General features: G+C 51.2%; 6 protein-coding genes across 16 annotated transcripts in view; 3 read left to right on the plus strand and 3 right to left on the minus strand.

The window, feature by feature from the left end:
- Positions 1-262: 262 nt before the first annotated feature.
- Positions 263-65,880, plus strand: CBFA2T2 (CBFA2/RUNX1 partner transcriptional co-repressor 2). 6 transcript variants are annotated; one of them, XM_030009218.2, is made up of 12 exons: positions 23,510-23,826; positions 24,366-24,387; positions 48,171-48,314; positions 52,182-52,423; positions 54,605-54,694; positions 55,277-55,458; positions 56,104-56,357; positions 57,046-57,131; positions 58,261-58,456; positions 60,215-60,283; positions 60,646-60,836; positions 63,011-65,880. In XM_030009218.2, exons 2-12 carry the CDS (start codon positions 24,378-24,380, stop codon positions 63,299-63,301), a joined length of 1,755 nt encoding a protein of 584 aa, XP_029865078.1. In that variant the 5' UTR covers positions 23,510-23,826; positions 24,366-24,377; the 3' UTR covers positions 63,302-65,880. The 6 variants fall into 6 exon arrangements, with proteins under 6 accessions (XP_029865075.1, XP_029865076.1, XP_029865077.1 ...); XM_030009215.1 differs by lacking the exons at positions 23,510-23,826; positions 24,366-24,387 and adding an exon at positions 263-355; XM_030009216.1 differs by lacking the exons at positions 23,510-23,826; positions 24,366-24,387 and adding an exon at positions 263-355 and having other exon boundaries at positions 60,649-60,836.
- A 2,136-nt stretch (positions 65,881-68,016) lies between these two features.
- On the minus strand, positions 68,017-97,578 carry NECAB3 (N-terminal EF-hand calcium binding protein 3). 3 transcript variants are annotated; one of them, XM_030009223.2, is made up of 13 exons: positions 97,331-97,576; positions 92,338-92,362; positions 91,159-91,267; positions 83,624-83,649; positions 83,179-83,276; positions 73,808-73,944; positions 73,494-73,615; positions 73,101-73,180; positions 72,574-72,660; positions 71,826-71,938; positions 70,035-70,112; positions 69,591-69,682; positions 68,017-68,698 (listed from the first exon to the last, which is right to left on the minus strand). In XM_030009223.2, the coding sequence occupies exons 1-13, from the start codon at positions 97,421-97,423 to the stop codon at positions 68,670-68,672; spliced, it is 1,089 nt and encodes a 362-aa protein (XP_029865083.1). In that variant the 5' UTR covers positions 97,424-97,576; the 3' UTR covers positions 68,017-68,669. The 3 variants fall into 3 exon arrangements, with proteins under 3 accessions (XP_029865083.1, XP_029865084.1, XP_040978397.1); XM_030009224.2 differs by having other exon boundaries at positions 72,607-72,660; positions 97,331-97,574; XM_041122463.1 differs by lacking the exon at positions 70,035-70,112 and having other exon boundaries at positions 97,331-97,578.
- ACTL10 (actin like 10) lies at positions 73,961-77,503 on the plus strand. Its single transcript, XM_030009222.2, has one exon. It carries the CDS (start codon positions 75,431-75,433, stop codon positions 76,547-76,549), a length of 1,119 nt encoding a protein of 372 aa, XP_029865082.1. The 5' UTR covers positions 73,961-75,430; the 3' UTR covers positions 76,550-77,503.
- A 4,934-nt stretch (positions 97,579-102,512) lies between the features above and the next one.
- Positions 102,513-107,356, minus strand: E2F1 (E2F transcription factor 1). Of its 2 annotated transcripts, XM_041122726.1 has the most exons (8): positions 106,756-107,356; positions 106,006-106,096; positions 105,174-105,393; positions 104,644-104,796; positions 104,373-104,487; positions 104,054-104,258; positions 103,761-103,813; positions 102,513-103,655 (listed from the first exon to the last, which is right to left on the minus strand). In XM_041122726.1, the coding sequence occupies exons 1-8, from the start codon at positions 106,948-106,950 to the stop codon at positions 103,563-103,565; spliced, it is 1,125 nt and encodes a 374-aa protein (XP_040978660.1). In that variant the 5' UTR covers positions 106,951-107,356; the 3' UTR covers positions 102,513-103,562. The 2 variants fall into 2 exon arrangements, with proteins under 2 accessions (XP_040978660.1, XP_029866338.1); XM_030010478.2 differs by having other exon boundaries at positions 102,513-103,813; positions 106,756-107,354.
- Positions 107,357-112,432: 5,076 nt separating this feature from the next.
- Positions 112,433-120,290, minus strand: PXMP4 (peroxisomal membrane protein 4). The gene is made up of 4 exons (XM_030007551.2): positions 119,907-120,290; positions 119,412-119,474; positions 118,622-118,820; positions 112,433-117,671 (listed from the first exon to the last, which is right to left on the minus strand). Exons 1-4 carry the CDS (start codon positions 120,101-120,103, stop codon positions 117,408-117,410), a joined length of 723 nt encoding a protein of 240 aa, XP_029863411.1. The 5' UTR covers positions 120,104-120,290; the 3' UTR covers positions 112,433-117,407.
- Positions 120,291-120,620: 330 nt separating this feature from the next.
- ZNF341 (zinc finger protein 341) overlaps positions 120,621-137,958 on the plus strand; it is a 21,276-nt gene continuing 3,938 nt past the window's right edge. Inside the window, exons 1-11 of one of the 3 annotated variants that reach the window (XM_030007548.1) lie at positions 120,621-120,738; positions 125,110-125,220; positions 126,381-126,568; positions 127,702-127,854; positions 128,514-128,753; positions 129,954-130,149; positions 131,393-131,477; positions 132,543-132,733; positions 133,705-133,898; positions 134,735-134,943; positions 136,385-136,481. In XM_030007548.1, the coding sequence (XP_029863408.1) occupies positions 120,708-120,738; positions 125,110-125,220; positions 126,381-126,568; positions 127,702-127,854; positions 128,514-128,753; positions 129,954-130,149; positions 131,393-131,477; positions 132,543-132,733; positions 133,705-133,898; positions 134,735-134,943; positions 136,385-136,481 (1,695 nt within the window). In that variant the 5' untranslated portion in view covers positions 120,621-120,707. Of the gene's footprint in view, positions 120,739-123,131; positions 123,234-125,109; positions 125,221-126,380; positions 126,569-127,701; positions 127,855-128,513; positions 128,754-129,953; positions 130,150-131,392; positions 131,478-132,542; positions 132,734-133,704; positions 133,899-134,734; positions 134,944-136,384; positions 136,482-137,958 lie in introns of those variants that run through there. The other 2 variants (XM_041122088.1, XM_030007549.2) reach the window with 2 other exon arrangements.

The following is a 137,958-nucleotide window of genomic DNA, read 5'->3' on the forward strand; positions in this document are numbered from 1 at the left end:
CAGCCCAGCACCGGGGCCTCAGGTATTGTAACACCCCTGGGTTAGTGGGGAGGCCTCAGCGCAGAGCGGGGAGGAAGGCGAGATGGTTTGGGGGAGGCCGTAAGCCACAATTCGCCTAAAATTCATAATTAAATTCACACAGAAAGCGTCGCCTCGGATCCAACAGGGGCTTCCCGCTCCGCTAACCGGCAACATGCCTGCCCTCCCACCGCCTTGCCGGGGCGGGCCTCGAAGGCCGCGCCCCTTAGCGTCACGGCGAAGGGCCGGGCCGGGCCGGGCCGGTGGGGCCGCGGCGGGGAGCGGGAGGAGGCGCCGAGGAGCCGGGCGATGGTGGGGATCCCGGGCGGCTGCCAGTGTAAGAGCCGCGGCGTGGGGGGGAGGCGCCGACCCGCTCGGCGCCGCTCGGACGGGGGCGAAGGGCCTAGCGGGGCCGGGGCCGGGCGGCGGCGGCGGCGGGGACGCCTTGGCCTGGCTGGGCCTCCGAGGGGCGGCGCGGGGGGAGCGGGGGGCAGCGCTGGTGCCGGCCCCGCCGCCGGCCCCGCCGCCGGGCTCAGCTCTGCCCCCAGGGCCGGGCTCAGCCGCGCCCCCCCCCCCCCCCCCCCAACCCCGGGCCTGCTCTCCCTGTCCGGGGGGTGCAGGGAGGGGTGCTGCGCCCTCTTCGGCTCTTCCAGCAGCACACGTTTATGTATAAAAATGTATAATGTATGTCTTTGGTTCGTGTGTATTTCTCAGCATGCTGTTCATTGCCCGCAAAGCGTCGGGCAGCCTGGCTGGGAGCGGCCTTGGGGACCCCCACCTGCAAAACCAGCCCATCAGCAGTCCCGCGGGATGGCCCGCTGGGTTTATTTTTAATTTCCAGGCTGGATGGGGTTTCGTGACCCCGCACCGGCGCAGGGCAGGGCGGGCAGCGGCAGGGCTGCTGTCTGCAGCCCCCCTCTGGGTCACCCCGTCGCTTGGCCGGGAGCAGGCCGGTGGGTTCGGTAGCAGCCAGACCTGTAACGTGCCCAGGCGCGCACCTGCATACGTGAAGCCTGTCTGTTGCAGCATCCTCTGCTACTTGGGGCTGGGAAGGTGAATAACTGGAGCGCCGTTTTCATGAATTTCTCAAAACAAGTTTGTTTCCAGAAGAGTTGCGCTCTTTCTGAAAGCGATGAGGTCGGCAGGAGACCAGGGAAGCACGTTGCTGCTGCCAAGGAGCAGGGTAGATGGTTAGCCTGTGTCTCTCACCATATTAACCTCCTGATCATTTTTCTCATCTGTGCTTGCGTGCACAGCATTTGTTTATCCACGATTGGGAATGGACTGTGAGCCATCCTGGGCTGAGGAGCGAGGTGCCGGACGGAGCCTTGATGTCCATGGGTAATGGATGCAATGTCCAGGCTGGATCACGGCTTCGAGGAGACTCTGTTGATAAGTCATAGTTCAGTGAAGGGAGAAAAGCAGTTAAAAGCACATCCGAAAGCTCAGAGGAAATGAGGGAATTTTAAAATGAAGTGTGATTGCTCATAGGGAAGCAATATAAAGATAGATGCTGACGCTAATGTGGAAACCACCCTGAAAGCTGCATTCCTGATACAGAGAAGGAATTACCAACTGATGGAAATTGCAGAGGGTGAGTGAATACTTTATCGTGCTGCTTAGTGCAAAATGTGTGGAGATGTTTGGAGTGAGGTTGTTATCCCTTAAGGCAGTTAGTATTAGTCTGTCAAAGCATGTGGACTTGAAACAGCCGGTGGCCCAAGGCAGCTGCGGCAGGAGGAGGGCGCAGTGGCGAGCAAGCCGTGTTAACATCCATGTGGGTTTGCAGAACCGTGGTACCTGGTGGACAGGCTCCTAACCTCACTGCCAGGGAGGGGTCTTCATTTTGTCTGCCTTGAGGAAAAGGCCCCACAGAAGGAGCTTGGGTGAGGTCATCTGCTTTAACCTTGCTGTCCAAAAGTCATCCCTTTGTGCCTGATCTCTGTTCTCTAAGCTCCCTTTGCAGTCGCAGCAGAGAAACAGGCGCTTCTGGGGGTGATTCATCTCACCATTCTTGGACACCTCTCTCTGGATGAGATGAATTACGTGCTGGAGGTGCCTGGGTTCTTTCATTGACTGCAAGGTGAGTCCAGGATAGCTGGCTTAGGCTTTGGCAACGAGGAGTTAGATGAAACACATCCCACCCAGTGTGTCTGCTCATGGTGCAGCTTGACAGTTTGTGCAGAGACTGGTCAGATTCCCTGTTTCTCTTAGACTGAGCACTGGGAGGAGAGACAGGCCTTTGAAATCCTACTTTAAAATAACTGAAGCTAAGGGAGACAGCGATCTTGTGCCTAAAGCTATAGCTTCTGGGTGGGTATGTGAAACCCTGCAATTGCTTCCTGTCTCAGCTGTGACACTTTCTGCAACCTTTGGCAAGTTCTTTGTTTTTCTGGATCGTGGCAGGAATGTATAAATGTATATGTCGCCGCTTAGTTTTGCAGTATTAAACCATGTCTGAGATTAGGGCTTTTCATCTGGGTCCCGTTGACAGAACTGAGTCAGGAAGTGATTGCACTGACCTTATGCCAGCAGGTACAGCAAGGCTGGGATGCTTTGGATGACTCAGCGGCAGCTAAAGCATTGTTTCTTATGCACCTTTAATACACCTGTGGCTCAGCATCCATTGGTGAAGTGCTAATGATAACCCTGGTGAGCTAGACAGCTGTTTTATAAGGGTAAGCACATAAATATATGTTACAGCCTTCGGCAGCTTTATAGATAGAGCAGGTAACAATGTTCTGCTAGTGCCAGTGATTGAACAGGCAGAACACTGGCCTAGTGCCTGCCCAAGAACACTGTTGGATTTTATCTTTGGTCTCAAGAAAGTGAATAATCAGCTGTAGACTCATAATTTTCATAAGCACAAATTATATGCATTGCCTTGGTTATCAGCCCAATGATTTCTGCTGTATTATAAATACAGTTACTGGCAATGTCAGAAGGTTGCTTGATTTCTTTGGGTATTTATTACAGAGAAGTGGTTCAGTGCTCAGTGTGAAACTAATGATCCAGAAAGAAGGAAGAAATGTGGGACTTTTGGGATGTTCCATATCAGTTTAAGGCACGTACTGACTCTCATGGACATGCTTTTCTTATATGGGTATGTCCAATGGGCAGAAATTAAAATGGATCTTTCAGGGACTTATTTTACAGCATATGAAAATCAAGACTAAAAGCCTTAAGGTGTTACTCTTCCCTTGCACCAGTGCTCAGGAGAGTGAAATAAACTGACTTCTTCAGAGAGACGAAAAAGAGTTGTTTGATTTGCAGCTTCTTTGAGGATAGAAAAGAGCATGTACTTCAGGTAGAGCTCACATAGTTGACTCTTAAAAGCAGGACTGGAGTGGAGTAGTGAGCTGAGTACAGTTTCCATCAGCCTGAGCTGCCAAGGCTTTGCAGTTACCTCGAGATGTTGCCATAAACCACTGGAGGCGGGGGAGGACTGCTCGGGTTTCCCTTTTGCTGGCAGGAATCGGAATCTTTGACTTCAGGAGGAGGTGGCTGTAAAACTCACAAAGGTGAGAAATGAATCTGTCTCTCCCCCTCTGATGTAGAAAGTCCTGGAGGCAGTGCTTCCACCCAGACAGGCGATTTACCTCGAACTCTTCCAGACTGAAAAGCACCTTCCTGAAGGCACTTGTCCAGCCAGTGTCTGGGGCAGAAAACTTCCCCTGTGTCCCCGTCACCTTCGCATCCCTCCCTGCTGCATCCCATGTGTGTGCACACCCATGTTTGCTTCAGCTGTGAAGGTGTCATGGACATCGTTTTGGCTGTGTTTGCGCACGCCAGGTTAATCAACCCTGACCTTAGAGCTCAGCTAAAACGTTCTTTACTCCATTTCATGTTCTTCTAATAGTGACTTATCTGGCAATTGGACTTTGAGGTCAAAATCTGCACATATGTTTTTCTCGAAGATGTGCTTTGCAGTCTTGGTATAATTTAAAGGATCAGACTTTTCAGGCAGGGATTTTCTCCAGTGTGGATTTATGTTGGTATTTAAGATAGTAGTTGGTAATAGCCCTCGACCTTGGGTTGCAAGGATATTTTCAGAAGATAAATGGCATGCTGTTCTCTTGACTGTGGGTCCATAGGTGACACTTTGAAGCTTTTTGAAATATTACAGAATTCTCTCATTATAGGTATGGTTTTGAATGGAAAGTGTAGCATTAGCTATTTTTTTCTGTGGGTGTTATAAAATAATTGGACAAATACTTAGTGAATGCTTGCAGAATTACTGCTGCTTATCTCCGAGTGAACTCAATAGACACACCAGTTTGTTAGCATCAATACCAGCTTCTCCCCGAACTAAATATATCCATATTTTTTAATCCTCTTGATCTCTTGGGATTTGGTCTGTCACTTCCTAATAGTGCACTTAGTTGCTGTAGCAGCAAGTTCCTCCAAATATATCACCTGAGATGCTCCCACCTGGCTTTTGTATGCATTTTATCATGCCATTACTGACAGGAGGCAACAGGAGGAGGAAAAGGAGGTATAAAATCCTAAAGGAAAGAAAACAGGGAGGCTGTACGTGGTGGTTGTATGTGGGAGTAGGCTGGTCTGGCAAGGGACTGGCAAGGGATGTTTGGGTCGAACAGTCGCCGGCACTGGTGGGACTGGGCTGGTGGCAGATGGTAGCTGGGCAGCGCTGGTGAGCCGATCCAGGGTCCCTCCCTGACGCCCACCTGGCCAGCAAAGACTCTTCAGATGCCTTATCCGGAGTGGTGAGCACACAAATGCTTAGCCTAATAACTCATTACGTCCCGGCTATCTTTTGTGTCTGTTAGCCAACAAATATTTGCTTTATACTTTTAAGTTGTTGTGCATCCTGCCTGCGGAGCCTCTTTGCATCTGGCTGGACATGCTTGAACAAACAGAGATCTCAGAGGGGCTGTAGTGTGGGGTACATCTGTGTGGTCACACATGGTCCTGGGCAGGCAGACACTCATGGTTGTCTGCTTGGAGCATGGTCAGCTTTCTTTCCTTACGGTAGTGCGGGATACAATATTTTGTGGCTACGTTCTTGGGAGCAAACATTTTGGTGGGTCTTGGTTAAGCAGAAACTTAATTTAACACCTTTTTTAAAGGGTGGGGGTATCTCAGCCTGCAGCCTTTCCAGGTGCGGATGAGATTAATTTGCTTATCTTAGGTGATGGCAGGTAATTGCATGTGCAGGGAAGGTACTGTAGTCAGGATGTTAAAACACAAAGAAGTCAAATGGCTCCCATATTCCTCCCCTGCTGTGCAAGCTCTTTTGCATCAAAACACCCTGTCTAGCAGATCTGCAGGCAGGAGTCTTCCCTCCTCCTCCTCCTCTTCCTCCTCCCTGATGGGGTTTGGTGGGGGCCAAGAAGCCACTGATGAATTGTGACTGTAAAGCGCTGAACTTTGAGGGGAGATGAAAAAAACCTTTGAAACATTTGCCAGCCTGGCAGCGGGTACGTGGGTCGGTAATGGGGTTTATCTTCTGACATCATTAGGATCTCTGACATTTCTAGCTTAGAAACAATAACTCGCCTTATCCGTCATCATGTTTTTCTAATTAAAGACAAAGCTTGGTAAATATTTTTTAAATGATTGAATTTCCCAAGTATGGAAAACACATGTCGGGAGTCAGGCTGGCTGCATCCAATGCGCCTTTTCCCATAGCGTCCCTTGGAGCACGCGAGTGCAAATACACATTTAGAGCTGTGGGTGACAGGTTTATCTGGGATGATTGGCAAGGATTTATAAACCAGGAGGGGATTTACTTCGCTCTCCCTCTCTCCTCTTCCCCCTTTTCTCCCTCCCTCCCCGACCCCCGTCTCAGAAATAGGAAATTGGGATCACATTAAACCCTAATTGGTTTGGCTCCAGCGCTAGTTCAGTGGCTGCCAAATAGTTAATTTATTGCGTGAGAGTTTGGCCATGTGTTGAGAGGCAAATTTGCTTGAAGCAAGGGATCTTTGTAAACTGTACATCTATTCCCGTGCCAGGTCCTGTTTACAGCGGCACCGGAGTGGGGTGCGGGAGGTGCTTTCCATACCCATCCTGGCAGGACGGCGAGGGGGAGGACCCTGCCACGGGGCTGCTGTTTGGCCTTCCTCGCTCCCCAGCCAAAAGGCTTTCAGGAATAGTTGCCTAAAAGAGCTTACAGTGGTTTTAGCTGGACTTGGTGATCAACGTTTGGAAACTGCCAGCTAGATAAGACGTGGGAGGCTCTCAAGAGAATAAATGCATCTGTTTGGGAGATAACAGCAGGCCTGGGCTGTCACCGCGGAGTGGGGCCAGGTGGGGAGTCCCCGGGGGTGGCAAGATGGCTTTTCTTGGATGATGTGAGGAGGGGCAAACGGGAAGCAGGCATATACGGCTGGCTTCCTGTGGCCCTGCAGAAGCCCTCCTTGTTCCTGCCCTTCTCCGTGAGGTCGGTGGCTGTTGGACATCCCAGATTTGTTGTTGCTTGCTGTTGGATCCCAGGCATCTAGTTGCGTTTGGCTCCCTTGAAGGTTTCTGGAGGTTGGGCTCCAGCAGAAGGGCTTGCGTGGGCTTGCAGGACAAGCAGCCCTCACGTAGGCCGTGGCCATCGCTGCGTTCACCAGCACTTGAAAGGGAGTTACTTGGATTAAAGAGGATGCTGCAGCCTGAGTTAAAAGACTCTCGCTGCTAGCGTGGCTCCGGTTTTGGAGTATGATTTGAAAGAGGCTGTGTAAGGAATAAATCCACGGCTGTGGCATTTTCTTTCATTTCTCGCTGAGTTAAATAACAAACTTGGTGTTAGGGAGCTGCTTCCAGCTCTGAGGCAACAGAATTGTTACCGCCGCGCTCAGCGGCGCCCTTTCTGTGTCAGCTGCTGTTTCCATTGTGAACTTGATACCTGAAGGCTCAATATTGTGACCCTTTAATTTTCAGCTGCTAAAACGTACCATGTGAGTTGGCTAAAAGGGAAGAGCTCAGAGGGGAATTTGAAATAGTTATGCTGTGGGAGCAGTGTGTTTCTTTGGGTATTTCTTAAGTGCTGAGTGTTTAGGAGAAATTGATAGGTAGTAGCAATGCACTCTTAGCAATACTTTTCCTTCTGTAGCTCTTGCTTCCTGGGATGTAATAAAATCCATTAAGTTCTATTTATGATCTAAGGCTCAATATAGTAATAGTTTTATTTGGATAATTGTGGCTGTTCTACCGATAATCAGAATACTGAACACTTCCAGGCTGTGTATTTAGGAGGGTACAGGGTTGTCAAGGTCAAATGTTAGCCAGTTTTTCTGAGGAGTCAGAGAGACATCAGTTCAACAACAAAAAAAAGCCTGGATCAAGCTGAGCATCTTTGTAGGAAGGCAGCTCCTGCCTGCAGCTGCCACGCTGGGGCCATGCTGCCCTGGATTTGCCAGCCATAGCATGGAGGTGCTAGCAGAGTTAGGCACGCAAAAGGGAGACAAATTGGACGGGTATTGGAAGCAAACAATGACGGGGTTTTTTTGGAGAGCATCTTTTCATCCTGAGGTCTGAAGGCAGGTTAAACATTCATCAGGGAGCCACTCCCCACTTGTGCATCTCCTGCTTAGTTTGAAATGCAGCCATTTCTGGGATGAGCTCCTGTAATTACTTTAAAGTACATCTTACTTCCACCACTTTTGGCAGGAAGGAAGGAGGAATACTGTGCTCCATCGCCAGACAAAATACAAATCAACAATTGGGATTTTTTCTCCACGAGCGGATCTATCTTCTCTGCCATTAAATCTGAGTTGGATGGAAGCCTTGTGCCCATTTTGCTTTCGCAATGCAAGCGTGGCGTTCTGCAGCATGTAGCCCATGTTCACATGAAGATTTAAAGCAGCAAATTCTAGCCAGAAATTCTTTCTAGTGCATTGCTTTCCTTCTGCTGTTTGCTTCCCTCTTCGCACTGCAGATGCTAATGGATCACCTTCCCGTGGTGAGTAACGATACAAGCAGTACTTTACGTTGTGCTGAGAAACTGTCGTCTTCAGAAATGTTCTTTCTGAGATGCATTCCCACTCCTAAACCATCACAGATCAGGCAGCACTGAAAAACCTTCAAGCTTAGCTTGAGATCACTTGTGTCAGCCTAAACACCTACCACCTGTATGAGCCCTACCACCTGTATGAGCCTGGACTCATACTTGAGGCTATAGCAGGCTTGTGCCACGGTTGGGTGCATGTGCAAGCTGATGCATCCAAGTTTCTAGCTTTCTGTGCATTCTCTACTCTTTTCTTCCTCCATTTTCATAGATGGAAGTTATATTAAACTTGATGTCCTCATTGTGGAGCTGCCTGCTTCCCAGGACCAAATTTTTTTGCCAGGAGATCTGCTTAGAGGTAGAGAGAAAAGGCAGCAATCTGGAAGATGGCTTCCAGAAAAAAAAAAAAAAAACGGCAAATTTGTGGCAACCGCAAAGCAAACTAGTTTACCAGATCTGGGAGAGCATCCCAGGGACCTTTGTGGGGGTGAAACCATTGAGGGTTGTGGGATTGAGAAGCACAGAGGCAGGAACAGATCCTTAACCTGGTCTCTGCTGTCATCTGTGCATCCATTTCTCCAGCCAAGCCACCCCTCAGCTGTAAAGGTGTACACAGAAAGGAGGGGTGAGAATTTAGATGCAGGCAGTGCCTTGTTCATAGAGCTTGTAAATTTGGCCATGGGGTAACAGAGACCGGAAGTCAGTGTCATGCAAAATTGAATTTTTGGTGGATTGTCTGTATCCATTTGCTGCTGTTCATTTACTCCTCTGCTGCAAAAGCTCACTCTCCAGATTACAGCTCTTACTCCATGTGAGTCTCCACATTTCAAAATATACTGGTTGCTGCCTTTTTTTTCCCCCAGCAGATGATTTTTTTTCTGTGAAAGTGTGGTCTGACCTCTGTATCTAGGTATGCTGAGCACCTAGAATTTAATTTGATGGAATCGTCTTGGGAAGACTCTTGGGCAGTGGCAGATACCCTTCTTTTGGAAAGCCTATGGATGAGGATCTTGCAAAGGGAGCAGTGGAAGCAACCTGCGCCCACTCTGATCTAAGCATTACCATGCCTGCTCCTCGTATCTAACAGCACCCTCTTGGCCTTGCACTGGTTTTGCACTGCGGTACTTCAGAAATGTTCACCAGCACTTGTCTGTCCTTTTTCTTCTTGAACATACTTGTCTCATTGAACAAACTTCCCCCCCCCCCCCCCCCCCCCCCGTGTAGTATTGATTTTAGCAAGAGGAAAAATAAAACCTCTTTGTGCATGTGAATGGGTAAATGACTATCAGAGCACACAAACTGTTGAGCAGGTTAATTTCTAGATGTTTCTTGATTTGCCTGCTACCAGTTTTATTTAAGTGTTAAGTCTTCAGTCACCACAGCTACTGTGTTCATCAGGTTTTATTTCCCATTTAATAATTACAGCAGTTTCCCTTGAGCCCTGTACCTTTAATTAAGAAAGCTAAGTTTGATGTAAAGTTAATTGAATGAAATTTGTTGTATTTTTATGGTAAAATATGCTCGCAAAAATAACATTTGTAGACTCAGTCACTACTCCTGAACATTGTTTACCGCATCTCCTGTTTTCCTTGACCCTCTGTCAGTACTGATGACTTTTCTGATGGCCAGAGACCAGGGTCTGATCTGTGCAGAAATTTTTGCCTTTGGTCTCACAGATACTGTGCGCAATAGTTTGGCTGGCATAGGATCTCTGCTTTCCCTTTTGAGTGTCTTGGTAAGGATTACCTCAGTTCCCACCAGCACTGCACTTTTACAGTCTTGCCAGTGCTCTTGGAGGTGTAAGGTGGCCCTGGAGAACCTGTCAGCACCGCACAGAGCTGGTCCTACTTCAGGTGGACTCTGGGCAGACGTGACCTAGCCACTATCCAGGCTTTGAAAGCCCCATTCAGTGAAACCCGATGTTATTTCAGGAATATTTCCTATGCTTAGTGACCTGTGAGTGAGTCCTGCTAGAAACAGCTGCCAGAGGGGCACCTCCCCACGCTGTGCTGCTGGTACAGCAGTACCTAGGTGCCTCTCCAAATGCACCAGCCACCCTGCTCTGCCCTGCACAAAGCCTCCCTCGCCAGAATTTTGCAGCAACTTGCTTTTTCCACTCCTTGGTGCAGGATTTCTACAGCTGTTGCTGGTCCTCCCAGTCTGAAGGCCAGGGCAATGCTGGTTCTCAAGATAGCCCCAAAGAAAAGCAAAAAACTCAGATGGGACGAGAAGCGGTGGCATGCATGGGCTTCTTCAGGTGACCCCGTGCAGTAGCCTTCTGTCTGCTGACTCTGCTTCTCCAACATGGGGTGAGTCTGTAGTTCAGCAGGAACAACCAAGGCAATGATGAGCCAACAGACAGATCTGCCTGTATACATGCAGCATGCCAGGAATTTAAATCCATCACCAACGGTACTCTCCAAATGGCTGTGCTTCTCTGCGCAGCGGCTCCATGAATGGAGATGCACCTCGTCGCACCTGTTTTATAACACAGAAGCAAAACATTCAGGGCATCCAAATAGTTATACCCCAACAAACAAATTCTGCCAGTGGGAGCATGAGTTTCCATCTTGTTAAGCTGTTGGCAAAGCTCTGGTAATTCCAGTCACTGATGCAGCACAGGAATTATCCCTCGACATGACTGGTTGTGTCAGGTCAGAGCATCACTGTTTTTTCTCAGCAGTTGTGTGTTTATACTTGAGGGTAAAAGAAAGTGTTGAAATGTCAATTCATTGGGTTCTTCTCTGGTGCTGGAGCAAGGTCTCATGAGGTCAGAAAACAAGTGTCTGAGGATTTCTGTACAATGAGCATAAAGTGGATTTCTACACCTAAGTTGTAGTGAGGAATTGTTTTCAAATCTAATGTTTTTTTTTAATGCAAAACCTAGCACTGATTCTCTGTTTTGCAGAGGCTTGAAGGTTCAGCTTGGAGGTCACCAGCTCAGCTGCAGCCCAGGTTGCCTTTGTCAAAGTTCCTGCTGTCTCACAGCTGTTTGTTGGTGTGTATGAAATCAGCTGGTGGTTTTGGTCCACTTTCTTGGGGACGGGACAGCTCTACCATGGTTGGTCCCATTTTTGGCATGCAGGAGGTGTGCCATGAGTTGGAGAGATGGAGTTGGATAAGCTGGAGATTGTGGTGTCTTCTGGCTCCTCCAGCAGGCAGAGGATGAGGCATTTTGTTGAAGGGGTGGCACGCAGATGTCAATAGGCATGGGAAATTTGCCTCCAGCGCTGTTGCAGATTTTACGGTGTCTTGCAAACAAGAAAGAGCAGTGTGCTCTCCCTGCCTCGTGTTACATTACACAGCTTGAGACAGGCGCATACAAAATTCATTTTAGAGGGCCGTCGTCCAGTCCCAGAGACTAAGGAATGTTTTAGTAGGGCTTTTATAAAATTTGTACGCTTTATCAAAGGTCCTATTGTTTCCTCATTAAAGCAGGATTATGCCTCTGGGATTAGCTGTTCTGCATGGGTCAAGAGGACAGCCATGCTCCATTTTCGTAGTAAACTTCTGGTGCAGAGGTGTATGGTGAAATGGCTGAGGCAAGTGGGAGGCTGAGTACCCAGGAGACACAGGGTTGCAGGTACTTGGAAACAGGGTCCAAGAGGAGCTTTTACAAATGTCAGTTTGATTGGACTTAACTCTTGAACACATGGAAGGATTTTAGAGGGCTGCATCTCCAACGCTTCTTATCATTCAAACATTCCATCTCCAAGACTCCTTCTGGTGTTAAACAGCCTTTGTTGTTTGTGCGAACCTTAGGGGGTGAATTTGCAGCTTTTCCATATGCTGAAACAAGCAGGCAGGAAGACCTTTAATTTGCACAAGGATCTTCTGTAGTCAATACAAGTTGACCCCACAGGCTTTCTTGAACTAATTCCTGTCAGTTTGGCTTTGCAAGATCTAATTTTTGCCCTCAAATGATCTCTTCTTCCAAAAGCTTATTCCATTGTGGATTTTTTTTTCCTGTATGACTACGATTCTGATTTAGGTTTGAGTTATCAAAAAATCACTGCTAAGTAAGAGATAGCTTCTTTTACTGATGCTGTAGTGCCCGGATGTTTGGAGCCTATTAGTTTTGTTTGTTTTTTTTTAAGTGCACTGTCTGTCTCTGCAGTTTGTAGTTACATAGTTGCATATTCTTGTGTTCCTAATATAAATATTGTCATCTGAACAAGAACTTGCAGGAAAATGGTGAAAAGAAATGCTGAAGCAGCACTGCTAATCAGGTAGATGTATTACACTGCTGTTTAGTTGTAAGAAGTCTCAAAGAAGAAGAATGAACTCTTGGACTGGAAGCCTGCTCAGACTGCAGTATTAACTTGAAGAGAGGTGTTATTCGAAATGACTGCTGTAAAAATCCCTCAGAAAATTATTTTAGTGCTTCTCTTGCTTTGCTCATAATGACATTTCCTAGAGGATATGTATTTGTCATCTATTTTTCTAGATCTGCAGAGAAGTAAAATCAAAGTACTCGTGCTATAGCTTGGAGGATCAGGTCAAACATGAGCAGCTAACAGCACGTGTGGTCTGCCTCCCCCTACGCTGAGGAGAGCATCCTGTGAGCCTGGCTGCCAGGAGCACATCATGGTGGCCGGGCTTGGCTGCAGTGATGCTGGAGAAGCTGCAGCATGCCGTGCTCGCACCCGCCCTGGGCCAGGCTGAGTCCCACCCAGCAGCCGTGGTTGGGTTGGTGCAACCCAAAGCTGTTGTGCAAGGGGTGCAGCTGGTTCTAAATGTATGATCATTGGGGCATCCGATGGTGGTCTACAGCTCTGAGTAGGACTGGTGGTGTATCTGTCACTCATCTCTTCCACACCTTCAGGGTTTTTTTTTTTTGATGGCTGGTCAGTGGAAAGCTGACCGTGGTCATTAACTGTATGTAAATGAGTCATGCTGAACTCAAAACTCAGCATGCAGCATTTCAGGTTACTTGGGCTCAAAGCAGCCAGGTTATTAACCACAAACACAGCATTTGTAATCTAAATACTGTTAGGCTTTAAGTAGGGCAGGAGCTGCTGTAACTCTAATCTCCCCCTGCAGCACGGGGCAGGGCTGCCGCAGGCCAGGTGTTTGCCTTTAACTGCAGCTGCTCCATCTGCAGAAACAGGTGGGGACGTTCAGGACTGTCAGCAAAACACAGCTGGGAAAAGTTAAGAGCAGCCCCACAATGTGCTAGTTCACCTGGGCAGAGCACACCCCTAAGCAGAATTGCCGGTGATAAACATGGCTTCACCTCAGAGTCAGCACTGGGTAGGATTAATGAAATGAAGAGAAAGTAAATGTATGCTTGAGCTGCCTGCCACACCACATACACACCCCCCCCAATAGCAGCAGCACAGCCAAATCAAATTGGCTATTTCCGGAATACTGCCTTTTAACTGCCTGTGCCATCAAATCCAACCCCACTTCGGAGAAGCTTTGCGGATGAATATCTCTCTTTCATCTCCTACTCCAGGTTTTTCTTACTGTTTTTTAAATTAAGATGTTTCTTTCTTTTTTTTTTGTAACTCGTGTAGAAAATCAGGATTTTGACAGCTGTTGAAGTTTCAAGTTTAGTAAATCTGAGTTTTGGATTGGAGGTAATTTTTGGCCTCTTCCTTTTTCCCCTATGTGCGTGTTAATTAACTTCAACATACAGGTGTTTGACTTCTAGCTCTTGACAGTTGTCTGAATGTGTACGTCCCTTGCATGGGATAGAAGACCTCTGACTTCTTTGATGTGATGCTCTCACCAAACGCTCCTTTCATTCTATTGAAAAATCTTCTCTTTTAACTGTCCCAAGTATTCTTCAGCATATTACTTACCATGTTTGTGGGAGCAGGCAGAGGCAGGGAGTGTTGGGCATGCACGAAGCAGAGCAGGGTGCTGAGTGCTTGCTCTGCTTGCTCCACTGCCATGGGGAACTTGCCAGGAGGAGCACAAAGCACAAGCAGGTCCCCCATTTCTCCTACATAAAAATGGTAAGGGACCTGATGGCTCCTGTCCCCTTGCATAGGGGCAGTGTCACCTGGATGTAAAATACTTGGACCCAGGGCAGGCAGTGCCTCAGTAATGGTGTGTTTCCTCCTAAGCGCTTAGGATGAAAAATAAGTTTTGGGAACTTTGCATGACTCGCGCCTCCCCATCTCTCTGACTCTGCTGGGAATTTTGTTGTTAGTGCTGCTGGGTTGATACGGGAAGAGCTCAAATGCCCAGGGAGTGAGTGGAGATGTGCACCTCTGGGTGAGGTGGGTCACCCTAAATCTGTGCTGGGGGCAGCTACGGCTGAAAGTGTTGGGTACAGACATGGTGGTGTTGGAGGGAGCTGATGCCTCCAACAATTATGGGCTTCCTCTTTAGCTGGGTTGGTCTTTAGCTTCTGCATGTTAAATCCTGAAAGTTTTTAAGGGTGGGTGGTGGGTTGTGTGCTTTGTCAGCCTGGTTCTAGTCAGCTGTTTCTCTAGGGAGAAGCTAGCTATATTTTTTTGAGACTTGATTTTCTGTACCTGTTGTGTTTTGTTGAATGAGTTTATTTCAGAACAATCTTCCAATTGAATCATTCTTCTGTTGGAAAATGTCCGTTTGTTAAGACAGACACTTTCTCTGGGACCAATATGTGCTCAGGAGATCAGAAACCACCCTAGGTGCTCTGTAATTGTATTTACTAAATTGTACAACATGGCCTAAATAAATATTTACTGATTTGAATATGGTTCTTTGGCATCCTGGTAGAGCACTGGCTGCCTGACCTTTGGCTGTCCTGATACTACCTTGTTTTGTGTAATTTTTGAAAGAGGGTTGGTTTTTTGTTTGGCTTTGGTTTTTTTTAATAACCACATGGAAGGGGAAGATTTTAAGTCCAGGTTTCACAGGATGGGGCTGTTTCTGCCCCAGCCTCCTGCTTGCTGAAGGCAATAAATGGTGTCCTCAGCTCAAGGTTTAGCATTCGAAGTTTTACTCTGACAGTGTGCCTTTTCTGCATGGGGAAGTTGCTGCGAAATTTGGGTGTGAATTTGCAGTGTACCAGCTGCTGCACTAACGCCATCTGCAGAGATGCGCAGAGTGCTGGAGTGCTTTTGTGCAAATCGGCGTTCTGCGCTTCCCTTTCAGAAAGGCTTCAAGGTGGCACTGCTGCCAGAGATCTGCTCTGCAGCTGGCATGGCCCTGCTTTGGGGCTAAAGCAAGCTGCCGCTACCTATGCTTTCTGGTTATGGGCTGTGGTTTCGCCATCACTCAGACCTCTCTGGTCACTGGTAGCTGCAGAGGAGGGTGCTTGATCTGGGGTTTAGCTCAGGGGGGAGGATGTATCCTGGTGGACCCTGGCAGGTCCTGGTGGATCCAGCAGCACCACCAGACACCACTATGGTCCCATGTGTGCACTTGTGGGGGAAGGGGCCACCCCAGTGTGACCGTGGGCCAAGCTTGGCTGCTGACCCTGGAGGAACAGTGTAATGGGAATGACAAGAGAGTTGGACCAGAGGAGAAAAACGCATGTTAGCGCCTGAATATAGTTTTTCATCCTCTTAAAATTCTTCTGTTTCTTTGAAGTGTGAATCCCAGATGCTACAAAAGTATTTTTCCAGACATGGCTATGCTGTCTTGCTGTGTATTTTCCACCAAATTGCTGAATTACTGTTTTCCTTCTGGCCTTCAATTTTTTTCATAGCTTTATCTTTTTGTTTGGATGTTTTACATGGCTAAAACTCATTCCGTCTAGCATACCAATCTGAGAACTCCCACGTGAGACAGCGTCCCCACTGAGCTATCACATAGGACAGGAATGCTGGCTTTTTTTCCTGGAACCTTGTAAACATGAACTTCCTGTTGACACGAGCTGTAAATCTGCAAATAGGCTCTGCTTCTGACAGAAGATGAAGGTAATAAAGTTTCAGGTCCTTGTTCACTGTGCCTGGTCCTCCTTGAGCTGCATCCAGGCACCCCAGAGGCGGTGGAAGCACACAGGCACAGGAGGAAACCTGCTGATTGCTCTGTACCTCTGGAAATGAGTCTTTCCCTTTCTTTTTTTCTCCTTTTCTTTAGGCACCCAAATACAGATGCAATGCTAATAGAAGCCAGGTGGAGAATCTCAAAACCCTAATGACTCTAAAATGATGCTTCATTGCTTGTTTTCTCCTTTCATTTCTCCCTGCCTCTCCCACCACAGAGCTGATCTTCAGTTTTGGGGAGTTAATTCTATCCTACATCCAAAACAAGTATTTTTGGATAACAAGCTGGCCAAATTCTGGCAGCTATTAGAAGACTTTGCATATTACCACCCATGTCACTTAATCTTGCTGTTATTTCTACCTTCAGGAGGAGGTCTGGTGGGACGCGTAACCCACACTAGTTGTTGGTTTTCCCCTTCTATGCTTAACGCTCCGCTCTTCTGCGTTTTGTGCAGCAGCAGCTTGTAAGCCTCATCCCATGTGGGGCTGGGGGCTCCCGGCAGCAGCCGGCTGCTCTCTCTGCTTCATAACGCCCATGCAACTTGAAGCTGTGGCTAGCAAGCCGTATGCTTTACCTTCCTTCTCCCAGTGCCAAGACGAGTGCCTGTAGCTCACTAGGAAAAGAGGCAGCAGCGCATGGAGAATAGCTGTGTGGTTCCCCATGCCGTGTGTTTTTCGGAGGCTGATGCATGCTTTATTTCTGGTTAGGTAGCAGAGGCAGGTAGCAAACACCCGGACAGGTGGCGGAGCTCAGCAGGTGCTGTGGACTTATAATGGTTGGGCATGAGTGTGCTGATCTTCAGGATTGACTGTTGGGGATGCTGGGGCTTCTCTGTGCTATCAGGGAAGGGATGGAGGCAGGTGAGGGGCTGGGAAATGGTGGAAGCAGAGTGGACAAGGGAAGCAGAAATAAGGTGAAAAAATACATTAGAAGCGTGGTAGTGGAAAGGGAAAAAGGATATAGAAAAGAAGGAGGAGTGGTTACAGGACATGGAAACGTGGAGCAATGGGCAGGATAAAAACAAGATCTGGATGGAGGCTGAACTCTGTTAATAAGCATCCCATTAATTAATACTTTCTCATGTGGCAGCACTGGGGTGTGGATGAAATCCAGCCCTTCTCAGCCTGACCTCCGCACTCTCCTCGCTTGCCACTGTGCTGGTTTCTCTTTGGCTTCCCGCCCTAAGCGAAACCGCAACCTTTCCGACTTCTCGGGGCAGAATGAAAGGCACATGGCAGCGGTGTAAGAGGAGCCTCTCGCAGTCGTCTGCGCTTGGGTGGGCGTGCTGGTTCTTTCGTAAACTAATAGCTCCCAGCAGTGCTACTAAATCAGACTTGGTGGAGCCGGGAGCGGAGAGTTGGAATGCCGGGCCAGGCGCACAGGGCTGCGCTGGGTTGTTTCTTTTTTTTCCTTCCCCAAAACCCACCATTTGTTAGGTCCAAAGGGCCAACTGACAGCAGGAGAGGGAGCTGGCAAGGATGAACTTTGCAAAGAAAAATGTTTAAAAACTAAAAATAAAACCCCCAAAATAACACTCCCAAAAAAACCTGTTTAAAACGTAATTTTTTGTTGTTTGATGAGGCTGGAAGGGAGGGAATCCTGTTCAGTGCTAAACCTGTAAAGCCAACAAACTGAGATGCTACTGGAAGGCCCTGCTTAAAATCCTGAACTGGTGGTTTTACTGGGTAAAATGAACAAAACAAGTGGGGATTATTTTTTTTTAAGTGTCTTAAAGGGAGGCTGTGGTTTAGGTGAAAAATTTGGATACTTTTAGTCAAGGTTACCAGGTTAGTGACAACTAATTAACAAGAAAATAAACCTCCTTTGGTGGCTGTCCGATGCCAGGACGTGGCTAGGCAATGAGATGGGGAGGTACCACCTCCTCCGAAGGGCTGGGCAAGGACCACAGCCCCAGCAGCGCTCACAGATGCAGCAGTCCCAGGGACTGGAGGGGAGGGAAGCTCAGGATGGAGTGGGGGAAAAAGGCTTCTGTTAAAAGAGCCCAAGATAAAGAAGGAAAAGCTGTTATCAGGGGAAAAGCCACAGCCTGCAGGAGGGAAGTCACCGGTGGAGGGAGGTGCAGGAAACGAGCTGGGACGTAATGACCCTGCTGGAGGGAAGGGGCTTTGGATCCATCACATGCATTTTATTGCTCATATTTTTTATTATAAATGCTGTCCTTTCTGGGACAAGACCAAAACCACAAGTTCTGCTGACAAGTCCTGCTTTGATAAGCTTTAATGTGTGCTTTCTTAATTGTTGAAGATCTTCCACAGGGGAGGTGGTGAGGAGTACTGGGAGCCCAGAGTAGGGTGTCTGATCCTAGGACATGGCTCTCAAAGCACATCATCTCACCTGCAAAAGGGAAGATTTCTGCTTCCAAAGCTTGTCTGCACCATAAACACATGCTAAAGGAGATGGACCTGTAAGGACTTGGGCAAAACTGTCAGATCTGGACAGGTAACTGGCTTTTCTAAAGTAGCAGGGAGGTGCCTGAATCAGCTGCAGCAGAGAGCTCCATCAGCACACCTTCCAAAGGCAGAAATGCTCCTGATCCCCCACCTGGGGTGTTGGGCAATTAAAGATGATCATCACCAAAATTACAACTGGAGGTCAGTGGATGGATGTATTTTAACAAATCTCTGTAATCGAACTGCACTGCTATTGATCTGGAAAATATTGTCAAGCTGCAGAGCTGTTGGACTAGACTTAATCCTCTGCAGGCTGGGTTTTACTCTCTCCAAATAGGATTACTCATTTTTTCCGTATTTCTGTGTTTGGTTTAAATACCCGTGACAGCTACAGAGGCTTGGATTTCTAATCAGAGCAAGGGTGTTAGATTTAGGAATTGGTGTGTTGTTTTGGGGGGGATTTTTTGGATAGGATATCAGTTCCTGGGTGTTTTTTTCCTTTACATATGCGGTCATATAGGAGGAATAAGGTAGCTTTTGCTTAGGTGTCATCCCCCTTGCCCCAGCCCTAAATCAGCAGCCAGAAGTGATGTTTCAGTAACTTCTTTAGGTTGTGCTAAATTCCTTTCCACCTTTGCTCCCACTGTTTTTTTGCAATGTCTGATCATAGTTGTTCTGGGTGTAAATTCTGCCAGCTCAGTTAAGGCCAACTTTTAATACATTTTTCTCCCCTCTCTGGACAGTATTGAAATGGCACAAAAGCCAAACACTACTCACGTTCACTCCTGAAGGAAGCAGTATGATTAGATTTACTTGACAAATTAAGCTTGTTAACATAATCTGCCATGTGCTAATTTAAATAATGGATGTATTGAAAAGAGGATGTTTGTTAAATGTGATAAATTTGCTAGGAATGGAGAGGTCTAATCTCCATTTGGGGGGGATGCATGCCCCTGTCTGCTGAGCTTGAACTCAAGTCAGTGAGCCTCCCCTGCAACCCCACCAGCATCGCCTCAAAGAGAGCAGTCCCTTCTTGGCTCCACTGACTTGTAAGTAAGGCATAAAGGCGGCAGTAAAATGCTTGACTTTCCTGCCAGACCTGAGCCTGGAGGAGGAGGAGGATCCCAATTGGTTTCCATCGGATTCCAGTTAGCATGAATTTATGGTTTCCACTTAGCCTGATAAATGGCTTTGGCTGCCTTGGTGCATTTGGATTTATTTTTCTGTGCGATGGAAAGTGGTCAGCTTAAAAAGGCAAAGGCTTTCCAGGGTTGCCGTGAATATGAGTGAAGCTTCTTTCCGAGGTAAGAACACAGCAGGCAAAAAAATAAAGCTGTGGCATGTCATAAATATGGGTGGAATAGAAGAGAAATCAGAAGTAGTTTGGGGCTCTTGTGCTTGCTGTGGCAAAGGGCTGTGATAGGCATAAAAATTCCACTGGAAACTGGAAAAATTCTTCAGATTTCCTCGCTTTCCTCAGAAACCACACTTAGCAGCAGGTATCAATAGCTCCCAGTGTTCAAACTTTGTTTGCATCGTTCTTTCCATGGAACATTCCCAGGAGAAGAAAGCAGAAGCAGATTAACGCGGCGAGCCGGGGAAAGCAGTTTCCCCCGTGCTGCCTGCAGTCCTCCTTCCTTCCACTGTAGTGGTGACGTCTGGGTTACAAAATCTATTTTAATGCATATTTGGGGAGCAGGCTAGCCTCTTGGTTACGTAGAGGTGCTGCTCGAGGTTGGTAGATGACATATCTCAGTGTCTTCTATTAGTGTGCTGCCCCTGCTTCCTCCTGCTCCATTTGCAAAGGCAGTGGTTGAGGAGGGCATGGTGTGCGGGATGCTTTCTTCTGGCTTGCTTTACAGTAACGGGAGCGGCCGCATTGGCACTGCTGGAGAGACCGGCTGGCAGCGGCATGCTTGCCTGCTGCTCCACACTTGCTTGCGGCTCCACAGACCTGCCTCTGCCAGTGGTGACCTTAGGGATTGGTCATGGTTTGAGCAAGCTTAGGCACATGGGTCATGTTTAAGATACAATCCATGAACCTGTCAAAGGAGTCTTTGCAATGGCTCCTACTCAGGGCGCCCAGGTGTCCCCACCCTTAGTTTTTATGCCTTGAGAGCCCAAAACCACACATACGCCTTCCCTACTCCGAGGCCGAGCTGTGAGGTCTGGCATATTCCTTCTCTAGCCAGAAGTTGGGATGTCTTTCCTGAGCATGTTGGGGTTTTGGTAGAAGTTGGCCTGTGGACACCATAGCAAAGAGTGCGTACATTTTCATAAAGGTTTATAAAGTCAAATCGTTGTAACTGTACTTAAAATACTTGGAGTGGCCTGAGTTTTTCATGTTTCAAGCTACTTTAGGTTGTAAAAATAGGGAAAAGATTTATTAGGCCATGGGTTGTTACAAATGGTAGTTACAATCCAGTTGTCAAGTTGGGGACAGCTTTTGTTTATGTAAAGTGAAATGTTTACAAGCTGTTGAGGTCCTTAAGTTAAAATACAATTAAAAAAGAAGGTGAGGGAACATCTAGTGCTAGTTAGCTATTTCACATGGCCCAAACCCCAGTCCATCCCATGTAGCTTGTAAGAGGGCTTTCTCTGATGGCTTTGACCCAGAGACCTGGCAGCTCCCAGGCTGTGTCTCTTGAGCATCTTCTGTTCGTCATACAGCATCCCCCTCCTCTCTTGTGCTTAGACTGAGGTCAGCTTTTGAATTCACTGGCTGGTTTCAGGCTGGTTTGGTGATGTCGGGACAGGGCTGGACAGGGAACAGTGCTGTCTGATGCTAAATGCTTAATGCCTTAAGCATAGGGCTGCATCCATCTGCCTGGTACCATCTCCACTGGGGGCAAAGCTGCAACATGAGCTCATTCCTCATAAGACATCAGAGAATCCACATGAGAGCCACTGCTGTCGGCACGACCCTGGCTGGGGAGGGCTCCTGTTGGGGACCTCACAGTGCGAGGTGCTGGGGAGCAAATCATGAGACGCAAGTCCATAGGAAAATAACTTTATTAATTCTGGAGCTCATGGAGCTGCTTGTTTTTTGTCTCCCTTCATTGTCTGTATAATTTAGAGATGATTTTTCCATCTTGTCTTATGAAATATTGAGAGCTTCAGTATTTTGCGCAACCTTCATCAGAAGTGTCAGAAGCCCCAGCGAGCTAAACTTTCTTAAATTAAATGTTTTATTGATGTGCCTTGCCAGCAGCCCTACCAGTGGGGACTGGGGTGCAGAAAGAAGTGGGTGCCAGGGGGCGCTGGTGGATCTGCCTGCAGCGTCTGCTTGTTCCCAACCAACTTTGCCGCCCGAGCGCATGGTGCTCCAGGTATCCGTGCATTGATGCTTGATTGTGATTCACTTTTTTTAACTGAAGCATGTGAAATTGCTGGTCTTAGTTGAGGTTTGGAGGTGGGAGGGTAGCTGTAAATCCGTGCCCCCTCTGCCTGCAGCCAGGCTGCCCTTCTCGGAGTGATGTGCTCGCCCAGCCAAGGCTGCGGCAGCTTCATGTACTCCTACAAGAGCTGAAAGTCTCCTGCCCAAATGCCTCCCCCCATTTACCATCCAGCATCCTGCCTACGCTGGGGGGCCCATCCTCCGTGGGAGGAGATCATGGCCTGTGTCTTCATGAATGCATGCCGTGTGTGCTCGCAAAGTGCTTTTTAATACTTCCTTTAAAGCACTTTTTTTCCTATCTTTACAGGCTTTTCCCTTCCCAAAGGAAAGTAGAGGTACCTTAAACTAATTAGGAGTAAGAGGTAGAGAAGCTGGGGGTGAAGGGTTAGGTGGGATGCTGGGGGGCAGTACTTCTAGGAGGCTTATGGACATGGCTTGGCAGTTAGGAGTAGCCTATTGAAGCACTGGAAATTTCATAAAAAGAAGCATTTTGCTGTTGGTGAGCGAGCAAAATATCCCGCCACACTTATACCAACTGTGGGGAATGCAGCTCATGCGATTTCTGGGCTTTTAAAAAACCAGCATCCCTCGGCTTGGGCAATGGCAGGCTTTTAGTTTGCTGTCCTGGCAAGGTACATAGTCTCTGGCTCTCAAAAAAGTAGCTGAAGGGAGAGGTAGTGTTGCCTGGAAAGATTTGGAAAGGATTATACCGAGACCTGAAGCCTCTCAGCTCAGAGGAATATGGATTGGAGTGATGAATCCTTCCTGAGATCTTAAAATGTGCCTGTGCATGGTCTGCAAGCAAAATGCAAATGTTGCTTCTCCTTCTTGGGTGGTTTTATGGAAGCTGGAAGGAGGATGGCATGGATGAGGATGGTTTAGGCAGTAGCTGGAGGGGTGGTTGCCTCTTCTCTGGGGCAGTGTCGCAGGCGGCCAGGGACTGCGTGGTGAGGAATGCTGTGTGTAAATCTGTTTCCCCAGCACCCGGCTTGCGGTGAATGGTGCTGGGCTGATGGGATTAGTCAGGGGCCTCCAGTTAATACCTGTTGTTCACACCCCACGTTGCGGAGTGGCTATTCAAAATTACCAGGAGGTTTGTAGGTGGCAGAGCTGCCACGTCTGTGTATTAAGGGGAAGGGAAATGCTCAAATGTATTTGTGTCCAGTGCGTTTCTGTTATGAGCCTCCCTTGCTGCTGTAAGATCCCTGGTGGAGTTTACTCCCCGTATAAAACATTTCGGATTTACATTTTCCTTTAACACTTCCTCTTCGATCCGAGTAATATGTTACACATTTAATTGCTCTTCCTTTGAATTTTCCAGTCCTCCTTTGGTACCCTTGCAACATCAGTATCTTGTTATCTTGTTGTTGCTTCTAATTGCTAACACATGCCAGCTTTCCAGCACTGCAAACTCTGGCGCTAGGGCTTGGAGGGGAGTTTACAGGGAAGATTTACATGCATGGGGAAACCTTCAGAAAATTAATTTGCTAGTTTACCCAACAGCTTATCCAGATTTCAGAATTGAGGGCTAAGACGAAGGCTGATTTACACCCAGTGCTGCGTAAGGCAGAGCTGATTTCGGAAGGGTCGCTCCGGTGGAACCAACCCACAGCGCCTGTGTCGGCGAAGCCCTCCTTTCCTCTTTACCACCCTGCCGCCGTCTCACTGTTATTGCTGGCCATAAACAAATTACGTGTATTTAACAAGTTAATGTCAGCCCGGCTGCGAGGCGCTGGTAGGTGTGTGCTTGGTGACATCAGCTGGCGAGCAGCCTGGCAGCAGCACGGCGCAGGCAGGGAGCAGGCAGGGAGCCGAGGGTGTGTGCCTCTAAGCTGGGTATTCTGGCAAGGTGGAGAGCTGGTCTGTTTGGCAGGACCTTCCCATCTGGGATCCATCTGTGTTTCCCTGGAATCGGACAGGCGGCTCCAGGCAGTGAGAAATCGCAGATGTGCGGGACCTGACACATGTCCAGCTAATGAAAGGAGAAGGCAGGCTGGGCTCCGGCTGCGCTCGAAGATCACGAGCGGAGGAGGAGGAAGAGCGCTTTTATTTATATTTCAAAGAAACTAGGTGTATTCAACAGCAGCTGGATCGTTGCAACCTTGCTGTTTAGGGTAAGCAATAGAGGGGTCTATTTTTAAACAGGACTGGGTAGGGTGCAGCGTATCTGGGGGCAGTGGGGGATGCTCAGGGGGGGATGCTTAGCCACCGTGCCGCCAAGTAGGTTTGAAGAGCGACGTCGGTTTCGCCGTCGGTGTGGAGAAAGCCTCAACCTTGAGCGCAGGTAGAGGGAGAGGGTGGGAGCAGCGCCGTCCGCAGAGCTTCACCACCCAGCCTGCCTCCAGTCGACTGCAGTGGCTTTGCTGGGGGAAAACTTCAATAGAGGAGCCGGCTGCATGCGTGGATTCTGCAGCTGAAAAAATACTAAACTCTCTCTGAAGAGAGCTGCGTTAGAGCTTTCTCTATGTTGCTATGGAATGGTTTATGATTTTTTTTCTTATTTTTATCCCCCCCCGCCCCCCGTGAGCAGAAGGCTGGGATTCAGTATTTTCTGGGGAAATGGAAGAGCAGGAAGGTTTTTGCGTATTTTAGCAGAATGTGTTTTTCCGCTGTGTCTAGCCTTTACTCTCATTTCTGCCTGCTGATACAGAAGGCGTAGGGGTAAATGTGCAGAGGTAGATTTCTTCCATCGGCTCCCAAATTTCCTTAATTTTCCCTGTGTTTTCAGTGCTCCCCTGCATTGTGGCAGAGGCTGCTCCCTTTTTGTCTTTGCGCTCCTTGAGCAACAACTGATGCTACCAGCATCTAAATCTCTCAGATCAATTTTGCAATACCAGAACAGACCTCCCTGCCCTATATATTTTTGCTGTCGGGCTGCAGACTGCTGTATTTTCTCTTATTCCATTGTAATCTCCCGATCCTGCATATGTATTTTAAACCTGCACTTCCCCCCCCCCCCCCTCCCCCCCCCCCCGTTTTTGGGAAAGGTTCAGCAGTTGAAATTGCTCCTTCAGCCCTCTGGAGTAGCTTGTTGTAAAGATCCTTCTGTTGCACGTTTGCTGAGCTGCTGCTCCGGGTGTGCACTCTGCAAAATATTACCGGCTTTTTCTCCTCCCGTCAGCACACGGCTCCTGCACGACGGTACTCGCAGTCCATTTTGTGTGCCGGCAAAATCCTGCCCAGCCACGGGAGATGCACCAAAATCAGCACTAGAAAGTTTGGGGAGCTAAAATGTGGCTGAGGATCACTTTCTATTGAGCTGGAAAAAGAGAGAGGAATATTTGCTACGCTGTCTGGTGGAGGATGATTCCCTTTGGGGCACTTTGCTGTTGCTTTGTCCGGGTTAGTTTTAAGTGTGCCAAGTAACAGGGTTTCCCTGGGGAGAGCGCAGTGCAGCCTGGCTGGGCTCCCTGGCAGGGTGCTGTGCTGCTGCATGGGCTGCAGCTCCATGCTCGTCCGGTTTGGCCGCTGCATGTGCCACCTTAAGGTTTTTCTTCTCTTGCAGCATGCAAGCATTTGAGTATAGGCTTTTAAAAAACGTATATTGTAAGTCTGCTTCTACAGACATGCCACTCACCTCCTATGCGTCCCTCGCTGTTCCCGGAGAGGAGGCAGAAGGAGCATGTGCTGCCTAATGCTCTGCGACTTCAATGTCTCAGCACAAAGGAGGAATGAAAACCAAAAAATCTCCAGCAAAGCTGCACAGAGTGTGATGATATCTAAAAGCAAAGAGCTGTGCTCCTCTGCTGTGGCTCTCCTGAAGACTTCCCAAATTTGTGAACACGGCGCAGCGTGTTGGAGCATCTGCTCCTGCGGTCTCTTTGCAGGTCAGGCTCTGATTAAGCAAACCGAAGTTTTGCTGGCATCAGGGCAGCATGATTTGGCCATTAAACAGCTAATTGTCGGTGTCTTGCTCAAGCCCTGTAGAAAACTTTTTTTTCTTGTCATGTTCCTCTATTTTTGGAAAGGCTTTGGGGTGCCTGATGAGCTGAATGCTGAGGTTATATTTTGGGGAAGAGGGTGGCTTGAAACTCAGTAGCCAGTTGTAATAATTTTATAGAAATGGGGTAGCACATTCAAGTGAAGACTTTTTTTTTTGGGTTGTTTTTTTTTTTTTTTAATTGTCTGCTGGATGATGTGATTTTCACTATTAATATGGAGAAGACGTTTAGTCTGATTTTTGGGACTACCTAGGGTTCACCTAAATGACTGTGGGTCCTCCCCAGCCAGGTACCCGTACCCCAGCACATCCACCAGTTAGAGAAACCTGCAAAACTAAGAGAACCCAGTGTAAGAAACAAGGTAAAAGGGGTAAAGGAAAGGCAGTTTGAGCAAATACTGCCAACAGGAAAGCGCAGTAAGCCAAGTGAAGGATTTGAAGGGTCTGAGGAAGGAGCAGAATTGCTAAAGGCAAGGAGAATAAATCGTTAATCTGAGAAGTCTATTACACAGGGAATGCCCCGAGGAAAAGAGCAGAAACTCCATTTAATAGTGAAAAGGCCAAAACAGTGCTGCCAAGTCGGGTTCTGCTCTGCCCGGGGACTGGAGCCATGGCCCCTGCTTACTTCCAAGATGCTGCTATTTTTGCAAGTTGCATCTGCTGATTTTTGCAGAGGCTTGTTTAAACCCACTGAAGCCAAAAGCAAAGGGAGCTTGCTTTTCTCATGTGAACCATGGGTCAGGCTCTTGGGGGTTTTTTTCTTGTTTTATTCCTCTTAGTCTTACAGGACCAGTGCCCTGAGAGAGCAGGGTTTCACTTCTTAATGCTGCCTTGTCTGTTGGTTCGAGCGGGAGTCTGAAATTATTTTACTGCTTTACAGGGCTTTGTCAGGCGTCGCTGATGGTGGATTTTGGCTTGTAGAGGTTATCATTGGGGGACAGTAGGCAAGAAGAAAAGAGCGTGGTTTGACTTCAGGAGCTGAGTTTTCAAGGCAACCAGTTCTTCGGTACCCAAATTGACCCATAAACGCAGTAACCATCAGCAGCATTTTGCAGGAGGCAGTGCTCTCCCACGGTTATGCGCTGGGATGGGCGAGCCAGGTGGCCTCTTGTTTTTTCCAGCTCTGGTTTTTTAGGGTTTGGACAAAAAACGAGATTTGTTTGACGTACATGTGCAATGTTTACAGTATAGCTGGATAGCTGAACAAAGTCATTTGAGGACTTGGGCATATGTAGCAGATTTAAGGCAATGCTGGCTAGTTCTTAAATCTGAACAGGAGATGGTCGTAATTTGATGCCTATTGGTTTTTTCCCCATAATAAGGGCTGGCTTATCTATACTTGTTCTGGGCTAGATTGTAGGCTTGCCTTTATCCTGGTCTAGTGACTATTTGCATATCCGATTGCTTGTTAGAAGCTAGGTATGAAATGTGTTTTGACAGACACTCCAGAGCAGTCCCTGGGGGCAGCATCACTGCAGGTCTCTGGGAGCCTGTTCAACTTTTATTTTTATGATGGAGACTGTCTTAATTCATGCAGCCTTCAGGGAATGGCTGGAAAAAACTTTGTTTAAAGCAAGAGCAGAAGCTGGGAAGAACTGGCAAGTGATGATCCTGCAGTTGAAGCGGAGCACCTAGAGGCTTGGGTTCAGTTCCTGGGTCTGCAAGCAATTTTCTGAGGCAAGACCTTGACCTTAGTGCCTCTTTTAGTGTCAGCAGCTTACGTCCGAAAGGACAATAGCAATTTCAGAGGTTTCAAAGCATTTTAAAGTTTAACTATTGTGCCTTTTATTGGGCCGGCCAGTGGCGTTTTTATAAGCCAAGCTTAAGGTTTTAGAATAACGTGTATTGAATTTGCTTGGCATATCCTGGCTGCAGGACTCCTGTCTTTCGTGTCTGTGGCAGGACTTGTGCTATTGAAGGAGAACAGTTGCAGGTGGCCAGAAGACCATTTAGAAGAACCAGGACTGTTGCAGATCTGCTGCTTGGTTACTCTCCGGTCCTATGGAAACTAGAAAGGCAAGAGTCAGTTTTCCTTCCAGCAACAGGGTGTCGCAACCTGATGGTGGGATGCTGCGTAGCCATCCCTTTCAAAGGCATCCCTTTCGCCAAAAAAAAACCAAGAAAGCTCTAGAAGTACTGATAACAATCATTGAGCTCACCCCAAACAAGGGGAGGGCAAGGAGCATGCTGTAGCCCTGAAAACAGCTCAAACCTGTTGCTCTGCAGCAAGCTGTGAATGTTTAAAGACCCGATATTACTTAGGATGCTGGTGGAGCATTGGGGGGAGTGGGTTATTGTGCGGGGAACAGATGTGCCGTGCGCTGTTGCCGCGTGCCGGCTCTGTGCCGCTGCTCCCAGCACCAGGTGCAGCCATTGTTCCGGCTGGTCCCTATTCATCCGCCCTCGGCTGCCGCTCCGCGCCCGCTCCCTCATTGTTTCTCCAGGAAATTAGCATTAAAAACCCATCCGAAACCCCCACGTCCCTCAACTGCAGGTGACTGTTATTGGCCCCAGCTGCCACCCTTGTGCTTGATTACTTCCATATGGGGTTGTGGCAAGAAGTAGGATCCACTTATTGATTTTTTTTTTTATATATATTTTTTCCCCTTTTTTTATTCCCCCCACTCCACACAGACACTTCAGCACTTGCAAGGAACAAAACCCTGAAATCTATTAAGCCTCCGATAGGCTCCAGTTGCTATTACAACTGGGATGAACATTTTACAAGCAAAGCTAATTACACCCTCTCCCCGCTTTCTTCCTTTCTTCAGCCCCCACCCCATAAATGTAAAATAACCAGAGGGCAATTGGTAGTAAATTAAATCTTTGCAGTGTCCTGAGAGGAGGTTTTCTTGCTAGCAGGAAGAAGTCTGCTGGGCTTTAGATGTTTGGTTGGTTGGTTGGTTGGTTTTTTTAATAGAAAATGGGAAACTCTGGTCTCTGGCATATTGCTGAGGCACACCTATTAAAGGGATACACAGATCGCAACCTGGCTCTGGATCGAAAAGGAAAAAATAATTGAAAAAGTGCGTTGTTAATTTGTGAGTGTAGTCAACTGTTGAGAGGACACAAAGAGAAACTACATGTCAATTGAGGTTACAAAATTCTAGGAACAATGTTATTTTCTCCTGGTATGATTCATCTGCAGGGCAGGAGGTTGAAACTCCAAACCCTCAGAAATCTCCTCTGGGTTTCCCGCTGGTAGAGTGGCATGGGTTTGCCTTGAGGCGAGATGTGCAGCAGTTAGTAACAGGAGAGGGGGAAGGGGAGGCATGTCTTGCTGCCCTACCTAGGACTTGAAAATGAACCTGTTCTGCAGAGGCACGGAGCACCTCCAGAGAGGAGTACAGGTGGGTTGTGTCCCATGACGAGGGGACCAGCCCACACAGCCCTGACCTACTTCGTGCCAGGCAGGAATGGAGGAGAGTGGCAGCTCGTCTCCACACTGGAGGCATCAGGCATAGCTTTCCTCTGTGCTTCTATCCAAACAACTGGGGTGACAAAGCCCTATCCGAGTCTGGAGGTCGGTCGGTTGGAGTATATAGCTCTATGGAGAAGCGTTGGGTTTGCCTTGTGACACACTGGGCCTCTCAAAAGGAGTTTGGTTATGCCGCAGCATTGCGGCTGACGAGGTTTGTGCTGGTGGCTCCTGACAGAGCAGCTTGCTGGGGGATGATGGTTCTCAAAGCACCATGACCAAGCTGTTGCATGCTACTGCCTGGGCCTGAGCAGGCTGTTTGAAGATGAAAGCCCATCAAAGCCCCATAAGCCTCAGCCATTACAGCTTTTGAGGCTATTTCATAAATAATTGGTAGGTTTTGTGTCTGCATTCTTGGTGGTGCTCCAGCAGACACTTCCATGGGATCTGTCTTGTTCCCTGCTGGTGATGTACTGGGCAGCTCGTGCGGAGACCTGACAGGGTGCTCTGGCGTTTCAGTGCTGCTGCAGTCTCCTGTTGCAGTACAGATACGTGTATGCAAACCTCTAGCTAAAAAAGATCTTAGATGTGCTCCTCTCTCCTCAGAACAAGACACGGAAGACATGTTCAAAACAGAGAATGACTCTTTATTCAGGTAACACAGCCCCTTTGGGCAAAGAGTCCCTCTTGCTAGTCTGGAATTAGATGCTGCAGTGAGTCTTTGCTCAGATACAGAAGTCTTTGGGAACGGCTGGGTTTTGGTTGGTTGACCTCAAGATTACGAATGCACACTTACTTACAGATGGGGAATGGACTTGTCCTGAGACTTTGTGTCTCAGCATTGGTTCTTTGGCATTTGTCTGGTTGACCTCCATCTTGAGATCCATCCTGCCTTGACGGGTGGGACCCACCAGAGTAGTTTGTGAGAAGGATTTAAAACAAAAATTCTGGTTGGTATCTGAGAAGATGGGTTTAGCTGAAGTACTCGGCTTGCTAACTGCACGTACCTCCTTCCTGATACAGACCTGTCCTGGCTTGGACCACCCAAATCTTCCTGGGAAGCAGCCATGCAGATGCAACGGTGTAGATTGTGCACATCTGGTAGTGGGCTTCTAAAAAAAAAAAAAAAAAAAAAATCAGCCCCTTAGAGGCACTGTGTGGCATGGGGAGAGCCACCAGCTGAATCGGGTTAGAAGGATGGATGAAGCTAGCAAGATGACCTAATACAGTATCTTGAGTGATTTTCCTCTTACTTGTTTTAAACCCTTCAAAGTCAAATCTCAAACTTAGGGGGTTTCTTCTCCCTAATTAAATTAACAGGCCATATGGTGTTTACTGTGAGCGCCTGCAATATGGAAGGAGCTACCTCCTGGATCACTTTCTTTTTTCAAAAGAAGCTGCTTTACCTGATGTCACTGTTCTGAAATGTTCTTTTCAGCAGCAGGCGCAAGGGGTTATTTCAGCCACCTCGCTGCTGTTGGTGTCACCTTCTGATCCTGGGTATGAGCTGTATCATAACCTTTTCTGTTTCTGCAGCTGCCTTTGTCTTCTTCTGGCTTTTGTAATGCCATTTTGCTGCTTAGTGGGAGTGTGTACAGGTCAGGGGGTTTTCATGCTTTTTCATGTGCAGGTAATGATTCTGGTTCTTGGAGCTGGGGAGCATAGAAAACAACTCAGGGTGGTGGGTTTTTTGGGGGCGGTGGTGTTATTTTTAACAACTACTACTAATTTTTTTGTTGAGGGTAACATTACCATCTCAGGGATGTGTGAAACCGAAAGTTTTGTAGAGTTTTGTTCTTTATTAATGGGCTGTTTTGAAAAAAAAAAAAAGTTACTTCGCATGTGCTGCTTTTATCTTTACATGAAATCTGGAGGAGGAAATGAAGACCTTGACGAAAAAAACCACTGGTTTGTTATCAGACCCTTGCATTTAGATGAACTGGAAAGTAGGGTAGGAATTTCTAAACGTGTAGGAGAAATGAAGGAATTAAAAGTCTCAGATTTTGCTGTCTTGTTTTCAGCTACGCTACCTCATTCAGTAGGGTTTTTTGGTAAGCATATTTCTTGTGTGTGAGTGGACTTTGCTGTGAGCTCATCCTGCATCTCTCCAGTGGTGTATGTTAGCCTTTCTCTGCAATCTTAACTTGCTGACGCATCTTTTCTGTAGGGGCTTGGTGTTAAAAGGAGTGCTGGATGACCCTTCATCTTCAGCCAGGCTCAGCTTGTTCTGGGGTATCTGAGCTCCCAGAACAGATACATTTGCGTCCGCTGAAAACACCCTGCCACATTAGCATATTCCCTGTAACGTATGCTCAAAGGGCGTTTCTTTGCAGAGAAGCCTCTCTAAAGATAGCATTGTGAAGTTCTGTGTTGTCAACCAGGGACACTTGATCTAAAAAACAACATTTGATACACAGACAAGGTTTGCAAGTGCCATCTGGATTCTGGGAGATGAGCTAGGTTGTCTCTGTTTTGCATACACTTACTGGGGAAAAAAAAGTACATGCAGGCAGATTAATTCTTCAGGATCACCTGAGCAGAACCGTTTAGTCCACGCAAATGTCCTCAGTGACATGGGACACCATTGTAACCCCATACCACTGGGCAGCATGTGCCAGTGCACATTCTTAGGGTGCTGGAAATAACTGTATAGTTTAGTGGTCTATTTATTGAAACCCAGGTGGAATCAATTTAAATTCTCTGGGGCCAGTAATATTTTAATCCACTATCAAGCATACTGCAAGGCAGAACCTGCAAATGATGCAAAGATCTGCAGAAATGGGCATATTTTTAGGGAGGTGGGGATGCAGGGTATGCAGATGTCGTTGGCTTTAGTTCTGTGTGGTGGAGAAACTCCTCAAAATCACACCAGCGCAAAGAGCAGAAACCTGAAGACCATGAACATCTAACATAGCCCTGGACTGAATAGCAAACTTACTGTTGACATCTTCCCAGGGGTATGTAGGTTATAAAATGTATTTCACTTCAGGGCCTGTTTCTTGACTTTCTAGTTATCCTCTCATATGCAAATCTAATTTGCCTAATGGGCTGGTGAGTGTAATTGAAAGGCAGCCTGCACTTACATGATAGTGAAAAGTCTCACCTGTGCCCAGGCACAGATGGGTCTCTGCCTCACTGCTGCATCATTAGAGGAAATTTATAGGCACTGTGTCACAGGCTTTGCTGTGACCAGGGGAGGAAAATAGCAGTTTGAAAGAAACTTGGGGTTTTGGTGTGTTTTTTTGTTTGCGGGGTGGGCTCTCTTATTCCCTGATCTTCCAATTTTGGTGGTTGTGTTTCTTGGTTAATGTAGTCTTTGTCTTTCCTGTGTGCTCCAGTTGACGGTGAGCAGGCTAATGCAGGTTGCTAGTAACTAGTTTAGGACAACCCTAAGAATGATGAGTTGGAAGGTCTTTTCTGTGCTGTGTTGCAGTGTGATGCTTTGAAAGCAAGTGCGTAAGCAGCTGAGCCAACACCTTGACTCTGTGGTCCCTGCGCATCACTGAATCTCCAGAGGTTATCCATGGAAAATCTCCACTTCTGCTGCCCATGAGAGAGAGGGGAAGGAGGCACAGCAGAGACAGTTACTGCTGTGCATCCGTCTCTGCTGGGGTCATTCCCTGAAAAGACCAAGAATTAGTGAGTTTTAATGGCTCTTCTGTCCACCCCCATCTCTCCGTGCCTGGGCTCTGCAGGAGATGCTGGCTCATGGTGCTCCAGCACCGCACCAGTGGTCCCGCTCCTAAAGGTGTGTAGGTGCCCATCTACATCATCAGGCTCCTAAACGCCTCTAAAACCCATCCCTAAATGCATTGTTCCTGTGCTTCCAGCTCTGTGGGATGGTGGAAAGCTTTCCACATGCTGATCGGGTTCGGGGTGAAGGGGAAGAGCAATTTGTGTAGTGGCGTGAGGAGTGTTTTTAAGAGACAGAATTGTCATCTTGGCAGGGCTCCTATGTGTGTCATTGATCGGGAGTGAATATTAGCTGGGCAGCAGTTAATGTACTTAGCGCCCAAGTGAATGAAGCATGCTCTCTGAAGAGAGCCAGCGTGAGTTATGGCGTGATTAGCAAGTCTTGGCTACCTTAGGTACATTGACAGGGTAGCAAGACGGGTGTTAGTGCGTGCAGCACTGCCAGCATTGGTGCAAGGGTTGCAGTAGTAAAGTCACAGTGGGCTGTAGGGTAAGGGACACTTGTAGTCCTCGGTTTGGACTTTGGCATTTGTAGGAAGTTGTAAATAATGGCGATGAAAAAGACTTCCAAGTCTTTTCCAAGTTCCTCCTTGATTTCTTGGACAACTTGCCCAGTTTTGGATAAAGTTTGGTGCAACTTTGGCCCTGGAGCTGGCTGGCAGTGGGTGAGCTCCTGCTCTTCAGCCTCCATCCAGAGAAGGGAGACTCCCTGTTGGATTCTGCTTTATATTTGGAAAAGAGAGCAAACGGTATGACTTCAGGGACCCAAGGAGGATTGTTTTTCTGTATCCTTCATTGATTGCTTCATTTTGGGTTTGTGGTAGAACTTGGATAGTGGTTTGGTTTGGGTTGGATTTTTTTTGTTGTTGTTTTGTTTTGTTTTTGCAAAAATGACCATTGTTTTCATCTAAACTAACCCTTCTGACTATGAGCTTCTGGACTGCTTCCTTCTCCAGATGGTCAGGACTTGTACCTGTTCTGTGCTTAACAAACAGCTTTGGTTTTTTTTCTAGTTAAATTTAGGCTTTTCATAATAGCTTTGAGTGTCCTTGGTATTATTTGTGCCTCTCTCTGGTCTAACTGATTGTTATGGATTAAAAGTGGTGTTCTGTGTTGATCTTCTCACTTCTTTAAGAAATGGCCTTGCTTTTTTTTAAGTGGCATTATTCACCAGTTACTGGTAGTGGTGCTTGGGCTGCTGGCGCTGGTACTTTGGGTCTGTCTTGTATGCATGGACTTTTATCTCAGTTCCTGTATTACTCAGTTTGAGTATTTTCTACTCACCAGATACTCTTACCCCTTAGACGCCAAGTCTGTTGTACCAGTTCTCATTAGCTTCAGATCCCTGTGTGCTCAGCAGCATTCATAATGCTGTAAGAAATCCAGATTTGCTCAATAGTGGCTATTTTTCTGAGGTCAGTGGTGGTTTTTTAGGTAGATTTATAGTGGTGGGAACCAAATCATCAAGCAGCAGGGCTTGGAAGATGGAGGACTGAGAGAAGGATTGTTGTTTTAAAGCTTCTGACTTAAACCTCCTCCTGTACATCTTTAGTAACCAGGTTTAAATTTCTTAAATCTTCAATTAGTGGATGATTTTAAGGGGAATTTGTGGTGGGTTTAAATCGATCCTCTTATTTTAAATGAGACTATTTCCTCCTCTAATGATTTTCAGGCTGTTCCCTTTTTACCTTGTGTTGTATGAACTTCTGAGGTGCTCTGGGATGGCTCTGCCCTAGGCAGGCTGTATGTTTCTGTGAGGTTTGTCTGTACTTGCCTCTCCGGTCAGGCTGAGTAGTGCAGGACTGAGAACTTGCCCAAGTTATGGACAACGCTCATGTTTGTTGTACCCAGGGAGGCAGGTGAGGCAGGATCGCTGTGAAGGTACAATCTAATCTCCGGGATGCTCAGGTAAAAAGGCAAGTTTATATAGACAACGGCTGTCTCTCCTGAAGGAGGTTTGTGCTTTCCTCTTGCTGCTGTGGTTGAAGCATTTCTGGGTTCTCTGACAACACAAAACTCGAGTAAATCTTGCTGTTGGCAGCTTTCTGCCAGCCCAGGCCATGCCATGGTTTGTCATCCATGGGTGCTCTTCCCCTGCCCCACAGGGTGCTGCTGGGGCTGCTGGGGCGGCAGAGCCCATGCCAGCTCTGTCCACTGCGGGAGCTGCTCGTGGTGTTTCTTGATGCCCCTCCTGGTTCATGGGGGCTCTGAAGGGCAGCAGAAAGCCTGCAATTTTGATCCCCAAAGCTTCATGGTTATAAGCTGCTTAGGAGTTCCCCCGTGGCGTGCTGGAGAGCAGATGGGTGGTGAACTGACAGCCTGCAGCCAGAAGCCTCGGGTGTGGGACACAGGGATTCTTCCACCTGAGACCTATTGGTCCGAAAGACCCTCTTAACAATCTGTGGGAGCTTCTGTACAAACAAAACAACCTGTACACATCCCGGTAGGAACTGGTGCTGTGTGTGACCGAACTGGTTCCCAACAGCTAACAGGGAGCAGAGGCGCAGCGGTGGGCAGGACTCGAAGCCCCAGGAGCCATGGTGTTGGGATCCGAGCTCCCCTGGCGCTGTGGCATGGGACTTCACACCATCACTTAGCTGCTCGGAGTCAGGGGTTAAAAATGCACCAGGAAGTGAAATGGCTCCAGCTTGATGTGATGCTTTTCTAAAAGGAAACTCCCTAAATGATTGCTCCCCAACAGGCAGGGATTCATCCTGCAGCAAAGACAGAGGAACCACTGGTGGGAAGCCTTTAAGCAAAGGGGCTTGCTGTGCTGACCCAGCAACAGCATGCCTCTCAATATCTGCTAAATTTCTTACAGAACTGGCTAGAAGATTTCATCCTCTTCCACAACTTTATTTTTGCTACTGAAACTAAGAGCTGGGATATAAAACACCAGGCAGTGAAAAAGAAGGGTCACTAGCCTGGTATCTCAGAATAGACCATCGCTTTTTTTTTTTCCTCAGCTTCTAGGAATGAACCACACTCACAGCATGGAAGCTGCAGGACCCAGCAAAAATCCCCTGGGAAGGGGCTTGGGTTGGAAATGTGGCTCCCGTGGGCAAGCCATAGGAATGCCAGACCAGCAGCGCTCGCCTGGGCTTTTTGCAGCAGCCCAGCAGGCAGAAGGGGGCTGCATTGCCGGCAAGCACTGCTGCACTGTCGTAGCTGTGGCCTTGCTGTATGTGCAGCACCGGCGGCTCTTTGGCTCGGCCAACTGTGAGCAGAATGGTGCTGCAAAATCGCAGCACTGCTACTGCTGAACTGCTTTTTGCAGATTCCCCTTTTCTGAACTGTTTTGTTAAAGAATAAAGTAGGGCAGCAGAGGAGGCATGGGGTCCCAGACTCTGAAATGGAGTTTGTTGAGTGGTGGTGAGATGAATTTGTGGCTTATATCTCTTCTGTCAAGGTCTTGCTGGTGGATTTTAAGCAATGAGCACTGCTGATGTTGTGCCTGCTCAGGCACCTCTAATTGCAGTGTCCATGGGAGAGGCTTTTGTGCAGGACGTGCTGCAGAGAAGCTGCATAGCAGCCAGAACCCTCTGGGAACACTTCCTCTGGGAGACACAACCCTATAGCCTCCCCAGGGCTCCTCCAGACCTGTACTTGGGACCAGAGAAGCCCAGCAAGGGCTGGAGCAGTGGTGGTCCCACGCTGGCTCCTCCATGGGGAGCTGCGGTGGTGGCCTGGGTTCCCCTGGCTGCAGCGGGGTCGTTCCTAGGAGTCTGCTCCAGCATCTCTGCTGCTCCAAAGCCCGTTTAAATCAGTGGATGCATTTCTGTTGACCATTACGAGCTGTGGAGAGCCCTTCGGAGCTAATTAGTAATAGGAGGATGCCAATTAAAAACGGCTCCCTCGGCTCTACCACCGCTTTTCTAATACTGCTGGGTTGGAGAGGAAGGTAACAAAATGGAGCGTAGTGCGTATGTGTTTCATCTGGAGAGCAGGAGAAGGGTGGAGCTGCTTGTTAAATGGCCAGCAAGCCAAGTTTTAAAAGGATTTATGAGTGCTAGATAAAATCATATCCTAAAGGCTGTCTCAAAGCCTCTGTTAGGGTGGAAAATGCTTTCAAAAGTTAGAGCTTGTTTCACTGTGTTTTCCCCCTTTTGGGTCACCCAAAATTTTACAGGTACAAAAGTTGCAGTTTTATTTACTCTACAGCATTTAGCCTAAGCAGGAAGAAAAAAAGATTTCCACTCCCAAAACTACAATGCTCAGTTGTTGTTCTTCTATATAACCTATGGCATTTTTGGTAACAAATTATTTTATTTATACTTCAGCACACCTTTGGTTTAAAACCAGTGCTTGCAAAAGTCTAAAGTTTTAAAGGCATTTGCATCCATTCTGAAGTTTTCTTTTTTCAACACTTAGGTCCTGTTTCAGAATTAACTGCATTTAATGTTGTTACCCTCTACAACAGGCTGGTGCTCTTCCAGAGAGGGCTTACGCCAGCTAAAATTGGCGGGTATTGAATAGACATCAATAACTAGGCTGCTAATCAGAAATCAGAGTTTATGAGTTGCTATAATGGGTACTTCTACAATCAAAAAGTGCTACTGAGCAATGTCAAAGACGGGGAGGAAAGCTGTGATATGCCGATGCTGGGTGTGGAGCGGTGGTAGAGCTGGTGGCACTGGCTCCACTGGGAATGGACTTTCGGTGCTACCGTTGGCAGGGAAGGCTGGGTTAGTGTGTCCTTCAGCCTTGATTTTCCCACATGTTGCATCACTTCTTACTCTCTGGAGTAAACTTGGTGTTTACCCTCTGGACCCCAGAGGAGCAAATCACCCTGTCCGTGGTCTTACTGCTCTGGGCAGGGAGTGATTTCAGACCTTTTGGGGGTAACCCCTTAAAGCCAACTTTTAAAATGACTTTTCATATCTAAAAAGTAGCTGAGATGGTAAAAGCGCTGTATATCATTCATATAAGCATGGCTAACTCAATTCTTGCTTTTGTTATACATAGCATTTACTAGAAGTGAAACTCAAGCTCTTTTTTTTCCTGACATAACATTTCTCTGTATGTAGAAGCCCCACGGAATAATCATTAAAAAAAAAAAAAATCTTTGATACTGAGCTGTTGATCTGAGTCTCTAAATGGTATCCCTTTTGTACGTGTTGTGTCTGGGCTCCACTGGACTCGAGAGCTGTTAATCTTCCTGGTGTTTTCTTCCCTGCGGCAAATGAGAGACAGATGTTCCCATCTGGAAAGTTTGCTCCCGCCACCGTTGCTTTGCTCGGAGTTGGAGGATTTAGAGAGCCATGCAGCAGGCTGAGCCTTTTAAGAATTAATTTTTCCATGATTGTGATAATTGCCTGTTTGATATCTGCAACTGCTTTCATTTTTCATTCAGAGTGCGTTAGCCTAATAAGTAAATAGTGCGGAGGAGTAAATATTTCTTAATACTGTAATAGGAGTGGATGATTTAAAAAAAAAAAAAAAATCTTGATTCTGTAACTTTAAATGGAACAATGAACTAATGAAAAATTACCAAAATACTTCAGCAGTAGCTAATCAAATGAATTAGCCAGCATCTCTGGCTTTGCTTGAATACAGCTGCCCTGCCCAGTCCCTGCCCATGTCGCAGGTTATAAACCCGGCCAAAGAGGTCTGAGCAACCAGAGGGGTGGTTTTGGGGAGGGAGGAATGCTCCCCCTGATCCCCAGAGTACTTCCCATCCTAAAACTGAAATGCTGACTGCTCTGTAGGCTTTGGTTTCCAGGAATATATTTTGCTGGGACATATGCCAGGAGTAGATCCCTCCCTTTGGGGTGGCTGTCTCTGATGGGGGCAGAACAAGTGGCTGGCAAGGATGGGGAAGGTTCCCCACCTTGGGGCATCGCAGGCTCCCTGGTGCTGCTCACTGCATCCCTTTGAGACAGCTGATGAGCAAAAGCTGTTGGCAGGGACATCAAGAGATGAACTTGAGTCCTCAAAACTTATTTGCGTGGGTACTAGCAGTGTGGGAAGGGAATTGCTGTGGCGTGTTGGTAAGAGCAGCAACAGCTCCCAGGTGGCTGCCACACTGTGTGTAAATAGTTTTTAGGGCACCTTTCACGGTCTGAGTAACTATTCCCTTGCTCCTTCATGGAAAAGAGAGCAGGAGAGTGGAGAGTACCATGCCAGAAGTGGCTTGTGTTCTTGTAGAAGCAAGATGACCAGAATTCGGGGGGCTTGATGCATACCCCACTCTGGGGGCTGTTGGATGCAATAGTTTGTGGGATGGATCCTGCATCCATGGTTTTGCACCACTGGCCCTGGTGTGGGTCCGTGGACCAAGAGGAAACCAGATCTAAGGAGGCAGGGATGCCATGCAGGTGAGTTTGTGCTGATGGGTCTGACATGGCCAAGGCAAGGGCAGAGCCAGAGCTGCAACTGTCTTGTCTGGGCAGGAGCACAGCAGAAGAGAACTGCTGTGAAGTCCAACCTGTGCTACTGATGAGTTTGTAGAGCCAGGCACATTAATAGGTTTTTATAAAAATCACTGAAGGGCAAGACAGATAAAGATCTGCAGTCTGCCTTCAGGAATAAATTATTAATCTTATTTCCCTTATTAACTGCTTTCTGGACTGGTTGCGAACGATAACATACTTTGCTCTTTCAAGTTCTTCTATCTGAGTTTCACATTGAATTGAGATTTAAAGTGAAACAGCTGTGTGTGGGAGAGGAATAGATGGCAATGGAGATACACGTGTTTATTTTTGATTTATAAAATGCCTATCCCAGGCTCAGCAGCTCCCTCCTGTGTGATGCAAGGCTCTCCTGCGAGGTGCCGAGTCCTCTCCACTCCCACAGCATCTTACAGCTCAGGAGCCTAGATGTGCTATAAAACCAAGCTAAACAGTGTAAAAATAGGCTGATCGCATTTAGTGGAGGAAGTATCAGTACAGTAACATAAGTTACCCACTGCAACAGATGCTATAGTATCATCTTAGCCAACTCCATGCTTTGGTGTGGAGGGAGGAGGATGGAGAAGGACCTCAGTTGACCAATATTTGTTGCTGACCTGTTTAGGTGTCATGCTCGTGTCTCTCAGTTGTGGTTGTAAATTGTCATTTATTGACTTGAGCAAAGGGAGATCTCTGGAAACCACCCTACATGAAAGTAAATGTCAATATTTGTATAGAAATATAATCTTGACTGCAAACCTCTTAACGTCTCCCTCTCCACCAAATTAGGACTAACCCAATCATCCTTTTTGTCCTAAGGCTGCTGTATTGGCTGCCTTGTTTCTGATGCTTATCTTCAGCCTTTCCCCTCCATTGCTTTTTGATGCAGTGATGCTGCAAAAAGATAAAATATTGGTTCTTTCCTTGACGATGTGATTTCAGTTCGAGCTTGGGGGAGGCTGTCTGGAAGCAGGCAATGGAAGGATTGCAGTGGAGTAGCAGTAAAACGGCATCTTCTGGAAGTCTGAGTAATGATACTCTTGCTTTGCATGTAGATAACCTCTCATCTGCATGCCTTGGAGAACTTTAAAGGTGCTCTACAGATGGCTTAGAGCTGTCAAGGGGAGGGAAAGGCAACCTTAGAGCAGAGGAAAGATGTTAATAAAATTTAAATGTAATTCTTCCCATTTCTCAGTTCCTAAATGTGAAAAATATTAGCTTGGTGGAGACTGAAAACAGATGGTGAGCAGTTGGAGCAGATAAGCATGTTATTCAAAATAAACATTCGCCAAAGCTGGGGAGGTGGCGAACCATATTTCATTTCACCCTATTTACATTATCAGGTCAGGTTACACTGATGCTGCCTCTCGTTTGCATTCAGACTATCAACAGGGAACCCTGCGATGCAAGCCAACTGCAGCGCGTCCTTTTCATCATAGACGTGTTTGGGCTGGAATGGATGGGTTTGAGCCATTTCCCTGGCTTTTTCTCCAGGACAATATATTGAGCTAGTTATCTTAAAACAGCTCTCCTAGGCTGTAGGCAAGGTTCCTGCCAGCCACTGGAGAGGGCACTGATGCGTGTCCTTCCTTTGTTTCCCTCTTTCAAATAGTCTCTTTATCTACTTAGACAAGCTTTGCATTGCTTTCTTAAACCAGAGACTCTTACCCATGTAAACGGTGGGGAAATGAGCCTCTGGTTCAAAGAACTGTTTCTGGGAAGGGTTTGTTTTGCTGACTTGTAGGTGATCTATAATTCATGCCTCTAGTCTGAGTGGTCATCTGAGGTGCTAGGGCCAGTGGAAAGAGAGGTGTGTCTGGAGTGTGGCTTATCTCCCTTGCTTTGATGAATGTTTTGTGATGGGCTGAATCATCTTTAGGGGTGTCTGTCTGTCCATTGGCTCTAGAACAAGCTTGGACCTGGCTCCTGGGTGACCAAAGGATTTTTCCTGCCAGACTTAACCTTGACTGCTGCTACTGGGACAATTCTCCAGTCCCTTGCTCTCAAGAGGCAGGTATGGATTTTGGGCTCTTAACTTTTTGAGGTGAAGAGTGGCTTTTTAGGTTATGAGCATATTCTGCCTGTTCTAGATGAAAGTTGAAAACATCTGCTCTGATTAAACCTCTTCTTTCTGTATGAAACTGTTACATGCTTTCACTCTTGAGACTCTGAACCACTGGGCAAACCCTTGTACACAGTCTTTTGTTCAAAAGATATCAGCTAAAACCAAAACTCTGTTAATTTACAGACTTTCAGTCTAACCACTTAGTGGTCAAAGCCTTATTGACAAGGTCTGATTTTGAGTCTGCTCTCTGCCCTGCAAACTGCAAAAGGGAAAAGCAAACCCTTACCTGTGCATACTGCTAGTTATGCAGTGCTGTCTCATGTTTACTGTGTTTTTCTCTTATTTCTTCCAATATGTTTCATGTTTTGACTTCTACAGAAAGCTGGAGTGCTTGAGTCTGGCAAACAGGTTTGTGAGAAGCAGTTCCGACTCAATGCAGCTTATTTATAAATGGGATCTACAAAATTGCTCCAAGGCCAGGCAGGTTCCTCCTTGCTTCTTAACTCTTGTGACAGTGAGTCAAGGGGAATCCTACACCTGCGTCAAGAATGGCTTAAAGACATCGATGTTCATGCTGTATGTGCCCTCCAAACACCCAGCCACAGACTTTAAATCCATTTCCCATGAGGGAGGAGGAGAGGATTTACTGTCTGTCTTGGTTTTGGCTGGGATAGAGTTAATTTTCTTCCTGGTAGCTGGTATTGTGTTATGTCTTGGATTTAGTACAAGAATGATGTTGATAAGGCACTGATGTTTTCCGTTGTTGCTAAGTAGTGTTTATATTAAGTCAAGGATTTTTCAGTTTCTCATGCCCAGCCAGCAAGAAGGCTGGAGGGGCACAAGAAGTTGGGAGGGGACACAGCCAGGACAGCTGACCCAAACTGGCCAAAGAAATATTCCATACCATGTGATGTCACGCCCAGTATATAAAGTGGGGGGAGTTGACCTGGGGGGATGGCTGCTTGGGATCTAACTGAGCATCGGTTGGTGGGTGGTGAGCAATTGCATTGTGCATCACTTGTCCTGTATATTCCAATTCTTTTATTACTAGTATTGTCATTTTCTTATTGTTATTATTTTCATTATTAGTTTCCTCTTTTCTGTTCTATTAAACTGTTCTTATCTCAATCCAAAAGTTTTACCTTTTTCCTTCTGATTCTCTCCTCCATCCCCCTGGGTGGGGGGGGAAGTGAGTGAGCGGCTGCGTGGTGCTTAGTCGCTAGCTGGGATTAAACCACAACACTGTCTTGAGCTGATAGCAGGGTTTAAGAGCCTGCACATACTCCATGTGCTCGCTCATAGAGATTGCTGGATAGTGTTAAATCGTGCCCATGCAGACACTACAGTGTAAATTTGTATAAAGCGTCCGTGTTTTCTGCACCATAGCAGCGCCTTTTTCTTCCCTTGCTGTCAGTAAGCTCACGGCTCTACCATCGCAGATCAACGTGTTCTCTTGAGCATCATCCTGCAGAGCAGAGCACTGCCAGTTTCGGGCACTTCATAACTACCCATCACCTCTTCAAAATGTGACCATGTATGTGGGAGACGCAACCCAGGAGTCGTGGCCCCAGCAAGGATGTGAGACAGGTTCATGGTCCACTTTTTGTTAATAAATATAAATCTCCCACCCTGATACTATTCTGCTGTCTGTTGGAACTATATTTCAAACTTTGGGAAGCGGATGGGAAGGAGACCATTTGTGTCTGTCTGCCCCCTGGAGTTGTTCCTGGCTGTCTTCTCTGGTTCCTTACTTGCTTTTTGGGAGAAGGTAACATCCAGTTTTCCTCATGCAGTTTTTTGGGGTTTTTTCATTGCTTAGTTTATTCTGTAATCGCCAAAAGCATTTAAGGATTAATTTAAATTCCAGTGTACTTGAGATACTCCCTAACTTGTCATTATTTTTTTCTTGTGCCTTTTCCCTTTTTTCAAACCTACAAGCATGAAGAGATTAATAAAGCGTCGTCTTTATACAGTTTACAATGCGAGGAAATGCTAGGCATTCTTCAGAGGTTACCTATCACAGCAACATTCTTTGTACTAAACACCATAGGTGGAGGGCTTCTTTAAAGAAAATAAATACGACGAAATCTGTCTCGAGTGGTTGTTGAAACTACCCCCTCTAAAATGTGCTGCTGTGTTGGAGAGCTGGAGCCTCGGTCTCCCAGGAGCGCAGGAGTGGGACTTCTCTGAGGACCAGTCGAGACCCCAGGTTTTCTCCTGGCATGCTGTCCTGTTGTCTCACTTAGCTCTTTCTCCTCTCCAGAAAGGAAAATCATCAGCTGCACTTAATCTTGACATATGCTTCTTTTTAATTTGTTATGCTAGGATGAGAATTGGAGCAGCAAAGGAAATATGGTGCATACTGTCAGTCAACGTGGAGAGTCAAATAAAACTGGGGCCTTTCAGTGTGCTGCTGGAGAGCAGAGGGATGAACGGTTTCAGGTGTATTCAAAGCTCTGGGGCTTTCTAGTTTCTTGCACACCTGGGCTTCTTAAATGGGACACGCGAATATATAGGGCATGCAGCATAAACTGACATGTGCCTACAGCTGTCCTTACCCAGACAGCAGCTTTGCAGCATCTGAAATCTGTAACTCCAATTGCTGTGAAATCTGGTCTTCAGGCTTCATCGGCTTTTGGAGAAGATGAAATTCTTGCATCAAGCCAAGACTAAAACAGCATCTCTGTGATCGGGTTTCATTTTACTGCAAGTGAATTGTCTTCCCATGTGAAACTCCAGTGCGTTCAAGGCCGGGAAGGCAGCTCTTCCACCCAGCCTGGTGGCCACATCACTGCCACCTCTTTCTTTGTAGGTCCTGGGTGCAAGGTTGAGCATGTGTCCCTGCAAAGTTTTGACGTTTGGCAGCTTGACGGCAAAGGTGGTGTGCCATAAACACGTTCAACCTGTGTCCTGCAGGCACACTTGAAAAATAATGACACAACATTTGTAAACGTTTTTAAGTCCAGGTAGGGTTCAGAAGGAGGAGTTTTTGAAGGAAAACAACCCAATGTCTCCAGTTTAGGCAGGTGTCCTGCTTTGACACTTGGAGTATTCGGTCATTGACAAGAATTATTTTTCTTGGAGCATCATCCAAAAATCCATTACAGCATTTGACTCTAGCATGATTTCAGATGGCTGATACAGTGGAATGACTTGCAGGCATTTTGAGAAGTGTCTCAGCATCTTCTCTGTGTATCTGGAGGCAGAACCAAAATGTTGCCATTGGTGAGCCAGTAAATATTTCTGAACAGTGAAATGCGGAAGAAAGAGACCTGGAAGGCAGCATTTCTCCAGGGACCATCTCACTGGCTCATTTTTAGCCCCAGGTCAACTCAAGGCTGACTGAAATCCTCATTCGCAGTCTGGTTTACTCACATGATTCTCATTAAATGGATGTGTTTAGGCTAAAAATGAGAGTTTTAGAAAGATGTTTTTTATCTGCATTTATAGGTGCCCCAGGTCATTAGCAGGAAGCTTTTAAATTTAACAATCCTGTTTGTTTCTTGTCTGTCAGAGTGAGCTCGGAAAAGAAGGTGTTGACTTCTCGTGGGCTTTAGTTTTGGTGTCTCATGCAGTAGCCCAGCAGTAGCTGGTTTTGTTTTGGGGTTATAAATTCCATGTGACTTCCCCCATCCCCCCCCCCCCCCGTAAATTAACAAAATTAGTTCTGCTTTCTTAATGTGCACTGGGAACATTTTAGGAGGAAAGAGGAGAAACCTTAAGGATTGGTTTCACGCTCTGTTTCTCTCCACAGCATGGAAGGAGAGGTTGGCCGCATACATCTGGGGAAGAGGGTTTCATAGGAAGGGGGTGAAGATCAAACGAGGCGGGTGGGTGGCAGTGCGTTGGTATTTGGGGTGTGTGGTGGGAAAGGGCTAGCAACAGTCAGGGAGCGATGCTCTCCTTGGCATGCTGCAGCTGGGCAGGCATAGATGTGGGCAGAGAGCTTGCAGAGAAGAGTGTGAACCACATCTCGCATCTCTGTCTGTGGATGATGTGCAAACAGGTTGTGGTTCTTGCATATTAGCTCACGGTTTTGCAATTATTCCTGTATTCTGAGCAAACATGTTTCTGTCCCCTGATGGCCATCAAGCAGCTGGCACCGAATGGTGGATAGGCACAACTAGTGCTGTTTTGATTGAAAGATTTGGGTCGTTTAGCAACATTTCCCTTCCCTGCCTGGATGAGTGAGCTCAAGAGGTTTTGTGCTAGAAACCCCCCTAACTTCATCTATAAACTCTGCTCTTTGACTATTTTGCTGCATTTATTTTGAGTGGGAGGAAAGGCAGGAGTTTGTCTCCTCCTGTTCTTGCCAATTAAACTCACCTGCTGGAATAGGTACCTATGTGCATGAATGATGTCCTGTTCCTACATCAATGTATTGCTGTTCATCTGAATGGCATATTCATGCATGGATATGACAGGGAGAGTCTGCACATTAGTATTAAATCATAGGAAAGTTGGACCCAATGTACGTGAATAGTAGTTTGCAATATTATATTAATATGGTTATTATATGTTAAAATTAATAGTGCGTTTAGTGGGCCCCCACTTTGTTCAAGAAAGCAAAGACTAGATTTATTTATTTTTGAAAGCAGGCTTAAATAAATAAAGGCACAAACTTTCTGCCATGAAAGTATCGTGGACACAGGTTTTATAGTGATTCCAGCCCCACCACCTCAGTTATTCCAGCTGCACTGAAATGGCAGGAAAAGGTGGGTTTTCAGCATGTATTCATCTGTGCTCCTCCTTCCACAAATCGTCCTGCAAACAGCAAAAAAAAAAAATGCTAGCAATAATACACTTCATTTGTTACCTTGCTGGTGTTAATGATGACTTGCCATAAGGAAAATAAATGAGCCGGCTCGTGCCTGGTGCGTGGTGGCAGAGCAGGTGCTGGTGGCTCACGGAGCAGATTCCAGGCCAGCAGCACGAAGGGCTTGGGTGCCAGTTCTCATCTTCTCTGCTCTCAAAAGCAGCATTTTTGTTGTCAGGAGTTGCAAAGTAACAGGTTTTGCGGTTGTGTTTCGGTGCAAAGCTTTGCCATCCATTCAGTGCTTCTCTGCTTTACGGGAATACAGCATTCAATTGCTTTGCCAGAACTTGAAAGCTGAATTTCTTACAGTTGATAGATATTTGTAAAAACTGTGGATTACAAATTAGATTGTAATCTAATTTGATTAGATTACAGCATGTGCTTTAATACCTTTCCTCGGTGGCTTAATGCAGCACCAGGACTGACCCCGGGTGGCACAGAGCCCCTGTGCATGTGTCGGTTTTTGTCTGTGCCCCCTTCAAGGGTGTGCGCTGGGAACCGCCTTCAGCCGCCTCGCCGAGCGGTGGTGCTCACTTCTGTGCGAGCTCCCGTATTCGAAGCGGTGCGCTTGGCTGCTGCCCTGAAGGTCTGGCAGACTTTTCTGCTTGCCAAAAGCCAACAACTGCTTGAGAAAATTCACCGGTCCAAAGCCTAGCTTGCTTGCACCGCAGAGAGGTGAAAGATGAGCATCTGCACCTCCCTCACCCCTTGAGCCGGGGTGCAGATGGGCGTGCTGGGAACCCATCGGCGTTCCTGTGTGGGGACATGCTGGAGCGCGGTCACAACTCGTTAGCGAGCTAATCGAGCGAGGTGAGCAGCGGCTTGAGGAGCAGGGAGCGGTGACCGTGTTCTTGGAGGGGCAATTGGCCTCGCATCACATCGTCTGGGGTCGCAAGCTCCACAGCCAGGCGGGCACCAGAGCCACTGGCAGTGTGACGTGGAGCACCCCTGGGGGGTTGTGTTGGCTCCCATGGGAGCTGCACTTGTGGAGATGCCTAGGTTTTGTCTGCTGAGCTGTCTGGATTTAAAAAACAAAAAACCCCGAAAAAAATCCCCCAAGCCCCCTAAGGCTTGCATGAGCTCATATTTCCTCCCTTTCTCTCATTTTCCCCCAAGGATGCCTTTTCACGCTGATTTCAGCCACACTGGAGCCAGGAGCCTGGCCACGCTGTTCGGCTGAGTTAGGACATCCCACCAGAGCTTGGGTCCTCAGGAGGGACCCTCAGAGGCTGAAAAAGAAGCTGCGGTGTGAGATGGTGCTGTATTAGACGCTAGAGACTCCACACAGGAGGGAAGGTGGGAATAGCTGATGTCAGCTCATTTTTACAATGCTGTGACCATTTTCGTCACTTGCTGACACAGCTGCTGCCAAAGTTGCACCAATGCTCCCTGCACAGCGGGCCGGCACCCACCCAAAACCCACGTTACCTGTTGCTTGGCTCTGAGCTGGGATTTCCTCCAGAGAAGCTGTCTTAGGGCCAGGCAGCATGGACGTAGGGTGCGTGCAAGGCTGCATGTATGCAGCCATGGGGGGGCTGCGCTGGGCAGCGAGGACAGAAATCCCTAGCGTAAGGGAGAGGAGGTGCAGCAACATTTAATTTGTGAGGTTTTTTTAAAAAGCAAATGTGCAAAGCTGGTCAGGGAGCTGTTTGCCAAAGTGGCTGCTTCAGAGCATGGTTTTGCTGGTCGGGGAGCAGAGCTGGAGGTGAAACCTCGGCAGCCCTCAGCAGTGCCACCGGGTGCATGCTGCCGAGGTGCATGTGGGCATGCCTGGGGAGTGTGGAGGGAATCTTAAGCAGGGGGAGAAAGCAAAGCAAACAGCAGAAATACTTTGAGGAAGCATCTTTGGGCACAGAGGGTGAGAAGATGCCGTTGAGAGACTGGAATGGTGAACACAGGCATCCTGAGCCTGCCTGGCAGCAGATCAGGGACACCCACTGCACCCTGGTTGCCTGCCTGCCGGCTCAGGACCATACCCTGCCTCCCCTGTGGTGGCATGGGGCCATGCAGACCAGCGTGGGAGCCTTGTCCCCCCCCCAGTCCCCTATCTTCACCCTTGCAACTGTACTTCATGTGCTGGGCGGGGAAATGCTTGTCTGTGATTGTCACTAAGCGTTACCACCTTCTCTTCGTACAGTTGCTGGTGAGAAGAGGGTGCCAGTGATGCCTGGATCACCCGTGGAAGTGAAGATACAGTCCAGGTCCTCTCCTCCCAACATGCCACCGCTGCCACCTGTGAACCCTGGCGGCCCCCGGCCGGTGTCCTTCACCCCAACTGCATGTAAGACCCCAATAACGCTGCTTTTCCCTGGGGACCAGCTCGAGCCGGGAGGAAAGGTTCTGCTTGTAGAAGTCACCAGGGATCTCAGCCATCGGCCAGGGCTGCTCGCCAGCATGGCGAGCGTTAGTCATGCTGCAAGGCTGTAAGGAAGGGGCGGAGAGGGACGGGCTTTCCTGCTGTTCTGCTATGTATGCAGGATGTATAGCAGGGTCTGTAATCCCTCCCTACCCCCCTGCCTGCTCCTACCTTACTCCTGGTGCTACCTTGAGTCCTTCTCCTTGCAGGTGCAGCCTTGATTTCTGCTATAAACTCTTTAAGAAATTGAAGTCTTTTATCAGGTCAGCTTCAAACAAGCCAAGAGCTAGGCTTTTCACTGTATCCTCTGGAGGAGTTAATTCCCGCTCTGCTGTATCTCACTTTGCAGACAGTGTTTCTGCAGCTGAGATTAGAAAGTTTTCCTTTTTTTTAATTTCCCAGCCTTGGAAATTCCTTGCTGTCCATCCAGCTTCTCTTTTCTCCATCTTCGCTTTATAATCTTTGCTATTAAGCTGCAGTAGATCCTGGCCCTGCCCAGCTGCAGTGCAGCCTCACGCCCACTTCTTCTGGCAGGGGGTTGCACAGAGGTGACTCTGCAGACGGGATGGATGTACAGCCTTTTCTCACAGCCTAGAAAGAGCACAGACTTTTTTTTTTTCCTCCCTTAGCCGATATTTCAGCCACTTAATGTATTTTAAAAAGTATTGTTCTATAGCAAAGCTGCTTTACTTTGTTGGGAATGGAGTTATCTGACCCCGGCATGTGGCATGTACATATTTTCCAGGCTTTCCTCACCTCTTTTCCCCTGCGCTGAGCATCTCCCTAGCTGGTTCTGCATTGCTTTGCTGTCCATGATGGTGTCTGGGATATCTCAGTTTGCCACTGGCAGTGGATTTCGGAGATTTACAATCCAGCCTCTTTCAGGACACACACTAATGCATTGCGTGGTGCTGGCAATAGCACTAATCGCCGGGTTATCCCGCCAGACACGTTGTCCCCATCTTTATGCGCTGAGGGGTTTTTAATGGCTCTCCTTTTGCTCAGGCAGAAAAAGACCATTAGCAAAGTGACAGAAATTAATTTTTCCAATGAGGTTGCTTGGCATACTGCTAAGGGCCAAGGAGCCTGAATCTGCTGATTGCAGATGACTTAATTGCTCTTTCCAAGAGAGATGAGAGATGCAACGTGTGGTGAAGTTTATTCTTGCTTTTTACTTCTCAGTTGCATGAAAGGGTCTTTGTCAGAGTCAGTGGGTATGTATCCAGCCCTGTAAAAGCCCACAGCTTGGGCAGGCAAGGAGGAGCGTGCTGGAGGAAGGCCATGCCTGCCTGCAGATCAGTAACAAAAGGGTTGGAGAAACGGGGAAAGCCTTTGAGTATTGAGGTCCTAAGGCAGAATTTAACAGAGCAGCCCTAGAAGATGACTTTTATGTTTCTAGGAATTTAGCATCATCCTCTCCCCCCACTTGTAATCCCACCAGTCTGGGTACGCCATCTCACTTGCTTCATCACTGTCCTCTCACCTGGAAACAGAAGCCCCAGCCCAGCTCTGTGGTCTGTGGCGGAGCAGATCCTGGCGATGCGCAGGATCAGATAACTGCCAGCTGCCCTGCGGTAGCACCGTTTGCAGGAGGGTCAGGCAGGGTAAGCCTAAAAATGCAGAGAGCGGTTACGGGGCTGCATCTAATGACAGCCCCGAGACGACTCAGCTCTCTCCGCTTCTGTGGCATCACCCGAGTCCATCAGCCTCTGCTGTTCCCATCCTTGGCAGCCTCTCCCAAGGGTCCCCCACAGCCCCTGGGTGGGTCGCACAGCCCCTGCTCTCCCTAGGTTTAAATTTGAAAGAATAAGAGACAGTGAAATAGAGAAGGGGGTAAAGCACCTTGGTCGCAGCTGCTGGAGAGCGCGAAGCTGCACAGCCCTCCTCTGTTTGAGAGAAGCTTCTCTGGGTGACTTACCCCCCCTGTTTATAACACGCTTATCATGAAATAAATGCTCTTTATGAGTAATTGCCAGAAGCCTTGCCTTTCACATAGCTCTGTGTTTGCTGGTGCTCTGTAGTAGCTAACCCTGTGAGTACATGCTGTCTCTGCAGGTCATCTCTGTTCATTTGCTGCTTTGGGGAGGCCGGTGTGGACAGGAGTTTTTCAGGTTCCATTGGTCCATAACAAAAGGCGTGAGCTTGCTTTGCCTTTGCACTTCCATCCTCTCAATCCTGGCCTTTGCCTTCATTTCATCATCTCTTTGTCTATGAAAGGGACACATCTTTGTTATGCCCCAGAAGAGCCTGTCACCCCCCTGGTTAGCAGGAACCACCTTTGATGGTCTCTTTAGCCTTATCTTTCCCTTGCATCTTAACTGACTCTGGTTAATCTTCTCCGGTTCCCTGCCGTGCTCACCACGGCAGGTCCAGGTGCGTGGAGCCCTTCCAGCCTCCAACCCTGGTGTGCCCCAGAGCGGTTTAACTGTTCAAGTACGTCCTGCTGCCTTCTCCAAAAAACCCTCACTGGGGTCATGAGGATTTGGTATGATCCTTGCGAAGCTGCAGCGAAAATTTTGGCATCTTTTTTTGCAAGCTGCTGCTCCATCATGGTGCGTGCCTTCCCCTGCCCCACATGCAAGGAGCAGCTCTGCCAAGTGGCTTCAGTGCTTCTGCTCTGAGCGTTGTTGTTTGAAATGTTTTTTATAGCTTGCAGCTTTCTCTTCAGTGCTTGCATCTATAAGGGATTCAAGGCTGAGCTTTTAAGGACAACCCAGTGGATCAGCTAAAACTATATTTATGATGTACTTTTCACCTCTAAAATGCTGGGTTTATACTGAGTTGGGGCCCCAAGTGCACAGCTGCTCTTCAGACAGGGCTCTAGATTGCACAACGGCGGCGCAGGGATGTCAACAATTTATTCTAATCCCTTGCCGAGTTCCCAAACTTCCAGCCCCTCAGTCTGTTTCGACATGCTTGCTGCTTACAGGAGGTGAAGTTGCAGTTGGGACCAGGTTGGAAAAAACAACCATGTTTGCAAAACTGCCTGTAAATCCCCGGGGAGGTACAGCAGGCAGGCACAGCAGGGCAGGATGCTGTCAGCCATCCTCGGGGCAAGGTGGAGGCACCTGAGCTGTGGTATCTGCTAGTGGGACCCTGGCTGTAATGAGCACTGATGACTCATTGTAAAGGATGAGGCTGGGAAGGATCCTTGGATCATCTGGTGTAATTTCAGCCTGATACAGACCAGAGAACGCTGCTCGGGCTGTAAACTTTGAGCTAAAGCACATTTAATTCCTTCGGCTGAGCGTACGGCAGACTGAGTCATACCACGGCATTGGCTTTACGCAGCCTGACCCCATGTCCTCCCAGGCCACTTCAAATGCAAATGGAGGTGTGCCTGCTCTGCTGAGCCCTGATCCTGTGGTGTTCAATGGCCCTGGAAATGAAGCTCGCTGAGCAGAGGCTGGCAGAGGAGAGAAATGCCAGGGAAGTCACTGGCTGTGGTGTAAATCACCACTGAGCAATCCCATAAGGAAAACTCCTGCGGGTGCCTTGGCTGGGCGCATGGTTCTTACGTGCTGGTGGCTGCAGAGCATCCCCACAAGCTCAGGGGAAGGTTGAGGAGAAGGCACTCACATTGCCCGTGACCAGCTCCATAGCTGGGTGCCCTGCGGCACGGTGCGCATGCTCTGCTCTAGCCATAGCCCCTTTTCTGGTTCTTGCCCTGTTTGCTAGTGGTGATTAACCACCAGCAGCAGGCCCTTGCGTGGAAGATGAATCCTCTTAAACACCAGACCGCAGGGACATGCCCATCTGACGCTCGGTAACACTTCTGTCTCCTGTTTGCAGTGCCCAACGGAATAAATCATTCCCCACCAACGCTGAATGGGGCACCATCCCCACCCCAGAGGTTTAGCAATGGTCCTTCCTCCTCCTCCTCCTCCTCGCTGACGAACCAGCAGCTCCCGGCCACGTGCGGTGCCCGGCAGCTCAGCAAGCTGAAGCGCTTCCTCACTACCCTGCAGCAGTTCGGCAATGACATTTCACCAGAGATTGGGGAGAAGGTCCGGACCCTTGTCCTGGCACTAGTGGTAAGCCCTGCACGCTGGCCTGGGCTGCCTTGCTTTTGTCAGACCACTTTGGCGATGGGATCCTGGCAGGCAGTGCATGCACATGTTACACAATATTATCTGTTTGTGTCTTTATAAGCAGAGCTGTTGACTGAGCAAGACTGTGTAATGTTTAATGCTTTCTGCTAAACTTGTTGTCTTCTCTTTTTCTTGTCTTCAGTGGTTTTCAAAAAGCTGTTTGTCCAGTGGCTTTGGCATGAGCTTGGGTGCAGCTGAACTTAAGAAAACTTGGAAGTATTTGGACTAAGCTTTTCTATAAAGGCCACAAGTCTGGTGCCATGGGCTTGCTGGAAGCTGTGGGCTATGCTGGGCTTCTCCATTTCCCCTTGCAAATGAAACTTTTCACACAATTCAGAGGAGCCTGTAGTTTTGTACTAGGCAAGTGTTTTCTTGCCCATGCAGATTTATGATTGCCTGGCCCTGACTGTGGACCAGTTTACCTCTGATCTGTTTCCATACAAAGAAATGCCAGTTCCAGCCACCACTTTGTTAGTGCTGCCCTGACTTCAGTGTGCTCAAACTCAACGCTGCTTTACTCAGCAAGGCAGCCAGGTGTAATGGAAAAAGCAGGGATGCCGATCGGGAACTGGGTCCTGGCGCTAGCAGGGACTTGCTCTGGAAAGCTGGTAGTGCTTCTCCACTCCTCGGTGTGTAGAGAATATCATGACACTTCAGAGATTTCATTTATGATATGCAGTGAAGTATTTAATGGTTTTTTTCCCTCTTTATGGGCTGCTCCTGCATTTCTTAAGTAAGCCCACTAGCACGGCAAAGTTGACTATTGCCAAGGTCTGCAGAAGATGGGAAGGCTGCTGTTGCAGAATAGGAGGTCTGAGCTTCTGCTGTGCTGTTACTTTTCTGATTGCATATTTGCCTGCATTACCAAAGGCATTGATTCTTTGCTTGTGACAGTCTTAAGGTGCAGCTACAGGAAAAGGCTTGGTAAATCACTTGTATGTACCTTCTGCCCTTCTTCTGCACTCCTACCCTTGGATTTGTGAGAGCTGGAGTTGGTGGCAGTGCGTGCATGCATAAACAGTGTGTGTACGCGCTCCTGCCCTTTTGCAGCTATGATAGCTGAAAACACCCTTCAAAAAACAAATGACCAGGTCTTGCTGAGGAATTGTGACTAATATTTGCAGGTATACAAACTGACTGGTAGGAATGCTGTGCAAGCCCATACCCTGGACCGAGACCTTGGAGCACAGCACCACACCGCCTGCCTGGCTGCGGTCCGGTGCGGCACCCAGCGCTGCTCCCAAGCTGATCTCTGCTTTTTGGCGGGTTTCTTTTGAGGCTCAGCATGCAGTGAAGGTAGCTAGACTGCAGGCAGCCTGGAGTATTTCTGCTTCCAAGGTTGGTGTGGGCAGAGCAAACGTGGGTCTGTCCGTGGCCTTGGGGGCTTTCACAGCACTTAAGCACTGGATGCAAAATGCTGCTGCTGCTGAAGAAGGAAGGCATATATATTTCCATGGGCGTAGGGTAGTACTTAGCTTACTCTTTTGGAAAGGAAATAAGTCCAGGTTCCTCTGACTGTCGTTCTCACCACTGATTGTGGTAATTGCTGCAGGGATGAACTTTGTATGTGTGGTTTATCAAATGCTGCTTGTCCCAGGGAGCACCCAGCCTGAAGGGCCACGGGGGATGCAGGGTCGGGCCCGGAGGGGACCATGCCAGTGGGATGAGCAGTGGGCTGGTGGTGACTTTGTGGATGGTGGATGGATTAGATGAGATGAGCTGAAAGGGAGGAAGGAGGAGAGGAAGGTGTGCAGCTCTGAGCAGCTGGAATTGCTGTTTGGCTCCCCACAGCCTGCCACAGGCCACCTGGCCAGGGTACAGGAGGTGCCAGCTGGGTCCTGCTGCCTCCTCATAGCCAGTCCCTGCCTCCAAGCCCCAGAGCCGGGAGGATGCTGGGCCGGGCAGTGCCTGGCTGTGTGCAGCATTCGCCCCTCGCCTCGTGCAGCATTTCTGCTCCATTGGCCTGAGTCTTTTTGGCTGCATGAGGCAGGATCCAATGCAAACATTGTCAGTCCTGTAGTGGCAGATGCAGTCTCCCTTCCAGTTCTGTTCGTTTGGAGCCGTTTCCCACGTGTCTAAAAATAAGAACAAATTGTCATTTCATTTCTTAATTTCTTTTCTCAGAACTCAACGGTGACAATCGAGGAATTTCACTGCAAGCTCCAAGAGGCGACGAACTTCCCCCTCCGGCCGTTTGTGATTCCCTTTCTGAAGGTGACGGGGAGCTAGTGGGGCTTGCTGACGCTCTGTGTGCCGGTCTGTGCTTCTTGGCAGCATGTCACTGCTGGGAAAGCTCTCGTTTCAAGCACCACAGCAATTTTGTTAAAGTCCAAGACAGACTGCACAGACCGTAGCGGTGGCCATGTGGGACTGGCTTGTGGAAAGCTAACATTATAACGAGTGCCACATATGTCTGCTTGTATGTTAGGGATAAAGGAGACAAACCAAGCTCCATTCAGCGGCTTCTGATCCTATAATCTTATTTGCAAATGTTCAGATCTAGAATATTTGAAGTGTTGGTGTTTGGAACACATCTGGGGTGGTTAGATGCTGGAAGCACAGAGCACTTCCTGGGACACTTGGTTTTTGGGTGCACCAATGTCAGGTTAGCAGCTCTTAAGAAAACACAGGTAAATCTGACAGTGCAGATAGCAGGAGCTAGAGGATCCTGAGTGGAGGCCACTGGCTCTAGGTGTTACTGCTCTGAGGGATTATGTGTGCAGAGCAAACCTTCTGTGAATGGCTGGAAACGCCTGCCCGCAGCCTGCATAAACCAGACCCATGCTTGTTTTCCAGGCCAACCTCCCGCTGCTGCAGAGAGAGCTGCTGCACTGTGCCCGGGCTGCCAAGCAGACGCCCTCCCAGTACCTGGCGCAGCACGAGCACATCCTGCTGAACACAAACACCACATCCCCCGCTGACTCCTCCGAGCTGCTGATCGAGGTGAATGGGAATGGGAAGAGGCACAGTCCGGACAGGTAAAAACAGCTATCGTCGCTCTGCCAAGTTCTTGAAGTTGTGAAATTTTTTTTTACTTTGCTGCTGTCAAAGCTTCAAGCAGCATCCAGGGCTAAACCGTAGGATCTTATCAACTCCCAACAACTATTCTCGCTGTTAATAAGACATTGATGATTGTCCTCCTGCACTGTGAATTCAGGTTGGGATCCTCTTTCAGGCAGGTTCTATCCCAGAGGAACTTATTGCGTAGCACTGAAAAGCTAGTCTGGAGAGCCGAGCAGTTCTCCACCTCCACGGGCAGCGAGCGGAGGCACTGTCAGGACTGCGAAGGATGCAGTTCATTTTCACCACTTTTTTTATTCCAACTTAAAAGTTGTTATGTAATTATGTGGAGTGTGCCTCAAATTTATAAAAACTGTGAAATTTTAATTTGGTCATGCTCAGAAAAATGAATCACAACACTCGGGCATCTTGAACTTTTTCTTTGACAGGGTCATTTTGTGGATTTGTTCACAAGTTGAGCATGTTTGGTTTAGCTCCCTGCCTTTACTCCCCAGTAAAATCATTGCTGCCCAAACTCTGCTGTTTCAAAATCTGCATCCTTCCCTTTCCAAGTACATTTATGCAGTGCTAATGAATACCTCTTTTTGCTGGTGTGGTTGCAGAAGGGAAGACAGCAGCTTTGAGAGGGAGCCGCTGCCGACAGAGCCTCCGGCCAAGAGGGTGTGCACCATCAGCCCTGCACCCCGGCACAGCCCTGCCTTGACAATCCCCCTGATGAATCCCGGGGGGCAGTTCCACCCCACCCCACCACCCCTCCAGCACTACACCTTGGAAGATATCGCGACCTCCCACCTCTACAGGGACCCCAGCAAGATGTTGGAGCACAGAGAGATTCGGGACAGGCACGGCGGTCTTGGTGAGAAAGCCGGGAGAGCTTTTAGTCATAGGAGCTGTGAAGTCCAGCAGCTGAGCTTTGGCATCGGTCCTTGCTTGGCCACTCGCACCCAAAGCTGTGTAATGCTGGGCATGTCCTCAGCAGTGATTTTGCAGGGAATTCAGAGAAAACAACTGGCCATGGGAGGTTAAAAATGGGAAGATTGAGAGTTTGTATTTCCCCGTATAGATGTAAAGGCTGGAGCCACTGAGGATGCGGAGGAAGGACCTGGTGTTTGAGTTGAGTGGAGGGCAGGGAAATAGAAATTAACCTTTCCAAGATCACTAAAGCAGAAAAGCAGAGCCTGACCCCCCCCACCCTATTTCTTCCTGGGGGTGCATGGGATGTGCATGCTGTGTTTCCAATAGGGAGCCTGAATCACAAGCTCTGAGCTCCTGTGGGTTTATAATAAGGGAGCCAGGTCCCCAAGCAGGTCAGATCCAGACCCATGAGTAGATTGTAGCACTTCCAAGACAGTGACACAGACAAGGATAAAAGCACCGGTGTGGAATTGTCCCTGTAGTGCTGCCTCCTTGAGATGTATTTTAAAATCCCAGCTATATGTAGCTGGAAATACAGCTCTTAATTATCACTTTGGGGTCACCTTCCCTCTCCAGCACTGAAAGCACTCAGTCCATCTAATCGCTCTTCTGGCTGTGGTTTGTTGCAGGTTTGAATGGAGGATACCAGGATGAGCTGGTGGACCACCGCTTAACAGAGAGAGAGTGGGCTGACGAGTGGAAGCATCTTGATCACGTAAGGAATGGCAGGAGGTGTGGGAAGCTCTGTGGGACGCAGCAACCCAGTGTTCCACCTGCTCCAATTTGTGATTTTCTTGTTGTTGATACCATATCCAGGCTTTCCTAGTGGCTTGTAGAGGAACAAGCCACCACAAGAAGGTGGACGGTGAGTAGGGCAGATAGGAGCAGTAGCACTTTCCTGACAGATTTTCTCTGCCCGTGGTCAGTGGAAGCCAAAATCACTCTGGACTAAGCATCTGGAGTTGGGGAGCTTCTCCTGCAGAGCATGGCCATGTGCTGCCCTGGCTGTCTGAGCAACCAAACCCAACCTTGTCCCTGCATGGGTCTTTTCTGCCACAGCCCTGGCCAGCACTGGACCAGCAAGTGTGCAGATGTGCTATGTGCAGTAAGGATATGGTGCTTACAAAATAAGTAAACCCATCATTATTTTTTTAAAAGACTTTTTTTCCTGAGGTGCCAGGCTTTTATGGGCCTCAACTAGGCACCGACAGCAAGACTTGGTACTTCTGGCAGACTTTCTGCAGTCAGCTTTTTCCCTCTGAGCAAGGCTGTTCATCCAACCACTTCACTGGAGAGTTTCCCCCAAAGAGAAGGGATTGAAATTCAGCTTTCATCATAAATGCAGAGACCTCATGCTTGCTTATGCTCTAAAGCTGATGGTTTGGGGTTTGGTTTTTTTTGTGGGGGAGGTCGAGTAGAGGCCCCGTATCTGAATATTTGAGAGTTAGGATGTGGCTATGGAGAGCTGGCACCGGGTTCACAGCCAACCCTTGCATGGGCACCCTATACCCATAGGAAAGCAGTGGCTTTTTTCCCCTCCACCTTTAGGAGCATGGCCTGAAGGTGTTTAGCCACCTCCTGTGGTGACCAAGGCCTTACGGTGCAGGTGTGACCACCTCCTTCCCACCTGGTGCTGCATCCCTGCTCGGTATCGCTGTGCTGTGCATACAGGTACGGGACCCAATCTTACCCGCCTGTATGAATACTGCATCATCCAAAATACCGTGCTCAGAGCCTGTTCCTGTGAAATGACCTCATGTTTCATTTTCCTGGGATGGTCCCTCGGACAAGAAATCTGGGAGATGACCTCTTGAGCAGGACTGAAAACTCATTCCTCTCTGCAGGCACTGAACTGCATCATGGAGATGGTGGAGAAGACCCGGCGCTCGATGGCCGTGCTGCGGCGCTGTCAGGAGGCCGATCGGGAAGAGCTCAACTACTGGAAGAGGCGGTGCAGCGAGACGGCAGAACCGCGGAAGGCGGGCAGTGAGCTCATCTCCAGGCAGCACAGCCCCAGCAGCTCCGACTCCATCAGCAGCGGTAAGTGAGGGGTGGGTGTGCTGCACCAGGACCTTTTTAAGTAAGAGTCTAATGAAGATAAAGCTATATTAGGCATAAAGTGATGATAATATATTCAAATTATTATATAAATTAAACACTTAAGCAGTGCATAGGTGTTCTCAAAGCTTTGAAGAGAGACAAGTCATTGGACACGTTGAAGCTCCTGGGTGAGCTCCTGAAAGCAGCATTTGCTAACGTCTGAAGGCACCTTCGGGGGGCAGCAGCAGCTTCTGCTAGTGCCGGGAGAAGAGCATCTTCCTTGTCACTGAGCCATACTTGCTGACCAAACCGAGCCAAGTTCATCCAAAGCTGAGAAACCAGGGGGTGAAAAGGCAGGAGAGGTGGTTGATTCCACCCCTCTTTCCCTTCCAGTTTGTCTTGCCTAAAGGATTTTAAATGTCAGGGTCTACTAATTCTAAAAATACCGAAGACTGCTGTAAGTCTAAGAGCTACTACCTGAGTTACTAATTCTATTTTTATATCATGAGTCAACTTAACTTTATTAAAGCTGACTATTTTTCCCCGTCAGTATGCAGGGGTTTTGACCCTATACAAGAAATAAGTCTAAAATGGTGACTTTATTCATTTGGATCTAATTCTGATTTCCATCCAAACAAATATGCTGCAAATCAAATGCTGGAAAAAAAAAAAAACCCTGATCATTCAATAATAAAAATGGATGTTGCCTAACAATAAGAATAAATGTAAAACTAAAAATCTCAATTAGATATATTCAACTTGTTTGTATTCAAAATAGAGAGTGAATCCTCCTGCAAGGAAACCAAGCGCCCATGGCTCCAGCTGTAACTGCAGAGCGGGCTGGATGTATGCAATGACCTGATGAGCACAGCTGGCTTTTAGCCCTTCTATATTTAAGTATATTGTGACTAATACACTTACAGCCCCATGTTCTTAAAGGTGATGTAATTTAAATTTTTTTTTATAAATTGGGAACGTTGTTGATGCTTTCTCCCCTCATGGGACCTAGGGCTAATTTTCAAGCTCCATTGCTGTTGCAAGAAGGTGCAGTTAAACATCAAGAAGCATTCCAGGTGTGCCGCAGGCTTAAATAACCTCACTGCCTTCCTGGAGTGGTTTTGTTCTCCCACCAGCCTTTGACATGAATCAGTTTTTGTTCTGACCCTTCAGAAAGTTACTCTGAAGCCTTAAAAAAAGGGATGCAGATAAAACACAGGATGAGCTTCTGAAAAGCTTCCCTGTGTGACTGCAGTCTGTGTTTAGGTCCTTGTGTGACTCTCCCCATCTGTCCCGTAGGCTCTTTGCAGGCTTATGGGTGCTGGGGAACATATACACCTCTTGCTGTAAGAGGTCTTGCAGGACAGTTTGTCCATCAATTCAAGCCTTTGAATTGCCCCTGGGAGTGGAAAGTGCTGCGTTTAATGTAAACTGCTGGTCATATAGATTGATGCTCAAAGTTGCTGGACAGTGCAGATGTTTGATGGCATGTATTTATAAGCATTGCCGGTTGTTATAGAGTACCAGGAGATGGAAATGGGTTATACAGTGTCATAAATTATGCAAGGCACTAATTAAATGTTGTAATTTATCATCTGAGTTTTTGATGAATGGCTTCAACTGTAGGAATCCTGTGCTTTGAGTTTTAGCTGGTTAATTCTACCCTGCCCCATGATGTACCGAGGTACTGCTGGGCACTTAAGCAGCAGTTGGGCGAGACGAGGCTTTGCCAACCTTTCCCTCTGTCCCTTATTCCAACAGATTCATTGCGGGAGTTCAGCAACAGGTCGGGAACAGGATACGTCACTGAAGAGATATGGAAAAAAGCTGGTATGTGTTTGCTAGTAATCTCGGCGAGGGATTCTGCCAGGTTGGTTGAGATAAACACAGATGCTGCAGATTCGCTCTGCAGAAACAGGAGAATCCCAGCTGCAGGAATGCCCCAGGATGTGCACATCTGGCTACCAACAGCCCCGGCCTGGGTTTTCCAAAGGGCTCTGCTCCTTCTGTACGATGCCAGTGGGGATCCTGTGGGGCTGAGCCTGGCCTTGCCGCACCCAGGAGCGGTCATAATGCTGGTGCTGACTGTGACCCACAGACATCCCAGTCACAGGGAACATGCCGCTGCCTCTCGTCTCTCAGAGGCTCACCACGCTCCTTGGGCGGGTTGTGAAGCTGCTTTTTTCTTCCAGAAGAAGCCGTGAATGAGGTGAAGCGCCAGGCCATGTCGGAGGTGCAGAAAGCGGTGGCAGAAGCCGAGCAGAAGGCATTTGAGATGATTGCCTCCGAGAGGGCTCGGATGGAGCAGACCATCGCAGACGCCAAGCGCCAGGCCACCGAGGATGCTTTCTTAGTGATAAACGAACAGGAGGAGTCTACGGAGGTAAGGTGCCAGGGGACCTCCTAGGAAGGGAATTCCAAAGACTCACAAGGTCTCCAGGTCCTGCCTGGCAGTGACTCGGAGCCTGCGGGTCCCCTGTCCCTTTTCCCTTTTAAAAGTCTCTCTCCAATCAATAACTAAAAGGATGCATTGGTACCCTAAAAAAACCCTTTTGCTTTTGATTTTGCTGGCAGGGGAATCGGCCTAAGTAAGTTACTAAGCCTCATAACACCTAGTGAGATATTTGCATGTTGGAAAAGAAGGGATGACTCTTAGTTTGTCATAGCCAGCGACACCTGCTGAATGAGTGTCTCTTAGAGAATTTCTTTCTACTCCTCAATTGTTAATTACCTTCCCTGTTCCTTAACTGGAAGCTCACTTCATTAAGCTTTGGAGATCTCAGCTGGACTGGGCAAGGAGAATTGCACGGTTAATTCCTGCATCACCACAGCCCAGCCACATGTGATTTGCTTCATTTTATTTTCTCCACACAAATGCAAGAGCAGAGGCTTTGCCTCTGTTTCTGCCAAGCAAGAATCTGATGGGAATGTGGAGTTAATGTCCGCTGGGGCTGTGTGGGCAGCAAGTCTGTTTCCCTCCTCCTGTGGGATTTCAGTTCACCCTGCTGACCAGGGCTTGGGAAGCTCTAGTGCTGGGTTCCCATGCACAGCAGGAACCACATAAATATTAGGTGTTGTTTCAGAGAAGTATGTATATACTGTGATATTTCCCAATTAAATCACTGAAGGTTGAATGTACCAGTTGATAAACATATGATGGGAGTGGGTGGAACTGCTCAGGAAGCCATGGAAGAAATGAGACAAGCAATGATTTCTCTGTAGGGGAATACCAGAGGAGTGTCCTCCTCCTCCAGCTGTCCCGGGGAGCAGTGCGGGACCTCGGCAGCAGCCGAGCATCCCCCCGCCAGCACACTCCCATGCAAGCCCCAGAGCCCTTCTCTAAAGACTGTGTTGAAAAGCTGTCACGTATTCTGGCATGCTGCGTAACCTTTGAAATACAGTTTAAAAACACCGCTTGAAGTGTAAACAGCTGTAAAGCAGTGACCCAGTTTTCCAAGAGTTACCGCAGGCTTTGGTAGGGTTTTTTTTTTGGTCACGAGTCCTGCTTCTCCTGGAGGACTGAGGAGCCTCAGGAACACGTTGGCTCTGGAGCAGCTTGCTCCCGACCACCTCACTTTGGTGCTTCGCTGCTAGCCCATAAATCATCTCCATGAGCTGGTGGCTCCAGCGCAGACCCCAGGAGTGGGGAAACTCACTGCCCTTCCTCACAACACGGCTGTCCGATACAGGCCAGCATCTCCCACCACCCCGCTTTCCTGCTTCAACAGCTTTTTGCTTGTGGTCACAGAAGCGATTGCCAGCGAACGGTGCCCCGTTGGGCAGGGTTAGAGGCAGGCGGGCTCCAGCGGAGGCTGCTTTTCCGCAGCTGAACTTGCCCTCCCCACTATGCAATTGCTAACGTGTGAGTCCAGCTGCAGGAAAGCTAATCCGCCTGCTCCCCTCCTCGGAGCAGCTGCAGCCGCAGCTCCCGGCGCTGGCCCCTTGCCCCCGCGCTCATAAGGAAGCAGTGGCACGCCGTAAGCCCACCAGCTGACGCCTCTCCCAGCGGCCAGAGGGGCTTTGCTCCGCTTCCAGATTGAAGCTCAGGCTCTGGCAGTGCTTCCACCTGTCTGGGAGGCTTTCAAATGAGCTTTTTCTTTTCCAAATTAGCCTGCTCCGACCTCTTGTGCAGCTAGGCAGGGTGCAAAGCAAATGGTGCCTGTGCAGCACGCTGTAATCCCTGCAGAGAGCACTTGGCTGGGAGCAATACCAAAATAGAGCTGCTTAAAACAGGAAATAAAAAGACCGAATAGCAGCATCTGCAGCATGTTTTTTAGTCCTTGCTTGCTGTTTCCTCTCTGCATTTGGGTGGATCTAGGGGAGAGGATATGACCGGTGCAGTCTGGAAGGCGGTTTTGGGCAGAACGGAGCAGTAGGGGTTAGTACCTTTGGCAAAGGGCTGTGAAATAGAAGGAATTAATGGTTTGCTCATTTTAATATTACTAAATCTAGGCCAGAGGGCAATGAACAGTCCCCTCCAGAGCTGTTGAGTCAGCACCATCCTGCAGCTCTTGGAAATTAAACCCATTTTCAAGTGTGGCGTCTTTGGTCTTGCAGAGTTGCTGGAACTGTGGTCGCAAAGCGAGCGAGACATGCAGCGGCTGCAACATCGCCCGGTACTGCGGCTCCTTCTGCCAGCACAAGGACTGGGAGAGGCACCACCGAATCTGTGGCCAAGGCCTGCATGGCCAGAGCAAGCCGCTGGCTCTGCCCACAGGCCGATCGGCAGCCACTGCTGCCAAGAGCCTTGACGGTGTGCCCAGCCCGGCCCTCGAGAAGACTTCGGCGACCACCTCTCGGTCCTCCACCCCGGCATCCGTGACAGCAATAGATACGAACGGACTCTAAACGGGAAGTTTTGGTTCAGTCCATTTGATTAGTTCCCCTGGGTTTTTTTAAGCTGAAAGAACCCCCCACAGCAACTTGTATCACTTGACATATTTGACACATTGCGCCGCCTCCTCAGAGCACCAACACTTGGGCTTTGCCATCTCATGCTGGCTTTTTTCTTTTGTGGCGTATGAAGAACTGAGGCCAGCCTTGCCCGCGGCACCTCCGTGCCCGTCTCTCTGCAGTGGGGTGCCAGAGCATCATTCGGGACCTGGAGGAGGCCAGGCACTTGCTCGGGAGGACCTGGACTCAGTGGAGAGCACTGCCGGCACACACGGGAGATGCTGAGCCCCATCTTCATGGGTCAAACGTGCTCAAGCTCCTTTCCTGAGGTGCCTGAGCCATCTCCTCCTTCAGCTAACTTTCTCCCATAATATGCATCTATCTTTTTTTCCCTTGCTCCCAGACAGCGGTGTCTCAGATGGCCATGCTGGCTGGTTGTTGCTGTGAACAGACCGGAGCCAATTTCCCAGCAGGAGTGTCTTGTCCTCTAGTGCAGTGGCAAAAGCCGAGCCCTCTTCTCTACTGCCTGCAGGTTGGCGGCTGATGATTGCAGAGAGGGAGGAGAAGATTCATGTGCTCTAAACCAAATGTCAGTACCAGGGAGGTACGGCTAGTCGCTTCCGGATGGCCTGGTTTTAATACTGTTCTGTGACGGGACAGACAGTTGTGTGTTACCCTGGGTGGGAACTTTGCTGGGGGAAAGCGCAGAGCAAATCTGGATTCATTGCGGGTGGTTATTGCCCTTTCCACCTGGGTACTGTTATTTTGCTATGCAGAAAGTGGTTTTTTTTTTCACTGCATGGAAGTTGTTGGTTTGAGAGTTACTGCCGTTGTTTTTAACCACAGAGATCCTCATGTGATTGTGATGGATTACTTATAGTCTGTTCTCTTCACACGCATTGGCCAAACTATTAAAATAAATGCAGGACTTGGTGTCCTATGTCGGTCCTTACCCCCAACCCCAGGGGGCTCCTGCAGTGCTGCTTGGACGCCATCTGCGCTCCTCTCCCCGGAGATGCCTAGGGCTGCACAGCCATCACCGCCTTGTCCAGCCTTCGGAGACTCGAAGATGCAGGCTTGGAGAACAAGGTCCGGTGGGGATGCCATGGTCAGCCTGGAAAGATCCATCACTTGGAGCATCCCTGCTGTGGTGCGGAAGGAGGGATTCAGGGCAGCGCAAACCCTATAATGGACACTGACCCTCAGAGCGGCTATTTTGGGGCTCGGCAGGGCTCATCTCAGATGCTTCATGGAGGTCATCAGAGGCGCAGCCCGTGGGAGGGATGGGCATGTGCCCTCTGGGGAGCCGCACTGATTTCCCACGCTGCACACAAACGGGCTCTAGAAAACCATCTATTCAGCAAAGCCGTGTTTCCATGACTCTTTTTGTACGATTGCTGGGCTGGAGCCCAATGAGGCGAGTAATTCCCAAATTATTTTTGATTACTTTTTCAATTGGAGGCGAATAATAGAGATGTAATGAATTGTCATTGAGTTTGCAGTGGTGTAGCTGGCTGCTGGCTGCTAGGGGATAAGAGAGTGACCCACCAAACCAGCTTTGTCCCTTAGGGAAAGCTGTTTCAGAAGCTGCTGTCATGGCATAGAGCGGGTGGTTCCCGTGTCTGCAAGGTTTTATTATGCAAAAAAGCCACAAAGTCACCTGGTGTTAAGACAGTTCTTGAGTGGCAGTTGGGAACCTCTCCCCTGTGTCCCCCAGGAGCTGGTGCCGGGACTCCCAGCTGCAGCAGAGCCCTTTGCACGGACACGGCTCCTGGGAGCTGAGCACGATGGTGCTGTGCTGCTGGGATTAAGGCAGCCCCGAATGGGGTGGCACTCAAGCCACCCTGACCTGCAGCAGCAGCGAGGCCACAGCATCCTGGGGAAGGTGACACCCAGCCTGCAGGTGTTCACCCCAAGAGAGACGGAGGCGGCAGGGTGAGCCCCAAATTGCGGCAGCCCCGTGCTGCCCTGCCTGCTGCACCCGTCGCAAAGGTCCTGGTAAGTGGCTCTGTCCAGGCTGCTGCGGCAAAGCTTAAAAAGATTTGCTGTGCTCAAGTCTGTAGCACGGAGAAGGATTGCGTGTCGAGTGTGGAGGAGCAGAAAATGCTTCAGGCTTGCAAGAGCACTGGGGCGGGGGGGCTGCCCTTGCACCCCCACTCCTCTCCCCAGAGCCAGGGGGCTGAAGGGCTTTCCTGCCGTAAGGGGACATGTGCAAATTCGGAGCAGCCTCAGGTACACAACGTCTGGTTGCAACATGCCAATCCTCACCTGCAGTCCTGACCTAACACTGTGGGTCAGCGGCAGCCAACTGCCATGAGGTCGAATGCAGAAAGGAGGGCAGTGCTGGAAGAAATTGTTTGTAAATAGATTGTCTTCCATAAATCTCATGCAACTTTGATGGCCGTGTACTAAAATTAACCCCAGTGTAAATGAATGAAATACTAACAGTCATGATTAGAACGATTGTTTCTTTTTTTTTCTTTTTTTTTTTTTTCTTTTTTTTTTTTTTTTTTTTTTTTTTTTTTTTTTTTTTTTTTTTTTTTTTTTTTTTTTTTTTTTTTTTTTTTTTTTTTTTTTTTTTTTTTTTTTTTTTTTTTTTTTTTTTTCTTTTTTTTTTTTTTTTTTTTTTTTTTTTTTTTTTTTTTTTTCTTTTTTTTTTTTTTTTTTTTTTTTTTTTTTAACATGGAATGATAAATGTGAAATTTGGACAGGGGAAAACATTGGGTTGAGGTTTCTATTTTTTTTGACATTTAATTCTGTAATAGAAATTTGTTACTTCATTCCTGTGCGTAACTTATTTAATGTACTGTATAAAGGAACCCAAACTGTTACAGATGTATTTAGTTTGTTCTACTCAAAAGTAGTCAATAAAAAGACTATATTCATGATACAGCTCCCCCTTCCTCTCGCCGAAGGAGCAGAGGTTTGCTGTGGTGCTCCGGCCACCGTCGGGGTTTCTGTGGGAACGCTGCCGCACTGTGGCCTTGGCCAGGGGAGCTGCAGGGTACGAAAACTGCCTCCCCTGCGGTGGCAGGTCCTGGGGGGGGAGCCCCCAGCAAAGCCCAGGAGCAAGTGCAGGCAGAGCTGGCATTCACCCCCATACTCAGTAATTTTGGCTTCATGTTTAAATATGTTCTTTTCTGGGCTTTTTTTTTTTTTTTTTTAAATTTGAGCACAGACCAGCCTGCAAGGTGCTGTCACAGCTGGCTTGCAGTGCCACCAGCTGTGTGTCACCCCCAGCCACCTGAGGATGCCCAGTGGGCACACCTTTGCCTAATCTGAGGATTTCAAGCTGAAGGCTGCTGCAAACACTAATCCAGTGGTTAAGAAATCCAAAACTGGGGGCCAAACCCCACACTAGTTTGCGGAGGCTGCTGGTGTCCTCTGCAGCGAGCCGAGCCAGCAGCTGGGGAACCCCAAAGCTGGTGCCTGCTGCAGCTCTGCCATGCGTGGGTGCCCATCTCTCACCCACCCCGGCTGTGCCCCGTTACAGCTTGACCCTTACCGATGGTCCATGGCACAAGTCTGGCCCCGGCACTTCCCCCGTCCCCTCGTGCGTGGCCCCCACGGTGGGGAGGAATGCAGCCGGAGCAGTGGGCTGGAGCTGCCTCTGCTGCCCTGTGATTACAGCAAATTGTGGCTTTGGCCAGGGAAATTGGCAGTTACCAATAATTAGGTAAATAATTGGGCACTGGGAGGATGGGTCCCACATATAGCCTGACCCAGTTTCTGTGCTCACCTCGTCCCTGGCAGGGGGCATTTCCTGTTTGGTCGCCTGCACCTGCCATGGGATGGGGTTTGATGGTACCTGCCTGACCTGGCAGCAGTGGCTGCTATTCTCCCTCCTCTAACGAGGTGTGTTCCTGATCCCATCTCTGCAGCTCACCCTCCCTGCACCCCAAACCCAGGGAGCCCCTGGGAAGCTCCTGCTGGGACAAAGCAAGCACCCTAAACCCAGTCCCTCCCCCGCCCAAGTTGTGGCCCTACAGTACTGGGGTGGAGGGTGACACCGTGCCGGACGTGCCTAGCACAGCTTGTATGCAGTGTCCCGGGATGGAGCTGTACCCACTGCCCCTTCAGCCACAGATTAACTGCATTTTAATTACTGTACCCAGGGACTGGGGAACAAACAGTCAAATTAATGTTTCTGGGCGTGCTGTTGGGGAGCAGCATCCATGGGGGGTGGGAAAAGAGGTTGGGGGGGGGGCAGGTATCCAGGTGAGCGAGAGTTGGGGTGTGGGCACACATGGTGAGCCAGGCGTTGGGGACAGGCAGAGGTGCAAGGACAGTGCTATTTTCCATACCAGGAGGCATTCACCTGCGGGCATCCGCTGCCCACCTGGTCCCTGCCCGCCATGCCCAGCCCTGCTTGCCCTTGGCAGCACTTGCTCCATGCTGTTCACAACAGCGCATTTTACACCAGCTCAGCGGAGGATCTGCTTCTGCAACACCAACAAAGAAACCCCAAGTGTGCAACCCATGGGCCAGGTGAGCTTTGCTCTGCTACAGCCACAGGGGCTTCCCTGCTCATCTTGTGCCCCCCACCACTGACCCTCGTCACCATTAATTCAGCTACAACCTCTTTCTGGCAGCACTGAAACTGGTGCTGACTCTGGTTTACGTTAATTGAGCTGCAGGATGAAGCAACAGAGCTATTAGCCATGCTCGCCTTCCCCAGGAGGTGTGCAGTGGTTTATTGGGGGGATGTGCACAGCTGGGGGAGCACGAGTCCAGTCTCAAAGCCATTGCAATGGCACACCTTGCCAGTAATACTTAATTCTTTTTTTTTTCTATAAAACACTATTCACAATCCATACGAGGCAGCCCAGCTCCCATGGGCAGAGCCACTGCTGGCCCAGGGTGGCTCTGGCAGGCCGGGCAGAGGGATGCCACAGCTGGCCAGAGCCATGTGTCCCAGGACCCTGTGGAGCCTTGGCCTGTCCTCAGAGCAAGGAGGAAGAGGAGCATGGGGAGGAAGAGGAGCCGAGGTGCGAGAGGGGCTGAGGGCTGCTGGGACACAGCGACCAGACCAGTGCTCCCCCAAGGGCTAGGCTGCCACCCCCAAACACAGCTCCCTTGAGCGCTGCTGCGAGTGCCCCACTCCCCCCGGGTAGCACAGAGACTGGTGGGGGGAATAAATAAATTAACATGAAAAGAGCAAAAGGGTAAAACACTGCCAGGGACGATGGGCAGACAGCCCCCACCAGCTCGCAGGAGGGGACGAGGGATAGGGAGGTGACAAATGCAAGGGGAAGGCAACAGCTGTGACGAGGGCTCTGCATCCTTTTGCATGCTGACAGCATCCTGGAAGCGGCTGCCCAGGTCAGTTGTTGTTCATGATCCACCAGGAGGCTGGGGAGAGAGAGGGGAAGGGGTCAGGGCTGTGCAGTCAGTGTTAAACAGGGGAGAGAGGTTAGGGGTGGCAGAGATGGGGGATCTGGCCCTGCTCGGGGGCAGCTGAGGCTTTTCTGCAGGTCCCTGGCACCTGGCTGTAAGGCAGCCACCGCCCCGGGGTGGGGAGCGCAGATGGCCTGGAGATGGGTGATCCACTTGAGCTGCGGTGGCTTCTGCAGGGGGGCACTGGGAATATGGTCAGTGGGACTGGCAGGTCAGGGGGAGCACTGCCAGTGGGGGATTCAGTCCAAATTAATCCGTGTTTCATGTTATTTTACACAAGACCCGAAAGTGGTAACAAACTGGGGCTTAATTTGGTCTTGTCTGTCACCAGACCTCACGTCTTGGTCAGATTTCTATTGGCACCACAGGGAACGTGCATTTTTCCCAAGCTGATCTCTCCCCTGCTTCAGCACCACTGAGCTGTAAAACTGGACAGAGCCACTGGGACTGACACAGGAGGGCCTGTGCTTTGCAAAGCAGGTTCAGGGATCAGGTGAAAAAAACAAACAAATGATGCATCAGGTGTATTCAAGACAGGGCTCAGCTTATCTGCTACCCACAAGTGCCCCCAGCTGCTCGGCTGTCCTGGCTGGAAAGCATCCCCCAGGCAGGGAAGAGGCCCCGCAGGGCTGCCAGCACACACAACCAAACCTGCCAGGGGAAACGGGTCTCACCCTGGTTTGAAGAACACTGTTTAGGTCACCCCCAAGTCAATCTTCTGCTCTGGAGGGAGCCAAGATGCCTGTTCCCCGCACTGCTCCTGCCCTCTGCAGAACACCCCCGGAGCAGCAGCGTGGGACTGTGGGGGTCCCGCAGCCCCCCAAGCCAGCCCCACGGCCCCCCTCACCTGGGAAGAGCATGGTGGTCAGCAGCTCCGGGGACTCCAGCAAGCTGATGATGGACCGCTGGAAAGTCCTGCTGCAGCTGGACTGCAAATGGCTGTAAAACAGTGTGCAGGTACAGGAGGGTGCAGGGCTTGTGCGTGCCTCACAGTTGTAGGAGAGCAGCTGTGCGCCAGGATCCCTGCCCACGCACGGGAGACAGGGCTGCTTTTGCACCACCCAGAGAAGGACATCCACTCCTGCCCTGCTCCCCAAATCCTTTATCAGGGTGTCCACCCCCTCCTGCTGCAAAGGGCCCCAGGGGCACACTGGGCTGAGCAGTCAGCAGCAGGACAAGCTGTGAAAGGAGGGGGAGCCATGGGGGTCCTGGTGGAGCCCTGAGAAGAAACCCCTTCCAGCCCCCCCGCCAGAGCATGCAGACCCAGCCCCGCACAAGGAAAGCCTCCAACCTTCTCCACGAAGTCACGTCCTGCCAGAACTCATAAAGGATGAAGCAGGCCTCGTCTGTCAGCTTGCAGGCAGACACGCTGCGGGGACAGGAGCGACCCTGAGATGGGGCCTAGCAAGCTGGCACGGTGTGGCCACATTGGTCCCGCCGGGCCCAGGGGCGAGGGGCACAGGTCTGCACATGAGCCTCACCGTGAGGCTTTCAAAGAGCAGTTTGGATGCATCCACAATTTGTGGCTGCCAGGGCCGACACACGGCTCCAGGCGATCACCAACCCAAATCCTTCATGCTTCACAGTTCCTGCAGCCAGGCAGCAGAGGAGCTTTACAGCTATTAAACTGGTCGTAGCTGCTGCTCAAAAACCACCATGTTAAGTGTTCTATCAAGTATTTCTTAGCGCATCCCTACCGCTGCAGCACACAGCCTGACGAAGGAACTCATCCTTCCAGCCCTTCCTTTGGAGTAGGTGTGTGTCATCCCTCGCCCTTCATAGAGAGAAACTGAGGCATGAGGGCAAGGAGCTGAGATCACAGCATAAAACCACAGCTCGCTGCCCCCCGAAGTGATGCTATTTCATCAGGCAATGCTTCCCACGCTCCCTCCTGCTGGAGGAACAGGCTGGAGCTTTCTCCAGTCCATTGGAAGATGATGGAGGGGGAAGCAGCCGGGAGATGAGAGCAAGGCTGAGGGTGCAGGGCCTGGGGAACCATCTGCACTTGACTGCAGCATCATTAATTCCAGTTGAGGATGAATGTTTCCTCCAGCTGCTGCTACGGGCTGCAGGAAGGGACCAAGCCCTGGAGGGGAGAGCAAAGCAAGTCACCCAGCAGCTGGAGGCCGTGTCCCCCTGCGCGGGGGCCGCAACGCGCTTTGCAATTCCCTGGCGTGAACCAGGACAGCGGAGTCTCCCCGGCTTCGCTCCAGCTTTCCACCCACATGGAGAGCCTGCCCATGCAACTTTACCCAGTTGTCTACACTAACAGTTCTCATGACAGAAAAGCCCATCAATTCCAAAGAAAAAAAATACCATTCTCTCTGCCACATGTGTCAAAACAAGTATCTTCCTTTTGTTCGGACTGAAAACGCAATTTTGTGCTGTTGGAACTGAAGAGCTGAAAAATGACACTTTAAATGGGAACAGCATGAACATTTCCCACTGAAAGCGGCTTGAATCTCCCATGGGAGAAGGAAAGCGCCTCTCAGAGAGCAGCTGTGCAATCTCCAGGGACACGCTAGCAGTGGCGTGTCACTGAAGTCAGACCTGGGCTCCATCCTCAGCTCTATTTGGAGCTCTGGAGTGGTGCTGGGGGGCAGAGCCTTGGTCTCACACGGGGGTTAGCTACAGGTGTTCACGGCTGCTTCCCGCTAGCACTATACACACTTTATATAATGCAATGCTCTGACATGAGCTCTCCCCTTGACTTTTCCCCCATTACTTTTGAGTCCTTCAGTGCTGGAGGAATGCATGCATTCACTTACATGCGCATGCCGCAGCCATTCCTGCTGGCATAAAAACCACCCCCTTCCTTGCCAGACGCTGACAAGTGGCTCTTGCTGGGAGTATCTGCAGCAGGAGATGGGACAGGACTGCAGGCAGAGACACTGCTGCAGCTGTGACACTGTCTCATCCTCTCTGCAAGGTCAAACCTCCGTGTGCCAAGCCCACCCTTGCACTGACCAGCACACAAAATACTTCACAAAAAACCCTTTTGTCCCCCAAGGGTGCCATGTCAAAAGCCCCTATTTCTGGGCAAGCCCACACCACAAGCAACCCCGCCGCCTGCCACACTTACTGCAGGCAGCTGCTCTGCCCAGCGGTGACCTCCGTGTAGGACCTGAACGCCTGGCGAAACTCCTCAATGCTGCTCATCGCCACCGAGATCTGCCTCTTCGCCACCAGGATGTGCTACAAAGGGACAGCAGACAAGCAGCATCAGCAACTAATCTGTCCCCTCCTGCCCGCCCTGCTCCCACCCTGCTGCAGGACAAGGCAGTGCTGAGTAAGCTCAGCACCGCAGGGGAAGCCGCAAGAAGGCGCTGGCACCACAATGCTGGGGCCAACACCAACATAAAGTGGCTTCTTCCTAGCTGGGCAGGTTGCCTTTACAACGAGGACCGCACCAACAGGAGATGCTCCATCCCCCAGTGGCGGGGTCCTGCTTTGGGGTTGCTGCAGTTCCCTGTGTCCTTCCTCCAGCAGAAAGGGGCCTTGGGACCCCTCCACTGGGGCTTTGCATGGTCTGTGGGCGCTTGGAGCAAACCTGAGGGATTTGGGCACTCACAAGCAGAGCGTTGCCTTCCTCTGGGCTGGCTGTGGGCACTGCCTGGGGCTTTCATGGACCTGACGGAGCTGCATTTGTCCTGTGGATGGTCCACCCAGCTCACATCTCTGACTTCCATCTTGCTACATCGCTGGGCAGCAGACACCCCACCAGACCAAAGCCAGCAGCTCACCCAGGTGACTCCAGTCTCAGGGCACAGGGGCTGCACGACCACACATGTGTGTGTGAGAGAGGGGATCTGTGCACACTACAGGGTTACCTGCAAACAACAAGCAGCAGGACAGGGACTTACTGCATCCCTTCCTTTGCACACTGCTTCCTCCTTCAGTGGCTCCAGGCGTGGGCTCTGCATTTAACACCACAGGAAAAATCATCGTTACTGGGAGACCTTTGCAACAAGGTAAAACATAGCAGTAACCCACAGCCCAGCCCAGCTCAGCATGACAGACAGGTACCGCTCTGGGGACGTTCCTTTGGGTACCTGGGGGAGAATAGGGATGTGACCTGCACGTCTATGGGGCTTGGTGGGTCCAGGCTGACTTGTCAGATCAGCATGGACCATGGAGAAGCCAGGGAAGGGTCAGCAGAGCTGAGGGCAGAAGAGGGGCTTTGGAGACAGCAAGGGATGAGCAGCTTTGCGAGCCCAGGTCTGGTGAATGGGTGCAGCTCTGTAACGATGCCAAGACTGAATACCAGGGCCGTTAGCACGGGGAGAGGTCCCAGCACCAACCTGGCCAGTGTGGAGGTGCAGGGCAGTCCCCAGCCCACCTCCCCTCTGCCACGCACCTTGCACTCTAGTTTCTCGATGAGCTGCTGGAGCCTATTGATCTGTGCCATCCACTGGCTGTTGTCTTCGACACAAACGCCTGCACGAGGAACGCCAGAGAGGTGTCACCAAAAAAGCTTGCTTTTGTCATTGCAAAAGCTTGCTCAAGACCCAGAAAACTGCAAAAGCTTCTAAACCCCTGATTTAAACCAAAAAACTGATTTGTTTTTCTTCTGAAACTTTTCCCACTGCTCGATACAACATCCCACAGAAGCTCCAGCTGGCATCTGGGTGCAATGGTCCAGGCTCTGTCCTGGACCAGCCCCCGCTGTCTCATGCTGCTGCTCCCACACCCACTGCAGGCTCCAGTGGGTCAGAGACACCAACCCAAGGGATGGCTAGGCTGCAAATACCTGTCGTTAGCATCCCAGAATAGGGGTCCGTCGGAGACAGACAGACATTCTTCTGTCCTCTGCGCCCACATCGTCTCCCTGACCTCAGGCCAACCAAGGTCTCAGATTTCTTTATGTCCTTTCTGAAAGAATAAAACGTAAAAGGAGGGGTTGAAGTCATTCACTATATGGGTCAGCTTCACAGCAGGCTTGCAAAGGGCAGATCCTGCTCCCAGATGTCCCTCCCAGGGGGACCCCTGAGTCCTGCTCCATGCTGCAGTCCCCATGAGCAGGGGTGGGGAGAGGGGGAGGATGAGCATGTCCCACCCCATTACCTCTCCCGGCCCGCCTGCTCCTCCACGGTGTCCACAGCACACTCAAGCGAGGCCTGCAGGGACTGCAGCTGGTGCATGGTTTCCCGCAGCAGGAAACGGGTCAGGAACTGCTCCAACTTCGAGGAGGTCTCGTACCTCTGCGGATAAGAGAAGAGGATCTGTCAGATGCCTCCAGCTTTGCGCAGGGGAAGCAGAGCCGCATCTGGAAGGGGCTGGCACTTAAATACACCCAACAGGGTGGATTCCAATCAAATTTTTAGTTATTGTAGGAAATGTTGACACTGTAGGACAAAAGCATCCTCTGGGTGCATGCCTGTGAGGTCACAACAGGGAATGCACAGTGTAAACCCTCCATCCCGACCCCAGCACCCACAGCCCCCAGGAGCTGTGGAGGACTGCAGATGGACACTCCCAAGCTGCAAGGTAAAGGCAGCTTGCAGAAATAGCCCCCAGCTCCAGGGAGGGCTCCTGGGCAGGCAGAGCATCCCTTAGTGCACCCAATGGTTCACAGACTGCTCTGCTTGCATTGGGGATCTTGGGACAAGGCTGGCAGGGCTGAGAGACTGCAGCAACCCCCCGGGCACAGGCAGCCCCTTCCAGGGAGCAACCCACCACTTGCAGGACAGGGTGGCAGGCTGGTTTCATGCTCTCTCTCCCCAGGAAGACAGCGCCAAGCCTCTCTGCTCCAATGGAAAGAGATCCCTGCAGAATTTGTAACATGCTTGTGCTCGGGGCCACCCCACAGCCCGTCCCCATGTCACCTGCTAAGCATGAGTGACAGCCCCTGTGAGCCCTAGCCCATCTGCCCTACAGCGCTGCAGGGGCATCTGGCAGGAACGTGGGGCTGTGTGCCCTTTTCTCACCACCCTTCTCCCCGGTCTGACATGCAATGTGCACACGACAGGCATTAGTGCTTGGGGGCATGTAAAGGCAGGTCCAGGGGGGCACGCAAGAAGCACTGGGGAGAATGAAGGGGTCACTGTGCATCCTGGCAAGAAGGCAAACTGGCCCAGAGGGCACCCAAACAGTGGGTCAGGATGCACGTCATGCCCCAGGAGCATGTCCGAGAAGCACAAAGAGCTGGGGAAGTGCCTGGACACACACAGAGGCACCCCAAACTCCTTCCTTTGCCAGCTGTGACCACAGATCCTCTTGGGCAAAAATCTGGGTGCAATGAACAGCCACAGCCTGGAGCATGGCTCCTTTCCACATGCTCTGCGTTCTGCTGGCAGCATGATTCCAACCACTCTACTTTCCTGCTTTCACCTGCTTTTCAGGTCCAGTTTTCACCTGCTTCCTTGAAACCACCTGGAGTTTTGTCCTTGCACTGTTAGACATCCTGAGGGCCTGGGGAAAAATCTCCAGGTCCCCAGGGATGGAGACAAGGTACTGAAGGAGGGATGCTCAGCAAGGCAGACAGCAAGGAGACAGGAGGAAAGGCTGAGGCACATACCCAGAGACAGACACTTCTAGAGCAGGCACAGTTGTCCTCCACTGGGTCTGAGCCAGAGTATCCCTTGCAGAGCAGGTACCTGTGCCTGGTTTGCCCCTGTGAGATTCCTCTTGTTCCACTGCAGGGTGAGGCTCTTCCTCCCTTCCCGGCATCCCTCAGTAGTACCAGTCATGCCAAAGCCTGCAGTCATCATAGACAACGGCAGCAGCTTCACCCGGGCAGGCTTTGCAGGCCAGAAGAAGCCCAAGTTTGTGCTAAGGACCATGTTGCTGCCTCCGTGCAGTGCGGGCACAATGTGGGAGACCCAGCGGCATCCCACTACCGCTGAAAGCACAACAGCCTTCACCGTAGCACCCAGGACTTACCCACTCAAGCACGGCATCATTGAGGACTGGGACAGCATGGAAAACCTGTGGAACCACCTCTTCTTCTGTGGCCTGAAAGCTCTCCCAGAGGAACAGCCAGTCCTCATGGCTGACTCCCCATCTTGCCCCTCCACCAACAGGGAAAAGGTGGCAGAGGTGCTTTTCGAGAGCTTCGGGGTGCCAGCCCTGCACATGGCTAACACTGGGTTCCTCTCCCTCTGCGCCTATGGCAGAGTCACCGGTCTGGCCGTGGAGGCTGGGGCAGGAGTGTCCCATGCCACCTCCATCTGCCTGGGCCAGACCTGGAGAGAGGCTACCTACTGCCTTGGGGTGGCTGGTGGCTTCCTCTCCAACTACCTGCACAGCCTGCTGATGGAGAGCCCCAACAACCCCTCAGTGCTGAAGGCCTTGAAGAAGAAGACAGTGATCCAGCTGAAAAAGCAATGCTGCTATGTCTCCATGGACTATGAAGGAGACCTCTACGACCGAGGTTTCCATCATCCAGCCAGATTTCAGGTCCCTGATGGCCAGTGGATAACCCTGGACAAGGAACGGTTCTGCTGCCCGGAGCCGCTCTTCCAACCGAAGCTAGTCCACCAAAGCTCCCCAGGGCTCCATCACTTGGCCTTGCAGAGCCTCCAGAAGGTACCCGACCATGCCAGGAGGGACACGGTGGGTAACATCGTGTTGTCAGGGGGCTCCTCAATGTTTCCTGGTTTTCCCGAGAGGATGTGCTTAGAGTTGAATGCCCTGTTCCACGGCACAGGCTGCCAGATTCAGGTCCTGGCAAGCCCAGAGAGGGGCATAGCAGCCTGGGCAGGGGGCTCGATGGCAGCGTCGCTCACGTCCTTCCAGCATGCGTGGATGGCAAAGGGCGAGTACCAGGAGCATGGTGCTGAGTACGTGCACAAGATGTTCCAGTAGGCAGATGACGACCATGCATTCAAAGCATCTCACCAAGGGGGCATAACTCCTGCTGCAGGAGGAAGGTCTCCAAAACACTGCCTTCCCCTGGGCAGAACCACGGCAGCGGTGGTGACTGAGGGCCAGCTCCTGCGCTGCTGCAGGGGTGTGAAGTCAATTCAAATGCTCCAAAAGAAATAAACTGCTTTTCATTTACACCCCAGGTTATTTCTGTACCTGTTCACCATCACTCTATTAAACATGTGTCCGATCAGGCTGGCAACACAACCACAGCTCGTGCTGTGAATTCAGGCCACGCCGACTGTCTGGGTACAGCTGGTCGACAGCCGAGCCCCAATGCTGCAGGCTGGAGACTGTGCACATCTACAGCACTGCAGCAAAACTGTCTTTTTTGAATGCACTGCCTGCAGCTGCTGGCACAGGGAAGGGGGCTGCTCCAGCAGGCAGGGAAGCTCCTTCCAGCAGTCAGTGGAGCAGGACCCCTGAGGTCCATGGGGAGCCACAGGGGTGGGAGGAACGAGCTGAGGAGGAGAACGTTCACACGGCACCTGCACTGCAGCAACTTTACTGTGGGAGGTGATTTCTGATCTTGGCACTGAAGCAGCTCAGGACTGGGTACAGAGGATGAGCTGGTGAAAACCGGGGAACTGAATTCGCTCTTTGCAATTTTGGTATAAAGGTCATCTGGTGCTTCAGGGAGCCGATTCAGCTCACTGAACAGGCAGAAAAGCACTCACCTGGCTTTGCTGCTGCTTTAGTGAACTGATTCAGCAGATGACCAGAAAAGGATCAGAGGTTGCATGGAGGAAGCACTGCCCAGCTGTCATAGCAGAATCCTTTCCCCATGGCCAGCCCCTGTGCCCAGCTCCTCACGGGACACAGAAACCATGGGATATCACTGTGAGCATTAAGAGAGACAGAACTGGCAGTGGGAGGTCAAGGAAGGAGTTTCCACATGATGCAGGAGGGCTGGTTGCTCCACAGGAGCATCCACCAGGAGAGGTCAACCCCTTTCCTTGACAAGACAAGGAGACAGACTGGACCAGAGTCACCTCTGCCTTCCCCGTGGTGTCCTTGTGTGCCCCCAAGGCTGCAGCGCAGTCCAGGAGTCAGGCTGCCTTCATCCCCTGCCCTGAGCACCAAGAACTCCCTCTTCCATGTCCAAAATGGAGTCCAGCAATGCTACCACATCACTCAGGTCAAATATTTCCAATTCCTACCGCGTTTCTCTCCAACACACGGGAGAACTGAGGATCTTGAATTCCAGAAGCTCTGCACAAAAGCACGTAACCCTTCCAATGCTGGTGTCAAAAATCTGTTGGCGAGGGTTTACAGCACGGAGGGTCTTGAGCCCCACATGGTTTTCTGGTTCCTCTGTGCCACAGCCAAGCCACCAGCCCAGTCCCAGAGCTGTCTCTGCCTGGGGCTGCTAGCACAGCTGCAGCTGGACAGGAGGGGAAGGTAAGTGGAGAGGATGCTCATCTACCAAGCACTGCCCTGGGCTCATGCTGGAGTGGGCAAAGGACGGCCACAGCCACTCCCCACACCCCCCCCCACCACCTGGGCGAGCAGAGCCCTCTGCCCAGAGGCCATGCTGCCAGTGGGTTTTCATCCATGCTTGAAAATGAATCTCATTTTTCTGCCAGAAGAAGAGGATGGCAGTGAAGCCAATCCGATGCAGCCATGGGAAGCTGAGGTCCAGCTCTGCATCTCTGGGCTTTCCCCAGCCAAGCATCCCACCTGCTCCCACAAGCCTTCCTTCTCCACAGCCTCAGAAGATGGAGAGCACAGGGCCGCGGACCCCAGGCAGGGACCCTGCTGCTCCCCCTGCACACTCCTTCTCCTCACTCCCAAGGGGTGCAGGCACCGAAATCCCTGCCAGCGCTGCTCCTCTGTGCTTGCTCAGCTCCTGCCAGCCCAGACATGCATCCCCTGCTTACAGGGGAACAACTGACACTCAAAGGACAAGCCTGAGAAAGAAAGGTGAGGAATACTAATTGACTGAGTCCCCACTGGGGCACAGCAGAAAGGATATATTATTCATCCACCACATGGCCGGGCACAGTCCATTTCATTTCAGGAGTTGGTCCAAATCCCAACACTATCACCCCTCTTTCTGCACAGAGGGCACTTCCCACAGCAAGCAGTCTCCACAGCTGTGTGGACCCACTTAATGAGGTGCAGTCCCATCTCCAATGCATCTTCCCCAGCCCCCCGCCGGCACTGGCTGTGGCCCCACAGCCTTGGCATATGGATGCTTCCCCTTGCATGGGGGCCGGATGCTTCTCCCCAGCCGCGTCGTGCCCCTTCAAAGGGCCAGGTGCTGGGAGAAGCCCCGGCGTCAAGCCAGCCTCTCGGCACTCCCCGTCCTCTCGACTTTCATCCTGAGGATGGCCTAATCCTGATGTCCTCTGTGGATGATGTCGGTGGATGGAGTTTTATCGCAGGAGCAGGCAGCCGCTCCCACCGACGTCATGTCATGGCTACGGGAGGCACATTCAGCCAGCCCTGAGCCCTGTAGCTCGCCCCAGCACAGTCCTTACACTTTAAACATGCAGGTGCAGGCACCAGCCTAGGGTACCACCCCCCAAAACCCAACTACCAGCCCAGGGCACGCCGTGCTCAGAGGGGATGCTGCTCTGAAGCTCGCCATGCAGAGGGCTCCCCATCCTCCTGGTTGCAGCACACCCCAGCCCACCTTGCAAGGGCAATGCAGGATCCCATGTGGACATGTCAGTATTTCGGGCAAGCATTGCACATGACGAGCCAGCTGCCTCCCGTCTCTCGCCTCGTCAAACACAGCACGCCCAGGGGAATGCACCGAAGGATGGAAATAACCATCTCTCAAGAGAGCCCCAAATGCTGTTTCACCCTTCTGTATCAGCTTCGAAAATTTCATGCCAGGGAAAGGAAATCAATTGAAAAATGCACCTTCCCTTCAGCTCAGCTGCCTGGCCCCCTTCGCACTCCTCACAAGCAAACAAGCAAAACCCTCTTGTCAGGTGTTGCACCACACAGTTCAAACCCCTCTGTAAATAGAGGCTCAATAAAAATGTGCTCTGTCTCACTGAGCACAGCATTTTCTGCTCATAGCAAAGACTCATGGAAAGGAGTCACAGAGGAAGTAACTCAGCAAGCACAAGACAAGGCTCTTTGGTGGTGGACTGGTATTTCAGCTCCATTGACCCAGATGAAAATCCCAAAGTTGCCAAGAGCTGCTATAATTCTGCTTTTGAGAGGTTTTATTAGTTTCTTATGATGATAGTTAAGCTCAGAATGGAATAGGTGATTGCATAATTCCTGCCAAAGGAGAAATAAGAGCACCTGACTTGGAGAGGTATTTATGGGCTAGTTTGCAGTGTCTGCAAACTGGAGAATGGAAAGATTTTAGCATACAGGTCCCCTGTAAGAAATATCAGACCGTTTCCCAAGGTATTTCCACAGTTCACTTCTTACTCTGATGCTATTATATTGCAAACGCAAAGTTTAGCCACAAGATAAGCTTTAATCAGTATACTGCAGCATAGCTATCAAGTTATATTTTACAAATGTGAGAATGACAGAATTTGGAGAAAAACTCTCCTTTCTTGAAAAGGCATCTTTTCCTTACCATGTTTCTACCAACCCAGTGAGGAAGGATGGGAGCATAGGAACCCCTAATGATTTGGTTTCCTCCTGCCAACCTGTGGATCCATGACAAACACCCCGGGCAGGTTTGCTGCCCACACATACACTATTTCCTACAGTAATTGCAGTCACTTACACAGCGAGAAGGATGAACCTGGCTTGCATTTCCCATGCTTTATCACAGTGTTTATTCTGCAGTCAACAACGTGCACGGCAGGCAGCAGATCAAGAAGCCTGCCAGTGAGGAGACAGCTGCTGAGACACACCATTGATCCATGCCAGGTACCCTGGCCCGTAGTGACCGTGATGGCACGTGCAGAGGTGGGAATCCTTGATACCAAATAGGTTTTCGGCGGCACTGCTTCAAACCACAACTCCCAAACACAGAGCTGTGGCATACTGCCTGCGAGCTTTGGTTTCCTTATTTCCCTCTCTCTCCTCCCTGTAGCTCATCACCCTTGCATAGTCTGAGGAACTCGAGCAGGCAAACCTCCCAGGCTCTCCTTTTGTTGTGCTAACAAAGCAGCCCATGCTCTCTGTTTTCCTGCTTGTGAAGAGGGCTTGTATTTACATGAGCCTATTTACAGCTGTCAGTAAGTACCTGGAGGATGCAGGGGTGAGCGATGCTGTGGCAGAAGAAGTAAGGAACTACTGGAGATGGACCATGCCTTAACCAAGAGATGCTGTGCTTCAACTGGTGGGACCCAGCTCAAGTCAGAGATCACCTTCTCCTTCTAGCTAGCCCAGGTACCACCTCCTCCTCAGGAGTTACATGAAGGTCTCTTAAATACAGCGTGGGAAAAACAGGTAAGGACTGCAGATCCTTCAACATCTGTTGACTCCGCAGCCCTGCTTTGGAAGCAGAGCTTTATGGTAAGGGCTGTTGGAGCAGGCAGGTCTCTTCCAGTTTGCTCAGAACACAGCACAGCTGCATCTCCAGCAAAAGCAGCTCGCCAGAATGAAGTTTCATTCGGCTCTTCCAGCAGGGTGGTGGTCTCTGCCAAACTGTGGCTCTCAGTCCTCAGCCATGGTGGCATTAGAGGTGTTTGAACCAACAAAATGAGGGACAGATGTGTAATATGGGAAACCTCTGTTCTCTGCCCCCTCCTCTGCCTCAAAGGTGTGAGTTTTGGCTGAAATCCAACCTAATAAACCCACTAATCCTGTAATAACCCAAGATTGAGTCTCATTCTGGAAACACAAGTGTGGGAATAGATTCAAGGTCGCAGCAGGTAAGAATGCAGCATTTATCATCTCTGCCAGCCTCTGGCAGTGGCAGATTTCCCACAGCTCTGTAAGAGCCCTGACCACAGGGTTGGAGCATTGCCCCCTCCTGCCTTCTCCCCAGCTCAGAGCCCAGTGGACCAGGAAAGCACAGGGAGATGCTTCCCAGGAGGGTCAGTGTCTGCATCAGGGCACCCGATCAGCACACACCTCACCCAGGTAAAAGCAGAGCTGTGAACATCGGGCTGCCCTGGCCCCCTGGCTCCAGGTGGATCCAAACAGGGGTAGAAAAAAAGCGAGTGCAGAAAAATCTGTTTCAACAGGGAAAACCTGCTTCTCTTTTCCAGGGAACACCTGTGGCACTGGAAACTATGAAGTGAATGAATGCTTCATGCCAATACTGTGAAGCAGTCAGTAATTGCACTGTCTTTTGGAGAAATACATGAATATACAAATTCATTACCAAAAAAAAAAACCAAAACAGAAAAGAACTGAAATAAAGCATAGTGCTCTGAAGAGGATTCAGCATTGGCATTTAATAACTGTGAAGGGGGCCAGGCAGCTGAACCAAAGAGAAAATATATTTTCAAGTGATTCCCTCTCCTGGCATGAAATTTCCCAACGTACAGAGAGACGCTGCTGAGGCTGGGTTTGGCCAGAGGAAAACTCAAAGAGAGAGCAAGATCATGACTGACACTACAGAGGCACAAACACCACTTCGATGACTCTGCAGAGCTGACAGCAGGACTGGTCCCCTTTCGCTTCTCTGTCCAATCAGTAGGTCAGTGGACAGTGTGCACATGGATGATGCCCTTCATCTGCTTCCTACCAAGCATCAAACTACCACATTGAAGAGAAAGAAAGGGCCGAACCTTCCCATAGCTGTAAATGACCATCAGCCCCAAGCACATGGCTAAACCATTTAATACATTTCAAATGCAAAGGGGGCTGCTGATCCTCAAGGAGGGTCCCTTCCAGTATTGGCCACTGCTTTTTGTGGCTATATTTAGCCTATGACACTGTGCACTGCAGACCTCTGCTCTCCGACGCAGAGGCAGGGGGGACTCACAAAGCAGGAGGCTGCTTGCCCTAATTAGCAGCCTCCAATGTGACTCCCACCAGTACAAGCTGCAGGGAGAGGGAGAGCATTCACTGCAGGAATGAACTCGGCACAAGGCTGGGAGTCAATGAATTTCACCATTTCCTACCTTCTCCCAAGTGCCTTGCTGTTTCCCAAAGCAGCCCTCCTGCCACAGTGGTCCTGCCCCCTCTCCAACAGCCAGTTTTTATTGCTCTGAGCACAGGCTGTGCTAAGCAGAAGCTGCTGGGGTCAGTCCAGAGCAGGCTCAACCCTGGAGTCCCCATTTTGCGCCATACTACTTTGTGGAAAAGACCTTGCTTTGGCTCAGAGATGCAACACACAGATTATCAGCGATGCTCCCAAAACCTGTGCCCAGGCAGGACCCTCCAAGTGGTCTGCAAGGAACTGTTGAAACAACTGCTGCCAGAGCCCTACGAGGAAGAAGTCTCCAGAGCACAAAAGCACTAGCTCTACCCTTCTCCTCCTTCAGCATGGCTCCCCCTCCTCCAGGCATACTGCCGGCTGTGCTGCTGCAGCACTCACTGCACATACACACAACCAAAGCACACACAGGCAACCCCATTGATCTGGAAGGTATCACATTTGCTGCTTCTAACACTAAGCAAGCAGCTAAGATCACCACGGCTTCTGTTAAGCACCCGCCTGCCTTGATGCCCTCCCACAGTCCCATCCTTACCAGCTTGGTTTTGTCCATGGCTGCCAGGACCGCAGTGTTGAGGGCTTCCAGGGCAGAAAGCACATTCCTGTATTCTCCAAGATATGCCGAGAAATAATCTGAAACAGGAGAGAAGACCATGGTGAGCTTCCCGAGCACCTCCATCTCTGCCTGCCCTGCATCTGCTGTTTCCCACACACAGCCCAGCACTCCAGGGGGTCATTTGCATCCCTCTCCAGAGTCACGCTCCCACTTGGACTGAAATGAAGAGTCCTTTCCTATCCCCAGGGACAAAATATCCCAACCCCTTGGGAAAAGCACAAATGCCCTCTGTGCTAGGATTCAGGCACAGAGACTGTCAACGTCACTTGACTGCCTGGTCCTGCCCAGATCAGATGTGCACAAAGTCCCACTACAGACCATCAAGAGAGGAAGCCCTCCGAGACAGGAATATCACCCTACTTACCGCACAATTTCTCTGTGTCCACGTTACTGCAAGGAACAGAAAAACAAGCTCTTGTTAGATAGTGGGGCTGGTTCGGGAGAAACAGTTGTGGTGAGCACGGTCTTGAGGGCTTGTCTTGAATCCCCAGTGCATTTACTGCTCCTCCCACATATTTTCAAAAGCTGTATTAGAAAAATAAAAAGCTGAACACATTTAGAGCCAGCAGCTCAGGCGCCATGCCCAGCACCTGTAGCACCCAGGCAGGGCTACAGAGCATAACCTCTGCTTTGGGGACTGATGGAGCAAGCAGAGCTGCTCCACCAACATGTCCTGGAGCTGGCGTGTCTGTGAAAGCAGGATGGGGCCAGGAGGGAGGTCAGGGGAGGCAGGCAGTGCCCTATGCCTCTGGGCTAGCCAGCTGGGTTGGCAGCCCCATTTCTGAGCCCTGGAGCTGACAAGCCCCAGAAGCTGCTGCTTCAACCCAACCTCTTCCCCCAAAGGTACAAAGCATTCATCCAGGGCTCCCTCCTCATGTCTCCCTTGATCTCAGCCCAGGTCCTCCCTCGTGGCTGCCCCATGGCACCAGGCCACCTCCTCTCCCATCTGCTCATGGATTGCCCCAGCTGCTTCTCCTCTTTCCTTCCTTCAGAGCCCGGGTGATGTGGGGCTGCCTTCAGGCTCCCAGGGCAGGGGACTGGATGCTTTCATGGCCCACGAGACGGGTTGTTCCTGCCATGAAGGCCATTAAAGCAGGGAGCTGGGTCCAAAAACAGGGCCAGCCCCCCACCCCTTTTTGGTAACAGAGAGCACTTCACTGGAAAATTAATGCTGGCATCCCTGCAGGGCTTGGACAGGTCCCTCCTGTTGCTAATAAAGGTGCTGCTGGGGTGGAGACGGAGGAGGAAACATCCAGAAATGGCCACGTTTTCGGGACGGGATGGCAAGCAGAACAGTGGGTTCACATGAAGCTGTCAGATCCGCTCAGTTGGCCAAAGCCATGGAGGCAGAGCTGCTTGCTGTCCTGGTTTCAGATGGGACAGAGTTAATTGTCTTCCTAGTAGCTGGTACAGTGCTATGTTTTGAGTTCAGTATGAGAAGAATGTTGATAACACTGATGTTTTCAGTTGTTGCTAAGTAACGTTTAGTCTAAAGTCAAGGATTTTTCAGCTTCTCATGCCCAGCCAGCGAGAAAGCTGGAGGGGCACAAGAAGTTGGCACAGGACACAGCCAGGGCAGCTGACCCAAAGTGGCCAACAGGGTATTCCATACAATGTGACGTCCCATCTAGTATAGGAACTGGGAAGCGGGGGCGGGGAATTGCCACTCAGGGACTAACAGGGCATCGATCAGCAGGTGGTGAGCAATTGCACTGCGCATCACTTGTATATTCTAATCCTTTTATTATTACTATTGTCATTTTATTAGTGTTATCATTATCATTATTAGTTTCCTCTCTTCTGTTCTATTAAACTGTTCTTACCTCGACCCACGAGTTTTACTTCTTTTCCCGATTTTCTCCCCCATCCCACTGGGTGGGGGGGAAGTGAGTGAGTGGCTGCATGGTGCTTAGTTGCTGACTGGGGTTAAACCACAACACTTGCAATGCTTGGCATCACCTGCAGAGCCTGCAGGGAAATGCCCCAGGATAGCATTTATTCAAATCAGCCTCTGCTCAAGAAATTTTGCTGTCTCCAAATCCCCTAAATGATTATAACCATTTTTAATCCTGATTGGTAGAGTGGAAGAGAGCACAAAACAGTTTTTTAAGTGTTTAAGTGCTGTCACACATGGAGGAACTGGTGATACCTGGAGTTTGCTGGGCTCCAAGCATGAGGACAGATGCAGTGCCACTGCCAAGGAGAAGTCAAACCACGGCCGCATCGCCCTGTCCCCACTCTGACACGGCTCATAGGTCGAAGGGGCAAAAACATCCCAAGGTAAAATTAGAGGAGAGTGTGTGAAGTGTCCAAAATGCCATGCCAGGAACAGATATAATAATTTAAGCAAAATCTTCCTACAGCTTTTCCCCCAAACACCAAAGGCGGGTTTCTATGTCTCTCTGCTGGGCTTCACTTAGTCTACTTTAATAACAGGCAGTGCTTCAAATCACGGAAATATTTTGGTGTGAGACATCATCACAGACCCACGGCAGTGGGACTGCAGACCCTTCTGTTTAGCTAATTGCATCAGTCACCTTCTTAGGCAATGGAGATGGGCAGTTTTAGGCTGCGATTTGGCTCATCTTTTTTAAACACCTACCGCAGGAGCTGATTAAGACAGGGCTCTGGCACACTGTCCTGGCACTGCAGACAGTTTTTAAAGTTGATTAAAAAATAGTGTTTCCCTTGAGACGCGATATAGATAATCAGCAAAACCACAGCCCCTTCTTCTGCTGACTCCACTCCATCAAACTTTGCTGATCCCATCTCTGAGCAGCTCCATGAATCTGACCACAGCTCTGCTAGATAGAGTGGCTGGGATTTGAAGCACAAATTTAAATTGGAAAAATGTCTTGCTCCTTCTTAATTTTTCCACTTATTTCTGAAAGCTGCCTGGAGCCTGCAGAGCCACTGCTGCTGCACTGCCACAAGAGACTTGGCACCGCAGCATCCACAGCACTGCTTGTTAGACCCATGCCCCAGAGTAATAACTGCGGCCACTGGTTCCCATCCAAGAGATGGGTAAAAATCATAAAAGAGGGGATATGGACATGACAAAATACACAATGTAACACCTAATGCATACCTTACCCAGGCATTTGCATCTGTCCCCAATGAGAACCTGGGGCTGGGACTGGTTTCACCAGGAAGAAGGGGCCACCAGCTCAACACACTGCCCAGTTCCCCACCTTGCCTCTAGAGAGCAGACATCCATGTGACAAAGAGCTACAATCAACACCAACCCTATGGCTTCTAAGGAGAGGCCAGAGATTATTAATAACTCTATCTTGTCTGTTTGCTGCTTAAAAACAAACGTTAATTAATCAATCACTAAAACACCGAACAGTTAAACATTGAACCAATCACCAAGATCTTGTGGCAAAAATCAGCCCTCTGGCAGTTGTTCAGTGGAAGATCTGCTCCCTTCCCAACACAGTCTGCTCTGTCAGCAACCTCTTCCCACATTCCACATCCTGCGGCAGCCCCCAGGGCACATACAGTTAGGGGCAGGACAGAGCATAGCAAGCAAATCACAGGACCAATGGTGCCATTTTCATGCTACCAGAAGCTACTTCATACCAGAAACCAGGAGGAGCTCATGTAAAGAACCTGCATGTCAAATCCTGACCCACTCTGCAGGGCTGCAAGGGGGCAGCAGGCTTTGCTCCACTCCTCTCTGCCATCCTCTCTCCCACTCCAAGAGAAGAGCCATCCTCTGTCTCCAAAGCACTCATCCTGAGACTCTCCACATTTCCACATAGCTGTATTTTGACTGTGCTCAAACCACTGATTAACTGTAATTAAGCTTGAACTGATGATGAAGGATCTTGTCATCATTATGCTGTTGGGATTTTGTCAGAATGTGCCTGGAATTTATGCAAGAAAACAGCAATCAACTTCAGCAAAGCAGATGGGAATTTTTTTATTTTTATCATTTATCATGTTGGGAACCTCTGCTGTCATCACAGATCTCATTTCCAAACCTTTCCAGTGTGACCCAGAGTGTTTCAGTCACTCTCCATCATTCAGAGACTGACAGACGCTGCGGCTCTGAGTCTCTGACTAAAGAGAGGGGAGGAAAGTTCACACAAGTCCCTTCTTCCACAGAACCAGAGGCTTCAGGTTATTTCTACTGAGAGTTTTTAAAAACCACCAGGTCAGCACTCCCACCTCTCTCACTTGTGGTTCAAGGTCAGAGACACATGCTCTGGGCAGTCTGTACCCAATTCCTGCCACTGCCAACTGACTGCTCTCATGCAAAGGAGGATTTGCTAGACCTTATTTTTCTAAATTTTCCTGACAAATGCAGGACACAAAGACACACGAGGTCCACATGACCCCTCCCTAGGCAGGTTTCATAGTCCCCTGCAAAGAGCAGTAGGCATGCAACCTATGCAACACTACAGCATTCAGTCCAAAGCCCTTGGTAAGCAACTCTCCATTAAGTTGTTCCCATGAGACCCTGGGACCTGCTGCCATCCTGCTTGGCTGGACTGCAAACAGACACATGGCTGCTCAGAGAGCAAACCACACTGTGCATCTTCAAAGACACATCTGCAGCAATGGAGCTTTTCAACCCTTCAAAAACATTTGTCTCTTCTCACCCAGATGTTTCAGTGGATGAAAAGTGCACTTTTCCAGAAAGATGAATCTTTCTGTTCTGCACCAGTGCCAGAGCTTTCTGACAAGTCAAACGAAACAGTGGACCTAGCTGTTGTACCAAATTGCAATAAGGAGTTGAATTTGGTTTCAACATAATTTTTTAAATGTCAAAGAATTAGAGCAAGGAGATATTTTAAAGCCAAAATGGAACAATTTTCAGAAATGCAGAACAAAAAAAGTCTCATGAGGAAACATAAAACCTGAACCGGACCCAACAGAGATGCCTGACGCACAGGCCACAGCATCCCACCTGAGCGCCGAGTAGATGGGAAGTGGAGTGAAGATCAGATGGGAAGGACAGGGAGAAAAGCAGAGTGTGGTGCCGTGGGCTCTCTGGAAGGAGAACAAGTAATGTACGAGACCTCTGAAATACTCATCTTCTGAGATGTCAGCTTTGGGATCCAGGGGAGCAGCTACAGGTTCACAGTGATGGATGAGGGTCCAGATATGTCTGGGCAGCGCTCCATTACCCAGACACAGAGACTGCCTGTGTATAAAGGTCTCTGTTACTGTCTCTCCTTGAGTCAGGCTGGCACTGACAAAGAAATGCAAGTTTCAGCCCAGAACTGATGAACACAGCACCCTTGTGGCCAAGGGATTAAGGGTGAGACTTTTCTATCACCAAAAAAAGCTATGGGACATGAAACGCCCATATGTTTCATTCAGCACGCCAGGTATGTTTGTAGAGCTTGTAGTTGCTTTCCAGCTTTGTGATACTTTGAGTATTACCTTGGCTAATAACTCTTGAATCTGGCAGCAAATTTCAGTCAGCTCTCAAAAATACTAAGTTCCTGCAAATGCAAGGCAAGCAGGCAGGCCAGAGCAGAGGGGCTGCTCAGCCCCCCCCCATCAGAACAGCAGGGCACCAGCACTGTACAAAGGAGCCCACTACACACCCCAAAAACAAATGCCAGAAAGTCCAGCTCTAGACACAGAGCCACAGAGACCTCTACGACTACGAGGCCCAGCACGCTGAACACAGCTTGATTTCCATTACCTGGGAACAGATGGGGCCATGCCTCCCTGAAGACAGGCCTGTCTCTCCAAATCCCTCGTCCCAGCAGACAGGCAGCTCTAGGTCAGAACCAGAGCGCTCTGGCAGATGCAGTGCTGCCCCACATTGTTTGCAGGGGGCAGGATGCCTCTTACCAGGCAATAAACTGAGCACCAGGCTCCCTCTCTGGGAGGTCCCACCTCCTCCTCCTCCACAAGCTGGGGATGAAGCTGAAGAAATCATGTACAGTTCCCTGCTGCCACCTCCCACATCCCATCCCGCTCCCACCTGCTCACACTGAAGCTGTCCCATGTACTGACCCTGCGCACGTGCATGTGGACCATGTCCCAGCCAGAGACAGAAATAAGAACTACACCTGCAATGGCCTCAGGGCTGGACTTTCCCTTCTGCTCTTGCAGAAATGAGGGCATCCTTGCAGCACTGGAGGGACGGCATCTCCTACATTTGCTTGAAGTCACTGAACATAGGAATTTGGAGACCAGCTTTGTCCGCAGGGTCCCTTCTGCTATTCACGGCAGAAAGAGATCAAAGACCCAATGGTCATGCCCTGCTAATAGATGTCACCAGCTCAAGCTGCAACTGCCACGTTGTCATAGCTACCGCACCGTCATTATGGGTAATGAGTTATAGAGAGCACTGCTGCAGCCAGGACCATGCACAGCTCTCAGAGACAGCCCGCTCACACCGGGCCCTTTGCTCAGCCCTGTTTATCTGCTCTAGACAGACGAAGAAGCCTGACCTGAAAGCAATGGTAAACCAGATCTTCACCATTCAGTTAAGGGCACCGTTAAAACTCTCTGCTTTGCTGCAACCCATGTTTTCCAGCGGTATTGTATGAGGGGTGACTCCAAGGTCACCCCGAAATGGAGTGAAAGGAGCACTTGCAGAGGAAAGGAAATGGCTCACTGCTAAATCCCTTGGGATCACAGCTCAGAGAGACAGGTATTTTCAGGAGACACCTCCTGCTGCCCACATCCAACAAGCCCAACTGGCAGGACAGGCAGCAATGGGCAGCCAGGCTTAAAAGAAAGCAGCACCATGGGCTGCACATACCAGCCCACTTCTCTGCCCCATCACGGAAGTGGGAGCATCAGTTAAACGCACCACCCCGACACTTGGCAGGAGTCAGTCATCCCCACTCCCCCAGTCCTGGGTGGATGATGTGGGGACTTGCAGCCAGGGACCACTGGGTATCCGCTGTCAGTGGCTCGGTGGCATTCAGTGACTGTTGGCATCTCAGCGTGGCCCAGGCCCTCCGTGCTGCTGTCCTGGCTCCCCTGCTGTCCTGGCTCCCTGAAAAGCCCTGGGGCCAGCATGTGCAGCTAAGGCTGCTCTGAGTTACCTCTCCCTGGAAGGGACCTGCTCAGACACTGCCCTGGCTGAGGGCATCAGAGGTGCAGGAGATGCTTCCTGGGGTGCCAGGGAAGTGGCATGAGCCAGAGCCAAGCCTGCCACCCAAGACCGGGAGGAAGCTGCAGCCATCTTCTGCCCCAGCAGCACCTCTCCGTTTGAACAGGTAGCCCCCAGACATGCAATTTATCAACAGCCAGTTTCTCCCAGTGCCAAAACATGCTCTCTCACAGCAGCCGGCAGGGCAGAGGGACCCCAGCAAAGCCACACTGATATCCACAAGACTGGGATGAGAAACCTAGCTGAGCCCAACAGACTCCTCTAGATAGCACCAGTCAAGAGGAGACCAGAGCTAAGTGCAATTACTTCTCCTGTTCTTTGGGGGTTTCTTTTTTTAAAAGTAGCTGGCCTAAATTCACAGTTACACTCATAAGGCCCACTTCTGGTGGAAAGCAGCTCTTACATAAGTGAAAAGCGGTTCCCTGTGTCAGCAGTGGCTAAGTCTCCAACTTTGCACAGTCTGTGCATCGTCCTCACACCACCACATGCTCCTCCTGCAGACACACAACCTGCTCTATAGAGCTGTATATTTCTGGAATACATTTTTCAAACTAACGTAATTTTAAATGGATGCTTGCTTCTAAGGAACTACAGTAAATCTGATAACGACTGTTCTCAAAATGTCTGGCTTCTCTCATCACCAATGCTCGTAGCTGGTGTTCAATGGGTTTTAACATCTGCGTGTTACAAGAGGTAGGTTTATCTCACCCTGACTATTTATTGCACCCGCCTCCAAATGTCCTCTATCTACAGTCAAGCAGTTTATATTCTCCTTCGTCTCCTCTCCTCTGTGCCACCACGGTACTTACTCTGAATGACGCCTGTCAATGCCACTGAACAACTCCCACAGCTCCTCCGAGCTCAGGATCCCATCAGCAAAATAGTTCTTGAACTCCTCAAATGACAGCTTCCCATCATCTGCATTTAAATAAAAGGGAAGAATAATTATATATCTGCAGAAAGAAGCAAACAGGCCCCAGCGATCCTCCCAGCAGCCTCTCTACCGGGAGCGTGGGACGGTTGGGCGTGTTGTGCATAATAATTAGAGCAGATAACTCATTGAAAGCATGTCCCACCAGTCCCCATCAAAAACCCAGGAGCGCTGGCCAGCAGGGTCACTGCCACTGGAATTTCAGGTGGAAACTTCAGCCCCTTCCAAAAGACCCCACTGCATTCTTTTCAGAAATGCATGCAGGCACTCTGTACTTAGATGACTGTCCAAGCTGACTGTCCAAGTACAGAGTCCATTACAAACAGCACAGTGAGGACAACACCAGGTTTTTATGGAAAGAAAATCTCTCCATTGACTCAAGAGCTTTTTCCTTCCGTCCTGCGGAGGACTTCAGCTCCTGGGCTGCATTTTGATCTGCAACAAAAGCGGCTCCCGAAACCTGCAAGCTACTGTGAAAGAGAAGAGTCCAAGAGGGGGTGGGAAGGCTCAGAGAAACGACTTGTGATTTTGGACTTGGTTTATGGGTGCCAGTTTAAAACCCAAGTAGCAGAGCCTAACTCTCAAATGTCAGGGACTCCAGTGGGCATCCAGGAACAGGGCCACCCAAATGGGGGCACCTGTAAAACACTAGACTGAGCACAGAGACTGAATCAATCCTGCAAGGGACAGAGCAGAAGCCTGACAGCCCCTGGGCTGCTTGCTGCACAGCTTGCTTTGCCTTCCCTTCTCACTGCTAGCAGTGCACAGGAGAAATCGTGTGCGTGCAGGCAGGAGAATGGCTTGGAAGGGGCTCTGTCCTGCACGGCACATGGATGGTGAAGTGGGGCAGCCCACTTCTCCAGCCCCTAGCCAGGCCCTTTGCTCCAGTGCCTTTTCCTCCAGGTGAAGCAGAAAAGCACTTTTCTTGCAGCCAGAGAGCTGCTTGCCCTTATCCTCCTTCACTCTTTCAGCCAAACCTCCCAGCAGAGACGGGCTGCGCTGCTTCCCCCAGACCCCAGCAGGGAGGGGGAGGCAGCAGTAGGAACAAAGCACTCACCGTTCTTGTCAGCTCGCCGGAAAATCTGCAAGAAAAAATACGACAGGGTTTAGTGAGGCAGCAGGGAGAGCAGCAGTGCTGAAGAGTGAGCCAGGTGGCACCCAGCACTGCCATCATGGGAAAACCACCTCCTTGAGCCTGGGAGAGCCATGCAGAAGCCCCTGCTGCCAGGGCTGTGCAGGCCAGTGCCGCACAGGTTACTCCACAGAAATTCCCCTTTGCAAACAATTAATACCATTTCTTGCCTCCAATACGCAAAGCTCTCAGCACAGCCACCGCTGCCCAAGTGAGCCCAGCACTCACACCGAGCATCTTTTAGAGAACACAGAGGGAGATGAAGTAGAAAGGGTTTCGCTACACCCTTGTGATGGAAAGTGTTTAATTTTTCAGATCCTTTAAATGAAAGAACATTAAGCATAAAACCAATCCATAATGGGAGCACTTTGTGCATCACCACTGACACTTCGACCATCTGCACCAAGGAGCAGCTCTTTGTCCTGCACTTTGTAATCACCCTTCACAACAATCCTTCCTGCAACACCTCGACATGCACACACACTGTAATTAAAAATTAATGAACTAATTAATCTGTAACTAATTCTGCCACAGAGCACAGTTGGAGAGCTGCTCCAGTTCAGGGTGTCAAGCCAGGTTCCCAACCACAAGGCTTCTGCCCACGGCCCAGAAGAAAGCTGGGGCTTCTTAGCCCTGCCTGGCTCCTCTTTCACCAATAATTATCTGAAGGTCTGGGGCTGACTCTGGTGAGGAACAATATAATTTCCAAAGCCTGGGAACATCTTGCAGGCTGAACAGTATGAGGTTTTGGCCAGCACATCCTAATGGAGCCAATGACAGAAACTTGCGTGTGTGGAAACTTTCTCCTTTTTAATCATCCTGGTTCATGAAGAAAACTGACCGTCTGAAGAAAGATCAGGAATGAAAAAGGGCAGTAAAAAGGGAAAGCAGACTTAATTATATTCTTTTCCACGCACCTGCAAAGCGGAGACCGCTGATAAAACCGTCCCCAGACTAGCTCTTCTCCCTGCCACAGGAAACACATCGCTGCCAGCTGCACCTTCCGCCCCCAGCTGCCTTCTGCCCACATCTAGCCACTGAAACATCCCTGAAAAATCACTCTGAGGTAAAGAAACAGCTGCCCAGAGAAACCTCCGCTGCTCACTCCTGAGGAAGCCGCTGGCTGGCAACTGGGCAGAGGCTTTTCTGATGCTGGTCCCAGTGGGGAGCTCCCTGGTCCTTCCCTGCGACCCAAACCAGGAGCAGGGACACCTCCTCGGAGGATGCTCTTTTGAGCAAGGCAAGCTCCTCCCGACCCAAGCTGCTGCAGGGAACGAAGGCTGCCCTGAGCTGACCAGCATTAGGTAACTGTCCCTCCAGGACACTGGCTTCCAGCCAGCCAGACTGCTTCCCTTGCAGGAAAGCAGGGCAGGCACTCTCTAAACGCCCCGTAGGACTCACTGGATGCACTTTGGAGCTTTACCACTACCAGCCAAGACAGGGACCTGCAGCTCCCACACACTGGGGATTTCTCTGTGTTTTAAAGCACAGCTTTCTCCAGGCTAAAGAGTTTGCTGGTGCATCAGGGGTCTCATGGCTGCAGGGTTACACATGCCAAGGCTCCCCAGGCGCAGAGGCAGCTCTGCCTGCAGGCAGGGGCAGCACCAGCAGGTCCCACATGCCTGTGCCACCCTGCCACCTCCCTGCCTTGGGCACGCCACTTTCTGTCATGGCAAATGCTTAATCCCGCAGAGCTCTCTGTCATTGGAGAGACACATGGCTCGTGCAATGACAACTCTATGACTCCAAATGTCACTGAGGCCAGCTAGCTCATCCCAAAGACAGTCAAGTGTCACTTAAATGCAGATTCAAGTAAGGCCAAACATTTCCCACTCACAGGCTGACCTTGGTCAGCAAGCTCTGTCTGTGGGCTAAGAGGGAGAGCACAATTTTGGGGGGGATCCCATGGGGCTGAGAAGGTCTCTAATTGGGGGTGAGTCCATCCTGGGTTCAACATGAACTTCAGCAAACAGAGCTAACATTTCTCCCTCCTGCACGGGATCCTCTGCTCCAGCAGTGTGTAGAAAAGCACTGCCAGTGCACACACAACAGCTGCCTGAAACTCAAAACAAACAAACGTGGCGCAAGCAGCAGAGCTGCGAGAGCCCTGTGAGGTGAGGCCACATCTACTCCATGTCCCCCAGGGATGGCGGGGCTCCTTGCCACCCCCAGCGAGCCCGTCCTCGGCCAACCCCAGCTGCAGAGGGGTGCCTTGGTGAGTGCTGCACGCACCAGAAAACACTGATGGCTCCTGTGCGTGAGGCAGGATCCAACTCCAGCCAAGCAAAAATAGTGCATAGCTGCTTCCAAGCTCCACAGGGCGACCCCCGGCCCCCCTGGGGTGTAGCAATGTGCACGGCAGTGGCACGTAAGTGCTGCTCCCAGTGCAAGAGCCCAATGCAGAGAGCAGCCCTGGGACAAAACCCGGGAAAAGTGATACAAAGCCAGGCTGGGAAAGGGATCAGGTCTGTGTCGGCTGCTGGAGAGGCCCTACAGGCAATCCCTCACTCGTGCTCTGGGGGGCTGGCACTCTCAGAAACACAGGGACACTGGCTCAAGCCCGAGACATTTCCCTTAGCCCTCAGCTCCTGGGCTCGGGTCCAAGCATCTGCAGGCCTGCTTGGTGCCTGCAGCAGCAGACACAACTGGGACCAATGGAAGAAGCACTGAACCAGCATTTATTTGGGGATGAACCCCCCACACCCCAGGAAGGAGGGACATTATAGCATTTCTCCCTGCCTGCAGGGCTGGAAGCAACCGCAGCTGCTGGACACACAGCCAGGGACACACCAGCTGTTGGGGAGGGGACAGTCACCCTGGGGACACCATGCTCATTGACTCACTGCAGGTTAATGTGGGCTGTGGCCAAGTGCTGACGATAAATGGCAGGCTGTCCAAGTGGGTTTTCTGAACCTCTCGTACACTGAGAGGGGAATAAGCAAGCCCCGAGCACCACCCTGGGGGACAAATCTCCCAAAGGCTTGAGATGTCTGCGCAGAGAAACAACTGCGATGGCAGCACTGCAGTTTGTACAGCGCCTGCAGCAAAGCCTCTCAGGCAAAGCCCTCCTCCTCCTCACCTCTCCTGAAGGCAGGCTATCTGCGGGCAGGGAGACAGTGGCTCCGGTCCCAGGGGAAGCACCAGCTGCCACCTGGGATCTGTCCTGGGCAGCCCTGCCTTCCCACTGCCCAAGGGGCAGGCTGGGATCCTGCCCTGCTGCAGCAGGGGGGCAGCTTGTCCTGACAAGCCTGGGGGGGGCAGCTGGAGACCAGCCGACTGCCCAGACCCAAAAGCAGAGATATTAAACTTACCCTGTCAAGCTCCGGAGCTGAGGCGGGAGCAAAGGGAGCCACAGGGAAGAGGAAGGGAAGCCGCCAGAACCCAGAAAGCAGCCGCTAGCACTGTTAACACTTCCCATTTTAATTGCCTTAATGACGCCCTGAGGGATAGATGTGGGACTCTTGAGTGCCCGGAGGAGCTGAGCTGGAACACAGCTGTCACCAACCCCCCTCCAGCCCATCTTCCATCAGCCAAGTAATTAGTGCGGTTAATGATGCTGGCTGGAGAGCCCTGCAGTCTGAAATCCCCCCACGGGAGGAGGGAGACCCTGACCCCCAGCTGGAAGCTGCGAGCACCACCACTGCTGAGGGAGCTGCGCTTCCCAGCTGCTCCCTGGTGATGCCAGGAGGTCTCCCAGACAGAGGACCGGACTAGGGATTGCATTCACCTTCCCAAAGTGCTGCCTGAGATCTCCTGCTCCCCTCCTCCAGGATGAACTAGGACTCAGAGGGTGGCACCACCCAGACCATGATGGGACTGAGATGACAGCTGGCTCTGTCCTGGGCTGTCCAGGTGCTGGAGCACCACACCAGCCCTCGCCCTTAACCCTCACTTGCTTTATCCTCCCCAGTCCCTGCAGCAGGGCAGGGGCAGCACCTCCACTCACGTGTCCCCTTGGCTCCACAGGGTGACTTAAACCCCAGTGGTGCCAGACACAGGGGAATGCAAGGGCTGGTGGCCCACCAGGGAGTTTTGGGCGCTGCCCACCTGACCCAGGCACTCTACAGCTCACTAAAGATAGCAAGGAGCAGGACGGTTGAGCACCTCTGATGTGCTCCAACAGTGGAGGTGGGCTTTGACCCAGGCTGTGCCACTTGCCCTGGGAGTTGGCCAGTCATGCAGCCACCTGCCTGCCCTGCCAGGTGCCACAGGGGAAGAGGCAATGCCTCCCCCAGAGCCCCGGCATGCACAGCCGCCTCTTGACAGGAGCACCCTCGCCATGGGGCTTGAGGGGACATGGTGTGATGGGAGGCACTGTACCAGCACCTGTCTTGTGAAAATGAAAACGACCACTATCCGCATCTTTGACTCGCCCAAGCCACCTACAGCCGCCAGGATGCCTGGCCGACCTCCAACCTGCACAAAGAGCATCTTCCTCCACAACTCCTGGCGCGTTAGAAGCGGGCAGGGATGGGGGCTGCAGCGGGCACCGGACACGCTCTGCCTGTGGGATCCCACGGCTTTTAACAGCTACACAGTACCTTCTGCAGCTTTCCTGCCAGACACACACAGCTCCCGCTCCAGGAGTCACGACAGCCAGCTCTTGATAAGGAGCGGGCTATTTCTAGCCACTCAAAGGCCCATAATTCAGAAAAAGGACACAACACCAAGTATTATTTAAGACATCACGACCCACGCCTCGAGTCACAGCTGCAGGCTTAGAGCAGCAGCAGGGCCCAATCACTTGTCCCTTGGGTTTGGTTCCGCAGCTGGGGCAGGCGGGAAAGGGCCTCACCCTGACACCTACATGTGCTGCCCCGCCATGGCTCCCTCTGAGGAGGCACCGCGGCCCGCCTGGCCCGTGCTAGCCCCGGGGCTGGGACAGGGGCTCGCTGGGGGCCCGCCCCGCGGTACTCACGTCGTGGAAGATGGGGAGCGGCTGGTGGCGGGCCGCGGGGCCGCGGTCGGCTGACAGCAGGCACACGGCCAGCAGCTCGGCGCACGCCATCATGGCCCCGCCGGGCGCGGGCGCTGCGGTGCCGTAGGGTGCGGTGCCGTAGGGTGCAGTACGGTGCCGTAGCGTGCGGTGCCCCGCAGTACGCTGCCGTAGGGAACGCGGCGCGGAGCTGGACTCGCCCGTACCGCTCCGCAGCCGCCAAGGCAACTTTGCCTCCGCTGAGGGCCCGCCCCGGCGGCGATCCGGTTGGCCGCGGCCGGTGATTGGCACCTCAGGGCCGTGCCTGTCGTTGGCGGAGGGCCGAGGGGCGGGGCGGCGCTGTGAGGGACGCGGGGGCGTGGGCGCAGGCCGCCGTTTCCCGGGTGCCGCTTGTGCCTGGGGCCCGGTCGGCCGTGAGGTTGCCCCGGGCTGGTCCCAGTTGGATCCGGTGCACCCCACTGTGCTCCCACTTGGCTCCAATGCTGCCCACGGTGGTCCCGGTGCGGCCCTGGGTCGTCACACTGTGGTGTGACCCTCCCTGGTTGTCCCAGCTGGTGCCAGTTTGGCCATTGGTGGTTCCGGTGTGGATGCTGTTGGCCCCAGGGTAGCCCTGGTTGCCCCAGCTGGTCCCATTTTGGCCATGGGTGGTCCCAGTGTGGTGACTGCTGGCCCCACAGTAACCCTGGTTGCCCCAGTTGGCCCCAGTTTCGCCATGGGTGGTCCCAGTGTGGTCCCTGTTGGCTCCAGAGTAGCCCTGGTTGCCCCAGTTGGCCCTGGGGTGGCCCTAGTTTGGCCTTAGGTGGTCCCCCTGTGGTTGTGGCTGGCCCTGGGGTGGTCCCCCAGCCACCCAGAGTGGTTTCAAATGACTGTCTGGTGGTCCCAGCTCCTCCGTGCCCACAGTGCTGGGCAGCCTGTGCTCGCTGCTGCTTCCCTGCGGTGCAGCGTGCCGGGCATGAGGGAGTCATACCGATGGCGCTGGGTCCCCAGTACCTCAAGCAGATGTAAAACCCCCTTCCCCCCCCGTCGGGGGCTGCAGGAGTGGGGGACAGGCTGGCTGGGGAGGAGGAGGAGGCAGGAGCTGCCTCCATCCCTGCCCAGCACAGGCACCCAGAGGCCTGTGCGTGTGGAGAGGAATAGGATGAACACCCATGTCCGTCCTCAAAGGTTTTCACAAACAAGAAACAGATAATTAGGTAAATAAACTAGATAAAGCCGTGCCTGGGCAGAGCTTCACACTGCTCCCAGGTTACACGCGGTGCGGTGACTTCTTGGGGTGGTGGGCTGCTTCCCGTCCTTCTCGGGGTATCCCAGGATTTTATTTACAGAAAGGGACATGCACCAGTTTCGCTTGGATGCAAAATCCCAGCCAGGCTTGCCTCCATCTGCAGCACCTCTCCCTTCACATGGACCTCTCGAGGCCAACCCGTTTTGCTGAGCTCAGTTTCTCTTCACCCAGGTCTCAAAACCAAGCCGCTTACCTAGCCCAACATGACCGAGCCACGGCACGTGTAGTTCGCTTGCTCTCCTCATCCCCCAGGGACAACCGGCTGCAAGCTGAGCCTGGAGCAGTTGCAAGGATGCATCACAGTTATTTTTACCATCTCCTGGCTGCTGCGGGTATGTGCAAGGGAAAAGAGGCAGAAAAAGTGCACCTGGGACCTGGCAGGGGTATCCAAGGGCTCCAGGGAGCATGTGCACCCAGACCACACATTGCACAGGGCTGTCCCCTGCCCCCGGGAAGGCAGAAAGAGGTCCAAGAGCTTGAGTTGTCGAGCATGGCCATCATCAATCAAACTAAAATGGAGGCGGGTACTAGAGAAACAGGCAGGGGAGGCCTACGGCAGCAGAAACAGAGGATCACCTTGCCAGGGAGCGTGAGAAGGGGCTTGGGCCACGGCGGAGCTCTGCCATGTATCAAAGCAAAGCCCTGGGGAGCCATTTTGCACTCCTGTGTTGCTAAAACCTGTTCTCGGTCCCTATTGGGATGCCCTGGGGTCAGCATGAGTTTCAGCGTGGGAAGGAGCAGCTGGAAAGTGACGGCAAAGTCAAGGGCAAAACTGCCAGTGGCAGGAGGCAGTGGGTGCCCCCAGCTCCTTCCACAGGTGCTTCCAAAGCGCACCCCGAAAGCCACCAGCAGGGAAGGGGGATATGGCCTCGGCCCCAGCTGTGGTGGGGATGCCAGGGCTCTGCTCCCCAGGTTGGGGGGGCACAGGGCCACAACTGTGCAGGAATGAAATGAACCACCCACTTACCAGCGTCTTGTGAATAAATGATGCTACACTTCACCTCCCTGAGCTACTTCCTTGCGGAAGAAATGCAAGTCACTTTTGGAAGTGGAAATATTGAAGCATGGGGCAGAAGCAGGCTGGCAGGGACATGGCACCCCAGGCCAGAAGTACAACAGGGGCCTATAGAGACCCCAAAACCTGCCCAGACCCTCCAAGGGCGATTAGATTAAAGGTATAAATTCTGGCAAACTTTATGCTCTGTCAGCATCTAATGCTGCCCCCAGCCACTGCCAGCCTGTCCCAGAGCTCGTCCCACTGTTGGGCTCTCCTGACTCCTCCGAGTCCAAACCTCGCAGCATGGGGACAGGAGACCACAGGACTGCCTGAGCTCAGCACCCTCTGCATTTGGCACAGCTCAGCCTGTGGATGCCCGCCTGCCTGCTGCAGCGTTTGCAGGTGCCAATGGAGCCGCCACTGCAGCCCAACGGCACCAGGCACCCCCAGAGCTGGAAGGGCATGGTCCCTGCAGGGGCACTCCCAGGGAATGGGAGATGGAAGTGAACAGGAGCTGAGGACCCATGGGGCGTGCAGGGTGCCCATCTCCCACACCATGTCTGCTTTGCCTGACAAAGAAGAGCATCCATGGTGCCGATAGCTCATAAAACCAGGCAGCACCCAGGGCCGCTTCCCAAAGCCGCCATGTGCTCTTCAGAAATGAGAGACCTTACGTGAGCTATCATCAGCTCTTTCCCCAGTGATTCGAAATAGCAGCAGGGAAGCCCTTCAGCTGCATCATGAATCATCCCTGGGAGGCAGAGTGGTTATTTTTACAGTGCTCTGGCTCACGTGGAGCCGCCAACGCATCGCCCCCTGAGATGGGCTACACTGCCACAGTGGGGTGCACGGTCCTGTCCCTGCTGGGGGGCCTGCTTCATGGGGACTGGGACTCCCAAGGGCTCATCATCCCATGAGGTTCCCTATTAGGGGAATGTGATGGTGAATGCCATCAGAGAAGATTGCCTTTGCTCGGGGGAAAAGGGAAAAGCTGTGCTGCTACCGGGGGTTACCTTGCTCGTGGAAATACCCCAGCGTTGCTCAGGACGTTGGCGTTGAGTCCTCTCCCCTCTCCCTGTGCCCGCTGGCTCCCGTGAAAGCCAATGGCCACTTTCCCTTTGCCAGGCTCTCACCCCTTTAGGCAGCACTGTAGACCACCGTCACCCTCCACAAAAACAAAACTAAAACGGGGAGAGAAGGGCTGGATCTTGCTAAGCACAGGGATGAGGATGCATTGACATATGGCTGGGCTGGGCACCCTGCAGTAAATCATAAAAGCTTCAGCACCTCTGTCACCTCAGGTGACAAATGTTGACCTTGTAAAGAACAATGCAGCAGGCATGGGACCAGGGCACATGCCCACCCACCCTGGACTCCCCGACCTCCTGCCACCGGCTCTATGGGGCAGGATCCTCATGGACGGGAGCAGCAAAAGAGCTCTTTCAGTTTAATTGCCTGAAAAAGCCCCATTTGATGGGGCAACAGCGTGACAGCAAGCCACTGGCTCATCCCACTCAAGCACAGAGGACAGACAGGCTGTGTGCCATCACCCTCCTGGCCGCTGGGTTTTCGGACAGCATGGCATACACCCCTCCTCATCAGGGTCCTCGCCAGCCCCCGTCCTGAGCCCTGGCCAGTCCCAGGGGGCTGCAGGGAGGAGGGCTGGAAGCAGAGACCGTGCAGGGAGCTGGCATCATGGACGGGGCTGAGCTGTGGAGTTTGCCACCCTCCACCGGCACACTGCTATCCATGTGTGTCCTGCGGTAAGAACAATCCTGTGGCAGCACAACGAGCTGGGGACTGCGCTCGGGTGCAGGGATGGAGGCATGAGGACAGAGGTGGGATGCTAAGCAGCGGTGATGGGCTCACCGTGCCACCCCAGCACCCACCAGCAGCCCGGTCAGAACCTGGGCTCCCATTCCCTGCAAAGGCTGGCACAGGAGCAGGCTCAGCTTATGCAACATGGTCCAGGGTGAAATATTTATCAGGCTGTTTAATGGAGAAACAGGCAGGAGGCCGGCTGGGAGGAGGAGGGGAGCGAGCACACAAACATGGGAAGGAAGTGACACGTCCCTGCCTGCCGCTAGGGCGGGAGCCATGGCCCCCCCCCCCCCCCCGGGCCCTCTCCAGGCTGCCAGGGGGGTCCCTGGAGTCTCCAAGCATCCCTCTCCGGGGAGTCCTCGATGTCCCTTGCTCCCCAGGAAGGGGACCTTGTGCCGCAGAGGGGGTTGGGGCACTCGGGGTCAGGGCTGCAGCTTGCAACCGGCTCTTCCCCACTGAGCAGGGACACAGGGCCACAAACTGGTGCCAGCAGCTGCGTTCAGGCAGGACCAAGAGGTGCTGGGGTGAACAGGGGAGCTGGGAAGTCACTGGGAGCCTGCTGGTGTGGTGGATGCATGGACTGGTCTCACATTGGCCCCACACTGCCTTCCTCCTCCTCACACAGGAGCTGCAACCGCAGGCACCCCCCATGTAAACGCTGCCCCAAAACCAGGGGGAAGGCAGGGGAGGGGGCCAGGCAGGAGAGGAGCTGAGTGGGGACAGGGGATGCTGAAAGGAGAAGCGATCCCATCCAGACCCATCGCCCCAGCCCCCCTGGGGCACAGCCTCTTTGGAGGAGCAGAGGGTGGCAGGATCAGCCCCAGCTCCCATCTCACATGGGAGCGCGTGGAGTTGCAGAACGAAAAAAAACCCAACCCCTCCAAGGCCCAAAGCACGTCCTGCAACCCCAGGCAGTGACAAATGCTTGTGCATTTCAAGTTCAAAATGGAACATGGAACACCCCCACCCCAGAATAACCCAAAACCCCTTGGTCTCTCAGGTTGGGGTCCCCACCACCCCTCATGCCCCCAGCCACCTGAGCACAGCCCTGCACCAAAGGCCAGTCAGTAGAAACCTTTATTAAACACGAAGCCCAGAGAAACACAAGCTTGTTAAAAGGCAGTAAAAGTGAAAGTGCGTCTCCAGCCTGGCCCCAGGGGGCCCTGGGACCCCCCTCTCTTCCCCTCTGTCTCTCCCAGCCCCAGTGGGCCAGAGAGGGGAAGACAGAGCCAAAAGACTGAATGGCTGCATGGAGAGGGGGAGAAAAGCCTGGAGACAGCATTGGGTCCTCGCCTGCAGAGATGCACACCCCCCCAGGACACCCCTTTGTCCCCCCAAAGGGACACGCACATGGTCCCAGGGCTGCCAGCCCCAGCCCCCCTCCCGCAGCCACCTGCCACCACGGTGGCCTTGCCAGCAGCCCTGTTTTGGCCGCGAGCAAAGCTGGGATGTGCCAGTGAGCCCCCAGTGGGGCCCTCTATGTCCCCCCCCCCCACCAGCACCGTCCCCCTGCTCCCTCCCGCCCCCCATGTCCCAGGAGAGCTCCTACACGCCATAAATAATAAATAAATACCCCACGCTCAGCCAGGCTGTGGGCAGCCCCCCATGCAGGGAGGGACAGCTCCAACCCAGCGCCCCCCGCATCTCCACCACCCCCTTCCCAGCACAACAAAACCTCTCGGCACCCCCACTCTGCTGCATGGCCCGCCCCCCCCAACCCCCTTGGGAAATTAAACGCTGTCCCCAGGGGACAATAATAAATTAATCAAATCTATACACAGGACTGCTTAAAGCTCTGTAACGGGCAGCCGGGGGAGGGGGGCAGCGGCTCTGCCCTGGGCAGCCCCCCCGTGATCAGGGCCCTGTGGGGAGTCCCCCAAGATGGGACCCCCACCCGGGCATCCCCCTTGCAGGGCTGGAGCTGGGGACGCCACCGGCCCCTGCCGGTCTTGGTGGGGCTGGAGGGGCAAGAAGAAAATATTGCAAAAAGGGACAGGGAGAGGAGCTGCAAGTGCTGCAGCTGGAGGGGCTGCCTGCCCTGCCTGTGAGGGCAGGAGCCTGGGGGTGCCTCCCCCACCTGGCAACTCCCCTGCTAACACCCGGGCAGAGCCTCAGAAGTCCAAGGGTGTGAAGTCCCCAAAGTCGCAGTCGAAGAGTTCGCTGATGCCCTCACCCTCCTCCAGGCCAAAGTGGTAGTCCTGCGCCTGCGGCGGCGACAGGTTGATGAACTCGTCCGCCAAGAAACCCGAAAAGTCCTCCCTGCTCTGCTCCAGGAGGGCGTCCATGGAGGCCAGTGGCGACAGGCTCACCTCCTCTACCGGGCACTTGCTGGGCAGTGCGCTCGTCCCTGGCAGCAGTGTTTCTGTGAGGATGGGAAGCAGCTGTAAATCCCACAATACTTGCCAAAAAAAGCCCAAAAAAGCAGGTTTTGGCTATGCAGGAGAACCTGCCTTCCTGCCTTGCTGAGGTGCCCAAGCATCACCCCAGCTCCTTGCTTGTGCTGACAGCAGAGGGGCTCACAGCTGCAAACACAGCAAGAACCCCCCGCCAGAGCCACCCTGCCATCACGCCAGCACCCCTGTCCCCAGCCCCAGCCGCCCACCTTGCTCTCCGGGCAGCAGTGGCATGTTCACATCCTGGGCAGGATGCAGGAGCGGGGAAGCTCTGGGCTGCGAATGGCTGGGAGATGACTCCTCTGCGGGGGCTTTGAAGGGGCTCTTGACGGGGCTACAGACCCCCGAGCTGTCCTCGGGGCAGAGGAAGACGTCAATGGGGCCCTGAGTGCTTCGCACGGAGACTTGGAAAGCCTGGGATAAGGGGAGAGGAGTGAGATAAGGAGGCACAAGGATGCCCGGGGAGCCTGGGCTGGGCTTTGCTGAGGGCTGTGCAGACATGAGGAGCAGAGGGCGGCCCCAGCTTACCTCCGCTGGGTCTGAGACCTGCAACTGGGTCTCCGGGGGGGCTTTGATAACCATCACCATTTGCTCTGAGGGGTCCACAATGCTGCGGAGATCCTGGCAGGTCACGTAGGCTGCGGTGTGGTGGGTCAAGGAGCAGACACAGGGATGCTTGCACGCAGCAGCGGGGCAGGCAGCAAAACGCCCTGACTTGCAATGCTGCTGGGCGCACCTCAGGGCTCAACTGCTCCCCCCCCCTCAGCCGGCCCCATCCCGGCCCTGCACCAAAGGATATTGCTGGTTGGCAGGGTCCTCAGTGAGCAGGCGCAGCTGCACCGTGCACGTCTGGATGAGGTCGTCCAGCTGCCGCTCGGCCGCCTGCAGCTCCCGCAGCTCCTTCTCCAGCAGCCGGTGCCGGCCAGGGGCCCCCACAGTGGCCTGGTTGCCCCTGAGGAGCACCACGGCCATCAGAAGCCTAACCCCACAGCTCCCTCTGCCCCACACCGTGACTATCCCCACCTGGGCCAGGCTAAATCCCACCCCATACCCAGGGAATCAGCCCAGTGAGCCTGAGGGAAACTCACAGACAACACAGGAATACCAATGCTGCTTGGGAGGCACCTGCAATTGAGCATAGCCTTTGCCCAGGGCTGTGGACCATGTGAAAGTGGACCCCACTCGAACCCAGAGCAGATGCTCCAGTGACACCACTCTGCGCTTCTCCATCCCAGCAAGACCCTGCTCCACTCCAAGCCTGGCCCAGGCAGCTTCCCCATCCCAGCAGACAGCCAGGCACAGCCCCACAAGCCCAGCCCAGGGACGTACAGCCACTGGATGTTGTTCTTGGACTTCTTGGTGATGAGCTGGATGCCCTCCAGGACGTTGGTGATGTCATAGATGCGCCTCTTCTGCACCTTCAGGACCTCGGCTGCCCAGTTGAGGTCCACCACGCCATCAGGCGACTGGCTCAGCAGCTCCAGGAAGCGCTTGGTGGTGAGGTTCAGCGAGGTTTCATAGCGGGACTTCTCCCCAGGAGACTTTGCCCCTGCCAGCCACCGAGGACAAGTGTGATTTAGCCACAAGAGAAACCCAGTGCTGGAGCTGAGAAGTCCCAAAACATCCCCCCACGCTCACAGATGGCTCGTGGACCAAGACCAGCACCCTGAAACCCATCTCGTTTCTCAGGGCAATGGGGTGAGCTCTTCACATCCTCCATGGGAAGGATGCTGCAGGACCTGGCACGGGCTCTTGACACCTGTGCTCAGCCGTGACCGCAAGCTCAGTTGTGACACCAAGATGCCAGGCAAGGGTCAGGGGGGGAGATGATGGAGGGTCCACCTGGGCCTGCACTGACACCATGCCAGTGGCTACAGCTCCATCCCACAGGGAGGGATGGAGCCAGTGTGGTGCCCAACAGACAGGCAGGACAACCATGCCACCAGCCCAGGGGGACAGCAACACAGGCTGGAAAGAGCGGCCAAAACCAGCCTGGCCCCAGGAACAGCCTCTCCAAACTGACACGAAGGGACGGGGAGAAGCTGCCAGGGACAAGCCCACAGTTGCAGCCCAGCCTGTGGGCAGCAGAGTGGGGTTCCCGGACACCCTGCTCTGGGCTGGGCTGGCTTGGGGTGGGGGGTTGGGGGAGCAGAGCCAGTACCTTTAGCGGGGTTTCTGGCCTTGCCCCGGCCCACCGGCAGGCTCTCCGCTATGTACTGGTGATCCGTCTCCAAGTTCAGCTTCCTCTTCACCTGCAAGGGATGGGGCTCATCAGAGGGATGGCCACCGCCACAGCCCCCCACAGTGCTCATGACAAGAGTGCAGCCGTGATAGACCCCCAAGGGATTCCCCCCTCTGCCAGGGGCATAGCACTACGGGGTATGGAAGCTCCTGCTCCTGACAGGAACGGGTTGACGGGAGCAGCACCCCGACTGCCACGCATGCCAGCGGGAATGGGGGGCTGGCCCAGCCGCGGGGGGCCCCACCACGCTGCAGGGACCACCCCAAAGCAGGCGTGGGCCTCAGGAGTGGAAGGCAAAGCACGGCCCAACTCCCGGGCATGTGGTTTCTGGAGCAGCAGCTGGGGAAGGGCCGTGCTCGGCAGGTGTGCTGCGTGGCACGGTATGGCGCGGCACGGCTGGTATGGCATGGTACAGCTGGGCACAGAGCATGGCGCGATATAGAGCACGGCATGGCACAGGGTAGCAGCGTATAACAGGGCATGGCGTGGCACAGCCCCGCCCGGCCCGGTATATAGCCCGGCCCGAGGAGGCCCAGTATTGCACGGCTCGACACATAGCGCGGCCCGGTATACATCACGGCCCCGCCGGAGCCCGCAGGGTCCTGGGCTCCGCCGCCGCCGCCCCCGCCCCCGCGCCGCCCCCTCCCCGTCCCGGCCCCCGGGGGTTACCGGCGGGCGGCCCAGCGCTGGCCGTCTCGGCGCCGCGCCGGGGCGGGCGGGCTGCGGCGTGGCGAAGAGCAGGAGGTCGGCGTCGGGGTGGCCGCTGCCCGCGGGTTCTTCGGCGGCGGAGACGATGAGGAGGTGCGGGGAGGCGCTGCCCAGCAGCGCCGCCAGCCCCGCCGCGCCGCCCGCCGCCGCCGCCATGGCTCACATGGCCGCCGGGGCGGCGGGCGGCGCGGGCGGGCAGGGCGCGGGCAGGGGCGCGGCCCATGCCGGGCGCGGGGCCGCTCCGCTCGGTTCGGCTCCGCGCCCGCCGCCGTATTGTTCGGCGCGCCGGCCCCGCGCGCCTTTGCGCGCCAAATCCTTTTTGCCGCGAAAGCGGCGCGAGCCTCCCCGCCGCCCGCCCATTGGCTGCGCCCGCCGCCGGGCGTCGCGGCGGGTAAGGGGGGGGGAAGCGGGGACGCCGTCCTATTGGTCACCGCGGCCGAGGCGACGGGCGGTGCCGCTCGCTTATTGGTGGCGGACGGCGGCGCCGGACCCGCTGACAGGCGGCCAATCGGTGGTTCCGCGCCGAGGCAGGGGCCAATCGGGGGGCGGCTCGGGGACGCGCCGCGTGGGTGCGGGGGACGGCGGCGGAGGGGGGGGGGGGCGGGGACGGCGGCGACGGCCGCCGTCCCCCCCCCCCCGCCACCCCGCGCCCCCGGGATCCCCCTTCTGAATCATCCCCAGCGACGTGCACGGAGGAGTCTCGTGTGTCCCGGGCCCGGGCTCCGGTTCTTACCCCGTCGAGGTGACGGGTTTCCGGCTACGGGTGCAGCTGTTCTGCGGATGGCGGGGGAGGGTACTGGCACCCACACCCACGAGCAAAGTTCACATCGCCCTCCCCCGCGGAGTCTGCCCACCCCTGGGGCCCGGATGAGACACCGGTGGAGAAAAGGCGGGGGATTTGGGGCTCTTGGGGGTGTCCCAGGCTGCCCCCCGACGTCCCCCTTCCCCGGGGGGGTGACGGTAACTCCAGCCTTGCCCGGGCTGGTAGCATCCCCTCGCCGCAGGGGCAGCCCCGCAGCAATGCTTGTCAAGGAGCTGGTGGGCATCACGGGGTGCTCAGCCTTGCCGGGGTGCAGCCTTCATCTGCTGTACTGTGGGGGCAACGTTCTCGGGGGGATGTTAGGACTCTTGTACCGTGTTTGTAACACTCGTGGAGGGAAGAAGGCATGAGTTCAGGATTGTGCCATCTCCCTCGTTGCAAAGCTGCCCCGAGACTGTGGATGAGGCCATCGGGCAAGTCGTGAGGCTTTGGGCTCTGATACTGCTCGAGGGGTCCAGCTCACATGGAAAGACTGGGATGCTGCAATCCGCTTTGTCTGTTTGCTGGATGATTCACGGCATTTTGTGTTTACAAACACCAAACAGCTGTGGATCTCAGCAGCTTCTTCACTAGTTGATAACGCCTTGCAGGGCAGCACAGAGAAAAAGCTCTGCTGGAAGCAAAATCCACACTTGACCGTGCCGGCAGCAGGACTGTGCAGCCGGGGGGAGGCAGGGGCAGAGGGGACGGCAGCCGGAGCTGGGAGTGGTCCTGCCACACCAAGAGAGATGATAGTGCACTCACGAGACACAGCACAGGTGGCTCCCACCATCAGCATCTCCCACGTGCAGGACGCTGATAACCTTCCCGCTGCATGAGAAAGCATAATTAAAAAGGAAAAAAAAATAAAAATCCTTCCAATACCCCCCCCCCCCCCCCCCCAACATTTAAAGACTAGGCCTTTCCCAGGGCCCAGAGATGTTGAAGCTCATGGGCAAAGCGTGGAGCGTGAGTCTCCACCAGGCACCCAAAACCCCTCTGAGCCTATCCTAGGGTTTAACCCCTCTGTGCCCCCCACGATCTGCCCCATGCATCCCCGGGGGACCTCATGGTCGAGCACGGTGGCCTGTAGCCCCTTGCTGCCGCTGGGCAGGGCTGTGGGCCAGCACTGGCTCCTGGCCTGGTGCCGCTGCCAACCCCAACCTGCCTGGGACGCAGCAGACAGGGTGTTTTTTCCACCAGTGCGTGGGATGCGGGAGGCATTCGCAGCGATGAGTTAAATCCTTTGCTGCGCAGCAGATCCTGACACGCAGTGCCCCTGCACTGGCCTAACAGGTTCCAGGCTTTAAAGGATTTTATGCTGGATACTTTGGCAGTGGCTGCAATTCCCCTGCAGGACAGCCAGCAGGGAGCAGTGCCATGATTTCCCTGGATTCCTACATCCTTAAATATGCCAGTAACATACTGCATGTCCGTGACTGATCATACCACCTCTCCGTGCCTCATTTCTTCATCAGCAAAGAGCAAATAGAAATGCTGCCTTGCTTAAGGGAAATTAATACAGTTAATTAACGCTTAGCCTTTCTAATATTCAAGGGCCTGCTCTCCGGAGCCCTTGCACTGCAATATCATCATTACTGTGAAGCATAAGCAACAGTTAGACCAGATGTTTGCACACAGTTAATGTTTCTTCCATCTGGGGAGGGGAGAAAAAGGCAACCCCAACAGCCGGGTGGGAGCAAACGGCTGGCAGTGCTCTCCCCATCCCTGGGGAGCCTCGGCCAGGCACTTCCTGGGGTGACGCAGGGTTTGGGACACAGCTGCTGCACCAGCTGCTCTCGCTCTGCTCACAAAGGCTGGTTTCCACCCCCCACCCCCCTCCCCAATTCATGCCAGAGCTTAGTCGGGGGGAGCAGGCTGTGCTCTGCCCCCCTTTCCCCTGAGGTGCCACGCTGCCTGGCTGCACTGCAACTTCTCCAAGGCTTTTAGTGCTGGCAGCGCTGAAAAAGGGCAGTTGCAAAGACAAATGAAAGGCAAATGTTGGTGGGAGAAGGAAGGGCAGGGGCTTTTCTTGCATGCATATGAGGGAAAGCAGATGAACCCCATCTCCTGCACAGCTGCAGCCTCCTCCCAGTCTCACCAGCCCTGCTAAGGAGTGGAGACGTACTCCCAAGATTAGCTGTCTGGCGGGTGCTGCACAAAGATAAAGTCCTGTCTCCATGGCCGCACTTGGTCACGAGAGGATCGGGAAGGCTATTCATACACTTTGTACCCCAGCTGGATTCATCCCGCAGCAGTCACCGAGTTCAGGTGGGTCTTGGCTGCCTTGCCCATCGGGACAGGCTCAGGCCAAGGGGTGTCTGCTGGTCCCTGTGCTGAAGGAAAAGCACAGACCAGGGCTGGAGATGGAGCCGGAGCTGGTATCTACACTGCAAAATCATCTCCTGGCAGTGGGAGCAGACAGGAGGAGAGCTGGCAGGATGCAAACCTGCATCCCTGTGCTTAGTTAACCTTAGCACGCAGGTGTCCCAGAAGCACGTTTAGTGTCCTTGTCATCTGTAGTGAGTTCCTACTTTCAGCAGTTCCCATACGGACTGCGCTGAGCTGTCGGACTGGAATGACTGCGTTGCGTGCAGGGAAGCGCGACTTCCCCCAGGGCCTCCTGCCAATGCTCCTGCCCCCAGCGCTTTGGTTCAGATGACGGCGAGCCGACAGTATGGCACACTCTTGCTGCAAGAGGACCTGCGGAGGGGACATGCAACTGGGGAAAGCCCAGAGCCCCCACAGTCCTGCAATCCTGACCTTACTGCCCTCCACCTGTCACCTTAACCATTGCCTTCTTTCTACGGGAACCGAAGTGATTTTCTGATAGCACAAATAAAATAACTAAAGCTTGCTTGCGGCACAAGGGAGACTGTCACTGGTTTGGGTGTCTTCTCTCAGATCCCGGTCCCAAAAACTAGGAACTGCCTGTTCCCTTGCATCTTGTTACAGAAGACTACTCCAGCAGCTCTTCTCCCAAGACATCAATCAGGTCAGCTACTTTCTTGGATGCTGGGCACAACAGATTCAGCAGTGTTATTTCGTTCTCTCGTATGATGGCATTTGTTATTAGAGCTCACAAAGCAGAAGCAACAGGGGCATGGAACCCACTCACCGCCTGCTCTGCTCTTCACAGCCAAACAGGGCAATCTTGTTCCAGCCTCCGTAAGACAGAGCAGTACAAACGCCTGCTTCCCCCTGCCAGTTGCTAAAAGCCACTCTGTTCGACAAGGCTCTTCGACCTCCTTCACTCAAGGCCTGCAGAGGAATGGAGAGGCTCAAGTGTTTCTCTCCTTGCACAGTGGCATGTTGTGCAAATAGCCTCGGAGTCATCAAGCAGTACATTTGGGAATAAGCCCCTTGATGTTGCCTTCTGTGCTTTAGCCTTTAGGTAGACTTAGTAACTAGCTAGTCCAAGTTCACTTCCCAGCAGGTTCAGAGCATGGTCATTGGCACTGTGAACCCAAAAGGCATGTGAAGTGTCAGAGCAAAACCTGTAGCTCGCTCAGAGCTTCACTTAGAATGGAAGAAGGGCTCAGGTACAGTACGATGTTTTGAGAGGGGGAAAAAAAACACTTTAAGATAGGACTGACATCAGTTTGGAGGTGTTAATTTGGCTTCTCATGGGCCTGGGATGGACACTCCAGTATTACAGCAGCTACAAGGCAGGAGGTTTTGTCTTACAAATACTCAGCACTCCCCTCGCAGAGGGACCTTCTTCTGCTTGGGATCAGGACCTCCCTTACCTGCCTGTGCTGTAGGGAGCTCTTCACACAGGGACTGCTTTATCTCTACTACCACAGCTGTTACCTCTATAGCATATTCTCTGTAGCTCTGAGCTTGGAAAAGACAGCAAAATCATCTATATACATCCTTATTTTGTCTTAACTATTTGTGTATGTCCTTATTTTGTCCAGCTAACTGGCGAAGCAGGTTCGGACTTGTGTCCAGTGCCGCGTACCTACGCCCTGCTCTGGCAGATGGTCCTGCCGCAAGCTGTCTGCCCTAAACAGGAGTATTTTGGCAAGGACCAGGTACACAGGCTGAAGCTAGGACTCCACATGTGAGTGGGGCAGTCACCAACAGAGCTTCCTCCAGCTGACTTCTCTTTGAACACTTGCATGCTCTCTGCAACCACTCGCACACGTTCCTGGCAGACTGCAAGGCACCAAGGAGCAGTCTGCCCTGTAACCATGTCACCCCAGGAATACCCAGGGGGACAGATGGACTCTTTGCTAGCTGCAATGCAAGAGCTGGTCACACTCCATCCCATTTACACTGCATTTGAGTGTCTCCAGTTTGTACGTGCTACGAACCTCCCAGCGTAGCCCCAATTTGAGTCACTTGGTCTGAAGACACAGCACGCCAAGCGATCCAAACAGCTATGGCATAGGAAAAGTTCATGCTTAAAAAAAGAAAAAAAGAAAAAAAGAAAAAAAAGAAAAAAAGAAAAAAAGAAAAAAAGAAAAAAAAGAAAAAAAGAAAAAAGAAAAAAGAAAAAAAGAAAAAAAGAAAAAAAGAAAAAAAGAAAAAAGAAAAGAAAAAAGAAAAAAAGAAAAAAGAAAAAAGAAAAAAGAAAAAAAAAGATAACAGCCACCCCAATTTGCCTTTGCAGCTAGGATCCTTACCTGAGCAGGCCAGTGTTGCAGTGCTTAAATCTGATGGTGTGGTCAAGGCAGCACTGGCTATTGCCTCCAAGCTGGTAACAGGAGGGCACAACCAACACCAACAATGCACTCTGTGCATGACTTCTCTACATATAGGGCTAGTAACGTGCAGTAATTAAGCATTACTTCATATATTTTAGCTTAATAATGATGACAGTAGAAAAAGACAAAAAATTAGGTTTTTATTATTATTATAGAAAGCACAGTATTAGAATATTCAAAGAGTGATTATACAGAAATAATCTGCAAATGAGTTTAGCAGAAAGTCTTGGATTCATGTACTACAATGACTGCACAAGGAGTCACCACTGCCCCCCTTTTCACACATTTTAAAAATCAAAACCTGAGACATTCCTACAAGCATTCTGATCAGCGTAATTACAAGTTACCTGAGTTTATGTTCTTAACTTTATTCTATGCTGTCAGAAAACCAGGGCCTGGATTACACAGCAATTATGAACAGAAAATATATACCAAAACCAGAGGTAATAAGATTGTATTATAGACCATTTAATTTTGTTTTTCCCCCTCCTCACTACCAGTCTCATAAGGAAATGAGACAGATGAAAATTCCTCTAAGTGAAGAAAAAAAGTTACCTCCTCCAACAAGCTGGTATGAACACACAGGTTGAGAATTGAAGATTAGCACCCCTAAAATATTAACAGTGGCAGACAGACATTAAGCTGGATAGCATTATGCCTTATTTTCTCTCCTCCCTTATCTGCTGGATTTCAAAATCAGCCTCAGAAAACCAAACACGTTCTGCTCAGGTTGGCATAATCCAGGAAGACAAACACAACCTGAGAAATAGGAAACAGCACGTGGCTTGGGGTACTATCTGAAGGTCATATTTGTGCTGACAGACTGAAAAGGAATTTGAGTCACAGCAGTTTCTCCTGTGTACGGGTATCTGCATGGGGTTCTGGTTACTCCACTACCACCAGCCATCCATGACAGCTCTCAGCTGGCTGCAGAGCTTGGCATGCACAGGGGACCCTTTGCAGTCACAGGGGGTCTGCACGGACACCGGTTTTGGTCTACTTCAGCAGTCAGAGATCATCCCTGCACTTCTACTCCCCACCCAGCTCGGTTTAAAGCAGAGCTTGAACTACGTATGCTACCAGGGCAAGAAAGTCTCGCAGCACCAATATCAAAGCTCTTTTGCAGCCTGTCCCTCCTGGCCCAGCGGTCCAGAGCAGGGATGGCTATTGCCCAGACACATGGGTGGTGACCAGGACAAAGCACACCATCACGCTGCGAACACAGGTTCACGTCTTACAGCAGCAGCAACCTCCATAAGCACTTCTCTGTGGCACTAATTGGACAAGCACAGGTTTTTCTTTCAGAAATATCCTCCCCTTAACTGGAAGGATCAAACACAGTACAGAAAACTTTAGCTAAACCAAATGTCATGCACCCATTTAATTTTCACCTTTGTTAAATAATGTAATTGTCCCGGAAATGGTTCTTCAGCAATCCTGATGGGCAGCGCTAGCATACAAGCTGGCCTCCAAAGAGAAGTGAAGCACAGTGGGTATGCTAGGGCAGCATGCAGCGGCAGTAAATAACCCTGAACTTGCTTTGTTCCTTCATAAAATAAATGATTAATAGCTCACTACAGCCAGTCTACTGTTCAAGGCTTGCTGAAAACTTTTGATCAGTTTGATTTGTTAACCTTTAAAACTGCCTCTAAAAGAGGCTTAAAAACCGAAGGAGAAGTGTAATTTTAAAATGAACACTTCAATTTCATCCAGTAATCCTAATTTTTGACAAAGTGAGCTAAGCATCGAGACGCTCTGCTCCTTTTTAGAGGCACTCAGCACCTCACAGCCAGGTGTCGAGGAAGAAATAACAAGGGAAAATAAGTCGATGTAGACAAACCAACCCACGTTCATCTTAAAATTCAAAACCGATCAGGGCTGGGGGCACTTCTTTGTGATTCTTAAGCATTTGGCCGATTCGCAGGTGGCTTCCCAACTGCCTCTATTTCTTCTGGTTTTAATGCTAATAAAAAAGGAACACAAACAGGGGACACAATTCCCCACACAATGCAATGGGGGAGGGCAGGGAGTGTAACTTATGTATCCGAAAAGTCTGACTCAGACAAATTACTTCTAGTTCACTTCCTTACTACACGCCTGCATTGTTCCAACACCTTGGTAGCATAAGGGGTTCATCCCCAGCTATCTGGTCACAGAAACAGCAATGCAGACTAATGCCATTAAAGAACTGTTCCAATTACTTCCCCAGGGAAAGAAGTGACTTGCAGCTTAACATCCTGCCCCAACGCAGCAGGAAAACCAACCGTCCGCAAACACCCGGCTAATGGCTGCTGCTATAGGGGACCTGCTCCTGGGATGAGCTGCAGTTTGTCTTCCAGGGACAGCAGCTGGGTCCTGGATCAGCAGTACAGATGGTTGGAGGCTCGGGCACAATTTGCTTTGAAAGTGAAGTTGGTGATAGATTCCCAAGAGAAAAAGGGCATTCTGAACCAAGTATGACTGATGGCCGCTGCTGCCAGGTTGATACTAGAAACTTGCTATTGGCTTGTTTTTGCTATCTAGAGAGGACAGAGATACTACGGTAGTGTAAAAAGGACAGGACAGGTCACTTGTCCTTCACGTGGCCAGAGAAGCGCTGCACAAGCAGCCACATGGTTGCAGTGGTAGAACTACTAGCAGAAGAAAGTAATTTTGCCTCTAAGGGAATCACAAGCCTTTCTCAAAGAATGCCAGCTATAAATTAAAAAGGTTAAAAACTTCTTACAGACACACAGCTCACATAACCAGCCTGCACCATCTTTTGCTACAATAATTATACACGGTCAAGGATTTGTGAGTCTAATAGTTTTAGGGAGAAATTCTCAAGCCATAGCTGTCAGATTGTGGAAGGGTTTCCTGAAATCCCATTAAAGCTTGCAGGAATTCAGCAAAATTAGCAGAATACTAACATTCTTACTTGGAACAATATTGAGGCTTCAGACATAAAAATAGAGTGCTGCACTCATACTGCTTCAGATATCCAGCAGTGGTTCAAATAATGATATGATGTTTATAAAGCAATCAGACCTCACCTGTAGCTTCAGTATTTTTTCTGCACTTGAATCTTTAAGCTTATCTCCACCAAGCAAAATATTTAACCACAAAGAAACAAACCTAATTCCTAACTTCTATAGCTTTCCTGGGGTCTATCTGATTAAATACTGATCAGTGTTCAAATTCAAGTGTTAAATACAGACTGTAATAGCAGGTGAAGTTAAATGTTAAAGGTACCACAGATAGTTATTATGGCAAAGCAGTATCTTGGTTTTTGGGCACCAAACATGAGTAAGTCATGGATTTGCATGGCATGAGTGCAACGAAGCTTCTGTCTTTATACTGTAAGATCTCACAGTGACTGTAGTTGGACTCGCCCTTAGATTCAGTTCGAGAGCCAGAAGACTTTACTCCTACTCCACCTGAGCCACTCAGGATGCAATTCAATCCCAAACATTCCAGCACCAGACATACTATGGGGAGGGGAACATTTCACTCTCCCTCTTGCTGCCAGACAGTGGAGAAATAAAGAGCAAAGCAGCACTCAGAATATGTGTAATAGTAGTAAAAGAGCTTAGGAGGACAAGGAAAAATTACTTAAGAAATTGAGAATTTTTTTCTGCTCAGAAGCTACCTGAACTTAAATGTACTGTTTCAGTCATACCATTGAATATGACAAATTGCTAGAGCCTGGAGTGTAAAGAGACTGCAAAAGACAATGAAGAACAGCATCAGCAGGATTATGAAATTACATGGTCAGGTCAGGATGGAAAAGCAGATGGGTACAGGAAGAGCGAACAAAACAGTCCTGACTGACCCAAAAGGGAATGGTTAGCACAGGGAACTTAACGACTCTCTTGCAAATATCACCACATAAAACCAGTATGTCAGGAATTATTTTAATGTACATCATTCAGTGAATGGTATAGTGTTATAAGGCAGTGTAAGTGCTTCGCACTGTTAACAGTTTGAATTTATTAATTTTAAACCACTTTTTGTTCTCAGCTATCTAGTCGATCTTCTGTTAAAGCCCAGTGTGTGCCGCACTGTATCTGGGGCTCAGCAGTGTATTTTTAAGAGGAAGATTTGCTCATATATTCATCTGCGGTCTCAACCTGGCTCAGCAACAAGCCCGCACAAACTACAGGTACATTCAAGTTTGAATACAGCTAACAAATGCCACTGCTGTGGAGGGTAGATTCTGGACCCAAGAGAAACCCATGTGCTTATCTTCCACCAAAATAAAAGTGCTTGTTAAAGCATTGCTCGCTTCTACATATAAAGTACCCAGTGTGATATCTGAGGGCGTGCAATGTGCCTCAGCCTGTTTTCAAAGGAGTCTAAGTTGCATAACTGTTTTTGGTATTTAGTTCAAGCAGCTTTTAAAAACTTTACAAATAAGTGTAAAATAATTCCAGGGTATTAATTAGTGCACTCTGCAGAGGGACAGATTCAGCCCAAGTGCATGAAAGAAACTGAGCAAAAATAGTCCTTCCACACCTGACTTACCAGGCTCATACCAGACAATCTTAACAGTTTTATTCTCAAACATCTTATTGTCTCTCCGAGGGAAAACTGCAGAGAAACTCTCTTAAGCAGCACACAACTGTCCTTGTAATAGTTTAAACAAGATTTCCAGTCAGCTACAGAAATCAAGAAATTATGTCCCCGCTTTCAGATCTGAGCAGGTCCCCCACTCCCATCACACCACAGCGAGCACAGCAGCACAGAAAAATGCTTCTCTCTTGCGAGCATGCAGACGATCCCTAGAACATTTTTCATCATTAGACATACTCTCCACTTACCATCAGGCTGTCATTTTGTAAGTACATTTACTGTCTTTAAACACAAAAAACCCTAAAAGCCATACTTGCAGGGAAAATAAGGCCTCTTTTTTTAAAAAGACTGCAACAAGTTTCCGTGGAGTATTTACTTGCTCTAAACAGAGCCAAGAGAAGACTAATTAGAACATTTTGGCCAGGACACAAGACAACTCCGCTTGACAGATGTTAATTTAACAAAATCACCAGTCAAGAGCAATAGAATAACCTTTTCTCTTAGCTGCTGGAAGGTACCATCCCATTCAAAGGTGTTTTACAATGAACCACCTACTTGCTGTCTGTTCTTTTGTTATAAATGAGAAAGTCAGAAATGTCATGCCATACATTACTATCATCATATAGGTAGGTCATGGAGGACTGCAGAGAAGGCTGCAGAGTTTGCCGGTGGTATTCAAAGAGCCACAGAACTGTCCCCCATATCAGACCAGCAACAAGTGGAAAGGGATCCTGCTTTGGCTGTGGGACATAGCCCTTTTCCACTGCCAGCCGAGACAAGCCGAACAGGATACGAGAAAGCAGGTACATAATGATCTGCATGAAGAGAAAACCCAAAGAACATTATGTCAATAACCTGACTAGAATACTAGCCAGGTTAAGTGATTGAGAAATGATAAGCCAGGCAAGAGGGGCAGAAACAATTTACCCAACTGAAAAGCAAACAGGTTGTAGGTTCACATATCAAGCATTCTTTATAAATGGAGATGTTTGTGTCTTCCCTACATCCTCAAACTCCTACTTCTCTGCTGGTGCTCTGATTTAGGACAAGTTACACTTCATGCAACATATCTTTGCAGTTGCACAACTTTTGTCTTTGCTCAGTTAATGCTAGTCACAGAGCAGCCCTGCTAACGTGCCAACCAGATACAAACTCGGTAGTCCGGACACATCCTAAAACCAGACTGAAGGTATGTTCTTGCAGGGCATTGCACAACACCACTTTTGATTAATCTGCATCTGTGTGTTTTACTGACTGATTAATCTGTGACCATGTTAACAACCAGCTTTAAATCAAACATCCCCTGAGCAGCTTTTGTCAGGTTAACCAGTTAAGTATAGCTCAGTAACCGATTGTGCTCTACACTCACAACATTCAAGCTAAAGGGTTTAACCTTGCGAGTAGGCAGAATAGGAGCGCACAGTCAGTTACCACAGCTCAGACGACAGGTGGGGTAACCAAATGGCTTTGGATTGCGTGACTGCCTGCCTGCCTTCCTAGGTATACGAGTGCAGCTCTGGAGGTAAACCTGGGCTTTTAGCACTCAAACTGCACACACCGTTCACGAAGGCACACAACCACCTCTAGAATTTGAGTGCAGAGCAGCCAAAACAAGAACTTGTGCAAAGAAGAATATGGTAAAAGAGTAATGCTACACAGTAAGAACCACCAGAAACATGCCAGGCTATACCAACCACTTCCTAGCACATGATCATCCAACTGTTGGGCTTTTTTTGTCAAGAAAACTTTTAAAGAACGCATTTACCTGGCTGTTGATGGGATTGTTCTCACCAAACACTAGCCAACCCCCAATGCAGGCTGCAAAGAAAGAATGAAATGGAATTTTTTTCCCCTGTAGTCGGGACTGCAACGCCATCAGCCCCTTGTAGGTGGACACAAAATACGCCAAGTTCCGGGAATGAGTGTACGTAGCCTGAGCAATCGATTTCAATTTCTCTCTTAAACTGAAGAAAAGAAACAGACAATTAGCAGATCAAAAAGGCAGGACCACTGCAGTCACTCAGCCTGGATGCTATGCCCCTCTGGCCTGCCCATCTAGACGGATAGCTAGGGCACCCCACAGGACATCTTGTGAGGGAAGAGAAATCCCTTCACCTCTGGCTCACTCATGAGAATACAGCTCTACTTAGGCTGCAGACTGTGCTTCTGTCTAATTCTATGACTAGTCAAGCAGCCTTTTTTTTTTATTTTTTGCCTAAGTGCAAGCCTCTGGCATAAGCAGGGAAAGCCACAACGCGCACTGCTATAGTTTGGCTTCCGTCATTTGAGCGGAAAGCAGAGTGCTGCTGTTTGCATCTGGTAACTTCTCCTCTGCCCACTGGTTCTTATCAGCCGTTCTATGAGTGGTTGACCCCCATGACTATGTATATTTGTCTGTGCATATGAGTTGTCCTGCTTAGCTCTCAGAACAACAGGCTATGAACATGGCTCACATATCCTTCTGCTCTTTAAGCCCTCTGGTAACACGAAAAATTGAATGCTTGAATGAAAGCGTTCTAAGCAGTAATGCAGAAATACAGAACTAGGGTTCATACCTTCCGCTCTTGAATAGGAAAGTCATCACCACGGCATGCGGGGCACGAATTTTTGCTCCATAACTGCAAAAGTGAATAGATATTGCAGAGTTTTTGTATTATAATATGAAATGATCGTATTTCTATTCTACTGACAACCAAAGGATGCTACTTAAGCAACTATGTCTTACTTGTAAGTCAGCCCAGTAGCAGCACCACACCAAACCAGAAGGAGCCCAGGCCACAGGCTTACGGGAACATGCACCCCCAATAAGCCAGGCCCAAAGGGGACCCCAAAACCAGTTAAAACCCCACCTACGGGTGAGGGGGAGGGAAACGCCTCTCCCGAACCTCCACCACAACAGCCCCGGCCTCCTTACAGGCAAGGAGGACACACGGCGGCCTTCCCGCGGCTCTCGGGGCGACTAGGCCCCGAGGGAACCGAGACAGCACCCACCCCCCCTCCCCCCGGGCCCGGCGCCCCCTCCCTCCCCTCAGCCGACCCGTCGCACTTACACGGCCCCGTTGCGGAAGCCCTTGAGGACGGCGAGCGCGGCGCGGTAGCGGTGCTGCTGCAGGAGGGTGTTAGCGGCGCGGAGCAGGGCGCGGAGCGCGTCCCCGCCGCCGGCCATGGCGGACCTCCCGCCGGGACCGGCCTGCGCCGCCGACAGCGCGCACACTTCCGGGGGCGGGACCCCGCCCGCCGCACGCATAGGCTCACCCTGCCGTCCATCGGCGCTCTTGGCCAACAGGCGGCGCCACCTTAACAGCTCATGGGTGGAGAGCGTCTGCCTTGCAGCCAATGGGGGGCGCCTGGAGCGTCCCGCCCATCCCCTCCCGCTGAGGGCGCCGGCGGGGCCCCGCTCGCCGCTGTCGGCCCCGCGGGGCGGCCCGGCCCGGCCCGGCGCGGGTCATGGGGCCGGGGGGCGCGGCCCTCCCGCAGCAGAGGCGCGGGCCGGGGGCTGCGCGGGCCCTCGCAGGCGCCGCGCCGGGAGCCCGACCGGGACAAGTGCGGCCGCCGGGCCGCTCCCGCCCCTCTCGGCGGGGCCCGGCCTCCGCGGACCCGCGGGGCTCTGCTAGAGGCGCCGCTCCGCCGCGGCCCGAGTTAAACTCCAGACCCCCGCCGGGCCCGGCCGCCGGCGCCGGGGTGTCACCGCCCAGAGCAGCGGGCCGGCCCCCGGGCCGCCCCCCACCTCCCCCCCCGCCCTCCCCCCGCCCGCGCCCCGGCGCGGGCGGAGGGCGCCCCCTGGCGGCGGGCGGCGGCGCCGCTCCCGGTGCCCGCTCCGGCTGGCGGGTCGCGGCCGCCCCGGCTCCAAGATGGCGCAGGCGATCTTCGAGGCGCTGGAAGGTAACGGGGCCGCCGCGCCGGGCCCAGCCGGGCCGCGCCGGGCCGACAGCGGGGATGCGCCTCTCCTCGCTCCCCCCGCCCCCCCCGCCCAGCGCCGCTGCCCCCGCCGCCGCGTGGGACGAGGGGCCGCGGCGGGGCCGCCCCGCGAGGCCTGGCCCGGCGGGCAGCGGGGGGCTGCCGGCAGCGCGGGGCCCTGCCCCGCTCCCCCCCCTCCCCCCCCCCCGCCCCTCTCCCGGCGGGCGGCGCGCACCGGCGCGGCCCCGGGGCAGGCGGGCGGCGCGAGCGGCCCCGCGCGGCGGCGGGGGCGGGGCGGGACCGCAGCGGGCATCCCCCGCCGGCAGCCCGGGGCTCGCCTCGCCGTTCCCGGCGGCACCCCTGTCGCCTCCCGTCCCGTCCCCCCCCCCCGGGCCCTGTGCCACCCCCTCCCTGTGCGTCGGGGCATCCCCGCACCGCCCATCCCGGTGCCCTGTGCACCGGGCAGCCCCCGTGCCCCGGGGCGCCCCGTCGCCCCCCCCTGCCCCTGTGCTGGGCCCCCCGGGCCACCCCGTCGCCCCCCTGCCCCTGTGCCCTGCACGTTGGGGCACTCCCATCGCCCCCGCCTCCGTGTCCGGCAAAGGGGATCACCAGTACCCAGGGCAGCCCCGTCGCTCGTGTGCCCCTCGCCCTCCCGTCGCTCCCCGTCCCTGTGCCCAGCACGCTGGGACACCGCCGTGCAGGTGGGCGCCCTCGTGTCCTGCATGCGGGGGTTCCCCCGTCCTCCCCACACACCGGCGCTCACGCTGCCGGCCCCACCGATGTGCCCTGCTCCCCGCCTGCCCTGGGGGTGGTCCCCGGGTGGGTGCTGGCCCCTGCCTGTGTGTGTTAGCGTGGGGGGTCCGTGCTTACAGCCAGGGCATCGCCCGGCCCCTGTCCGCCGTACCGGCGAACGGGTCGCACTCGCATTCATCTCAGTTTAGCACTGGGACGTGGTGTGTTACAGGCAGGTGCCATCCGAGGGGCACTCTTGGATGTGCTAAGCTGTGGCAGGCTGACACGGAGCTCAGGGTCAGCCCGTTTGGAGGAAAACTACTTCACAAGGCATTTATTTCCTAAATTGGCTCACACGTGTATTTTCCTTTACGTGGGGGGATGCCACTGACTGGAAGGCCTTGCATCGGGATCGTCACCCTATACTTTGCAATCAGCACCTGCGATCACAGCAGCAGAAAGAGGAGCAAAGAAGAAATATTTCTCTCTATTTTGTCAGGTTACTTGGTGCATTTGACAGCACTCAGTGTATAATCAGGTTCCCTATTTGCTCTTTGTGTCAGCTCCTCATTGTGTGGGTTTCCTCGCAGAATTCAGGAGAGCAAAACATTTTAGCAAATTAAGAAAAAAGCGTGGGTTTTTTTTTTCAGGCCCACAACAATTGGCAGCTTTTAGTAGCTGAGCTTGTTTGTTTTGTCTTGTTGATTCGATTACAAGTCGATGGTGACTTGGCATTCGTGTGCGGTGCTGAGAGCAGCTGTGTTCTCAGCGGGTGCTGTGGGGCAGAGGTGCATTTTCGCCTGTCACTAAAGCACCTGGTGCTTGTCTCAGCAGAAAAAACTCAATGCATGAAATTCAGGGCATGAGGGAAAAGTAGCACCTGGGTGAAATGGACGGTCTTATTTCATCTCTAACTGAGAGAGATTTGAAAGGGGGAAAAAAAAAGTACAAATCAGTAGTCTTGTAGTTTTATCCTGGCTTCCCCAAATCACCTTGTTTTTGTCAGGCTCTGGGGAAGGCCTGCTGCCATCAAGAGAGAAGGGATGGCTTTTTTCTTAGGTTTCATGACTGTGAAGAACGTCCTGCAGACTGGTGCCAGCTGTAATCAGTGCAGGATCGATCCAAAGCTTTCTCCTGGAGTCTGTGGATCGCCGGGAATGGCATCCGTGTAACCAAGTAACTCTGCCTGCTTGTTTTCATGGGTTACTAAACCTTGAACTTGGTGATTTCCCTCTGTGTTAAGTGCGGTGGTGTGCATTTACCCTGTGAAACTGCAGGGAGCCTGTGGGCATTTGCACAAATTGCCAAATGAATGAAGAGCAAACTATTTCTGTTGTCCTGGGCCGCGTTTCTCTGGCAGAAGGCTGAATGCAACACCGACAATGTTGCTGCATCGTTGTCACCTGTCTTCAGGTCTTGGCCTCTCCTCAAGCTTCTCCCTGCTAGAGGGATCCAGGCAATCATCTGGCTTTTTTACTTGGAAGATCTGGCTACGTGTCAGAAGGAAACCCAGTTGTCCAGTGCTGGGCACATCAAGAGTAAGAGTGGCATTCTTGATGCAAACGGTTCTTAATTCTCCCCATAATGTACTTAACCTGAATTTTTGATCCCCCTTTTTCTTTTATATCCTGCTAGCTTACTTCTGCTGAAGAAGGGCTGCTCCATTTCACTCTTTGGTTTGGATGTGCCTACAAAAGCCTGCAGCGCTGCCTTTGCAGTTGACCAGGAGGTTATTTGTACAAGAGGAGGTATATTTTAAAGCAGGGCTTTGGTCGGTGTGAGAAGATCCACCCAGGAGTGCTCCAGCAGTGTTCTGCCAGTGGGGCTGTCCTGCAGGGCTGGTTGCAGCTCTCTGTGCGAGGGAATGCTTGCAGAACTGGACCTGCAGCTTTGCTGTGCCTCATGTGATTTATGTGAAAGGGTTCCCATAGGCATGGTGGTAATTTTATGGTAGTGTGTGAAGTAGTGTGATCTGCTGGTTTCCAGTAGCTGCTTGTGCTCTATGCTCCCCAGCAGCTGAAGAACAGTGCTCTCCTCTCTCCCAGGGGCATGTGCAGTGTTTGCAACCTCTTCTTGGTGAAATGATGAAAAAGGTGTTCACAGTCTTAATGTTACTTGTTTCACACTGGAGATGCAGGAGAAATGAGTATTTAGGATATCTTTAAAATGCCATGGATTATATGGGTACTCCCCATCAGGACAGTAACATCCCGGTTGTCCAGGAGAAATTTTAAAATTACAAAAGGAACTTGCAATGCTGGTTGCTTCTGCTGCACTGTTCCTTTATGCTGTGAACTGTTACTGTGTTTCACTGTCCTTCCTGGTGCTGTTTGCTGAGCGACCTCTCGTCGGGAACTATCCTTACCTCACTACTTGGAAATGGTCAGACTGAAAGATTTTCTTTTTACTGTGGCACATAATTCTGAGTTCAGAGCTTTACAGTTTTGTTTTGCAAAGATCTTGAAGAAAAGTGAAAAGCAACCTAAGAACCCCCCACCTTTCTTTTCTCCCTTAATCCACAAGGTATAACATACAACCCTGGCATGCCATTAGTTTTATTCGTGGGTTCCTTGTCATAAAGGAGCGGTAGGGAGGAGTGCATAAAAATCACCCCTTTTTCCTATTTTTTTTCCATAGCCAGATTGTTCTATGTGTCTTTACATCTGATTTATAAAAAGAAAGAGTGTGTTGGGCTTAATCCACCAGTTGCATGCTGCTGGCTAGGTTGTCTCCCTCGATGGGCAGTCCCCATCTCCTGTATTTATCTGGAATATTTTAGAACATTTTAGCTGTCGCAAAAAATATTTGTGCCAAAGCAAGTGAGATGATTCTGACAACAAATCTGGCTGGGTGTGTGTGCTCTTATGGAGTCCGGAGGGAAATGGAAATAAAAGAGACCAACTGGCAGCTTTTGCTTGAGAGGAGCCTGTGGAGGACCACAGTCCTGGGAGTTGGGGGAGCCACGGTCCTGCTCTCCCACATGTCCCAGAACCTGGGTGGCAGCTGGTGGCTGAGTGGACCCCCCCCCAGCATCTCTCCCAGGAAACCACGCTTAATATTTCCTTCTTAAAGCTATAGCTAAATCCTCCTGTAGTTCATAGACCTGTGTCTGATCAGATCTGGGAATGCTTGTCTTGAAAACAGGGAGGCATTTCTAACAGTGCTGCTGAGACAGAGTTGCTGCACACCAAGGATTTTGTCTTCACTGAGCTCAGTGCTTGTCTCTGCTGTGTCACGCTGTGTCCCAGGCAGTTCCACCCAGGCTGTTACCCTGTCTGGCCCGTGACATCCCAAATATCTACTTCTTAGCTCTTTTCATACCCACTGTTTGTAAGCATCCTTCCTCTCTGCAGCAAATGCCTGAAACCAAGCCTTCTTGGCTTTCCTTGCCCTTCTTCCCTTTTCTTCTTGTATCAAAGGAGTGTATGGAGACAGGTGGGAGTGTTGCTTTAGTATGACAGTTAATGCTATGGAGTAGAGGAGGATGAGAAGGTGAGAGTGGCTGTGTGGGAGAAGACAGCAGCAGCCAGCGAGCGGCTTCCCTCCACGACTCATGGGCGAGCTCCCAGCGCTCCATGTTTGGGCTGTGCTCAATTTACCATCCATGCTTGTGTCTCCTTTCAGGAATGGATAATCAGACGGTGCTGGCTGTGCAGTCCTTACTAGATGGTCAAGGAGGTGTGACGGATCCATCTGCTCAAAATGTCAACTCCTCCACCGCCATCCAGTCGATGGGTGAGTCCTGGTAGGACTGGGAGAGAGAGAAGGGGGACAGGAGGGCTGCACGTCTCTTCCTACAGCATGTACTCATGATTATTGGAACAGCTGGGACAACAGCTGTACGTGTAGGGTGCTGCTGTGAATGTTGTGAGCCCTCAGCAGGACTAGGCAGAGCAGGAGGAAGGGGGCAAATGCCCAAGTGAGCAGAGGTGGTTTTGGAGATGGTCGTGACAATAGACTTGACCATGCGTTTCCAATAAAGGCATGAAGGGAAGGAGCAGCTGCTGTCCCTGCCACTAGTGCTTGTTACTGTTCACATTTTTTATTTAATGAGCCATTCCTTATCCTCTGGGGATGTACAACTACTCCAGTCATTGAGTATCTCATCTGTGTGAATGAATATGGGAACCAGTCATTTATGTGCACATGAACACTCATAGTGCTTGACTAGGACTCACTGGGTGGATACCGAGTTATCCCCTGGAGGACTTATACTCTGTGTCCCCAGAAATGTTCTGCTTCAGGCTGTGAATCAGACAAGAGGTACAGCCTTGTGAGTCCAACTGGATCAGGTGCAAAATGGCGTGTGCTTGTGTTGTTTGCTAACACTGCAAATTTCATCTAGGACATGGTAACTGGGTTGTCTTCTTTCTGCTTCTAACATCAAGCAGAGGCACCAAAGACCAGCAGTCTTGTGGGGCGGGTGGCTTTCGGACACAAGCTGCCATTGACTCTGTGCTCTGATCCAAGTTACTTCCCTTCCTTTGTGCAACCTGAGTAATAAAATCTGCCTCAGCCAGCATAACACAGGTGCTTTGGCAGAAGCTGTTTTGACTAAAAGCAGAGGGTGCTACAAGAGCAAGGCTGGGTTGGTTCTTCACGCTTTTGGGATGAGAAGACAGACAACAGGATTCAGGTTATGACAGGAAGACGGCAGGTTTCGTATATGGGAGCAGGGCTGAGATGGGCTCAATCACATCAGTTGGCTTTAGGGATAGCTTGGGATTGGTGGGGAGGGACAGTTTGGCCCTTGCAGCTGATCTCTCGTGATGATGATGTCCTTGAGGTGCTAAGATCCAGAAGGCATCTGTTTTCCTGTGGCTGTGGTTGTTAGGTGTAGCACTGGGGAATGCAGAAGAAAGCCTGGAGCAGTGATCTGGTCCTCTTAATTGCAGATGATGAAGATGTGTTCCTCTGTGGGAAGTGTAAGAAGCAGTTCAACTCACTGCCTGCCTTCATGACCCACAAGAGAGAGCAGTGCCAGGGAAATGCCCCTTCTCTTTCCACGGTCTCACTGGCCACCAACAGTGTGTACACCCCCTCCATCACATCGGTGCAGCAGGCTCCAAGCGCCAGCCGGCAGGTACCGTGCTGCAGGCAGAGGCTCTACTGCTCTGCCGCCATGGTTTTGGGAGTGGGGGGGACCTCTGGGTGATGCTTTTAGATCCAGTGGTGCCTCATGACTGACCTCTTTGCTAGGAGGCTCAGTTCTGGTCCTGTTGGCTTTTGACCTCATGGATAAAGCTGCCTGGTCCTCTGCAGTGAGGTGTCCTCCAGCACGAGTGTCTGATAGCCCTTTTTTCAGGACAGGAGGGGTTTCATATTGTCTGTGCTACAGCCAGACTTTGGTTCTACTGAAGAGCCCCACTGTCACAGGCTGGAAGGCTGGCCACGTGCCTGGGTGCATGCTGCACAGTGCTCAGGGTGAAATGGCTCTTGCTGTCCTCTGGGCCGTGGTCTGGCTCTTGGGCAGAAGAGGAGGGCAATGTCTGGCAGCTTCATTCCTGCGTCCCTCCTCTCAGTTTTCTGCAAACAAGCCCATATAATGTGGTGTGATGAGCATTAAGGGAATATCCTCTCTGGAGTAACTCTCCTTCCCGACAGACTCGGGAGTGAGTCCCTTGTACATGACGTGTACTGTGCCTGCAATTGTGATGGTTTCTGAAGTGCTTTCAAACCAACTGTTTTTTTCAAGTTAACGTAGTGTCAGTGGATGGTGCTGCCCAGGGCTGCAAACATGGGTTGTTTCCACCCAGAAAATGGGACAGCCTCCCTCCCCTCCTATAATCCGACTCCAGTCTGAAGAGATGAGCCTGACGTTCACCGTTGGCAGCCAGAGCAGCCTCCCTCAGTTCTCCACCTTCCCTAGCTGGGGAAAGCACCCAGGAAAGGCCTGAACTTGTCTGTAACCAGTTTGTCCTGCAGATCTTGTTTAATAAACCTTGATTTGAATTGTAGCCAGCGGCCACTTTCTCCGAGTCACTGTGATATTTTTTACCTCCTTTTCTGAAGAACTTTTCTGGAGCTGCCTTATTGTTATGGCAGAAACTACCATGGACTCAGCAGGAAGCTGAGAGTAGATAATTACTGTGGCTCATCTGCTGACCAGAGGCTGTGAAAGCAAAGACTCTGAGGTTCAGTAAAAAGCAGTGTCATTGTTTTTTGTTTATTGTTTTGTCCTGTTGGTGGTCCACAATGCATCCTTTTTCCTTTCAGCAAATTTCTACGTACATCACTGTTCCCCCATCACCTTTGATTCAGACCCTGGTGCAGGGGAACATCTTAGTCAGCGATGAGGTACTGATGTCAGCCATGTCTGCTTTTACATCCTTGGACCAGCCCATGCCAACGGTGCAGCCCCCGGCACAGGTAAGGGGCACATTTGGGCCAGGGGAGTCCTGCTGCATGGGGCCGTGCTTGCACAGCAGGAGAGTCCTGTTGGTCAATCAGACTCTAGAGATCTGCTTCGAGGCTGAATCCTGGGCACCATCCCAATGTGACAGCCATGCTTGGGAAGGGGCGAAGGATAAATGACAGAATAACTCCAGGGCCTGCTCTCTCCTGGTGTCCTTGGTGCTGGATGCTCAAATCTTTGTAATGTGGTCTCTCCAGCTTTTTGTTGAGCCCATGTATAATGGTTGGCTTCCAGAGCCCTTGTCAGTTTGCTCCATGGATCCCTCTCCTCCTGGAATGGTTGTTTTGGGCTCTCCCCAGGGCTGGCCAGACTCTGTATACTCCCCATACTCTGAAAATGTTCTTTGTAACCAGAAGGATTAAAAGCTTTAAAAACAAAGCAAGAAAAGCAGTGGGGCTCGAGCACTTGGGTTTTGGAGGAGACAATGTCTACTGGCAGGTCATGCCAAGCCTCTTCAAGCCAGCACAGTCTGGTCCAACCTGGCAGTTGGACAGTGCTGCATTCTGTCAAGACATCATTGCTGTTCCTGCAGGTGCCATTTTGAATTGGGATTGGCAACTCATCACTGCTGCATTTTCAACATCTTCTCTGTCTCTCCCTGTTCTGGTTTTAGAGCAGCTTGAGTATGCACGCTGGGGCTGGCTACCTCTCCCAGCCCCCCCCACCTCCGCCTCCCCCGCCGCCACCACCTCCTCAGCCTCCACCACCTCCCCCGCCGAGCATGGGGGCTCCGGGGCAGCCCAGTGCTGGCAGCAGCGGAGTGGTCGAAGTGTACAGCACACCTGCTCCTATGGCAGCAAACAGCACGGTGGAGATCCAGACGCTGGGGATGCAGCCCTATCCGCCCATGGAGGTAAGGCCAGGGGCTGACTGCAGGGGCTCTGTCCTCCTGGGCCTCTTCTAACAAGCAAGACTGCTCGGGAGTCACCTGGACTAGAAATGCAGAATTAGAGTCCGGGAAGATATGTTAGGTTATTTGACAATGATTGTTTCCTCTGGGAGAAGGTGCTGAACAGAAGAATATCAGCAAGAAGATGAGGATTCTGAGAGCAAGAGAAACAGTTAAGAGGGACAGGAGGACTTGGCTGGCACAGGCTTAGGAGACCTGAATGTCTGCTGTGGTTGAGGGATACCTGCAGGAGTTGGGAGTGAAAGGGAACTGAAGTGAGGGGCTCACCTCCCAGAGAGGTACAGAGCACTGTGCTGCACACTGCAGGTTTAAGTGGAGAGAAGAACTCAGTCTAAATATCAATGAGCTTGACAAGGCAGCTTTTTCTAAAGGGAGGCACAGGCAGGGGTGGATTTCTGGGTGGGTCAGCTGTTTGCAGCCTCCACGTTAGCATTGCCAGTCACAACAGAAACTACTGGGTGTGATAGATTTGTTGGCCTTATCTTTGTAGCTAGCATCTGATCTGGAAGTGCCAGTGGTCAGAAACAGACAGGGATGTTGGATACTTAGCGCTCTGTGCTAATTTATCAGAGTGGGCAACAGAAATGCCCTGAAACCATATCACCCCAGACTGATGCCTCTGTCTTTTTCTCTAAGCATCCTTTTCTAATATTGGTGCTGACGTAAACAGCTGTGCTTTGCCACCTGGAGTTTTCTTGTGCTTTCCTTCCCTTCTGCAGTCCTGCCAGGGCAGGCAGCAGTGCCTGGAGATCCCAGCCTTCAGGGTTGGTGTGAACCCACAGGGTCAGTGGTGATTGTTCTGGCAACCTGCTCTGGAGGGATAAGAAACTCTTCTAGGCATAAGACAATAAATGAGGGACTAGACGGCCCCTTCAGAGTGTTTCTTTGCTGTCCTGTTCCTGCTGTAATAACTGCTGGATACTTTGTGATGTTCAGCGGGAGAGTTTCACACTGTGCAGGGTGTTAGTTTTAGTTAGAGAGACGTTGGACTGGTGAACCAGAAATTTGATCCAGTTTGGCAGGAGGCAGAAAACTCAGCCAGGCAATAGCCTGGTGTGGGAAGTGTTGCTGGAGGTGGAGGTTAGGGCACAGTATAACTCTGTGTAGCAAACCTGTTTCCATTGATATATTGCACTGTTGCAGGTACCGAGCCAGTGTGTGGAAAGTCCTGTGTACCCTTCTCCTCCTGTGTACAGCCCTGGGAAGCAGGGGTTCAAGCCCAAGAGCACCAGCACTCCCACACCTTTGACCAGTGCAGGAGGAGGCAGTGTGGTTGGTTTTGATTCCACCTCTGCTGCCAAAAGTCGGCGCTGCAAAAGTGAGAGCGGGCTGCAGGAAGGTAAGTGTCCTTATAGCATTTGTCCTGCACTAACCTGTAGGCCACCGTGCTTATCCTGTAGTGGACTGTTGAGCCATGGGCTCTCCAGGCTCTGTGGAGTGGCACTGACTGTGCATGCAGCTCCAGAGGAGGAACATGATGGCCTGCACAAAGCTATCAAGAGCAGATGAAAGCGTGGATGTGCTTCTTGTCTGTCACCTCTGAGTGCATGTGAAAGGACTGTCACTGTGCTACTGCATGGGCGAGCTTGTGCTAAATTTCTGCAGCTACATGCTTATTGGATCACACCTGAAATGGGGATATCCTGCAAAGTAAGGTGTTAGAGCTTGGTCCGTTCTAACCCAAGGAAGACTGCCCAGCTGCAAGGCCAGTGGGCTAGATGTGGTCTGGCCTTGAAGACTCTCTTCTCAAGGCCCCAGCTGACTGGTCCCTGCCATGTGTTTCAATGCCTGTAAAGAAAACACGCCTGTCCCCAGGTGAGGCAGGACAGGGGCATGCCCCATTACAGGATGGAGGAGTGTCAGATCCTCTGCTGGCTGAGCCTGCCCATTGCTGGTGTGATGCAAGCACACCTAGCTGAGTGACAAGGGAGGTCCCAGGCGTGAGGTGGCGGAAAGCCACATGGCCTTCCTCCCCAGGAAGGTTGGGCCTCTGGAGTTACAACCATACAGATGCTGGGGTTTGAGGTTACTTGCAGAAGTGTGACTGATCATGCAGGCTGCAGCTCTTAGTCCAGAATTTCCTAGAGCAGCCCACAGTTCTGCTGTTTTCCATTGGTTTATACCCATCATAGTAGATAGAAGATGTGACTGACTGAACTTCTGGATGGGAGAAATATGCATGTGCTCTGGCTGATGGCTGACCTTGGTGAGTGCATAGGAGAGAGACAGAACTGGGGCCCTTCTCACTAATCCTGTGTCTTCTCCCAATGCGCAGCATGCCTTTAAAATAGGTGCTTTGTAGCACAGCTGGAAGGGTCCCTGGAGTGGTTAAATGCCTGAAGGGGGTGCCCTGTCCCCTCCACTACTACTCTCCTCAGTACTTCTAGAGTTAGCTCAGGCTACGTTAAATATATGTTTGTGCCCATAACCTCTCCCCAGACTGGCCAGGCAGATCTTATTCTTCCATAAGCCCTTTATTCTTGGTCCTGAATAGACATGTCTTAGGTTGAGGGCCCTGTGGCGCAGGGGGGATAGGGCTGTGCCACATGATCTCATTCCTGTGTGTGCTCTTGCTCTTTCAGGCAAACCCAAGTCCCCCAAGCTGAAATGCACTTACTGTGACAAGGCCTTTACCAAGAACTTCGACCTGCAGCAGCACATCAGAAGGTAACGGTGGTGCTAACCCAGACACCGCAGAGTGGCTAGGGTGGAGGTGGGCACAGCTCTACTGAGGGAGTCTGCACAGTCCAGTAGACCTTGCGTTTGTCATGTCCCAGAATCTGTGCTGCGCTGGGAGGTGGTCCTTCATCCCCCCTCACTCCAGGACACTTTCTCCCCAGTGGCTGGGGTGAAAGCTGCATTATGGATGTAATCTTTTTGCTGATTATGGGCTGGGACTGGAGACTTGTTTTCCTCGCTGATGAGACTTTGAAAGCCAAACCTGTTGTCACCTGATCACTGGAGCAGCAGCATCTCCACTGCTTGCCTCTGCCTTTTCCTCTACTCTCCCTAGCAAGCTGCAGCCTTCATGTTTGCTAGTGTTAGCAAAGCATAAGCCAAGCTCAGTGCCTACATAGGAAGCTGTTACAAGAGAGCTTTTCTTTGGCAGGAGGCAGCTGAAATCTTCAGAGTTTTCCACAGCAGAGTCTGCTGGACTCAGGACAGATGAGAAGGAACAAGTGGTGGTTTTGCTCCCCTTCCTGGCCTGGACTCTTCACATTACATACTCCATGTGTTAGAGTCCAGTCTTTCTCCGGAAGCAGAAGGGCAGAGTAGAAAGGCCTTTCTGCTGTGGACAGGGGAGAGCTCATTCAGGGAGATGAGGGGACTGCAAGCTAGAAGAGATGTGTGTGTAGGGGAGGGAGGGGTGACAGGGAAGAAAAGGGTTGTACCCCTGAGAACATGATGGGGTCCCCAAGGTCCGTGCAGAGACCCCAACAGTGAATGCCCTGATGTTGCTGCAGAGCTGTTTCCCTCTCCCACTTCTCCTTTGATCCTTTGATCCCTTGTTGCGAGTGTTTTTTTCTGTGCACCAGGCTTGTTTCCCCAGGCCTCTCACAATCCACTTACTCTGGTTAATCAGGTCTCAAAGCCCTTGTTTGGCTGGCCCAGGTGCTGATCTGCCAAGCAGAGTGCCTAGTGCAGTCCTGCAGCAGCCACCCCATGATGGTCCATGCCTGAGGGCTGCCTTCTCTCTCTGCCGGCTGCTGATATGGTGCCTTCTGCCTTCAGTCACACAGGCGAGAAGCCCTTCCAGTGCATTGTATGTGGCCGAGCCTTTGCCCAGAAGTCCAATGTGAAGAAGCACATGCAAACCCATAAAGTGTGGCCTCCAGGGCTGGGGTGCACTATCTCCCGCAACTCCATCACAGTGCAGGTCATGGCCTTGAATCCCAACCAGCCAGAGGACGAGGAGAACACAGGTTTGCTGCCTGGGGATGGCATGTGCATGGGGCAGAGCAGTGATGTGAGGAGTCTGCACGTTCCTGCACCTCCACACAGGGAGGGAGGGGAGACAGGAGCTGTGTATGCTGTTTGCATTCCTCCTGTGGGGTTTAGCAGCACACACTAGAGAGGCGAGTTGCATTTGCTCGACTCCAGCTGGCAGGTGCATCCTTTCGTACCCCCAGACGCAGTGGATTCAGGTGCTGGTGGAGATAGTGGCTCCAAACTGTGCCAGTATGTGCATGTGGGCAGGGTGAGGTGTCTTCCCCCTTCTCACTCCCTGGCAGATGCAGCTTTGGCAGTGCATGAGCCACACTTGACAGCTCTGGTCTAGTGGCCAGACAAGTGGTTTAGCATAGCCCAGTGCTCTGGCTTGTTCACAATGTGCAAGTCATGCCTGGGCTGGGTCTGGCCTCAGCAGCCAACTGAAAATACTTGAGGCAGAGAAGAGCTCCTTGCTGGCAGACGGTGTCTGGATACTTTTTCTGCTGGTGGCCTCAGTCCTGGTAGGAGGGGAGGAAACGCAGTGACAATGTCATGTCTAGGACAAGGCCCCACTGGAGCTGCTCTTTGCAGATAGCGTGGACTGTGAGCTACTGGCTGGATCTTACCTCCCGTCTCTTGCCAGAGGTGGGAGTAAATCTGGCTCCAGTTCGCTGGCAGAGGCCTGCTCTGCTGACTGCTCCACAGAGCACTATTATGTCCCTGGAAAAAGAGGATGGGTTAAGGAGAGGAAGATGGAGTAGTCAGAACCCTTAATAATCTGTAGACAAATTTAAAACTACCCTGTTGGAGAGTAAGATTCATCTGATAAAGAATCTGTCTTTGAAAGGAAGGAAGAGCCTGGACCCAGAGCCAGGCCTGGTGTCTCTTGGCAGCATGGTGCTTGCAGAGCAGCTTTCAGAGCTGTCTCATGGTAGGCTGTGACTTTCTCTCTCCCTTTCTTCAGGTTTGACTCAGCCCTCAAGGAACCCTGCACCACCGCCCCAAGACATGAGCCCCTTGGATGAGAGCGAGGCAGGCAAACTGGAAGCCAAGCAGGTTGTCTTGATCGATAGCTCTTACCAGTGCCAGTTCTGCCCCAGCAAATTCAACACCTATTTCCAGCTCAAATCGCACATGACACAGCACAAGAATGAGCAGGTAGGGACAGAGGGTGCCCTGTGTTGGTGGTGAGATTGGGATGGGCTTCATATAGTGCACCAGCTCTCTGGGTCTGTCCTGAGTCTCTTGCTTTGTAAAGCTGCCAGTGCTTCCTATGCAGCTCGGCTCTCTGCATGTCTGGGTTGCAGCTGTGTGGTCTGGGTGGCTTTGAAAAGCTCTGCTGCCTCCACCCTGCTGAGTGAGAAGTCAGCTGAGCAGATTTGGGTGGCTAGAGAAGAAGCAAAGAAGCAAAGTCCAAAATTTTCAGTGTAGGTGGCAGCTCTCAGGTCATGGAACAGTCACCGCTGGGGTGTTGTGGTCTCACCCACTCAAGTGGTTTCAGGTGCTTACACCAACACCCCTTCCTCCCCCCTTCTTTCTTAGGGGAGTGCCCTGACAATCCATGTTTGCAGAACATTCGACTCCCAGCAGGTTCTGCCGTTGTCTTCACCCGGAGCTGCTGGCCACATATTGATGCTGAGCTGCTCTGCACTGTTCTTTAAAGACCCTTCCTCTGAGGAAGGCAGCAGAGGAAGGGGATGTTTTACCACCACATTGTGTCCTGCTGCAGGGCAGGGTTTCACTGCTGTGCCCTGGCTGAGCGCTGATGTGGCTGTGGGCATGGTGGGATGCTCTGGGAACCACAGTGCTGCTTTGTTCATAACATCAGCTCAGCTGTTCTCCAGCACAGTGGGTCAAGGGGCAGTGGTCCCTTTCTGTAAATTACCCAATGGCAACGATTTCAAAAAAGGGAGGCCACTCTGTCTGTTGGCAGAGGATTTTCCCTGTTTGTTTCCATGGTATGCCCCTGAAGTTGCTCTCCCTTCTTCTCCCAGGTGTACAAATGTGTGGTGAAGACCTGTGCTCAGACCTTCCAGAAGCTGGAGTCCTTCCTCGAGCACATCAAGAGCCACCAGGAGGAGCTGAGTTATCGCTGCCACCTCTGCAGCAAGGACTTCCCCTCCCTGTACGAGCTGGGCGTTCACCAGTACTCCCACAGCCTGCTGCCCCAGCACAGCCCCAAGAAGGACGTGGCCGTGTACAAGTACAGTAGCAATCGGTGCTCACAAGGCTTGTAGGAGTGAGTGGGTGCAGAGTGTGTTTGGCTGAGAGTGGTGGGGACATTAGAGGGAAGAGGGGGCCGTGTGTTCAGCGGCCGCGATTCTTTTGGGCACCCAGGTCGCAAATGGGGGGCCCCTCCACCAGGGTGCTAAGGCCAAGCACTTTGAATGCAAGGAACCTTTTGGAAAAACAGTGAAAGGCTGGGATCAGTTATGTGGGAAGATCCCATTACTGCAAGTCCTCTTATCACCAGTCAAGAGTGAGATGGGCACAGCTGAACCTGTGCTGGGCTGGGTCAGAGACCCAAGGAAGCCCCTTCCCAGCCTGTTTTCTGCAATTCTTAAACACCTGCAGCAAAGGGAGTGTGGGTTGTAGAAGCTGTTCCCAGAAGAATTCTCCTATCCCTTTGCTGCGAAAGGATCTATTACCTGGGAAAGCCTTTCTACTAGTGTAGAGGGAAAGGGTGAGGAGTTCCACGAAGAGCTCTCTGGAGCTTTTGAAATACCTGTAGGGACATACAGGAAGAGTAGGAAGCCCAGAAGATACTGAAGTCACCTAGGAGCTTCATGGAATAAATATCTGCTACTTCTTGCATATAGACCATGATTTCTAGTTATCCTTGCACTGCGGAGCTTCATGCTACAGCTTGCTAGTGGGGATCTTTGAGATCAGAGCTCTGCTTGTGTCTGAGGAGGTTTTAGTCTGATCTAAGGAAAAAGGGTTTCACAGCAGATTACATGGTGTGAGTGCCTCTGTATTCACTGTTAATGGTGCATGTCCCCATTGCCCATTATCAGTCAGCTTTGGCAGAGGTCTCTGGCAGAAATACTGCCAGGATATGTGAGAACAGGTGAGTTACGTGGAGAGGGCCTAGGTGGTTTCAGAGAGGTGGCGGTGTAAGCCAAAGCTTTGTAAGACGCAGGAGACCGCACATGGAAGCGTGTTGCCTTGTGGCTGCCCCAGCCATGGGTAACACTGCTGTTATGCTGTGACCCCAGTCTCAGCTCTTTCACTGGGAGCTGCTGTCTTTGTGCAATGAAGATGGAAGGAGGTGTTTTAAGTAAGGTGAAGTCCTTACTTAGGGCTTGTCTCCATGAGGAAGGAATGTGGAATATGTGCTCAGACTCCTGTGGGAGTCTGTGTGGAAGAGCACTAGCAATTTAAAGGCTTCTCCACCCAGTTTTCCAGCATCTCCCCCTCCTGAAGGATGCTAAGTGTGAGTGTGATCTGGCTATGTGGGTTGCTGAGGTTTCAGAGCACCTGGGTGGTGGTGTTAGTGTCTGTACCAAACTGACCCTACCAAAAATCAACTGGGAAGGTGGCTGGTGAATGGGCTGGGCAGTCCTGCCTGGGGTCTGCCTGCGGTGTGGGGTTTGCTGGCGGTAGCCTTGTTCACAGGCTCTGTCCTTTCTCTCTGCATTCAGATGTGTGAAGTGTGTAAATAAGTACTCCACCCCGGAAGCCCTGGAGCACCATCTGCAGACAGCAACGCACAACTTTCCTTGCCCTCACTGCCAGAAGGTGGGTGGGTGACTGCTGCCTGAGCTGGTCCTGGACATGTAGCTAGGGCTCAGGGGGATGGGAACCCTTGGCTCCCTTTCCTCTCCCTTCCTACCTCAGTACGGACTGGCAGGCTCGCGAGGTGCTTTTTGGAGAGACAGAGGTGATTGCACTCCTGGCCTCCAGCTCTCTGGCCTCTCCAAGCAGAGTACGTTCCTCCCCGCAAGTGCTGGCTTTTCTCCTGGGTCCCATTTGCTGAACAGAATTTGTCAGGGGAGCTCCCTTATTCCCACGACAGCACAGGACTGTATACCGGGCTGCTGTCCTTATTTCTTAAAAGCAAGCATACCAGGAGGAGTGAGGCTGGTTTTGGGAAATCCAAAAAGTGGCAGCAGTGCCTTTGACCCACCATGCCTGGCTAGCTATGGCTGGAAGGGTTGGGCATGGAAAGCCCTGGGTCCTGTGGGAGCTTGTACACCCCATTGCTGTCCTCATCTCCTGTTGCAACAATGTCTCTGGGTTCCCCCTCATTCCTCTCTTTTGGATGAGTGCTCTGTGTCCTTGGTAAAGAGAAACCTGTTTGAGTGATGTGACTGGGACTGGAATGATGCCCAAGTAGGTTTTGGCTGGAAATACTGTCTTCAGCACAGCCCCTGAAGGGGTTTGAGGGGCAGAATTTTGTGGGGTTTGAATTCTAATAAATTATTTTTTGAAATCCAGACTAAAATTTGGACCCTTGCTCCTCTGTTTGTAGCAAAGGAAATGAAAATCCTGCAGTGGGGGCAGGGACAATCTCAAAGGAGTGACCACTCTGTACTGAGGTAGCTCAGGAAGGGGAAACGCACTCCTGCCATGGTTAGTAACCCATCTTTCTTTACCTGTCTTCTCTCCACTTCCCCCACCAGGTGACAGATGCCCTTCTGAGCCTGGGTGGGACTTTCAGCATGCAGCATAGGGGTTTGAAAGTCCATTATCTGCAACCGTATTTTTTACTTCTCTTTGTATTCTTACTAATATTGCTGTTTTCTGGAGATGCGAGAGCACAGTCCTGGGTACAGAACTGGCTCTCCTGTCCTCCCCTCAGATTTGTGCTTGAAGCATGCTCGTTAGGAATTCACTTAACTTTGATATTTCCAGTATCCCCATTAGCAAAAGGAACCATTCATACTGGCTTTATAAAGACCATGAATGGGAGCCTTTGGTAACAGATTATTGGGAAACACAATCTGAAGTTAACACTGTGGGAAGGTAGTAACTACTGGGGGTCCTTGCCAGCCTGTCCTACCGCTGACTTTGGTGGGAGTCTGGGCATCCATCTGGGGTGCTGGTCCTCAGCAGTATGGTGTTACAAAATTTAGCAGCAAGGTTTCAGCTTATGTTTTTCTTAAGGATAAGAAGGTTTTGGGTTTTGTTTGGGTTTTTTTTGTTTTTTATTTTGTTGTGTTTTGTTTTTTAAAGCTCTATCTGTATTTTCCTTGTACAAAACTGTAGGTTTTCT

The sequence above is a fragment of the Aquila chrysaetos genome, chromosome 3 (assembly GCF_900496995.4).
Source record: "Aquila chrysaetos chrysaetos chromosome 3, bAquChr1.4, whole genome shotgun sequence".
Taxonomy (NCBI): Eukaryota; Metazoa; Chordata; class Aves; order Accipitriformes; family Accipitridae; genus Aquila; species Aquila chrysaetos.

Excerpts from the sequence above, each read along its gene's own strand:
- NECAB3 (XM_030009223.2), bottom strand. The coding sequence starts at position 97,423 with ATGATGGCGTGCGCCGAGCTGCTGGCCGTGTGCCTGCTGTCAGCCGAC. Across the intron at positions 72,661-73,100 it reads TCGAGAAACTAGAGTGCAAG|AGCCCACGCCTGGAGCCACT; the intron begins GTGCGTGGCAGA and ends TGTTAAATGCAG. Across the intron at positions 71,939-72,573 it reads CTGCTGCTTGTTGTTTGCAG|CACATCCTGGTGGCGAAGAG; the intron begins GTAACCCTGTAG and ends GTCCCTTTGTAG.
- E2F1 (XM_030010478.2), bottom strand. The coding sequence starts at position 106,950 with ATGGCGGCGGCGGCGGGCGGCGCGGCGGGGCTGGCGGCGCTGCTGGGC. Across the intron at positions 104,488-104,643 it reads GAGGACCCTGCCAACCAGCA|CGCAGCCTACGTGACCTGCC; the intron begins ATATCCTTTGGT and ends GACCCACCACAC. Across the intron at positions 104,259-104,372 it reads AGGTCTCAGACCCAGCGGAG|GCTTTCCAAGTCTCCGTGCG; the intron begins GTAAGCTGGGGC and ends CCCTTATCCCAG.
- CBFA2T2 (XM_030009215.1), top strand. The coding sequence starts at position 328 with ATGGTGGGGATCCCGGGCGGCTGCCAGT. Across the intron at positions 356-48,170 it reads GATCCCGGGCGGCTGCCAGT|TTGCTGGTGAGAAGAGGGTG; the intron begins GTAAGAGCCGCG and ends CTCTTCGTACAG. Across the intron at positions 60,284-60,645 it reads AGAGATATGGAAAAAAGCTG|AAGAAGCCGTGAATGAGGTG; the intron begins GTATGTGTTTGC and ends TTTTTCTTCCAG.
- PXMP4 (XM_030007551.2), bottom strand. The coding sequence starts at position 120,103 with ATGCGTGCGGCGGGCGGGGTCCCGCCCCCGGAAGTGTGCGCGCTGTCG. Across the intron at positions 119,475-119,906 it reads GGCTTCCGCAACGGGGCCGT|TTATGGAGCAAAAATTCGTG; the intron begins GTAAGTGCGACG and ends TCACTTTTGCAG. Across the intron at positions 117,672-118,621 it reads ACAATCCCATCAACAGCCAG|ATCATTATGTACCTGCTTTC; the intron begins GTAAATGCGTTC and ends CTCTTCATGCAG.
- ACTL10 (XM_030009222.2), top strand. The coding sequence starts at position 75,431 with ATGCCAAAGCCTGCAGTCATCATAGACAACGGCAGCAGCTTCACCCGG.